The sequence below is a fragment of the Oncorhynchus nerka genome, linkage group LG24 (genome assembly GCF_034236695.1).
Source record: "Oncorhynchus nerka isolate Pitt River linkage group LG24, Oner_Uvic_2.0, whole genome shotgun sequence".
Classification (NCBI taxonomy): domain Eukaryota; kingdom Metazoa; phylum Chordata; class Actinopteri; order Salmoniformes; family Salmonidae; genus Oncorhynchus; species Oncorhynchus nerka.
Genome location: NC_088419.1, coordinates 43,818,598 through 43,962,776, shown reverse-complemented (window position 1 = coordinate 43,962,776; position 144,179 = coordinate 43,818,598). Strand labels below are relative to the sequence as shown.

Sequence of the window (144,179 nt, the reverse complement as noted above, 5' to 3'; positions counted from 1 at the left end):
TATCTCTGAGGCAGATCTCTACAGGCAGATCTCTACGGCAGATCTCTGAGGCAGATCTCTACAATCAGACCTCTACAGCAGATCTCTACAGGCAGATCTCTACGGCAGATCTCTGAGGCAGATCTCTACAACCAGATCTCTATAGCCAGATCTCTACAACCAGACCTCTACAGCAGGTCTCTACCACCAGATCTCTACGGTAGATCTCTACAAGCAGATCTCTAAGGCAGATTTATACAACCAGATCTCTACAGCAGTTCTCTACAAGTAGATCTCTACAGCCAGAACTCTACAGCAGATCTCTACAGCCAGATCTCTATAGCAGATCTTTACAACCAGATCTCTACAGCAGATCTCTACAGCCTGACAACTACAGCCAGATCTCTACAACCAGATCTCTACAGCAGATCTCTACAACCAGACCTCTACAGCCAGATCTCTACAACAGATTTCTACAACCACGTCTCTACCGCAGATTTCTACAGCCAGATCTCTACAGAAGATGTCTACAACCAGATCTCTACAGCCAGATCTCTAAGCAGATCTATACAGCAGATCTCTACAACCAGATCTTTACAACCAGATCTCTACAACCAGATCTCTACAGCAGATCTCTACAGCCTGACATCTACAGCAGATTTCTACAGAGATCTCTACAGCAGATCCCTACAACCAGATCTCTACAGCAGATCTCTACAGCCAGATCTCTACAGCCAGATCTCTACAACCAAATCCCTACAGCAGGGAAGGGGTAAGCCAGATAGAGATTCTAGTCGCATTGTAATACCAATACTGTGGACCAATAATGCATTAAACAACAAAGAGGCAACATGGATGGAAATGGAGTGTATAACTCTGCAATGTGTGTGCCTGTGCGTGTATGTGTACGCGTGTACCTATGTGTATGTGTGCCAGAGCATTCATCTGTGTGTGTGTGTGTGTGTGTGTGTGTGTGTGTGTGTGTGTGTGTGTGTGTGTGTGTGTGTGTGTGTGTGTGTGTGTGTGTGTGTGTGTGTGTGTGTGTGTGTGTGTGTGTGTGTGTGTGATTTCTCCAACACCCTCTGCCCCGGTGATGAGACAATCTGTCGGTGTGCGGCGCGACAATTTGACCCATTGATCTGTGTCTGTCCGGCTGGGTTATAGGACTGCTATTTCCCCTGCTCGCCCACCCTGGTGTGAAGGAGTCATCATGCCAGGCACTGCTGCATAGAAACACCCACAGGCCACCAAAACACACACACAGATTGCGGACCTGGTTCAATACTGTAGAAACACCTCCCTCCATCTTTCCTCCCATTCTGGAAGCCATGGATATATGAAAGCTTGGAAACCACTGCAAACATTTCACTGATATGGGCATGTTAGATGAGTGGCTACTTGAAGAAGGGAAGTACCCCATCTGTAATATGGTCATTCTGCAGTCTGTATTAGTAACACAGTCCTTTCTCTCTATCCTCTCACACTTCAATGAGCAGATCATTTAATATAGCTAAACTGCTGGTGCAGCCAGACATCTTTCAATTGCTCCCTACATATTTTGAGACAAAGAAAATATTGCTGCAGAGCCTAATGATGCAGATTGATCCCAAACAATTGAGACAGGGCGTGTGTGTGTGTGTGTGTGTGTGTGTGTGTGTGTGTGTGTGTGTGTGTGTGTGTGTGCATGTGTGCGTGTGCATGTGTGTATGTGTGCAGTAAAGATCATTACAACACACAGATCAATATGACTTTCATGCTTGTTGAAAAGCACAGGAGCTGCATGGGTCTAACCTTAGCTGAGAAGTTAAGTGGCGCATGACATCAAGAGAATTATTTTCTCTCCTTCTCCCCTCTTCGCTTCTCCTCTATCGCTCTGTGTTTTTTCTGTGCCTCTCTCACTCTCTCTTTGTGTCTCTCTCTGTGTTTCTGTGTGTGTGTGATGTGTTTCTGTGTGTGTGATGTGTTTCTGTGTGTGTGTGATGTGTTTCTGTGTGTAGGTACATGCGTCTCTCGCTCTCTCTCTGACATTACCAAAGGGACAGTAAACACATCGTCCTAACCCTGGCCAACATCACAAACGGGACAGTTTTTAGGATCACAGGCCATTCACTAGGCTGGCAGATCTGGGGACCCTCTACTGTCTTCTCCTCTTCCCCTGCCGTAGTTCTCCAGCCCGCTCAGCTCCGCCCGCTGCCAGGCTCAGGCCCTTGATCTGCCACATCCTGTTATCCTCCATGGGAGGAAAGGAGAGGAGAGCACCGCCAACAGCCTCACCACAGTCACACTGATAACAGCTAGCCTTACAGGCTACAGGACCGAGATAGAGCTACAGGAAAGACATAGAGCTACAGGACATACTGTTGAGCTGCAGGACAGAGATAGTGCTACAGGACAGACATAGAGCTGCAGGACAGACATAGAGCCACAGGATAGAGATAGAGCTACAGAACATGCATATAGCCACAGGACAGCAGTAGCGCTGCATGACAGACATAGAGCTACAGGACAGACATAGAGCTACGAGCCAGATATAGAGCTACAGGACAGAGATAGTGTTACAGAACAGACATAGAGCTACGGGACAGGCATAGAGCTACAGAACAGATATAGAGCTACATGGCAGGCATAAAGCTACAGGACAGAGATAGAGCTACAGGACAGACATAGCTACAGGACAGACATAGCTACAGGACAGATAAAGCTACAGAATAGAGATAGAGCTACTGGACAGACATAGAACTACAGGACAGAGATAGAGCTACAGGACAGACATAGCTACAGGACAGACATAGAGCTACAGGACAGACATAGAGCTACAGGACAGACATAGAGCTATGGGACAGAGATAGAGCTACAGGACCAACATAGAGCTACAGGACAGACATAAAGCTAAGGAGAGATAGAGCTACAGGACAGACATATGGCTACAGGACAGAGATACAGCTACTGGACACAGAGATAGAGGACAGACATAGAGCTACAGAACAGACATAAAGCTAGAGGATAGAGGTACTGGACAGAGATATAGCTACATGACAGACATAGAGCTACAGGACAGACATATAGCTACAGGACAGAGATAGAGCTACATGACAGACATATAGCTACAGGACAGACATAGCTACAGGACAAACATAGAGCTATGGGACAGATATAGAGCTACAGAACAGGCATAGAGCTACGGGACAGATATAGAGCTGCAGGACAAACATAGAGCTACAGGACAGTAATAAAGCCACATGATAGAGATAGAGCTACTGGACATACATATAGCTACAGGACAGAAACAGAGCTGCAGGACAGACATAGAACTGCAGGACAGAGAAAGAGCTACAGGACAGACAGAGCTACATGACAGGCATAGAGCTACAGGACAGATGTAGAGCTACAGGACAGAGATAGAGCTACAGGACATACATAGTGCTGCAATACAGACATAGAGCTATGAGCCAGACATAGAGCTCCAGGACAGAGATAGTGCTAGAGAACAGACATAGAGCTACAGGACATAGAGCTACAGAACAGATATAGAGCTACATGACAGGCATAAAGCTACAGGACAGAGATATAGATACAGGACAGACATAGAGCTACATGACAGGCATAAAGCAACAGGACAGAGATAGAGCTACAGAACAGGCATAGAGCTACATGACAGACATAGAGATGCAGGACAGAGATAGAACTACAGGACAGACATAGAGCTACAGGACAGACATATAGCTACAGGACAAACATAGAGCTATGGGACAGATATAGAGCTACAGAACAGGCATAGAGCTACGGGACAGACATAGAGCTGCATGACAAACATAGAGCTACAGGACAGACATAGAGCTACAGGACAGACATAAAGCCACATGATAGAGATAGAGCTACTGGACAGACATATAGCTACAGGGCAGAAACAGAGCTACAGGACAGACATAGAACTACAGGACAGAGAAAGAGCTACAGGACAGAGAAAGAGCTACAGGACAGACAGAGCTACATGACAGGCATAGAGCTACAGGACAGATATAGAGCTACAGGACAGAGATAGAGCTACAGGACAGACATAGAGCTACAGGGCAGAGATATAGCTACAGGACAGACAGAGCTACAGGACAGACAGAGCTACAGGGCAGAGATAGAGCTACAGGACAGGCATAGAGCTACAGGACAGAGATAGAGCTACAGGACAGACATAGAGCTACAGGGCAGATATATAGCTACAGGACAGACAGAGCTACAGGGCAGAAACAGATCTACAGGAAAGAGATAGAGCTACAGGACAGAGATAAAGCTACAGGACAGACATAGAGCTACGGGGCAGAGAAAGAGCTACAGGGCAGAAACAGATCTACAGGACAGAGATAGAGCTACAGGGCAGAAACAGATCTACAGGACAGAGATAGAGCTACAGGACAGAGATAGAGCTACAGGACAGAGATAAAGCTACATGACAGACATAGAGCTACGGGGCAGAGATAGAGCTACAGGGCAGAAACAGATCTACAGGACAGACAGAACATCAAAGACCTAAGGCTATAGTATACAGCCACACAACAGACAAAGAGCTAGAGCTGCAAGGATTGCAACAGAACATAGTTACAAGTATAGCGAGCAAGTAGTCCTATAAGGCTAATACAATCAGACTCAGAGACAAAGCACCAGAGACAAATCTAGTGCTACAGCACGAGGCTATAGGCATACTTTAAGCAAAGGGCTACACAACTACAGCTATAACACATGTCTACTACTAGACCCTCAGCCAAATCATCTTCATCAAAGGACAAATAAAAAAGTAACAATAAGAGCATGTCTTTCCTACCAGGCATCATCGTTATCAGATTAGGCAAGAGCGAGCCGAGTCATCGTCGAGAGCACTGATCGAAAAAGGGAAAAGCGCAGGCAGTTGCATGACTCTCCATTCACCTTCCTCTCCCAGAGATAAGAACCTATCTCTGTCTGTTCCACATCACTCAAAGAGCTGACTGAAGTCATGACGTTTTTCTAGTCTCTCAAATTCAAAGCTACCAACATCAGTGAGGAGGAAGAATTGTCAAACCCTGAACCATTCACTGACAGTTCAACATCAACTGAAGTAGTCAAAGAAAGCACGTATTGCATCAGTGTAAACTGAACAGCATATCAACAACTCTATGGTTACATCTTGATTGACACCAATCTAATATCAATGCAAATAGATCAACACCGATATCCTGCACCTATTAGAACTGAGATTTGTTTTTGCCTCATCTCATTCAGATATAAGTAGAAATGAAGCCCACTTGTACAAGACCGCAAGCAGGAACAAAGGCAGACATCAGACAGAAAGACAGACAGCATGGGGGGACAAAAAGACAGACACAGACAGGCAGAGAGACAGAGGCATGTCGCCGCCCACCTGTCCACCCTTTAATCACACCTGAATGAGTTGTTTTTCAGCGAGAACACACGCTGGAACAGTAAAGGGGCCTGGCGCAGGCAGGCAGAGAAGCAGGCAGGCAGGAGGCAGGCAGGTAGAGAGGCAGGCAGGCAGGAGGCAGGCAGAGAGGCAGGCAGGCAGAGAGGCAGGCAGGCAGGAGGCAGGCAGGCAGGAGGCAGGTAGGCAGGAGGCAGGCAGGCAGGAGGCGAGCTAGTGGGAGGGTGCTCTCTGTAGCTATGGCTCCCTGTGGTGCCATTCCACTGCTTTGTGTTGTGAAGCACAGCAAGCTGTTGGCCCTGTAAACAGGCTGCTAGCTCTATATCAGGATTTTTTATTTTTACAATGTAACACGCAATTATACTGTAAGATGTGTTATTACATATGGGTAGACTGATTATACATACGAAAACATGAGCTCAGCCTGTTATTCCAAGGACATTCTGATTGTCTTTCTATTCAATCCATCCATTCATCCATCTATCCAAACATTCGTCTATCCACCCATCTATCCATACATCCCACCTACCTGCTGCTGGTCTGGGCTGAGAGTAGCCTCATGCAGGTCCTTCCCCAGGAACCCAGGGTACAAAAACACAAACAAATCAATGGAGTTAAACACAGCTCCACACAGAAAGGATACAGTCTGAGGGCGCCACTCTGGGTCCCAATGGCCAGGATCTTCTGGACTGGGTCATGGGCCATGGACGACGGCTGATAGGGGAAGCCATGACGGACAGTCTGGGCATCCAATGAGAGGGCAGCAAATCAGGGCGATGCGGAAACAACAGGTAAATCATGGTTAGAGGGAATTTTCATGAGCGTTCTCACAACAGAGTAACGTTAGTTTTGTGTCCAAATAATACAATCGATATACGTACTCAAACCGCAATTTGAAGTCTGTGAATGAACACTTGAAATGAACAGGCAAATGAACAAAAATATACAGCAACACAATGAGCACAACAGCAATGACCCTAGAAAAAACATGCATTTTATGTGGGATTTTTTTTTTATCGTAACAGTTAAGTTCCATCATATTGTGTGTGCATAGGCCCATTTTCAGATAATACTAACAACACCATCTCTTTTGATGGTGTCTCCCACATAGCAACTAGTCGTGATTACATTACTACTGTAGAAATAAAACACAGCAATAAAACCAATCACTTTGGGGCGTGACAGGTCTACCACAATATGCTGGTGCTGCTGGAGCCTATTGCATCAGTTGGCAAGTCAGTCGGCGAGTTGTTGTAGCCTACTTGTTTGCTTAAAGCCAGAGCAGAGCAGAGTGCTAAAGCATATTACGTAAGAGCCCCTCCACTGTAGCAGACACCTGCCCTAGCGCAGGCAGCAGCGGAAACACGGGCTGGGCTTTGGATCATTTCCCTCGACCATATGCGCCTGGAGTGCCAACCCAATTATGACACTCCAGGACCCGGCTGGATCAAAACCGCAAGACCTATTTTAGTTTTATTTGTATTTTCACGAAAATAATTGGTGACATGTAGCTTAGGCTGTTCTAGCCAACCATTCCAGATATTAGGCCTACACGGGTCTAGCCAAGCGCAAATGCTGAAACCCTTGCGCACTCTTGCGATGGAGAGAAACACGTCACAAATAGCCCTGCGTTTTCAAGTCGATGATATAGGCAACCACAAATCATTTACATTATGTAGGCCTAATGATATTAATCTTTCCCAAGAGCATTAACTAATATTCATGTTAAAGCGCACAAAACTGTGCCGTGTAGAAATGAGCAGCATCACTCAAAGCTGGGCTGCCATCGCCCCAAGGGATAAAAAAAATGGTATGTATGCCTAATGTCATGTCAAGGGGTAGCCAAGCACCTCAACTGCTCCACGGAGTTGAGTGCAGACTAGAGCTTTTAAATGAACCTCCGACTTCTTAGAGTCGCTATTTGGTCTAAATTATTCAACCCTTACAGTGTACCTATGTATGTCCTCTGTTGTTGTGTACCCTTGTTTACTGAAATCCATACTTTTTAATGAAACGTAAATGTATCCAATAGAACACAGAGTGTTCTTCAATTAAGGTTTTTTTAACATCAGGTATGTACAGTGCGGTGTCCATCAGGGCAGTTGCCTTGGGCTGTTACTCTTCTCTATTTCTACAAATTATTTGCCACTGGTCTTACACAAAGCTAGAATGACTATGTATGGATGATTCTACACACTACATGTCAGCACCCAAAACCAGTGAGCTCACTGAATTATAAATAAAAAGTTACAGTCAGTATCAGAATGGATGATTAATAATAAAGTGGTCTTAAAAGGTGCAATATGCAGAAATCGCTCCACCATTTCTTGGTTGCTAAAATTCTAATAGTTCACCTAATTTGTGTTGACAAAACAAGTAATGTACAGTGTAGAGAATCATTGTACCATCTAAAATGCTGTGAAATATAAGCAAAAATATAGTATTTTCAGCTGTTTGAAGCTGGTGTACAAAATCAAAAGTAAAAGATGCAAAAGGCATAGAAATAGAGCACATAGAACAAATCTACCTATTCTTAGACTTGCATTCAATGACAAATCTATAATTCACATTTCACTCCTCCAGGTCCGTCTCCTGTCAGCAGCCCCGCAGCAGATTAAAAGCTATGGATGACAGGGATTTCAGTTGCATGATTCCGCAGCTGTGGAATGCACTTTCAGACACTATTAGGGCTGAGGAGTCTATGTCCTCCTTTGAAGGCACAGCCCAAGACCTTGCTGTTCAGAAAAGCTTTCAAGGACCTCTGCTAACCCTGTTCTCATGTCTTCCGGATCTGACGACAACTGTATAAAGCTTTGATTGTTATCTGTGTTCTGTGTTTTGGATTGTTCTTATTATTCTTGTGTATATTATTTTAGCACCTTGGGTATGAGAAAAACACTTTACAAATGAAATGAATTGTTGCTATTATTATTATTACATCTAAAAGTAAAGGCATTGTATTTGTTTCAAAACATTCTCTAAGACTTAAACCTCAATTGGAGTTGTGTATAAAGGGTGTGGCCATTGAGCAAGTTGTGGAAGCTAAACTCCTAAGTATAACATTGGATGGTCAATTATCATGGTCAAGTCATATTGACAAAGTTGTTGTGAAGATGGGGAGGGGTATGTCTGTTATAACAAGATGTTCTGCGTTTTTTTACACAAAAATCAACTGTACTAGTTGTTTAGGCTCTGGTCTAGTCCCATCTTGATCACTGTCTGGCAATATGGTCAAGTGCAGCAAAGAAAAACCTAGCAAAGCTGCAGCTGGCTCAGAACAAAGCAGCAAGCCCTGCACAAGACATACCACCATGGGTCTCATCACTGTCCTCAAGTCCAAATGAAGTCGCGGCAACGCACAGTATTATACAGAGCCATGATCACATGGAACATCCTTCCATCTCCAATAACTCAAGCAAACATCAAAATGACCTTTAAAAAAAGTATTGGTATTTGACATTTTATTAGGATCCCCATTAACTGTTGGGAAAGCAGCAGCTACTCTTCCTGAGGTCCACACAAAACATGAAACAGGACATCATACAGAACATTAACAGACAAGAACAATGAATTGAACAACCTCTCATGGAAAGGTGGGACTGTGGTGGGACACACACAAACATGTTTTTTTCTTGTTGTATTGTTTGTATCCTTTTTTGTGTGTGTGTGTTTTAAATGTGTGTGACTGTCCTTGTCTATCAGTGTATCAGTGGTTTGTTACTTGTCATGTTTCGTGTTTTGTGTGGACCCCGGGAAGAGTAGCTGCTGCTTTCCCAACAGCTAATGGGAATCCTAATAAACAAATACATACAATCATCAAATAAACAAATAAATACAATCACCAGTGGGCTACATCCACAGTCGGTGGTTGCAAATCCATTAAGTTTTCCATGTTGATTAAACTTCATCACCTATATTTGGAGGGTTGAAAGGACGTGGAAACAACGTTGATTCACCCAGTTTTTGCCCAGTGGAATTTGATAAACGATTTTATTCAAAAGTATGGATTTCATTGAAAAAAAAAGTCTGTGCTCCACTCTGCAGAGGGGTTGAGGTATTGGATAGTCAAGGGACTACAACACATTGCCGTGAACTTGATGCTGTGGCTGCATGATCATGATCATGTGTAATAAAATAGCCCTTATGCAGGTGTTCAATTCAATCTCGTGTTCGGGTCATCTTGGCCTGGCCCAAACATGACAATTGAATTAAGGTGAGAAACAGTCAAAAATTCAAGGGGTTGTCCATTTGAATAGAAAGCAACGTATCCTATGTATCAACGATAATATAGATTTGCAGGGCGTCCTAAGGATGGGCTACGTTCGTTCCAGCTGATTTGCCGGCAGTGCGTGCATGTCAATCGAATGTGAGCTCTTATTAACCCCATCCATTCTTCTGTCAAGACCTATTCAATGAATAATGGGAGCCAGTGCATGATAACACGGGTCTAAATGTCAGACGCAGCCTTATTCTATGGATCAATGAGGGAATCGGGTGTGTGAACTGGAAGGTGAGTGTTGGTGGGAGACTGATAGCCACTGTATCTACCGGTCAGGGACCCAGCGATTGACATGTTAATCCATTACAATTATGCAAGAAACGGGTTGTTTAATCCCAACCCCTCTGTGTGACAGTTCATGCGAAGTGCAGATGGCATGAGCGATGAAACCAGTCTATTTGAACGGAAGGGGGATATATGTAGGCCTATGCAGTTACTAGATCGTTATAAAGGTAGGACTAAATAGGCTAATGCTGGGATGTAGAGAAACAAACGCTAAATTATGATGGAAAGCCTATTCTATCTTGGTAGATCTCTAAACGCATTCGCCATATGCGCATTTTACAAGCTGGGTTAACAAACACTGGGAATTGACAGATGGCGTTGCCTATGAAGCAAACTATATTATCATTATTATAACACCTTTACATAACAGATGTTGATGAAAAAGACCAGGCAAACGCAGGTGGTCAGCTATAGTAGTTTAACCGTTCATCAGATGATAACAGATGTAGGCTATCAATAATAATAGGTGGCGGCGCGTTAAGTAGTCTATCAATATCGAGAGACGCGGCAGCCAATATGCAGTAAGAAAATAGAGACGTTTGATACAGAAATGTTTGATACAGCTGCATAATAAATGCATCTGACTCGCCCACCTTGCAGAGTTGAAAATTCTCGGACTGAAGGGTCTCCTGCATCAAATTGTTCTCCTGGGTGCCCGACTGGCCAGACGAAGCCGAGGAAGACGCTTGCTCCTTTAGGCCGTCCAGTACCTTCCTGATGTTAAACTTCTTCATTTTACCCCAGAAACACTGCGACGACGACGGAGCACAGAATTGAATTCACCAGCGCAAGATAAGGGGGTAAAGCCACTCTCTCGCTCTCTTCTGATTGCCTTCGTAAATCTCACATTTTAGATTGTGTTTTTACCGCAGTCTCCATGGTGAAAAGGGTTTCGGCCGCACACCGCTCGGGTCGGGCTCGTTGACGCGCAATTTCGAGTCGATTCTCTATTTATTTGTTGTGTGGCTATGTGCGTCGGTGTAGTCTTCTCTGACTCTGTGTCCCACTGCGTCTACGCTGCTCGCTCGCTCTCTCCGTTTTTTCTCCCCTCCTCTCTCTGCTCAGTCAACGCGGAACGCAGCTGCAGCGGTGCTTCTGCGCATTTCAGCAACCGGATATTTGATAGAAGCGCCTCTGCTCCCGTATACATCTCCTTCTCTGCCCTTGCTACAGAGGCAGGATTTCTCTCTCTTTCGCTATCTCGCTCTCTTCCTTTTCTACCTTATTCTCTCTCCCACCTCTTTCTCTGTCTCTCTCTCATTCTATTTCGCACACACACGCATACACACACTGAGGGCAGGGTGAACAGCACCTGGTGATATTTGGATGCATCAGGGCAGACAGACATGGCAGGGTGAGACAGACAGACAGACAGACAGACAGACAGACAGACAGACAGACAGACAGACAGACAGACAGACAGGCAACCTTAATCACCTTGACAAGGCTTGGCTGTACATACGCCCCACATCAATATTAAAACACCACACTTATATTTCATTCATTATCCATGGTGATCACTGTGAGGATTTTATTTGAACCTTGCTTTATTTGTGAGTCGCTCTCATGCCTGACTGATATTGCGTGGGCACCTGTGGACTGTCTGTTGGCACACACACACCAGGCGCCTATGGCACACACACTGAAGTAGACACTGAAGCACAGTGGTGGAAGTAATGGTTGTGTTTACACTCCCGAGTTCCACACCTGATACCTCCTGCTCTGCTCTGTTCTGCTCGCCCTGCTCTGCTCTATGGTGGGAAGCTATCTCTCTTTCTCTCTCTCTCTACCTCTGTCTTTGCTACCACCCTTCTTGTCTTCTCCCCCTTTCCTCTCCCTCTATCCTTCTCTATTCTCCCTCTCCCATCCTTATTGTTTGGCTTAACCACCACAGCCTTCCCAAGCACCAGATAGATCATTATTACATACAGTGGTAGTGCACCTGACTGGCCTTACTACACACCAAAATCAATGGAGTACATTTAACTCTGAAAGTGTAAACTGTACACTATTTTCAGGGAACATACGAGTCCGACTGTACTGGTATTAAATGAACACTTTTGAAAGTGTTAAAGACTTAACTATGTTGCATTGTTCACCATTTTACTATTAAAGTGTTCAAAGGAACTCAATTGTGGTGTTTGCATAGCTCTACTATAGAGTAATATGCAAACACCTACATTTTAAAACATAGCACTTGATTTATACTGAACACAAATATAAACACAACATAAAAAGTGGTGGTCCCATGTTTCATGAGTAAAAATTAAAGATCCCAGAATTTTGCCATATGCACAAAAGTCGTATTTCTCTCAAATTTTGTGATCAAATTTGTTTAGTGGACATTTTTTCCTTTGCCAAGTTAATCCACACATCTGACAGGTGTGGCAAATCAAGAAGCTGATTCAATAGCATGGTCATTACACAGGTGCACCTTGTGCTGAGGACAATAAAAGGCCACTCTAATATGTGCACCTGTTTCGGTCGAAAAATATTTTGATGTGGGGCGCCGTCCTCAAACAATCGCATGTCACGTTTTTGCTGTAATAGCTACCGTAAATCGGACAGTGCAGTTAGATGAACAAGAATTTAAGATTCCAGCCGATATAAGACACTTATAGGTACATACATGTTTAAAATCCATATTATTTCTGATTATTTATTTGAATTGCGTGCCCTCCAGTTTCCCTGGAAGTTGTTCTGCTAGCGGGACCCCGAGCCTTGAGAAGTAGTCCTGGGGCTTTCACCAAGTGAGTTCCTTGGCGAATGTTATATTAAAATTAAACTCCCATGACATTACATATATCATAAGGCCTTTCTTATTGGCCTAGTTGATGGCCTAGTGGTGTTCGGAAACTCCTGGATTACGGGATAGGATATCCAACAGTTTGAATATTTATGCACTCGCAACCTGCATTCAGAATTACTTTCAGGGTTAGGATAGTTAATACAAAACACTACCTAAACCATTTAAACTGGAACAACCATTTCAGTAAAGGGTGAAATAAATCGAACTAATTGATTAGATTAGTTTAGAAAAATGTGTTATTCATCCTTCTGTAGCATAAGACTAATAAATTAATCAATGTACAGTACATGCAAAAACACAGATATTTAAAAAAAATCTACCTGGAGTAGAGCATGCTGGGAAGTATAATAATGATCAGTGTGGTTTTGATTAGACTGGTTTACTCTCCACAGTGTAAAACAATAACTATAGTTATTAACACCAGCACTGGGGGTTCTTTTACACCACTGAGTGTTAATTTCACACTTACACCGTACCTAAACTAGCCGTGCGCATGTGCCATCATGCGCAAATAGATTTTGTCCCCCCACACCAAACGTGATCACGACACGCAGGTTGAAATATCAAAACAAACTCTGAACCAAAGATATTAATCAAAAAGCATTAAACATTTATGGCAATTTAGCTAGCTAGCTTGCAGTTGACAGCTAATTTGTCCTATTTAGCTATCTTGCTGTTGCTAGATAATTTGTCCTGGGATATAAACACTGAGTTATTTGATCTGAAATGCACAAGGTCCTCTGCTCTTACAATTAGTCCAAACATAAAACGGTCAATCAAATCATTTCTAGTCATCTCTCCTCCTTCCAGGCCTTTTCTTCTTTGGACTTTATATGCCGATTGGCATCTAACCTTCATAGTTACCATGACGACCGACCAAATTCAGTTCATCTTTCAATCATCCATGTGGGTATAACCAATGAGGAGATGGCACATGGATATCTGCTTCTATAATCCAATGAGGATATAGGAGAGGCAGGACTTGCACTGCGTTCAGCATCACAAATAGAATTGACTTCTATTTTAACGCTTGGCAACGCAGACGCTCGTTGGTTCGCGAGCAGTGTGGGTGCAATAATTGAATAACATGTACAGTTGAAGTCGAAAGTTTACATACACCTTAGCCAAATACATTTAAACTCTGTTTTTCACAATTCCTGACATTTAATCCTAGTAAAAATCCCCTGTCTTAGGTCAGTTAGGATCACCACTTTATTTTAAGAATGTGTAATGTCAGAATAATAGTGGAGAGAATTATTTATTTCAGCTTTAATTTCTTTCATCACATTCCCAGTGGGCCAGAAATGTACATACACACTATTAGTATTTGGTAGCATTGCCTTTAAATTGTTTAACTTGGGTCAAAGGCTTTGGGTATCCTTCCACAAGCTTCCCGCAATAAGTTGGGTGAATTTTGGCCCATTCCTCCTGACAGAGCTGGTGTAACTGAGTCAGGTTTGTAGGCCTCCTTGTTCGCACACGCTTTTTCAGTTCTTCCCACAAATTTTCTATAGGATTGAGGTCAGGGCTTTGTGATGGCCTCTCTTATACCTTGACGTTGTTGTCCTTAAGCCATTTTGCCACAACTTTGGAAGTATGCTTGGGGTCATTGTCCATTTGGAAGACCCATTTGCGACCAAGCTTTTAACTTTCTGACTGATGTCTTGAGATGGTGCTTCAATATATCCACATCATTTTACTCCCTCGTGATGCCATCTATTTTGTGAAGTGCACCAGTTCCTCCTGCAGCAAGCACCTCCACAACATGATGGTGCCACCCCTGTGCTTCACGGTTGGGATGGTTTTCTTCGGCTTGCAAGCATCCCCCTTTTTCCTCCAAACATAACGATGGTCATTATGGCCAAACAGTTCTATTTTTTTGTTTCATCAGACCAGAGGACATTTCTCCAAAAAGTACGATCTTTGTCCCCATGTGCAGATGCAAACCGTAGTCTGTCTTTTTATGGCGGTTTTGGAGCAATGGCTTCTTCCTTACTGAGCGGCAATTGAGGTTATGGCGATATAGGACTCGTTTTACTGTGGATATAGATACTTTTGTACCTATTTCATCCAGCATCTTCACAAGGTCTTTTGCTGTTGTTCTGGGATTGATTTGCACTTTTCTCACCAAAGTACGTTCATCTCTAGGAGACAGAACGGGTCTCCTTCCTGAGCGTTATGACATATGCGTGGTCCCATGGTGTTTATACTTGCATACTATTGGTTGTACAGATGAATGTGGCACCTTCAGGCGTTTGGAAATTGCTTCCAAGGATGAACCAGATTTGTGGAGGTCTACAATTTTCTTCATTTTTTTTTCTTTTGATTTTCCCATGATTTCAAGCAAAGAGGCACTGAGTTTGAAGGTTGGCCTTGAAATACATCCACAGGTACAACTCCAATTGACTCAAATGATGTCAATTACCCTATCAGAAGCTTCTAAAGCCATGACATCACTTTCTGGAATTTCCAAGCTGTTTAATAGCACAGTCAATTTAGTGTATGTAAACTTCTGACCTGCTGGAATTGTGATGCAGTGAGTTATAAGTGAAATAATATGTCTGTAAACAATTGCTGACTTGCCAAAACTATAGTATGTTAACAAGACATTTGTGTGGTGGTTGAAAAAGAGAGTTTTAATGCCTCCAACCTATGTGTATGGTAAACTTCCCACTTCAACTGTACATTTACATTTATTTTGCGACGCGAGCGGTGTGGTCAGCATGTTACAGAGTGAATTTAACTTCAGAATCAACACTAGAAATGTTACACTGAAAAAATCCCAACACTGGCCAAATTGCTGTGTTGTGCTATTCATAGATCCAGCTGTCTGATGTGGCTGTCTGCGTGTTTTGGGATGAGATATAGTGGTTAGTACCCTATAGTGCACACCAGGTGAATGCTACATTGGTGGTGGGTGAGGTGAGTTGACAATAAATGTGCGGAAGTAACATTGTCGGTTCAGGAGTTATATAAACTGTTACACTGTTATATTGTAAAAATGCCACCCAGTTATTACATTAGTATTGCATTGGTAGAAGACAGTATTGAATAAGAAACAAAGACAAATTGTGTGCAAATTATATATTTATTAAGTATATCAATATAGTCCTGTTGTGATTTATATTTGCATAATGAACTCATATTGACCCCCTCCCAACCCAGCCTAATAATATCCTTCCGTTATAGAATAGATTTAAAGAGCAAAGAAAACAGGCGCTTATTAGCTATTCTGTTCCCTGTGTGTGTGTGTGTGTGTGTGTGTGTGTGTGTGTGTGTGTGTGTGTGTGTGTGTGTGTGTGTGTGTGTGTGTGTGTGTGTGTGTGTGTGTGTGTGTGTGTGTGTGTGTGTGTGTGTGAGAAACAAGATACCTTCCGCCCACACACATGCAAGGCCACAGCGTGGGATGGAGGGCCCTTGGTGACTGTTTCATCAGTGATTTAATTTACCACCATTGTGTCATGGCCATTCATCTTGCTGGTGTGTGTGTGTGTGTGTGTGCGTGCGTGTGTGCGTTTGCCCGTTGCATTCAGAATCAGACTGCTGTGTGCTTTGATAAAGCCTTCCATTGACCCAGCGCTGCATTGTTCTCTTTGAGACTGGCAAAGTGCAAGGAAGGGGGAAGAGAAAGAAAGGGTGAGAAATAAATTAAGAGGGGTGGGACATGGACAGAGGTGTAACATTCTGTTTTCAGTCTAGGTGTGTTATTTTTAGAACCTCAATCAATATTTGATTATAGTTCAAGGTCATCTGATGTCACTAATTTGCCTTTCTGCATATTGACACATGACAGTCCCTCTCATAAACAGAGCAACTCATCACATCTTGGATCTGATTGGCCGACTGTGATTAAACCCGAGGACCGGCTTTTAATCGCAGGACATGTACGGACCAATCCCATCACAATAAATCATCCTGGCCCTGGAGCACCCCATCTGTCATCAGTTAGCAGAGTAACCGTGGGGAATATACACATACACAGGGATCTGTGTTTCTGTACAACATATTGTATGTCTAATCTAGTGGTAATCCAACGCCAGGGGTTAGGATGAACCATAGACATGTATACATCATTGGGGTGAAAAGGGCAGGCTCTTTGGCACTGCAGCACTATACATTAAGACCAACAACACCATCATAACACCATCATGTTGGTCATTTGTGTAACAGATGACTTGGTACTTATCTGTGGTGGCATCATGTACAGGCTTTTTACTCTGATAAATCTCTCTAACATCGACATCTTAATGGAAACTCAATAACAGGCAGTATAACACCCAATAGGACGTATGTATAAGGACAGGTAAGCGCTATCCTGGGCAAAAACACATTGGCTTTCATATATCATTTCAACATATTAAAAAAATAGCCTAGTGCGTAGTTATAGGTAATTTACTGGCAGTCAGTTACCTGTAAGATACTGTAAAAAAGAAAGGAAAAAAAGTATAGTATTGTAATGACCTGACTAGATCATAAAGGAACAATTGTCCAGACAGAAGATTGAGTTTACGAATTGACGGTTTATTAAACCAACTTTACACAGGCTACTGTTTGGCCGTAGCCCACGCCAAATAAATGAAATATAATGTTTTCTGCTTGTATTTTGCCTTTGAATAGCTCCATTCCATTTATTTTTTTATCTTGAGAAACTCCCCAGTCCTTAACGATTACAGGCATAGTCATAACATGATGCAGCCACCAATATGCTTGAAAGATTTAGATGCACTATTGTAAAGTGGCTGCTCCACTGGATGTCATAAGGTGAATGCACCAATTTGTAAGTCGCTCTGGATAAGAGCGTCTGCTAAATGACTTAAATGTAAATGTAAATATAACCCACAAGCCAATCGTGACCTTCTCTTGTGAAGCCCAGACGTAAGAGAGAGAACAAAGGCTAAACCTTAACTTCCAATGCTCCACCCCCCTGCCCAACCCCCCTCCACGCCACTCCGCCAACCGCCAGGATGCCCGGCATCAGAACATTACAGGCATTCCCGTGATTGGGAGATAGCAGGTTGATTGGCATGTCGGACTGGGTACTGGTAAGTACAACACAACCCCTACTAGCCTAACACATAACACACAGCTGTCTGTGCGGGTCGCTACAGTATGTTACAATACATTTCCAAAACATTTGGTTTAACAGCACATTACTGTAAAGGGACAATGACAGGCCACAGGTTAAATGGTGTATGTGAACATCTGGGACAATGCCAGGTCAAAGGGACGATGGGAAGCCTCTATTTGTCATGCACTGAGACAACATATTACGCTAGAGAGGAGGTTTGAACGACCTTTCTACCTTAAATGACAGGTGCAGTTAATCTAGCTGATCACAACACACCTGAGTACAGAGCCTTATGACCTCACCATCCCACCGGCACACTGCCATCAACGGACCCTAACGAGGGATAGGACACCTCGCTCAGATACGCAATCTGTAGTCATATTATCACACACATTCTGAGCCTCAGAGGATTTAAAGGGTATCCCTTTAAAGTGGTTCCCGTATGCAGGTTTAAATAGCAGATTTGGGCACTGATAAGCTACATTAGAACGCAGTGGCTGTACAGTAACATGGCATCAGAGCTCAGGCTCTGTGCTTCACATCACAGTATGGATTTTGACTGTCAGCCTCTCTGAACTTGAGCAACGCAGTCGTGAGTGAGAGAAGTGCTGTAATTTAAGAGGACGTGATGTATTTAGAAAGATGAGATGTTGAGGATTATAATAAATACCTATGTCATGGAAGCAAGGCAAACACCCGAGTCCAAATGTGCACATTTCCATATCATACAATTCATTTCACCGTGTCAACGTTTATGACACGGCATCATACCCTGGGTTGTTCTGAACAGAATAAGCCTATTTATGTTTGTCAATTGTGAAGAAAATTCACTGCGGAACACTCACGGGACACTTTTCTATGCGCACAGAATTACGATCGGTTTCTCTGAATTGCCGAACACTGTAAAATCCTATTTCATAACTTAGCTGGCAACAGAACAAGCTTTCAAATGATGCTCACCTGACCCAGATTTATAAAATGGGACGTTTTTTGTATTGTTTAAAACAGAAATCGTGTGATGGCGAGGACGCAGGGTTGTGTTCCAAACAAAACGACAAGTGTGCGCTTGCGAGGAGAGCTAAAAAAAAACATATTTGAGTCATAAAAGTGCATTGGAATGACTTCGGAACTGTGCACACTTCGGAGAGGTGTGCGGCCACTTGGAGACACCAGTTAGTCCTCTCACTCAAACCCTTGCAATTTTTTAAGTTTTATGTTGCGCCAACCCTACATTTTTTTGTGGGAATATTCTTATAATCCCACACGGCACAGATGTCAATTCAACATTTATTCCACTTCGATTCAACCAGTGTGTGGTTACTGAATGCATCCAGAGTATTTTCAGATATCGTTATCAACAAATGCGGCGAAAAGTACCTAGTGTACAAAACATTAGGAACACCTGCTCTTTGCATGACATAGACTAACCAGGTGAAAACTATAATCCCTTATTGATGTCAATCAGTGTAGATGAAGAGGAGGAGACTGGTCAAATAAGTATTTTTGAGCCTTGAGACAACTGAGACATGGATTGTGTGTGGTGTGTCATTCAGTGGGTGAATGGACAATATAGTGCCTTTGAACAGGGTTTGGGAGTTGGTGCCAGGCACAAGAAAAGCAAGAACTGCAATGCTGCTGCGTTTTTCACACTCAGAAGTTTCCTGGGTGTAATCAAGAATAGTCCACCACCCAAAGGACACCCAGCCAACTTGACAACTTTGGGAAGCGTTGGAGTCAACGTGGGCCAGCATCCCTGTGGAACGCTTCCGACTCCCCGATGAATTGAGGCTGTTGTAAGGGCAGAAGGGGATGTGACTCAATATTAGGAAAGTGTTCCTAATGTTTGGACATTCAGTGTAAAATGCACATAAAATCAGCAGTGTAATTTTTGGATTCTGTCTTGTGTCAGGTGAACTGTTCTCTCAACTTTGGCCTAATACCTTTCCCATAATCTCCAAACTGTTCCCTTTCAATTCTTATGCTTTTCATATTATACATCGTCTTCTGTACGAAACATTTCAATTTAGCCCTATCCGTATATCCAAATTCCCACAAGTGTAAAGGATTAATGAGTCGCTGTCCTTGAGGGAGCGCTTAATTGTCTGTGTGTGGTTAAATAGGGGGATGTTTCAATGTCATTCGCGCTCTGATTACGTGTGTGTGTGTAAATGTGTGTGTCACACAGTATGGGAGATATCTGGGTAAATGACACCCCCTATGGTCACACAGAACCAGTGGTGCAGTGATGCCTGGAGAAGAGGTCCACCCAGCGAAGGCGACCTGTGTGAAAAATTATATTAGAAACAGTGACATACACTCAGAATGATCTCAAATTATAAATCCCATATTGGTCTTTCATAGTCAGGTCAAGCTGTGCAAGTAGGCCTACTATTGAAACAGATAAATGAGTCTCAACTGAGTCAGAAATTCACACGTTTCAGATGTATATTCTTTTTATTCAGGTTTCTGTTCTGAAAGTCAAACAATTTTAATAGAAACACAACCAAATTGGATGTTATAAGTCCATGACAATGCTTAAACCACATCAGGAGACCACTTTTGAGGTCTGGGAAAAAAATAGAACACATGTTTGAGTGTAGCTACCATTTAATTCAGTGTAGTTAACGTTTAATTCAAGTGCACAGGCACCTAGCACTATTTGGTTAGCAGTGTTTTTATAGCACATGAGATGAGAGTTTGCAAAACAAATGGCCACTGGATTGATGCAAATAATCATGACACCTTCCCACACTGCCCCTACTCGGATGGTATCGCGCCGTCCCAACCTTCGCTCTCTCTCCCCCGCTACTCTCTCCTCTTCCATCCTATCATCTCTTCCCTCTGCTCAAACCTTCTCCAACCTATCTCCTGATTCTGCCTCCTCAACCCTCCTCTCCTCCCTTTCTGCATCCTTTGACTCTCTATGTCCCCTATCCTCCAGGCCGGCTCGGTCCTCCCCTCCCGCTCCGTGGCTCGACGACTCATTGCGAGCTCACAGAACAGGGCTCCGGGCAGCCGAGCGGAAATGGAGGAAAACTCGCCTCCCTGCGGACCTGGCATCCTTTCACTCCCTCCTCTCTACATTTTCCTCCTCTGTCTCTGCTGCTAAAGCCACTTTCTACCACTCTAAATTCCAAGCATCTGCCTCTAACCCTAGGAAGCTCTTTGCCACCTTCTCCTCATTCCTGAATCCTCCTCCCCCCCCCCCTCCTCCCTCTCTGCAGATGACTTCGTCAACCATTTTGAAAAGAAGGTCGACGACATCCGATCCTCGTTTGCTAAGTCAAACGACACCGCTGGTTCTGCTCACACTGCCCTACCCTGTGCTCTGACCTCTTTCTCCTCTCTCTCCAGATGACATCTCGCGTCTTGTGACGGCCGGCCGCCCAACAACCTGCCCGCTTGACCCTATCCCCTCCTCTCTTCTCCAGACCATTTCCGGTGACTTTCTCCCTTACCTCACCTCGCTCATTAACTCATCCCTGACCGCTGGCTACGTCCCTCCCGTCTTCAAGAGAGCGAGAGTTGCACCCCTTCTGAAAAAACCTACACTCGATCCCTCCGATGTCAACAACTACAGACCAGTATCCCTTCTTTCTTTTCTCTCCAAAACTCTTGAACGTGCCGTCCTTGGCCAGCTCTCCCGCTATCTCTCTCAGAATGACCTTCTTGATCCAAATCAGTCAGGTTTCAAGACTAGTCATTCAACTGAGACTGCTCTTCTCTGTATCACGGAGGCACTCCGCACTGCTAAAGCTAACTCTCTCTCCTCTGCTCTCATCCTTCTAGACCTATCGGCTGCCTTCGATACTGTGAACCATCAGATCCTCCTCTCCACCCTCTCCGAGTTGGGCATCTCCGGCGCGCCCATGCTTGATTGCGTCCTACCTGACAGGTCGCTCCTACCAGGTGGCGTGGCGAGAATCTGTCTCCTCACCACGCGCTCTCACCACTGGTGTCCCCCAGGGCTCTGTTCTAGGCCCTCTCCTATTCTCGCTATACACCAAGTCACTTGGCTCTGTCATAACCTCACATGGTCTCTCCTATCATTGCTATGCAGACGACACACAATTAATCTTCTCCTTTCCCCCTCTGATGACCAGGTGGCGAATCGCATCTCTGCATGTCTGGCAGACATATCAGTGTGGATGACGGATCACCACCTCAAGCTGAACCTCGGCAAGACGGAGCTGCTCTTCCTCCCGGGAAGGACTGCCCGTTCCATGATCTCGCCATCACGGTTGACAACTCCATCGTGTCCTCCTCCCAGAGCGCTAAGAACCTTGGCGTGATCCTGGACAACACCCTGTCGTTCTCAACTAACATCAAGGCGGTGGCCCGTTCCTGTAGGTTCATGCTCTACAACATCCGCAGAGTACGACCCTGCCTCACACAGGAAGTGGCGCAGGTCCTAATCCAGGCACTTGTCATCTCCCGTCTGGATTACTGCAACTCGCTGTTGGCTGGGCTCCCTGCCTGTGCCATTAAACCCCTACAACTCATCCAGAACGCCGCAGCCCGTCTGGTGTTCCACCTTCCCAAGTTCTCTCACGTCACCCCGCTCCTCCGCTCTCTCCACTGGCTTCCAGTTGAAGCTCGCATCCGCTACAAGACCATGGTGCTTGCCTACAGAGCTGTGAGGGGAACGGCACCTCAGTACCTCCAGGCTCTGATCAGGCCCTACACCCAAACAAGGGCACTGCGTTCATCCACCTCTGGCCTGCTCGCCTCCCTACCACTGAGGAAGTACAGTTCCCACTCAGCCCAGTCAAAACTGTTCGCTGCTCTGGCCCCCCAATGGTGGAACAAACTCCCTCACGACACCAGGACAGCGGAGTCAATCACCACCTTCCGGAGACACCTGAAACCCCACCTCTTTAAGGAATACCTAGGATAGGATAAAGTAATCCTTCTCACCCCCTTAAAACACTTAGATGCACTATTGTAAAGTGGCTGTTCCACTGGATGTCATAAGGTGAAAGCACCAATTTGTAAGTCGCTCTGGATAAGAGCGTCTGCTAAATGACTTAAATGTAAATGTAATTCTGCCAGATAGACATAGCTAGCTACAAAGTAGCCTAACATTTAATTGAGACGGTTATTAAGGAAAGCCTTTCCATCTACCAGAGTACAGTTATGCCTGTCATCAGCTTCACTATATTTGTCCTGTTCCTTAATTGCTCAAAACCTGGACGTTTTACTTCATATTATGAGGCATGTCTTACCTTGCCTCAATGAGGCCTTTATCCACGATCCCACCATAGAAACGTGGAGGCAATTCTTTTCTAAAGACTTCCTCATATACTTTCTCCTGTTCTATTGCTTTTCCATATTTCATTGTCTAGCAGCCAAAGGCATTATCCTGGTCATATTAGCAGCCCATGATAGTTTCTGCATGCTTCAACATTCCTAATGGTTTTTACCATTGTTAGTGTTTAAATACTGGAGAGTCGAGACCAAATCACGGGCGCTGGACAGAGTGGATTTCAGTTGTAACAAAAGGCAGTTTTAATGAGTCAAAAGATATCTTGTCCCGCAGTTTTACGTGCACGGATCTAGTTCATATAACTCGGTAAGGAGTCAGGTGAAAAAGAGAGCTTATACAAAGGTTACATTCATTTTTATACATAGAATAAAGTAGGTAGAGTCTTGTCGTGTTGGTCTTCTGACTGGTCCCAAAAGGTTGGAGGCGGACCTGCTCTAGCCAGAGCAGGAGCCCCCATTGGTGCACAGCAGTCTTCTGTTCTGGGCACCCGACCAGTAGAAGGGGTGAAAGTGTGTTTATACTAGGAGATGTTTGTGTCAGGGGTTCGTGAGGTAGAGGGGCAGTTTATTATGGCTGGGTGTATGTGTTCATGCGATGGAATGTCTTTGTTTCCTGGGGTCGTAAGACAACAAAGCTGAGGGGATAGTGTTAGGGGGTAGTTTTATTGCTGGCTGTGTGAGCTAGTTCCTGTTTTAGCAGGGGTACGTTAGATGACTTGAGTCAGGCGGTTTGGCTTGGCGCTGTATAATATATGAGCTATGTATATGAATGTTTACATATATATATATATATATATAACACCATGCATGTCCATTTCCAAGTATGTCCATGAAACCGTTCGGGTGTGCATTTTAGAAAGGCATTATCCCACAAATTGCATTTTGGAACATTCACGCATAGGCCTACCGCTTGATAGGCGTATACCTCCGCTACACTACTTTGATACGCATCATCGGGATTAAGAAGTCAGAATGCGCAATGCTCACTGAAAAATAAGTGTGTATACGGCCTATATACATGCGTGCACCCCTCTACTGCACAGAACCTCATAACTCTTCATAAGTGATAAAGGAGATTAACGGATGGAGGCATAGATATTTAAAAACATAATAAAGCCTTCATTAAAACCATGACACTTTTCATGACACCCAGCTTAAATAACCAGCCCAATAATGACTTGTGCCTGTTTGAAGTTTCACTGACAGACAGAGGACAATATTTACCTCCAACAGAGAGGAGAGATATATGGAGTCACAGGATTCTTTGATGCTGACCTTGTAAAAAGGCGAGTGCTTGTTTAACAAGGATAGGTCCAATCAGATTAAAATGGACGATTGCAAAAGGTGAGTGAAATATGCAGCTATGAACAGTAACAACCCAGAGATGATGGAGAGACGGAGATGGGTAAAGAGAGTGTGCATACGTGGGAGAGTGTGTATATGAGAGAGAGAGAGAGAGAGAGAGGTGTTTGGTTTTGTGTGTGTAGATAGGGGCTTGGATTGGATTGTGTGTGCATCTCTGCGTGTGTGTGTGAGCGTCTCTTTGTGTTTGTGTGTGTGTGTGGGTGCGTGCGCCGAAGTGTGCATTGGAGCAGCAAGGCTCGGGGAATGGACGTGATGTGACACTGGCTGGCTAGTCTGCTCTACACTCAGGGCGGCACAGCTGGTATCAGTGCCTACAATCAGCAAAGGCGATAGGACTCCTATCAACAGACAACTCCCTGGGAGGAGACAGACGCTATGATTAAACTAAAGGGCACCGGTAATGTCATTAACGCGGTGACACAGGGCTTTCAGGGGAGCACATTCACACTGAGAAACTGCAGTCAAAGGAGCCAAAATGGAGGAGGGTTCTGAGGTAAAAAAAAAAAACACATCAGAAAGCGCAATGATCCCGACTGCACTGTTGAGGGATGACCGTCGCATAGGAGTGATGCCATCTGTTGGAAGACAATACATGAAGAGCTGTTTTAAAGAACCAAGTTGGAGACAGGTAAACTGATGTCCTCTTTTTGTCATTCATTGACTTTGAATCGTTTCTTTGCTACAGACGAAGGGGTATACAAAAATGGGTTCCTTTCAATTGTCATCGAAGGCAATAGAAGGCATTAACTGGAAATTGATTGAACACTGCCCATGATTTTTATTGAGTTGACAGGAATTAGTATGACATTGACCACCAACTGTGTTGATAACTCAGCAGGATTTATTTTCTGTCCCAGCGGCACACACAACTGGCAGATAAAGGAGTTAGAGGAGTGGGTGGAGAAATATGATGCTCACCGCATGCCTCTCTGGTCCTTCGCACCCTGTTTATCGCTGTCCCCGGCCGTCGATAATGATTATCAATATATGACAGTTTGGCATTTGACCGCCACTCCTCTGGGAAACTGGCCCGTCCTCCACAGGGTTCAAACGCACTGATCAACAAGTAAGTTCAGCAATCTCTGACCATGACCGAACCGTGTGTGTGTGTGCCCCGAGACATAAACAATATTCCTGGCTGTGGCAATTGGAACAGGTGCCTACAGAGTGAATTGACCTCCATGGATAGCTTGGATGGTTTTACCCAATGTCCTTCATAGACACTTAGAGTGATTGGGATTTCTAGTATGTAAAGTGGCTGAGGAAGAAAGAGGGTTGGAGATTGCAAAGAAAGAGCGGGGCCAAAGGATTACATTCAAGTAAGTCATTTAGAAGACACTCTGATAAGGAGTCTAATAAAGAAGACTGAAACAACCTCATGATTCCAGCATGTAATGTAAACATACATGTACTGTAATTACATCTTCAGAAAACAGGTTAGGGGGGAGAGAGTATTCCACGCTCCGTTCGATTTACATCCATAAACCAAATTTCATACCTCACACTGAAGCCTACGTGTCAATAATACAACTCTAATCTTCCAGATGTGGAGAGATATGAAGTAATCTTCCAAAGACATACAGTAGAGAGATGTATGAATTAGGAAACAATACCTGAAGATATTATGCAGAGAGTGTTCTTACCAAGGCCCTGTCTCTATCTATAGTGACTCCCAGGGCCTCTAGTGGTAAATCAGGGGCTTAATTGTAATCGGTTTTCATTATGGTTCCTACGTCCCACGGCGGGGAAACTCAGCTTTATTGGCAACTTGACACCTCTCAGCTCAAGTGTAAAATAAGGCATGTCTGTTGCCGGTCAAACGCAATCACCGTTAATGAGAAGCAATTATGTTACAATATAATGGCCTGCCTGTCTGAAATTATTTAATGAAAAATGTGTCATCTGTCTGTTCATCCATTCATCTGTCAAGGCCTGAAGTGAACGCACACACGCAATAACACATAAGGAATCATGTAGTAACCAAAATAGTGTTTAACCAAACAAAATATATTTTATATTTGAGATTCTTCAAAGTTTCCACACTTTGGCAGCTTTGCACACTCTTGGCATCCTCTCAACTAGTATGTAAACATTATTAAAGTGACCAGTGTTCTATGTCTAGGTACATAGGGAGCAGCCTCTAAGAACAGTCTGATGGCCTTGAGATTGAAGCTGTTTTTCAGTCTCTCGGTTCCAGCTTTGATGCACCTGTACTGTGCCATCTTACATTCATAATCCTATATTCCCGAACCCCTATCCTAACCTTAAGCCTAAATCCTAACCCTAAAATAGCTTTTTTCCTTGTGGGGACCGGAAAAAATTATTTTCCTAGTTTTACTATCCATGTCAGGACTTCTGCTCCCTCAGTCCCTAAAGTCATGTTTGATCTCCTGAGTGACAGACAGCTGCCAATCCCACCCCTGATGTGACTGACAGTCTTCCTCTCTCTCCTGTCTCTTCCTGTTCTACCCCAGGAAGCAGCTGGACGATCGATGGACAGAGCACAGGGATTTACCACAACATGTCTCCACTCCACTGTCCATCCATTGACCCCCTGGGTTGTTTGACCTTCTGTCCAGTTCTCTACAAGAACTAGTCACTTAAAGTAGATACAGAGGTCCAACCTGGCATCCAGTGTAGACGTAACATAGCAAACATAAATCCAGGACATCCTGCAATTAGTATATGTTATGATTTGTATGGTATGTATTAATTTGTGGGATACTGAATACATTCAACCGAAATGTGTCTTCCGCATTTAACCCAACCCCTCAATCAGAGATGCGGGGGGTAGCCTTAATCGACGTCTTGCACAAGGGCAGAACGGCAGATTTTCCCAACTTGCCTGCTCAGGGATTCGAACCAGCAACCTTTTGGTTACTGGCCCAACGTTCTTAACCGCTAGGCTAGCAGTTGTGGTCCAGCATTAATTTTGTATGATATGTTATGAATTACAATTTTTATGATCTATTACGAATTGCAATTTGTACAATATGTTCCAAATTTGCAAAACGTATGATAAATTCCTAATGTTAGGAAGGTGGCTAACATTAGCTAGGGTAGGGGTTAAGGTTAGGGGAAGCTAACATGCTAAGTAGTTGCAAATAAATAGTAAGTAGTTGCAAAGTTGCCAATTAGCTAAAATGCTACAGTTGTCCATGATGATTTGAACACACAACCTTGGGGTTGCTAGACGTTCACATTACACGCTCACCCATCGTGGCTGACAAACCTTACTTTCATTTTTGCTTTAAATAACCTTCTGTCTAACCATCCCAAACGTACCATAACATACTCATTTGAGTGTCTCGGATGTACATTTACTATGTCTAGTCTATGAGACCAGGCTGGGAGGTCCAATGGGAATCATATCTGCAAAAAGAGACCAAAGGATTGTCACAGCATTAACAGTTAGATTGTTAAAACATTCTGACGAGGATGTGTTTGCTTGTCTGTTTGGTGCACCATTTTGTGTTTTCCTCAGCTGTGACCTTATTGTTGTGTTCACTCCTCCTCTATTTCTGACAGTCAGCTATTTGTTCTTTTCTCTCTGTTTTCCACCCTAATTTATTTGACATCTTGCTGTGTTGTCGCTCCTGTGCGTCTTGCACTCTGCTCCTTGACTGGGCGTCAGGGAGACAGATGAGGGAGTAAGGCTCAGGGGGAGTAACAGGGAAGGTAGAGCAGAGAAGGATTACTGAGGTGAAACTGCATCCAGGTCAGCATTTCTTTGCTACTAGTCTGGGGTGCTGTCCAGCTTTCATCATTTTGACGACAGAAAAAAAAAAAAGATGTGTGTGTGCGTGACAGCGTGTGCTTGTGTGTGTTAGGATGTGTCGGATTACTGCAGTAAAACCTTGAGCTCAATCCTGGAAGCCTACCTTCTCCTGTCTACGGTGCAATCGTTCCATAAAACAGCAAGGCTCTGGCACCCTGCCTAACCCTCCTCATCAAACAGGGCTGAGAAGCAGTTCTCTCTCGCTCTCTTGTGGCAAAAGACTGTACCCCCTGGAGGATTTCAATTCCCAGAGGGCAGTGCTGCAGCACAATGTGGAACCAGCGATCCAAATGACCCTCTCCCACCTCACTGAGCTCACAGAGGAGTCTATGTGTGCGCATGAGTCAACCAACCAAATACATGAAATACAATGTAAAGTGCTTTGAGATCTTGTTGAAAGAGCTATACAAAATTGCAGGAAGATTCAGTACTTCACGTGTGACTCAGTAAATGTGTGAATGGGTCAGGAAGTAGGGAGTCCGAATGTATGGATATATTGACAGGTTGAATGAGTCATCCTCTTGTTATTCTTTCCCTGTCTGTGTCAAAGACTCGCAAGTATGAGCGAATACCTTCTGACCGTCCGATCCATGTCCTTCTGTATGTAGATGGATGACTCAACGATTCCTATTTGTCATGGTGCTCAGCAGGGAGGGAAAGGGGTTCCAAAGCCCACACACGTCACTCAAGGACTGCTCTGTCTGTGTGTGTTGCTCCTGTTTCACCTGATTTCATCATCCCTTTCTCTACGCCTCCAATTAAGCCCCACACAGATTCTCTCGTTACACACTGACACATTTAGTCAGACACACACACACAACTAGGCTCGACCTCCCTTCTGCTCAAGGTTGTTCCATAGTTACCCTTCCCTCACAACATATTTATATCATATCATAAACACAACAGCTGCCGACTTACAGAACAGACGGCTTTACAATTAATACACACGTCGATGGCAATTACACTGTTACGGAATTTCATAATAAAGGACAGGTTTGCCATCGGGCTTTTCATTGAAAGAAGGTGAACAAGCTGCCAGGCATAGAAGGTTTTCCTGCACCTCAGTGGAAAGGGAAACAAACAAGAGAAAAACTGAAAATAACAATGATGAAATGAAAAGCGAGGGAGAGCAGAGGAGAAGGAAGCAGGGAACGCTCTGTGCCTGGAACAGGGTTTAGTGGATTAGCTCCGTCATGCGGCTACGGGGGGGAAATAAGGGTTGTGTTGGCTGGATGAGGCCTGACTGCCAGGCTGAACAGACACACACACAGTCTGGACAGCACAGGCCTATGTGAGTACACTCTCTTATTACGGTCTACAGCTAGGTAGAACACACACTGACTGACATGATACGTACATATGATCACACAATGTAGAGGTCCATGGTGACCTTGCCTACAATAACGACACTGTCATGTAGTGTTGTTGTAGGCCATAGGAACATGCCAGAATTCTCCATAAGGATGTGTGAGGTGAGCCATCTACAACCAAACAATGGAATAGCTCTGTACACCCTTGCACTGCTGACTCAACCTGCAACACAGACACATACATACATTTGCACGCATGAACATGTGCACTCACACAATAGTTTCTTCTGGCACAAAATGTAACTGTTCATTATTGTCAACCTTGAGAATACCATAGCATTTCGAAGGCTTTTAGATTAGAGCACTGATGAGGGTTTATTAAGCATTAACACCACTAGATGGCACCATTGCCCCTTTCTTTTTCATTTGATTTCCCGTTCATCAGCACCTGACTAGGACAACACTGACTGGGCTCTCCTCTCCTCAGGACTGTTTGAATACTTTATAAATGCAGCCTTCCTTCCTACCTACACTACCCTGAAGTCATCATGAATCTGTCCTACCTGTGAGAAGCTGTACCAAAGATGTCAAGATTGTTGATACAAGCTTTGACTGTACCACTGTCTCTAACTCAGGGCATCAGACCAGTATATGTTGATGATCAACAGATAATACTTGTATTTCAAACATATTCTGTTTCCTTCTACTTTGACCAAAGCTGGTTTGCCTGCCATCAACACTACCACACTACCATTGATCAGCAGCAAGGTGAGCTTATTGAGAATGAACCAAACCAGACCGCAATACGAATGGTGCAAGGCAGTCTTAACCAACCAATCAGTCAGTCAGCCAGCCCATAGATGTTTGGTTGAGCCCAACACTTGTGTCTTCCATTGATCTGGTGATCCAGTCAATACTGTGACCTTCAAAACAGCAGATGAATATAAAGGTAAAATCAATAATGTGTAGGTATTAAAGATGTCCCTGGCGTTCTTTAGAGGGAAATGATCAATAATTGAGGAAATGACTGACAACTGGATTCTGTGCATTTTCTATTTCTGTCATTTTGATGTCTGCAATATGTTTTCTTGCAATGGGCAAGATGTTTCACTGTATAGAAGTTACAAGTAAGCAACCTAAGGTTTGAGTCCTCCAGACAGCTGACAGTGTTTTAATGACAGACAGAAAGAACAGACACCATTGCAGCACTATCAGAATGAGACTGGAATAACAAATACATGTGAATAGTACTATTTGCAATAAAATAATATTTTCTAAACACTGAAGTAAAAAAACTTTAGGTGAATATTGCTCTCTATAAATATTGCTCTATATCGTAACGACGGACTCAGATTGGCTGACAATCAAGGAGGAGTTGGGGACAGTCAAGGCGTACCCAATGGGATCACTTCTTCTTGCTGGCACTCTTGGCCTGCTTGCTGGGTTGCTGGGCGGCGTTCTTCTCAAGCTCCACCTGCCTAGCGGCCTCCAGAGCCACCTCTTCCTCCTCCTGACGACGAAGCTCCGCCTCCAGTAGCCGGTTTCGGAACACCTCCCGGGCCTCCAGCACCTTCTGACGCTGCACTCCCAGCGCCACCTGGACAGAGAGAGGGGGAAGAGGACAAAGAAGGCGGTACAAGAGAAGGACAGAGAGAAAGACAAAGAGAGACGGTCAACTGATATCCTAGCCTCACGAGTTCCCACAAATGGCGAACCATTCATGTAAGCTCGCACGATCAAGCGGCTCGGAAGGCTACTGATATCCTGTCCCGTCCCTTTTCCTCTCAAAGTCATAACAGTATGAATCATAGTTTTATACCGTTTGTGCAGAGTTGTTCTGTTCTCTGTGTTGTGTGTACGTGTGTGTGTATGTGTGTGTGCACGTACCTGTGCGTTATATGTACAACCCTGTTAACCCTGTGCTGACCTGTAGGCCGTCGTACATCTCCAGCTGGCGTCTCTTGAGCTCCTTCCTGTTAGCCTGCTCCTGCCTGCGGTGTTCCAGCACAGTGTCTCTGACCAACCTGAAGCCCTGGATCTGCTCTAAGCGCTCCCTCCGCTGGGCCTCCTCCATCACCTGGTCCTTCAGAACAGGAACCTCCTGCTGCCTCCTACACAGTAGAGCACAGCATACAGGGCAACATGCTTAGTTAGGTAGAATATCTGGGGCCAAATGTGTCAAGCGTCTCAGAGTAGGAGTGCTGATTGAGCCTCAGTTTTGCCTTTTAGATCATCACGAAAAAGATGACATGGACAGAGGGGACCTGGGGCTGGATTCACAAAACATTACTTATGAAAAAACGTTAAGAAGTCTCTTAAGGAAAAAAATAGGAAGTTCATAACATAGTTCGTAAATGCAATTCCTCAAAATGTTCTTAGGAATTCGTAGTTTCCTTAGGAACTTCATAAATGTCTTATGTGGCATTGACATTAGTAACGTGCTTGAAACCAATAAATGTGACAGGGATGATCGGATTGAGTTATTTCGTTATTTTTCACACATCATATCAGACTAGCTATATCAAAATCAAAAAATGGTCAACCAAGAAAAGAGATTGAAGTGAAGGTGGAGGAAATAGCAGCCAGGAGAAAGGTTGCTGTTGGGGAGACTTGGTAACTTGATAACCAAAAAGAGATGACAGGCGAGAGTGTCCGAGTCTGTCTCTGCCGTCAGGGGTATGGCAAGGGACAGTGACGCCGTAAAAAATGAGGTGGTCCGACATTTTTTTTATTTTATTTCACCTTTATTTAACCAGGTAGGCTAGTTGAGAACAAGTTCTCATTTGCAACTGCGACCTGGCCAAGATAAAGCATAGCAGTGTGAACAGACAACACAGAGTTACACATGGGGTAAACAATTAACAAGTCAATAACACAGTAGAAAAAAAAGAGAGTCTATATACATTGTGTGCAAAACGCATGAGGAGGTAGGCGAATAATTACAATTTTGCAGATTAACACTGGAGTGATAAATGATCAGATGGTCATGTACAGGTAGAGATATTGGTGTGCAGAGTAGAAAAGTAAATAAATAAAAACAGTATGGGGGTGAGGTAGGTCAAATTGGGTGGGCTATTTACCGATAGACTATGTACAGCTGCAGCGATCGGTTAGCTGCTCAGATAGCAGATGTTTGAAATTGGTGAGGGAGTTAAAAGTCTCCAACTTCAGCGATTTTTGCAATTCGTTCCAGTCACAGGCAGCAGAGAACTGGAACGAAAGGCGGCCAAATGAGGTGTTGGCTTTAGGGATGATCAGTGAGATACACCTGCTGGAGCGCGTGCTACGGGTGGGTGTTGCCATCGTGACTAGTGAACTGAGATAAGGTGGAGCTTTACCTAGCATGGACTTGTAGATGACCTGGAGCCAGTGGGTCTGGCGAGGAATATGTAGCGAGGGCCAGCCGACTAGAGCATACAGATCACAGTGGTGGGTGGTATAAGGTGCTTTAGTAACAAAACGGATGGCACTGTGATAAACTGCATCCAGTTTGCTGATTAGAGTGTTGGAAGCTATTTTGTAGATGACATCGCCGAAGTCGAGGATCGGTAGGATAGTCAGTTTTACTAGGGTAAGTTTGGCGGCGTGAGTGAAGGTTTTACTAGCGTTTAAGAGCAGTTGGAGGCCACGGAAGGAGTGTTGTATGGCATTGAAGCTCCTTTGGAGGTTAGATAGCACAGTGTCCAAGGACGGGCCGGAAGTATACAGGATGGTGTCGTCTGCGTAAAGGTGGATCAGGGAATCGCCCGCAGCAAGAGCAACATCATTGATATATACAGAGAAAAGAGTCGGCCCGAGAATTGAACCCTGTGGCACCGCCATAGAGCCTGCCAGAGGACCGGACAGCATGCCCTCCAATTTGACACATTGAACTCTGTCTGCAAAGTAGTTGGTGAACCAGGCAAGGCAGTCATCAGAAAAACCGAGGCTACTGAGTCTGCCGATAAGAATATGGTGATTGACAGATGGTCAGTGACCTGTTTGTTGACTTGGCTTTCGAAGACCTTAGATAGGCAGGGCAGGATGGATATAGGTCTGTAACAGTTTTGGTCCAGGGTGTCTCCCCCTTTGAAGAGGGGGATGACTGCGGCAGCTTTCCAATCCTTGGGGATCTCAGACGATATGAAAGAGAGTTTGAACAGGCTGGTAATAGGGGTTGCGACAATGGCGGCGGATAGTTTCAGAAATAGAGGGTCCAGATTGTCAAACCCAGCTGATTTGTACGGGTCCAGGTTTTGCAGCTCTTTCAGAACATCTGCTATCTGGATTTGGGTAAAGGAGAACCAGGAGAGGCTTGGGCGAGTAGCTGCGGGGGGCGGAGCTGTTGGCCGAGGTTGGAGTAGCCAGGAGGAAGGCATGGCCAGCCGTTGAGAAATGCTTGTTGAAGTTTTCGATAATCATGGATTTATCGGTGGTGACCGTGTTACCTAGCCTCAGTGCAGTGGGCAGCTGGGAGGAGGTGCTCTTGTTCTCCATGGACTTCACAGTGTCCCAGAACTTTTTAGAGTTAGAGCTACAGGATGCAAATTTCTTCCTGAAGAAGCTGGCCTTTGCTTTCCTGACTGACTGCGTGTATTGGTTCCTGACTTCCCTGAACAGTTGCATATCGCGGGGACTATTCGATGCTATTGCAGTCCACCACAGGATGTTTTTGTGCTGGTCGAGGGCAGTCAGGTCTGGAGTGAACCAAGGGCTATATCTGTTCTTAGTTCTGCATTTTTTGAACGGAGCATGCTTATCTAAAATGGTGAGGAAGTTACTTTTAAAGAATGACCAGGCATCCTCAACTGACGGGATGAGGTCAATATCCTTCCAGGATACCCGGGCCAGGTCGATTAGAAAGGCCTGCTCACAGAAGTGTTTTAGGGAGCGTTTGACAGTGATGAGGGGTGGTCGTTTGACTGCGGATCCGTAGTGGATACAGGCAATGAGGCAGTGATCGCTGAGATCCTGGTTGAAGACAGCGGAGGTGTATTTGGAGGGCCAGTTGGTCAGGATGACGTCTATGAGGGTGCCCTTGTTTACAGATTTAGGGTTGTACCTGGTGGGTTCCTTGATGATTTGTGTGAGATTGAGGGCATCTAGCTTAAATTGTAGGACTGCTGGGATGTTAAGCATATCCCAGTTTAGGTCACCTAACAGAACAAACTCTGAAGCTAGATGGGGGGGCGATCAATTCACAAATGGTGTCCAGGGCACAGCTGGGAGCTGAGGGGAGTCGGTAGCAGGCGGCAACAGTGAGAGACTTATTTCTGGAGAGAGTAATTTTTAAAATTAGTAGTTCGAACTGTTTGCGTATGGACCTGGAAAGTATGACATCAAGTAGGCTGCTAAGAAGAAGGGAGATGAGAGACCATTCATGTGGACAAGCTGGAGGAGAAGGTGTCGCCCATCATAGAGATGGTGGTAGAGGGACTACGCGACCGGTAAGTTAGTTAGCGATGTTAGCTAGCTAACGTGTTGGCTATAAAGACATTATAGCCAACATAGCTAACGACATTAACATTAGCTAAGCTAGCCATGTTCTTCTTTGCAAATTGACAAGATAGCGCTAGCAATTTAACACTTCTAGAATATTGTAATACATTGTTAATTACTAGCTAGCTAGGTAATGCGTGGTTAATTTGTATTCTTGCTATATTTAAATATCCGGTAGCCAACTGTGTCTGTAGCGCAAGAAAACGTTCATGATTACGAAAGTGTTTAGCTGTCCTAAAGTTAAGCACATTTCCAAGAAGAAATCTTAAAGCATTATTTTCAAGAATCCCATTTCTTATTAATTTTTTTCTTAGGAAGAAACTTAGGAAAAACCTTAAGAACATTTCCAATAACTTTATTGAGGAATAGCAACTTTGCTTAACTTTCTTCTTAAGTCTATAGTTAAGGAAAACATGTCAGTTAAGAAGAAATATCTTCTTAAGAAGGTTTTGTGAATCCGGTCCCTGATCCTAGATCAGCACTCCTATTCTGAGACTGGTACATAGGGCCCCACAGCGGTCTATATGAAACAGACATATATGAAAGACATTGAAACAGAACAATTCCTTATCATAAGCATTTATCTGAAGTAAGACTATGATAGAATTTGAATTTGAATACTATAAAAATAGTCAAAAGTAGAGGGAGCAAGAGGGCCAAAGAGACAGTGGGGAGGACAAGTAGAAATGGGAATGCAAGGATTAGGCGAGGGAGTACATGAATGATCAAAATGATCATCCGAGGACACATTCCCCTCCCCTTCATCTCATAAACTGCATATCATTGACCTTTCCTTGTCTCCTATCCCGGATCCTACACCCCCTCCCAACACACACACACACACACATACACATCCTCTGTCCCTCCCTCCCTCGGAGATGCCCATTTATCCTCATACTGTATGGAAGGAAAGATGATGCACTAGGCTGGTGTATGATGAGATGTCAGAAATAGACTGTAGGATAGGGCTGCAGAGTCGAGGCGTCTGGTCAGGGCCAGGTATGACTGAGTGTAGTGTGTCTCCTGGGGACCGGGGAGGAGAGGTGAGGTGGGTGAGGTATTTAAAGGTAGATTAGAAAAGGCTAAATATGGCTGTCTATTTCCCAAGGGGGGTGATGGGAGCTAACGGACTTAGGATGGTTAATGAACATCACCCTCTCCGCCCCCCGAGTGTGCCTGTGTGTCTGGAAGAGTGTGTGTGTGTGTGTGTGTAGAAGTGAGTGTGTGTGTCTGCAATTGTGTGTTTGCAGGTGTGTATGAATCAGGGTGGGTGTCTACAGCCATTAACCAGAGGAGCAGACGGCAGCACACACACACACTGGGACAAAAGGGGTGGGCTGGGGAGGGGTGAAGAGAGGGGCACGTCTCACAGGAGAGGCGGGCTTATTGGAACCCCAAAATAGCGCCTCAATTAATAAACCCAAATATCATCCCATTTATCATGTAGAACCAGCAGAGTAGAGATGAGAATGGGAGAGAGAGGAGAGGATAGAGGAGAGGAGAGCGGAGATCTGTATAAACCTTGCGGTCTGTCTCTCCTACATTTGCAACATTGTTTCAATATTCAAATTCGATCTCCAGCTGTCTCATAGTGATGAATGTGTCGGGATGAGACCGACAGGCAGGCAGAGTGAGCACATTTTCTATGCCAGGCAAATTTGCGCCTCATTAGTTAATTTTTATGGATGAATCACAAAAAATGTCACTAGAAAACACTAAACAAATACAAATGCAGCTACATTGCTGTTAGTCTGGCTAGACTTTTTGACGTGACTAAGTTAGCCGTAGTTGACTAGCTAGCAAGCAAGGGATAAGAACGTTGTCAGTCAGTATGGCAATGGAACATTTACATTTAAGTCATTTAGCAGACGCTCTTATCCAGAGCGACTTACAAATTGGTGCGTTCACCTTAAGACATCCAGTGGAACAGCCACTTTACAATGTGCATCTAAATCTTTTTTTCCAAGGGGGTGAAAGGATTACTTTATCCTATCCTAGGTATTCCTGAAAGAGGTGGGGTTTCAGGTGTCTCAAGGTGGTGATTGACTCCGCTGTCCTGGCGTCGTGAGGGAGTTTGTTCCACCATTGGGGGGCCAGAGCAGCGAACAGTTTTGACTGGGCTGCGCGGGAACTGTACTTCCTCAGTGGTAGGGAGGCGAGCAGGCCAGAGGTGGATGAACGCAGGAACATTTGGATCACGTCCATAGATACAGAACAAAAAGACTGAACAACTGGGTTGCGTCTCTGACAACCGAACCGATAGAACGGATGACCAGTCGGCTTGGTTAGCAACCCTAGATTTGTATTGGGACTACATCTCGTGGAAGGATGAAATTAATCAAATAATCAAAATAAAGTTTTTAATAAAAATTTGTCAAGCATTATTTAAATATGTTGGTAACCAAATATGTTGGTAACCATCCCCTCAAAGCCTGTGCATTCGGAAAGTATTCAGACCCCTTGAGTTTTTCCACATTTTGTTACGTTACAGCTATGTTTAAAAATGTATCAAATTGTTTTTTGCTCATAAATCTACACACAATACCTCACAATGACAAATTCAAAAACAGGTTTTTAGATATTTTTGCAAATGTATTACAAATAAAAAACAGAAATATCACATTTACATAAGTATTCAGACTCTTTACTCTGTTGAAGCACCTTAGGCAGTGATTACAGCCTCGAGTCTTCTTGGCTATGAAGCTACGAGCTTGACACACCTGTATTTGGGGATTTCAGGCCAAAGAGTTCAATATTGGCTTCATCAGACCAGAGAATTTTGTTTCTCATGGTCTGAAAGTCCTTTAGTAGCCTTTTGGCAAACTCCAAGTGGTCTGTCATTTGCCTTGTATTGAGGAGTGGCTTCCGTCTGACCACTCTACCATAAAAGCCCGATTGGTTGAGTGCTGCAGAGATGGTTGTCCTTCTGGAAGGTTCTCCCATTTCCACAGAGGAACTCTTTCAGAGTGACCATCGAGTTTTTGGTCACCTCCCTGACCAAAGCCCTTCTCCCCCAATTGCTCAGTTTGGCCGGGCAGCCAGCTCTAGGAAGAGTCTTGGTGGTTTCAAAGTTCTTCCATTTAAGAATGATGGAGGCCACTGTATTCTTGGGGACCTTCAATTCTGCCAAAATGTTTGGGAATCCTTCCCCAAATTTGTGCCTCGACACAATCTTGTCTCTGAGCTCTACGGACAATTCCCTCGACCTCATGGCTTGGTTTTAGCTCTGAAATGCACTGTCAACTGTGGGACCTTATATAGAGAGGTGTGTGCCTCTCCAAATCATGTCCAATCAATTTAATTTACCACAGCTGGACTCCAATCAAGTTGTAGAAACATCTCAATGAAAACAGGATGCACCTGAGCTCAATTTCAAGTCTCACAGCAAACGGTCTGACTACTTATGTAAATAAGGTATTATTATAGGTTTTTTATTTTGAATACATTTGCAAAAATTTCAAAAAACTGTCCTCGCTTTGTCATTATGTGGTATTGTGTGTGGAATGATGAGGGAAAACATTTACTTGATCCATTGTAGAATAAAGCTGCAACAAAACAAAATGTGGAAAAAGTCAAGGGGTCTAAAAGCTTCCCGAATGCACTGTGTTCAGCAGTACCAATATATCCTCCAAACAACGGCTTTGAGGGCATTATCACTTCAATAGAGGCGTGTGATCTTGTCATGCTGCTGTTTAAAGCTCCAATGGAAGCTGGGGTTGCAACCCCAGAGAGGACCAGAAAGAAAAGCTAGCGAGGCTAAACTTGCTGATGTATGGAGACTGGGAGGGCTGCTGAGTAGGCAGGCACACACACACACACACACACACTCTCTGAAGGAAGGAGAACTAGTAGACAGAAGGCAGTCTATCCACTATTGCCTTATGCAGAGGAAAATTAAACAGTGTCTTCAACAAACACACTGAGTAATAGTGTCCAGGGCTTAGCTACAGATTGGCATTTTCCCCCTCTCACCTTCTACCCCTGTGACTCTGGGTCAATAAAATGTCCACAGAACAGCTGCATTAAACTCCATTGATTATAACCCACTATCTATGACGAAGGAAGGATAAAACGTGAGGGTGCATTAGACACTGATCGCGCGCACGACAGAGAGCCATGGTGCAGATGAAAACAGCTTGTCCAGTGACAGCAGGAAATGAGCCAGGCCTGTGTATCACCTCCAGACCCTGCAAAGAGGGACCGATACACTGGGCTAGTCTGGGGTGGTGAGGGGACACATCACATTACCGTGGGTTACCGAGAGAGGAAACTAGGGTCACAGAGGGGACTGGAGATGAAGGGGAGAAGAGGGCAAGACAGCTGGTTAAATGGCTTCAGTGGATTGTACTCTATGAGTCAGGGAGACCCCTTTCCCTCTCACCAAACTGGAAAAACATATCACCAAAAGCAGTAATGCACAGAAGTGAAGTGAAGTGAAGGGAGTGAGTGAGTGAGTGAGTGAGTGAGTGAGTGAGTGAGAGAGAGAGGAGGGAGGAATGGAGGAGAGTGAATTATACTGAGAGAGAGTGAGAGACCTGATGAAGGGGGTGTAGTCCATAGGTAAGTGGTGCTGGGAGCGATCTGGTTGGCTAAGGAGAGCCAGCTCCTGATTGGACGAACTCATATGAGCATCAGGAGACTGGGAGTGGATAGCTGCAGGAGAACCAGAAAAATACACATCACTAAACCTACTGTTCATAACTGGTGATCATTCCTTTCATCAACTGTTCTACAAAATACAATATGAAATTAAATACTCAGAGGTGTGCAGGTGAGTTTGCAGAGTGTGGTACCTGGCTCTCCACTCTCTGTTCCATCAGTGGGTGTGTCTGCATTGGCCCCACTTAGGAGTTTGTTAATGAACTGTAGTCTGGACTGGAGGGCCTGAAACACATTACAACATCCTCAATACTGTTACATATCTATTGATATTGATTATTACTCAATCACCATGTCATGAGAGAGAGAAACAAAAAGGAGAGATACACTATAGAGTCTGTTCTACCTTGATACACCTGCCAGGCTCAGCGGTCTCCCAGGCCTGTTTCATAGCTCTGATTTCATCCAGTCTCTCTGTGTCCTTCCTCACCTCAATTACCTCCGCATCACACTGGTCACTCACCACACGCAGCGTCCAGTAAGGCTTCGACTGATCCAGGCTCTATAAACACAAATAGCCTTCATAAGGGAGGTTACAGATATCTCCCAATATCTCTTTCTTATGGCACTATAGCCAGCCAGTCTTGCATAAAGAGAGAAGAGACACAGCTCCAAGTCATGATGTACTCACCTGTCTATCTCATCCATGCACATGACGGAGGATAATTTCTCAGCTCATCTATTCACAAATCATATCCACTCTCCCTCGTTCAGCTAGTGCTGCATCAACGGTGCAGCAAAAACAACGGCTACGTCAAAATTGAAATTTAGTCAAGGAGAGCGCTCTTAGAGAAATCTGCCTTTCAAATGGCATTGTCTTTAGTGGTTGTGACAAATATGCAGTGGAGAAAAGCAATTACAAAGGGAGCAGAGCATGGTCAGAGCTACAGCTTTAGTTAGGTCTATTAAAACAATACAGGGTTGCCTCCCGAGTGGCACAGCGGTCGAAGGCACTGCACCGCAGTGCAAGGGGCCTCACTCCAGACCTGGGTTCCCAGGCTGTGTTGTAGCCGGCTGCAACTGGGAGACCCATGAGGCGGTGCGCAATTGGCCCTACGTCGTCCGGGTTAGGGAACGGTTTGGCCGGCAAGTCATTATCCAATCGCGCTTTAGTGACTCCATGTGGCGGGCCAGGTGCATGCACGCTGACTTCGGTCGCCAGTTGTATGGTGTTTCCTCCAACACATTGGTGTGGCTGGCTTACGGGTTAAGCAAGCATTGTGTCAAGAAGCATTGCGGCTTGGCGGGGTCGTGTGTCGGAGAACGCAAGGCTCTCGACCTTCGGCTCTCCCGAGTCCGTACAGGAGTTGCAGCAATGGGACAAGACTAACTACCAATTGGATTTCACGAAACTTGAGAAGAGAAACGGCTAAAAAGTATATATATATATATATATATATAAAATATTTAGAGTACCAGTCAAAAGTTTGGACACACCTACTCATTCAAGGGTTTTTCTTTATTTTTACGATGTTCTACATTGTACAATTAATCTTCTCCTTTCCCCCTTCTGATGACCAGGTGGCAAATCGCATCTCTGCATGTCTGGCAGACATATCAGTGTGGATGACGGATCACCACCTCAAGCTGAACCTCGGCAAGACAGAGCTGCTCTTCCTCCCGGGGAAGGACTGCCCGTTCCATGATCTCGCCATCACGGTTGACAACTCCATTGTGTCCTCCTCCCAGAGCGCTAAGAACCTTGGCGTCATCCTGGACAACACCCTGTCGTTCTCAACTAACATCAAGGCGGTGGCCCGTTCTTGTAGGTTCATGCTCTACAACATCCGCAGAGTACGACCCTGCCTCACACAGGAAGCAGCGCAGGTCCTAATCCAGGCACTTGTCATCTCCCGTCTGGATTACTGCAACTCGCTGTTGGCTGGGCTCCCTGCCTGTGCCATTAAACCCCTACAACTCATCCAGAACGCCGCAGCCCGTCTGGTGTTCAACCTTCCCAAGTTCTCTCCTTCTCACCCCCTCCCCCCTTAAAAGATTTAGATGCACTATTGTAAAGTGGCTGTTCCACTGGATGTCTTAAGGTGAACGCACCAATTTGTAAGTCACTCTGGATAAGAGCGTCTGCTAAATGACTTAAATGTAAATGTAATTCATGAAGGCCTGATTCACCAAGTCTCTTCTAAACAGTTGATGTTGAGATGTGTCTGTTACTTGAACTCTGTGAGGCCTTTATTTGGGCTGCAATTTCTGAGGATGGTAAATCTAATGAACTTATCCTCTGCAGTAGAGGTAACTCTGGGTCCTCCTTTCCTGTGGCGGTACTCAGGAGAGCCAGTTTCATCATTTCTTTTTGATCTTTTCACTCCGGTATCTCTACTTGCACATTCATCTTCTGCAAATCTATCACTCCAGTGTTTAATTGCTACATTGTAATTATTTCGCCACTGTGGCCTATTTATTGCCTTACCTCCCTTATCTTACCTCATTTGCACACACTGTATGTATACTTTTTCGAATGTGTTATTGACTGTATGTGTGTTCATTCCATGTGTAACTCTGTGTTGTTGTTTGAGTCGCACTGCTTTGCTTTATCTTGCCCAGGTTGCAGTTATAAATGAGAACTTGTTCTCAACTAGCCTACCTGGTTAAATAAGGTGAAATAAAAATAATAAAAAAATAGTGCTTGATGGATTTTGCGACTGCACTTGAAGAAACTTTCAGAGTTCTAGAAAAGTTCAGCATTGACTGACATTCATGTCTTAAAGTGATGATGGACTGTCGTTTCTCTGCTTATTTGAGCTGTTCTTGCCATAATATGGACTTGGTCTTTTACCACATAAGGCTATGTTCTGTATACCAACCCTACCTTGTCACAACACAACTGATTGGCTCAAATGCATTACGGAAAGAAATTCCACAAATTAACTTTTAAGAAGGCACACCTGTTAATTGAAATGCATTCCAGGTGACTACCTCATGATGCTGGTTGAGAGAATGGATTAAGATAATAGAATACACTTATTAGGTTAGTCAAAGGCTTTTATCCAAAGCTACAGGTAACACAACCATTTAGTAGATGCACAACTAATACTTTGAATCCTAAATAAACAAAGGAACAACTAGGTTATTATCAAGTAATGCCCATATTTCGCTTTCTAATGTCTATGTAAACAGCGTAGGGTATAATAATCAGCGGTGGTCAGCTGTCAGTTTGTAGTGTTACCTACCGTTTCCATCCTGGAGCCAGGCTTGGCTGGGGGTTTGTCCTTGTCCTTGTCACCTTTGCCCTTGCGACTGCCCTTGGGGGTGGATGACTTCTGGCCTTCGCTGCTCTGGGATTCACCACTGACCGGAGTTGCCGGGTCCTCATGCTTCTCCCCGTGCACTATGACCAAGGACCAATGAGAAAAGAGGTCAACGATCAGATGGTCAGTAGCAGGACAGATACACGCACTGAACCTATCAATCAAAGGAAATCAATCAAATGTATTTATATAGCTCTTATTAAAAATAAATAGAGTGTCTTGCGAAAGTATTCACCCTCCCTTGGCATTTTTCCCATTTTATTGCCTTACAACCTGGAATTAAAATAGATTTTTTGGGGGTTTGTATAATTTGATTTACAAAACATGCCTACAACTTTGAAGATGCAAAAAATGTTGAAACATACAAGAAATAAGACAAAAAAACAGAAACTTGAGCGTGCATAACTATTCACCCCCCAAAGTCAATCCTTTGTAGATCCACCTTTCGCAGCTCTGTGGAGTATACGGCCTAAAGTGGTCCTTTGGACAGATACTCCAATCTCCGCTGTGGAGCTTTGCAGCTCCTTCAGGGTAATCTTTGGTCTCTTTGTTGCCTATATGATTTAATGCCCTCCTTGCCTGGTCCGTGAGTTTTGGTGGGCGGCCCCATCTTGGCAGGTTTGTTGTGGTGCCATATTCTTTCCATTTTTGAATAATGGTGCTCTGTGGGATGTTCAAAGTTTCTTACATTTTTTATAACCCAACCCTGATCTGTACTTCTCCACAACTTTGTCCCTGACCTGTTTGGAGAGCTCATTGGTCTTCATGGTGCCGCTTGCTTGGTGGTGCCCCTTGCTTAGTGGTGTTGCAGACTCTGGGCCCTTTCAGAACAGGCGTATATATACTGAGATCATGTGACACTTAGATGGCACACATGTGGACTTTATTCAACTAATAATGTGACTTCTGAAGGCAATTGGTTGCACCAGATCTTATTTAGGGGCGTCATAGCAAAGGGGCTAAATATATATGCCCGCACCACTTTCAGGTTTTTATTTATTTTTATTTTTTGAAACAAGTTATATTTGTCATTTCACTTCAACAATTTGGACTATTTTGTTTATGTCCATTACATGAAATCCAAATAAAATCAATTTAAATTACAGGTTGTAATGCAACAAAATAGGAAAAATGCCAAGGGGATGAATACTTATGCAAGGCACTGTACAGTATGTCAAAAAAAGCACTTAGCAATGCAAGCCTGATAGATACATTGATATTTGAATAACTTCTTAGTCTTGATTAGAGATTATGTGAGAGTATTCTGTGAATTATTCTGTGAGAGTAATCTGTGCATTGTGTATCTGACTTGTTTAGGTCTATATTCCTGTCAAGGTCTGATGCCTTCCTGCTGTGTAAACACACAGTGGAATGGCAACGATCAAGCCATTCCAAACAACATTCCACAAGGGAACGCCATTTGTGCGATACCATAATTGCTTTGAAAAACAACCAACGTGCATTTCCAATTCTGCTTGACAGGGCATTAAATGAAAAGCAATTATCCAGCCATTAAAATTAGGCAAAATTGTGTTTTTAATCCAAAAGTATTATGACCAATTTAGTCATTCGCATTAGTCCGTTCACACTCTATTGAGTAAAGATTAAGTGTACAACCACAACGTCAGTGTGTGTTGGAGACAGTGTGCGTGCTAGATGGCACTGTTGCACAGTGTTGGCTAGTACTACTGCAAATCAATGCAACGCTACTGCTGCTATTCTCCAAGTCCCCCTTTTCCAATAGAAATGATTGATAATCCCTCATTTTAATTGACAACCTGTCACATGTACTGAAGGGGTTGATAACTACAGAGCATGATGCTCACCACACCCAGTCAGTGTGATCCCTACTCAACACTACCAATAACATCCCTATTCAGTAAACCCCCCGTTTTCACATTTAATAGAAGTCCCTCTGTTTTGTCCATATCACAGACAATAATATCAAGGAAGTGAAACCATGGCAATGGCTAGCAGTGCTGCGCCACAGGCCTAGCTTGGAAATCGCCCTGTACTACAGTGCATTCGGAGAGTCTTCAGAACCCTTGACTTGTTCAACATTTTGTTACTCTACAGCCTTATTTTAAAATTGATTAAATTGTCGTCGTCCCCCCGCCCCCTTATCAACCTACCCATAATACCCCATAATGACAAAGGAAAAAAAAAAGTTTTATAAATGTATAACACGTGTAAAACATTAATATTCAGTACCTTGTTGAAGCACCTTTGGCAGCGATTACAGCCGTGAGTTTTCTTGGGTATGACGCTACCGTCATTGTAAAAAATAATTTGTTCTTAACTGACTTTCCTAGTTAAATTAAGGTTAAATAAAAAATTAAATAAAAATACAAGTTGGCACAACTGTATTTGAGGAGTTTCTCCCATTCTTCTCTGCAGATCCTCTCAAGCTCTGTCAGGTTGGATGGGGTGCGTCCCTGCAAAGCCATTTTCAGGTCTTTCCAGAGATGTTCGATTGGGTTCAAGTCTGGGCTCTGGCTGGGCCACTCAAGGACATTCAGAGACTTGTCCTGAAGCCACTCCTGCGTTGTCTTGGCTGTGTGCTTAGGGTCGTTGTCCTGTTGGAAGGTGAACATTTCACCCCAGTCTGAGGTCCTGAGCGCTCTTGGAGCAGGGTTTCATCAAGAACCTCACTGTACTTGTGCTCTGTTCATCTTTCCCTCGATCCTCACTAGTCTCCCAGTCCGTGCCGCTGAAAAACATGACCACAGCATGATGCTGCCACCACCGTGCTTCACCATAGGGATTCCATCCAGACATGACACTTGGCATTCAGGCTAAAGAGAATCTTGGTTTCATCAGACCATGTTTCTCATGGTCTGAGAGTCCTTTAGGTGCCTTTGGCAAACTCCAAGCGGGCTGTCATGTGCCTTTTACTGAGGAGTGGCTTCCGTCTGGCAACTCTACCATAAACGCTTGATAGGTGGAGTGCTGCAGAGATGGTTGTCCGTCTGGAAGGTTCTCCCATCTCCACAGAGAAACTCTGGAGTTCTGTCAGAGTTACCATCGGGTCCTTGGTCACCTCCCTGACTAAGGCCCTTCTCCCCCGATTGCTCAGTTTGGCCGGGCAGCCAGCTCTAGGAAGAGTCTTGGTGGTTTCAAACTTCTTCCATTTAAGAATGATGGAGGCCACTGTATTCTTGGGGACCTTCAACTCTGCATTACTTTTTTGGTACCCTTCCCCAGATCTGTGCCTCGACACAATCCTGTCTCGGAGCTCTTCCTTCAGTTGCTTGATTTTAGCTCTGACATGCACTGTCAACTGTAGGACCTTATATAGACCAATATGTGCCTTCCCAAATCATGTCCAATCAATTGAAATTACCACAGGTGGACTCTAAACAAGTTGTAGAAACATCTCAAGGATGATCAATGAAAACAGGATGCACTCAAGCTCAATTACGAGTCTCAGTGCAAAGGGTCTGAATACTTGTGTAAATAATGCAAAACATTCTAAAAACCTAATTTTTGCGTGGTCATTATGGGTTATTGTGTGTAGATTAATGAGGAAAACATTATAAGGCTGTAACGTAACTAAATGTGGAAAAGGGGGTCTGAACACTTTCTGAATGCACTGTATATACCATGTGGAAGATTTATTTGTCATCGGTATGTACACTTATATCCAACCTGTATCCTAAAGAGAAAATAAACTTTGCCCTCCTTTAAGTAAACAAGCAGTCATGTTTCAATCACATGCATTAAGCAGACCATTTCCTAGTCATTTAACCAGGACCAAGTCAATGAAGAAACTGCTATCATTCTAAGTGTATTGAGGTGTTGGCTGAGGGGCTTCAACAGCCAGTAGCAGCTACAAAGAGAGCATGATGTAACCATGAGCTGTTCCCACACCGCTGAGACACAGAGTTAAACTGGGCAAAATTAATTCACTTTCCTGCTGCCAAGATATTTCCCAGGGTACCAGGGGGCAAGAAGCCAACTTCATTTGACTTCATGACCCAGTTTCACTGGCTTATTGGAAAACTAAGGGGACACACACACACACACACACCCCTGCACACACGCTCACACGGAAAACTCAGTAACCCAGTCATGTTTTTTACACTAACGACCAGCACTTTAAAACATTATGTCAGATCTATTAAACAAATAGGACTCTCTTTTCCTTTAGAATCAATAGACACATACCGGTAGGCATGAGAATTCAAGACTGCCTCAATGGACACTGACACACACGCACATGCATACATAGAGAACCTGATTTTCTGCTGTGCAAACTGAATGGGTACAGGAGTTACTTTCCAGATTGCAAGATTGAGAAGACAAAATGAATTCTAATATTATTAGGCAAACAATTATCTTCAGGCAATCATGCAAATCTGACTGCACTCACCTCGTCTCACCGCCCCTAGGAAAAACTCCCTAGAAAGGCCAGAACCTAGGAAGAAACCTAGAGAGGAACCAGGCTATGAGGGTGGCCAGTCCTCTTCTGACTGTGCCATGTGGTGATTTTTACAGAACATGGCCAAGATGTTCAAATGTTCATAGATGACCAGCAGGATTAAATAATAATAATCACAGCTATATTCATCTGCCTTTCATTAGGGATTTGATTAAAGCCCCATGGCTAGTCACAGGGAGAACAGACAGACCTGCCTGCCTGCTGCATATCTGGCACATTTCAGATCCAACATGCAAAATAATATGCTCGGAAAACAAACACAGGGATGCGACATCCGATCAGAATTCAGAGGAAAACATTGGGGGCTTCTGAAATGCAATATGTAATATGGAAATGTAATTACTATCCTCGTGCATATTGGGGGAATTATCTGAATTGCAATGTGAATGAATAATATGATTCCAACCCAAATAGTCAGTATATTTTAAAGTAAAGTTGAAACCTGACCAAAAATAACCCCAATATCTCATTGGGATATTAGCCTATTGCTTCAGACAGCAGAGTAGTGTACCTGACCACAGATGGGGTGAAGTGAGGTGACCAGAGTGGACAAACTGTCCGAGCCAGAAGAGAAGATTCAAACTCTTTTCTTTGGTCTGGGACAAAATTCAAGAACTCAGTACAGGTCATATCCCCCTTCATGTCATTCACTCCCGCAGATTACAAACAAACTTGTCGGTGGGATTTGGATGGCCTTGCTTAATGTCTGTGCAGAAGAGAATATTATAATTCCGAGCCTCTCATTGGCTGCTGGGCTCTCTCTGTGTCAGGATTGTGGGTATTGTTGCATTTGTGATTTTCTGGTGTGTTCTCTATGGGGCCTGCTGAAGGGGATTGTGCATCTATGAGTGGCTGGTGTGAGTACCTTTCATCTCGTTCCTCTCCAGGTCCCTGAGCGTATGGACGAAGGCCATCTGAGAGTTGTCGAGAGCCCAGCTCTTATGCAACACCTCCGCCACCACTATGTACTTATGGCCCTGAGAGAACGAGAGACAACAGTCATCCACAACAACAACACAGACAAACAAGTACACCTCTACCTGCCCTGCACTATGCACACGACCTTCAAATTCAGGGAACACAGTCAACAATTCTAGCTATAGCAGTTATAGCATTTCGGTCTGAGACGAGAGAGAAAGAGAAAAACATCATAACACAACCGCCACAGATAAACATCAGCAGCACCTAAAGCCACTGTCAGTGATACAGTATGTACTGAGTCACAGAGATAGAGACACAGTAAATATCACATTTAGTTCATTTTTCCCTTTGTGATGATTTAGATACATGTATAACATAGTTCTAACAGTATGCTGTTTAGAGTGGTGTAAAAGCAGTTTGCAAGTGAGCATCAATATGTTAGTGTAGGGGGCACCGGCATCTTGATAATTGACTTTGGCTCCAAGCCACTATAATCCTGATCAATACCTCTTCATTCTGATCTATCGTACCTGAACATCACTCCATCTGATCAGAGGTTGGGCTCTCAAGTGGCGCACCGGTCTGAGGCACTGCATCTCAGTGCTAGGGGCGTCATTACAGACCCTGGTTCGATTCCAGGCTGTATCACAACCGGACGTAATTGGCAGTCCCATAGGGCGGCGCACAATTGGCCTAGCGTTGTCCGGGTTTGGCCGGAGTAGGCCGTCATTGTAAATAAGAATTTGTTCTTAACTGACTTGCCTAGTTAAATAAAGGTTAAATAATAATTTTTGAAAAAGAGGTTCGCTAGTAGCTCATTAATATTGATGCTACAGGGTTGTTTTTGCTGTTTGATGTAACAGAGCTGAGAGAATGCTCAATAATTTGCCTCTGAAGAGAGGTTTCACCCAAAGACAGCGAAGTTAATTGAAGGGTACAAAGTGACTCAGATAAACAGTAGCCGAGAGTGTGTGTGAACCAAACTTTCCGATACCGTCTGTGTGAGGTCTGGCGGCAAACTCAGTAGCGACTCATAAATCATGTCAAAATCAGAGCCTGCCTGATAGGTAGAGAGATAAGAGAGCATACGATAACAAAACAACTCCCCAATTATTTTGTATCTTCACTCCACATCCAACCCTTTGCTTCCTACTTCCCCTAGTCCAGAGTGTGGGTCTGTGTGTGTTACAGCAGAATCTTTCATATGGGCGATGGTTGAAAGGTGAGCTGTCAGCGGTGATACCATAGTCTCCATGGGTGGCTGGGTCTGGGCGTGAGGCTGGTTCTGGGTCTGGTCGGTCAGGTGGGGAGTCTCCATGGCCATGCCTTCCTGGCCCCCTCCTCCCTGGGTAGAGCCTATCACTCTGGCCTCTTCCTGACTCTGCTTTCCATCCGCCTGGGGGGGTCCGCAGGAGGCGGCTGTGACACGCAAAACACAATATTGATTTTCATTGACACATCTACCATTGAGGGGAGTCGACCTGGTTATTTCACAGTATTATACACTAACGGAAAACTGTCATTTATATGGTAATTTAGGGTATTATTAGGAGTAAAAATTGTACGTAGAAATGGTTTACTGCAGTATACTGTAAATTATGGTGCATTGTGGGAAAATGTCATGAGCAGGGAAAGAATTGCTGCATTTCAAATGGTACTGTAATACCACCCTAATGAAAACAGTACTGTGCCGTATCTTTGGAGCGCCAAAAACCTTTTGACCATTCGTAGGTGCATGGTATTGTTGTTTCTGGCTCATTAACATATGTGGAGGCGTGCCTTATAATAGGCTATATTAGTTATACACATGAGTGAGGTTGCTGTAAGAATTTCTATTACAATTTAACATGTAAAGGGGACAGATTGGAGTGGCTGCCAGTCTTAAACGTTAAATGGTTGAGCGTTTTGCCCCGTAGTCACCGCCAGTTTGGATGCCTTTGTTAAGGCCTCTAGAAGTGCAAGTCATATAAAACACCAAATGTTCATGCTGTAATGTGCAAACACTATACCTAGCATCAAAACTGCTTGTACCAATCCCTTGTCATTACATTAAAATACAAAACACCTCCATTCATTCATTCCGATTATTTTACGCTATTGTACTGTTTGTCATAACACAGTACTTGCTTTGATACCATATTTATAATACAGTAGACGTACATAATTGTACTTTCCACTGAACATGGCTGTTACTGCCAAATTCACAGCAACCCCTTTACAGTGTACATACTAAAATGTTAATATGCAGGTTAGATTGAATATTCAGTCCTCAGTTTCACTTTTCTATCATTTGTCCCCTGACCAACTAAATTACAAATTACACAACTCTGAGAGACTCTTATCCCCTTGCCCAACCCTACAGGGAACATTCACCCTCAATTGTTGTTTACTCTGCCATCAGTAAAGTTTAAGTATCAGAAAACAGCATTGTTGATTAATGTTGTGCCTTCCGGACTGGATCTGATTGTGATTGACAGGTTGGCTGCAGGCCTGGCTGATAGACAATTCATTGATTCAAATCAAATGATATTTGTCACATACACATGTTTAACAGATATTATTGCGGGTGTAGCGAAATGCTTGTGTTTCTAGCTCCAACAGTGCAGTAATATCTAACAATTCATAACAATACACACAACCTAAAAGTTAAAGAATGGAATTAAGGAATATATAAATATTAGGATGAGCAATGTCGGAGTGGCATTGACTAAAATACAGTAGAATAGAATACAGTATATACATGAGATGATTAAAGCAAAAATATGTAAACATTATTAAAGTGACTAGCGTTCAATTATTAAAAGTGGCCAGTGATTTCAAATCTATGTATATGGAACATCAGCCTCTAAGATGCAAGGTTACGTAACCACTTGGAAGCCACTTAGTGATGGCTATTTAACAGTCTGATGGCCTTGAGATAGAAGCTGTTTTTCAGTCTCTCGGTCCCAACTTTGATGCACCTATACTGACCTTGCCTTCAAGATGATAGTGGGGTGAACAGTGGCTCGGGTGGTTATTGTCCTTGATGATCTTTTTGGCCTTCATATGACATCGGGTGCTGTAGGTGTCCTGGAGGGCAGGTAGTTTGCCCCCGATGATGCGTTGGGGAGACCGCACCACCCTCTGGAGAGCGCTGTGGTTGCGGCCGGTGCAGTTGCCATACCAGGCAGTGATACAGCCCGACAGGATGCTCTCAATTGTGCATCTGAAAAAGTTTGTGAGGGTTTTAGGTGCCAAGCCAAATTTCTTCAGCTTCCTGAGGTTGAAGAAGCACTGTTGCACCTTCTTCACCACACTGTTTGTGTGGGTGGACCATTTCAGAACGTTAGTGATGTGTACCCCCAAAGAACTTGAAGCTTTCCACCTGCTCCACTGCGGTCCCGTTGATGTGGATAAGGGAGTGCTCCCTCTGCTGTTTCCTGAAGTCCACGATCAGCTCATTTGTTTCGTCGACATTGAGTGAAAGGTTATTTTCCTGGCACCACACTCCAAGGGCCCTCACCTCCTCTCTGTAGGCTGTCTCGTCATTGTTGGAAATCAGTTCTACTATTGTCGTGTCGTCTGCAAACTTGATGATTGAAATGGAAGTGTGCATGGCCACGCAGTCATGGGTGAACAAGGAATACAGGAGGGGTCTGAGCACACACCCTTGTGGGGCCCCGGTGTTAAGGATCAGCAAAGTGTAGATGTTTTTTTCTACATTCACCACCTGGGGGCGGCCTGGCAGGAAGTCCAAGACCCAGTTGCACAGGGCAGTGTTCAGACCCAGGGCACCGAGCTTAATGATGAGCTATGGTGTTGAATGCTGAGCTATAGTCAATGGACAGCATTCTTAAATAGGTATTTAATCTCCTGTCCAGATGGGATAGGGCAGTGTGCAATGCGATGGCGATTGCATCTTCTGTGAACCTGTTAGGGCTTTTTTGTAACCTGAAGTGGGTCTAGGGTGGCCGGTAAGGTAGAGGTGATATGATCCTTAACTAGCCTCTCAAATCACTTTATGATGACAGAAGTGAGTGCTACGGGTCGATAGTCATTTTAGTTCAGTTACCTTTGCCTTCTTGGGGACAAGAACAATGGTGGACATCTTGAAGCAAATGGGGACAGTAGACTGGGATAGGGAGAGATTGAATACGTCCGTAAACACTCCAGCCAGCTGGTCTGCGCATGCTCTGAGGACGCAGCTAGGGATTCCGTCTGGGCCGGCAGCATTGCGAGGGTTAACACGCTTAAATGTCTTACTCACGTCGGCCACGGAGAAGGAGAGCCCACAGTCCTTGGTAGCAGGCCACGTCGGTGGTACTGTGTTGGGCGAAGAAGGTGTTTAGCTGTCGGTTTACGTAGTGGCTAGTTTTCCATTTGTAGTTTGTGATTGTCTGTAAACCCTGCCACATACAGTACCAGTCAAAAGTTTGGACACACCTACTCATTCCAGGGTTTTTCTTTATATGTGCTATTTTCTACATTGTAGAACAATAGTGAAGACAATAAAACTATGAAATAACACAGAAAAATGTAGTAACCGAAAAAGTGTTGAACAAATCAAAATACACAGTGGCAAGAAAAAGTATGTGAGCCCTTTGGAAATACATGGACATCTGAATAAATCGATCATAAAATGTTATCTGATATTCATCTAGGTCACAACAATAGACAAACACAGTCTGCTTAAACTAATAACAGACAAACAATTACACGTTTTCATGTCTTTATTGAACACACTGTAAACATTCACAGTGCAATGTGGGAAAAGTATGGGAACCCTTGGATTTAATAACTGACCTTCCTTTGGCAGCAATAACCTCAACCAAGCGTTTTCTGTAGTTGCGATTCAGACCTGCACAACGGTTAGGAGGAATTTTGGACCATTCCTTTTTACAAAACTGTTCAAGTTCAGCAATATTTACATTTACATTTAAGTCATTTAGCAGACGCTCTTATCCAGAGCGACTTACAAATTGGTGCGTTCACCTTAAGACATCCAGTGGAACAGCCACTTTACAAGAGTGCATCTAAATCTTTTAAGGGGGGGGGTGAGAAGGATTACTTTATCCTATCCTAGGTATTCCTGAAAGAGGTGGGGTTTCAGGTGTCTCCGGAAGGTGGTGATTGACTCCGCTGTCCTGGCGTCGTGAGGGAGTTTGTTCCACCATTGGGGGCCAGAGCAGCGAACAGTTTTGACTGGGCTGCGCGGGAACTGTACTTCCTCAGTGGTAGGGAGGCGAGCAGGCCAGAGGTGGATGAACGCAGTGCCCTTGTTTGGGTGTAGGGCCTGATCAGAGCCTGGAGGTACTGAGGTGCCGTTCCCCTCACAGCTCCGTAGGCAAGCACCATGGTCTTGTAGCGGATGCGAGCTTCAACTGGAAGCCAGTGGAGAGAGCGGAGGAGCGGGGTGACGTGAGAGAACTTGGGAAGGTTGAACACCAGACGGGCTGCGGCGTTCTGGATGAGTTGTAGGGGTTTAATGGCACAGGCAGGGAGCCCAGCCAACAGCGAGTTGCAGTAATCCAGACGGGAGATGACAAGTGCCTGGATTAGGACCTGCGCTGCTTCCTGTGTGAGGCAGGGTCGTACTCTGCGGATGTTGTAGAGCATGAACCTACAAGAACGGGCCACCGCCTTGATGTTAGTTGAGAACGACAGGGTGTTGTCCAGGATCACGCCAAGGTTCTTAGCGCTCTGGGAGGAGGACACAATGGAGTTGTCAACCGTGATGGCGAGATCATGGAACGGGCAGTCCTTCCCCGGGAGGAAGAGCAGCTCCGTCTTGCCGAGGTTCAGCTTGAGGTGGTGATCCGTCATCCACACTGATATGTCTGCCAGACATGCAGAGATGCGATTCGCCACCTGGTCATCAGAAGGGGGAAAGGAGAAGATTAATTGTGTGTCGTCTGCATAGCAATGATAGGAGAGACCATGTGAGGTTATGACAGAGCCAAGTGACTTGGTGTATAGCGAGAATAGGAGAGGGCCTAGAACAGAGCCCTGGGGGACGCCAGTGGTGAGAGCGCGTGGTGAGGAGACAGATTCTCGCCACGCCACCTGGTAGGAGCGACCTGTCAGGTAGGACGCAATCAAGCGTGGGCCGCGCCGGAGATGCCCAACTCGGAGAGGGTGGAGAGGAGGATCTGATGGTTCACAGTATCGAAGGCAGCCGATAGGTCTAGAAGGATGAGAGCAGAGGAGAGAGAGTTAGCTTTAGCAGTGCGGAGGGCCTCCGTGATACAGAGAAGAGCAGTCTCAGTTGAATGACTAGTCTTGAAACCTGACTGATATGGATCAAGAAGGTCATTCTGAGAGAGATAGCGGGAGAGCTGGCCAAGGACGGCACGTTCAAGAGTTTTGGAGAGAAAAGAAAGAAGGGATACTGGTCTGTAGTTGTTGACATCGGAGGGATCGAGTGTAGGTTTTTTCAGAAGGGGTGCAACTCTCGCTCTCTTGAAGACAGAAGGGACGTAGCCAGCGGTCAGGGATGAGTTGATGAGCGAGGTGAGGTAAGGAGAAGGTCTCCGGAAATGGTCTGGAGAAGAGAGGAGGGAATAGGGTCAAGCGGGCAGGTTGTTGGGCGGCCGGCCGTCACAAGACGCGAGATTTCATCTGGAGAGAGAGGGGAGAAAGAGGTCAGAGCACAGGGTAGGGCAGTGTGAGCAGAACCAGCGGTGTCGTTTGACTTAGCAAACGAGGATCGGATGTCGTCGACCTTCTTTTCAAAATGGTTGACGAAGTCATCTGCAGAGAGGGAGGAGGGGGGGAGGGGGAGGAGGATTCAGGAGGGAGGAGAAGGTGGCAAAGAGCTTCCTAGAGTTAGAGGCAGATGCTTCTAATATTATATTATTATTATTATTATTATAATATTCTTCAGATGACTGGTGTGAACTGCTTGAGGTCATGCCACAGCATCTCAATCGACTTGAGGTCAGAACTCTGACTGGGCCACTCCAGAAGGTGTATTTTCTTCTGTTGAAGCCAGTCTGTTGTTGATTATTTCTGTGGTTTGGGTCATTGTCCTGTTGAGCTTCACTTGGAAGACAGAGAGCCTAACAATCTACAGCAAAATGGCTTGATAAACTTGGGAATTCATTTTTCCGTCGATGATAGCAAGTCTTCCAGGCCCTGAGGCAGCAAAGCAGCCCCAAACCATGATGCTCCCTCCACCATACTTTACAGTTGGGATGAGGTTTTGATGTTGGTGTGCTGTACCTTTTTATCCTCCACATGTAGTGTTGTGTGCGCCATCCAAACTACTCAACTGTAGTTTCATCTGTCCACAGAATATTTTTCCTGTAGCGCTGTGGAACATCCAGGTGCACTTTTGCAAACTTCAGCAATTTTTTTGGGACAGCAGTGGCTTCTTCCGTGGTGTCCTCCCATGAACACCATTCTTGTTTAGTGTTTTGCCTATCGTAGTCTCGTCAACAGAGATGTTAGCCTGTTCCAGAGATTTCTGTAAGTCTTTAGCTGACACTCTAGGATTCGTCTTAACCTCATTGAGCATTCTGCGATGTGGTCTTGCAGTCATCTTTGCATTACGGCCACTCATATTGAGAGTAGCAACAATGCTGAACTTTCTCAATTTATAGACAATTTGTTTTACCATGGACTTTTAAACACCAAGGCTTTTAGAAATACTTTTGTAACCCTTTCCAGCTTTACGCAAGTCAACACTTCTTCATTTTAGGTCTTCTGAGATCTCTTTTGTTCCGGGTTTCAGGCAATGCTTCTTGTGAATAGCAAACTCAATTTTTGTGAGTGTTTTTTTTATAGGGCAAGGCAGCTCCAACCAACATCTCCAATCTCATCTCACTGATTGGACTCCTAACTAATAGGACTCCTGACTCCAATGAGCTTTTGGAGAGGTCATTAGCCTTGGGGTGCACATACTTTTTCCAACCTACACTGTGAATGTTTAAATGACGTATTCAATATAGACTACAAAAATACAATAATTTGTGTGTTATTAGTTTAAGCACACTATGTGTGTCTATTGTTGTGACTTAGATGAAGATCAGATCAAATTTGATGACCAATTTATGCAGAAATCCAGGTAATTCCAAAGGGTTCACATACTTTTTCTTGCCACTGTATTTTATAATTGAGATTATTCAAAGTAGCCACCCTCTGCCTTGATGACAGCTTTGAACACTCTTGGCATTCTCTCAACCAGCTTCATGAGGTAGTCACCTGGTATGCCCTTCAATTAACAGGTGTACCTTGTTAATTTGTGGAATTTATTTCCTTAATGAGTTTGAGCCAATCAGTTGTGTTGTGACAAGGTAGGGGTGGGTATACAGAAGATGTCCCTATTTGGTAAAAGACCAAGTCCATATTATGTCAAGAACAGCTCAAATAAGCAAAGAGAAATTACAGTCCATGAAAGTTTATTCAAGTTCAGTCGCAAAAACCATCAAGCTCTATGATGAAAGGAAGTCCCAGAGTAAACTCTGCTGTAGAGGACAAGTTTCTGCCTCAGAAATTGCAGCCCAAATGAATGCTTTGAACAGAGTTCAAGTAATAGACACATCTCAACATCAACTGTTTAGAGGAGACTGCGTGAATCGGGCCTTCATGGTTAAATTGCTGCAAAGAAACCACAACTAAAGGAGACCAAAAAACACGGACAATGGACATTAGACGGTGGAAATCTGTCCTTTGGTCTGATGAGTCCAAATTTGAGATTTTTGGTTACAACCGCTGTGTTTTTGTGAGACACAGAGTTGGTGAATGGATGATCTCTCAGTGGTTCCCACTATAAAGAATGTAGGAAGAGGTGTGATGGTGTGTGGGTACTTTCCTGGTGACACTGTCAGTGATTTACTTAGAATTCAAGGCATACTTAACCAGCATGGCTACCACAGAATTCTGCAGCGATACGCCATCCCATCTGGTTTGCGCTTAGTGGGACTATCATTTGTTTTTCAACAGGACAATGACCAAACACACCTCCAGGCTGTGTAAGGGATATTTGACCAAGATGGAGAGTGATGGAGTGCTGCATCAGATGACCTGGCCTCCACAATCACTCAAACTCAACCCAAATGAGATGAGGGATGAGTTGGACCGCAGAATGAAGGAAAAGCAACCAACAAGTGCTCAGCATATATGGGAACTCCTTCAAGACCGTTGGAAAAGCATTCCAGGTGAAGCTGGTTGAGAGAATACCAAGAGTGTGAAAAGCTCTCGGAGGCAAAGGGTGGCTACTTTGAAGAATCTAAAATAAGAATCTAAAACACACTTTTTCGGTTACTACATGATGCGTTATTTTATAGTTTTGATGTATTCACCATTATTCTACAATGTAGAAAATAGTAAAAAAAAAAAAAACACTTGAATGAGTAGATGTGTCGAAACTTTTGACTGGTACTGTACGTCTCATGTCTGAGTCTTTGAATTACGACTTCACGTTGTCTATATACTGACGTTTTGCCTGTTGTGATTGCCTTACGGAGGGAATAACTACACTGTTTGTATTCAGCCATATTCCCAGTCACCTTGCCATGGTTTGCACGTTCAGTTTTGTGCGAATGCTGCCATTTATCCACGGTTTCTGGTTAGGGTAGGTTTTAATAGTCACAGTGGGTACACCATCTCCTATAAGCTTCCTGATAAACTCAGTCCCCGTATCCATGTATTTGTCGATGTTATTCTTAGAGGCTACCCAGAACATATCCCAGTCCGCGTGATCAAAACAATCTTGACGCGTGGAATACGGTAGAACAGACCAGTGTTGAATAGTCCTTAGCATGGGTAGTTTCTGTTTGAGTTTCTGTCTTTTGGAAGGGAGGAGCAAAAAGGAGTCGTGATCAGATTTACTGAAGGGAGGGCGGAGGAGGGCTTTGTAGACATTTTGAAAAGCTGAGTAACAGTGGTCCAATGTTTTCTCGGAGCGAGTGCTATATTCAATATGTTGGTAAAAACTTCGGAAGCATTTTCCTCAAATTGACTTTGTTAAAATCCCCAGCTACAATAAATGCATCCCCAGGATATGTGGTTTCCAGTTTGCTTGAAGTCCAGTGAAGTTCTTTGAGGGCTTGAGAGTGAAAATCCACGGCTCTGACTATAACCGAAGAGAATTCTCTTGGGAGGAAATACGGTCGTCACTTGATTGTGAGGTATTCTAGGTCAGGTGAACAAAATGACTTGAGTTTCTGTATGTTAACACAATCACACCATGAGTGGTTAATCATGAAACATACACCCCCACCTTTCTTCTTCCCGGAGGGGTTATTCTGCGCGATATACTGAGAACCCTGCTGGCTGTATGGACAAAGACCGTATATCCCGAGAGAGCCAGGGCATTTTGATGTCTGACAAACAGACAGACATCACCATGAAGTGATGCCGCTGCGATGTTCGCAGTGTGGCCGAGAGAGAGAAAGGCTGGCACTGCAGAATCTGAGCAGGAAATGCACAGTCACCATTACACTGACAACAAATGGGTAGTATCATACACTCACATAAACAGAATACCTTACCTTCCCCTACGTATGTATTTGGACAGTGATGCTAAAATGTTAAATGTGGCTCTATACTCCAGCATTTTGGATTCAAGATCAATTGTTTCATTTGCAGTGACAGTGCAGAATGTCACCTTTTATTTGAGGTTATTTCCATTAATATCTGATTTACTATTTGAAGATATCATAAGATGTCCAAAGTATTTGGAGAAATTTCACTTATAGTGTACCAAAGTAGTCAAAAGTGAAAGTAGTTGGTCCTATATTCCCAGCACGCATTTTTTTATTTAACCTTTATTTAACTAGGCAACTCAGTTAAGAACAAATTCTTATTTACAATGACAGCCTACTGGGGAACAGTGGGTTAATATCCTTGTTCAGGGGCAGAATGACAGGTTTTTACCAGCCTTTCGGTTACTGGCCCAACGCTCTAACCACTAGGCTACTTGCCACCCCCAATGACTACATCAAGCTTGTGACTCTACAAACTCGTTAGATGCATTTGATGCATCTTACCATTACCAATAATGGGGGAGATAAGCATTTTGATCTTTGTCCCTCTGTAACTTTCTCACCCATCATTATTCACGATTCATTCATGATTATCCATAATCATGGTAGTATCATGTAGAAATGTTCTAACATTTCTATTCCTAATTACAATAAAAGTGACTCCACAATACATTATTCACAATTCACTTCTTATTGGACAAAACATTATTTTTTTATTTTACCTTTATTTAACTAGGCAAGTCAGTTAAGAACAAATTCTTATTTTCAATGACGGCCTAGGAACAGTGGGTTAACTGCCTGTTCAGGGGCAGAACAACAGATTTGTACCTTGTCAGCTCGGGGATTTGAACTTGCAACCTTTCGGTTACTAGTCCAACATTCTAACCACTAGGCTACCCTGCCGAAACAATACCAACACAAGCAGTAAATGTCTCCAACAAGTTTGTAGAATCACAAGCTTGATGTAGTCATTTGTGTGCAAGGAATATGGGACCAAATACTAAACACATTTGAATACTTTAACCCTCATCCTATCAACATATTTTACATACATGGATCACCAACTGAGGTCATTTTGACCCCAAGAAGAAACTATTGGAAAAGCAACAATCATAGCCCAATATCACCTTAATTCTTATCAAAACATCATAAGACATAGAAATAATGTTTTCTGAAATAAAAATGACCAAAACAGCCTGGTATTTTAGCAAAAGTACAGTTAATTTGCATATTCTGTAAAACTTCCAATATAAATGTGTCCCTTCAATAAAGCATTTTAGTACAATCCACATAAGTACTAAAAAAGCTGATTTACCATCATTTGATTGGAGTATCATTTGGTTTTTTAGAATTTTTAAGTAAATATCAATTCCATATTGAACGAGTCACTGGTACTTCCTGCTTTAGTTTTTTGCTTGTAAGCAGGAATCAGAAGGATATAATTATGGTCAGATTTGTCAAATAGAGGGCGAGGGAGAGCTTTGTATGCTTCCTCTGTGTGTGGAGTAAAGGTGGTCTAGATTTTTTTCCCTCTGGTTGCACATGTGACATGCTGGTAGAAATGAGGTCCAACGGATTTAAGTTTGCCTGCATTAAAGTCCCCGACCACTAGGAGCTCCGTTTCTAGATAAGAATTTTCTTGTTTGCTTATGGCCTTACAAGCTAAAAAGCTAAAAACTAAGTTCCAAACAACGCGAAAAAACTAACAAAATAGCACAGCTGGTTAGGAACCCGTAAAACAGCAGCCATCCCCTCCGGCGCCAATATCATTCGCCTATGATGTTGTATAGGTGGAGTTATGGGCCAAATGGCATATATGAAAATGTATTTCTAACCATGTGGAACTGCATATTTTAGTTTCAAACCATATTTAAATGTTTATCTAATGTCACACAGTGGCCCGATTATTTATAGAAAAAAAAGCATATGTACAGTAAATGACTGTTACAGACACAGTAATTTAAATACAGTACTTTGTGAACAGAATGAATAGCTTGACATGTTCTACAACATATCTACCCTGTCAATCATGATTGCAAGTGACACAGGAAATATATGAAAATACAATGACTCCTCTAAGCACTTTTTGTCTTCCATCTGACCTTAAAACAATGTTACTCACGATTGCTAGGATGGAAGTGGTATACCGGGATGACCACGTGGCCTTTCCCAGTGTTACTAGCCACCACTTCCTCGTGGTCCAGAACGGAGAGGCGGATGTGAACATCCGGTTTGGACGTCTGGAACTGGACCGTACCGGCGTGGTCCGCGGTCACCTTCACAGAATACCTGTCGTAATATACAGAGTTTATTATTGGTAGGGCCAGAAGTTTTCCTGACAATGTGATCTGACCAGGAAAAACTATGCCCTCAATCAATATGTGATTAGCACAAAACATAGACAACAGGCAATTATGAATTCCCGGTGAATCATATAACTGATTACAATTAAATTAGGCACCTTCCAACCTAAGTACGTATGTTTTACTCTGTCATTATTCCGTTATGCTACCTGCAGATGACGTTCCTGTCATTGGGAATGTAGTAATCCCTGAATTCCTTCACAGAGAAGTTGTTGAGTGGAGCCTCTCGTGCCAGGTCAGGAAGATCACATGAGCCAATCAGACGCATCCTCCACTTGGCCCCCACGAGGGGTGTGTCAGGGGTGTGGGCCTCCGCCACAAAGGTGTATCCACGCTACAGGGAGGTGGGTATGAGGCACGAGGTTTAGTTTCTCACACACACAAAAGTACAGGGCACACCCACACACAAAAGTACATGGCACACCCACATACATACATACACTGCATATACAGCACTATCATAGTGCCACATTCCTACACTGTAAAGCACAAAAACACGTTTTTTTTTTTTTTATATACACATACATATGCGTTTCCACGTACAGTATAACATACAGTTTGTGTTTGTGAGAGGTTGAATGTACAGTAGTTTGTTTAATGTTGAGACCTGGTTGTGTTGGTAGACGTGGGGCTCTACTCTCTGGAAGACTCTGGGTAGCTCCTCTCCCGTGTTGTTGTCTATGACGTGGAGCAGACAGGAGGAGACTGGGGAGTAGACCTTAGCCACGAGCAGCATTTCTTTAGGCACCAAGAACACCTCTCTGGAACACACGCAACACACAGCACTCACAATGACGTTTTACTACCACATAAAAAAAACACTAACAACGGAGGATCATGGGGGTGTTAGCGAAACATTTTACATTCATATATAACATGAGTCGGTGCTTTATCCGTGTGTTGTGAGTAAGTGTATGTGTCTTCTACCTGAAGACCAGTAGCCAGGAGTTGGCCAGTTCAGGCAGAGGGACAGAGTAGTCGGTGAACATGATTCTGGTCCACTCATCCTCCTGACAGGGGTACAGTTCAGCTGTCCTCTCATCGTTACTGAAGATGTACCTGGACAATAAAGACACAACAACCATGACTATCAGGGAAAGAGGTGCTGCATATGGGGGCTAGGTCCACTCCAATACTGCATAAACAGAAACTGTTCTTAGCGTGGAACTGAGAAAAATTGCTTTTATTTACCTTGGTTTCACAGTAACTTTATGCAGTTACTTTCATGTATCAAAAATGACATTAACTAATTTTCAACCAAATGAGCAGTTACTGCCTTTTTGCTTGGTAGGGCAGATCAGGGGCCCGATGTATGAAGCGTCTCAGAGTAGGATTGCTGATCTAGGATCAGGTCCCCGATGTCCATGTTATCTTATTCAGTGTGATCTAAAAAGTGAAACTGATCCTAAAATCAGCAGTCCTACTCTGAGACACTTGATACATGCGGGGGGGGGATAACTTTTATATAGAGGGCTGAGAGTTACTATATGACAGTGTAACCTCACTTTGTCAACTTCACTCAAAAAGTCTAGAGTTGACAAAGACAGGGTTTGTCTGTGTTTGGTGAGACGAGCACCCAAGAGGTTATAGGTGAGTAAGAGTTACAAGGTGCGGAGATGGTGACCCAGTGCCTTCAGACTGTTCATTCCCTATCTGGAGTCTGTCCCTGGGCTCAACCGACTGGGGGGGGGGGGGGGGGGGGGGGATGATCACAGAGAGAGGGTCAAACAAACAGAGAATGAGGGGTTAAACAGAATATGAGGCAGATACATTTGGCCAGAATTCTCTCTGATATGACACTGAACGAACAGGCATGATCAATGTGTGAAACAGGTCATCTGCAAAATCTCTCTTTTTTAAAAATGTTTTATTATTTTTTTTTTACCCCTTTTTCGTGGTATCCAATTGTTGTAGTAGCTACTATCTTGTCTCATCGCTACAACTCCCGTACGGGCTCGGGAGAGACGAAGGTTGAAAGGCATGCGTCCTCCGAAACACAACCCAACCAGCCGTACTGCTTCTTAACACAGCGCGCATCCAACCCGGAAGCCAGCCGCACCAATGTGTCGGAGGGTACACCGTGCACCTGGCAAAAAATTATTTCTGCATTTCGAATGGTACTTTAATTACACGCAACAGAATACAGTACTGTGACCACTAGTGGGTGGGTGTATGGTATTGCTGTTTCTGGCTAATTAACATACTTTGAGGCGTGTCTTGTAAGAGGCTTTATTGTTGCACTCGTGAGTGAGAATGCTGCACCAATTTATCTATCTGGATATAGTGCCCCATGTCCATTTGGCAGACAGATCGTTCAAGATTGACGTCGAAGACGTCGAAAAATGCTTCCGAACCCGGCCACTAGGGGCAACATTGCCATCATGTAAGCATGAGTAAGGGATCAGAAGGTTGCGTGTTGACACTTTTTTGGGTGGGAGTTTTAACCTTATCCCAAACCTTAATGCTTACCGTAACCATTTGGAATGAGTGCCTAAACATAATGTTTTAAACCTATCCCAAACCTTAATGGGATACTTTGAGATTTTGACAATGAGGCCCTTTACCTACATCCCCAGAGTCAGATGAACTCGTGGATACCATTTTTACGTCTCTGCGTGTAGTTTGAAGGAAGTTGCTAACTAGCGCTAGAGCAATTGCTAACCAGCGTTAGTGCAATGACCATGTCTATGACTAACGCTAATGACTGCAAGTCTATGAGTAACGCTAATGACTGCAAGTCTATGAGTAATGCTAATGACTGCAAGTCTATGAGTAACGCTAATGACTGCAAGTCTATGAGTAATGCTAATGACTGCAAGTCTATGGGTAACGCTAAGGACTGCAAGTCTATGGGTAACGCTAATGACTGCAAGTCTATGGGTACTTGCAATCATTGCACTAACACTAGAAATTAGAAATTGGAGAAATGGAATGATATAGAGCAGTAGGAGCAACAAAAACACTTAGAAAAGTGATGTTTGGAGCAATTTGAAATTCTGCAGTGAGACTGTGTCTGTTTTGCCCTGTAGTTGCTGCCAGTTTGGATGCCTTTGTCAAGGCCTCTAGAAGTGCAAGTGATATAAAACAGAAACGATTCACTAATATACTGTAATGTGTAAACACTTTACCTATCAGCCAACCTGTTCGAACCAATCGCTTGTAATTATTTTGAAATACAAACCTCTCCCCTCAATTCATTTAATGGATTCACCCTTTAATTCATTCCAATTACGGCAGGATACTTTATTACAGTATAATACAGTACATTTTACGGTATTGTACTGTATGTCATTACGCAGTACCTGCTTCGATACCGTATTTATATCACAGAAGGTGTACTGAAATATGAAAAACATATTGCCACCGAGCTACCTGTAAGCTACTGTGAAATTCACAGTATCCCCTTTACAGTGTTGGGAAGAAAACACAAGTATGCAGTGTGTTGGCTAAATTAGATGTGTCATGTTTGCGTGTGCTGCGTGAGATTGGGTTTTAGTGTTGTGTGCTCAGCTTTGAATGTGTGCGATGTTGAGCTAGCTGATTAATAATTTACCTCAATAAAGACACTGCGTGTTTCTCTGCATCCGATTCCACACTAGCCCAAATCTCCTGAAGTGTCTTTGAGGCACTGAGATTCTCCTTTGTGCCTAGATAATACATATAACACACACACCACGCTCAGTTAAGAAGCAGCAGACATACATAAAAGATGAAAGACATTCACCTTGAAGCCAAAGACATGAACACATTGCTATAATACTTGACTTAATGGAAGGTAAAAAGATGAGGAAGAGTGCCAGATGCATTTTTTTTGTGACGAAAGAGAAAAAAACACATTCAAACATCAAATTCACTGTGACACTCATCTCCAACCCTGTTACACGAGCCATGTACTGGATCAATTCATAAAATATGTAATTCTTCATGCTGTATCTCCCTGGCTATGCTACTGAGGTGTGTGTGCGCCGCCGTGCAAGCTTGCAGGTGTGCGTGAGAAAGTCAACGACAGGCGTTTCTCATCTTCTCCAAATCAAGAGCCATTATGGGCTGGGCTCTGGTTTGGGAGATGAAAAAGTAGTCTTGTAGAGAGATGGCTGTTTGTGACAGACAGGGCATCCGAGGTAGTTAATGATAAAACACTGACAGAGTGGCCTGTACTGAACCTGAGACATCAGTTGTTGATGTCATTATTTGTCATGTGTTCCTAAAGTGCTTTGAGGCATGCAGTGGGTTTAAAATGTAAGGCTTGGAAATACAGAGATAGAAACAAATTAGTTTCTTGAACAACCAGTGATGGTTGTACCAGTGATGGAATCTGTGTGTGTCTTCCTAAATGACAAGTCTGTGAGTGTAGTGGAACAAGGAGGGGAGTTTGGCGAGTACTGGAATCTCATGTCTCATGTCTCTGCTCCAGGCCTTAGTGTTGTGTTCTGACAGGCTGGACAGGACAGAGTAACCCTCAAGCCCTGGCAATAAATAGAGTCTGTTCATGTCCCTCACCTAAAAAACACCCTCCCTACTTCTATCCCTTTCTCTTTCCCTCTCTCTAGCTCTCCATCCTCCTCTCTCCCCCCCTCGCTGCTCTCGATCAACTCGTAAACATGTCACAACAGAGCTGTTTTGATGTTCGAGGGGGTGCAGGTGGGTGGGTCGATGTGTGTGTGCATGAATGTGTGTGTTGTCCTGTCCCCCCCACCACCTTACCTGTCAGGGTGTATTAGTGAGAGTGGCAGACTCATCGATAAGTCTCTATTTCAGCCCAGAGTCCCAAAGATAGGGCACAGGGCTAACTCTTAGCAGAGAGAGAGAGAGAGAAGAGAGAGAGGAGAGAGAGAAGAGAGAGGAAAGAGAGAGAGAATAAGATGACACCGATGGAGAAAGTCCAACCCGACTTTGCTATTTTGTGACTTTTTCCGTGTTTATCCTTAATTTGTTTGTACAGAAAGCTCACACCATTGTCACAGCCAAGTACATTGGAATTATAAATCGACAGCTACTAACTTTAACCTCAATTTCAGTGCAAGCGAAGACAAGGGAGGAGTGCTGGAGTATTTGTTGGATTAAGACGCAGAGAAAATCAAATCGGCACTCCCCTCCATTTTACTGGCCAATGTCCAGTCACTTGAGAACAAGATGGATGAGCTCTGTTTGAGAGATTCCTACCAACGGGATGTGAAAAACTGTAATATTCTATGCTTTTCTGAAACTTGGCTGACGGGCGATATGATATGGACATAATACTCAAGGGTTTCTCCATGCTTTGTCACAACCGGAAAGGGGACTCAGGTCAAACCAAAAGGGGGAGGTGTGCCTCTTTGTAAACAACAACTGGTGCGCTGCTTCAAGTGTGAAGGAATTCTCAAGCTTTTGCTCCTGAACTAGAAAATCTTATGGGAAATTGCAGACGTTTTTATCTGTAATGATTACTGCTATCTACATCCTACCACAAAACGAGAATGGAACCAAGCTGGCACTCAACGAGCTGTACAAGGCCATAAACAAACAAGAAAACGCTCACCCAGAGGAAGTGTTTCTATTGCCTGTTTCTAGGACTTTAAAGTCCTGAAATTCTGTTTATCCCACTTTTACCAAGAGGCTCTGAACCACTTTTAATTAAGGCCTTCCCTCGCCCTCCCTTCAGCAAATCAGATCATGACTCCATCCTCCTGCTTCCTGTTTACAAGCAAAAACTCAAACAGGACGTACTCAGTACGGAAGTGGTGTGATGAAGCGGACGCTAAGCTACAAGGCTGTTTCGCTAGCATAGAGCAGAGTATGTTCAGGGATTCATCAGATAACATTGAGGAGTTTACCACATCAGTCATGGGTTTCATCAATGCACTTGATGAAGTCATCCCCACAGTGACCATACTGTACATATGTACCCTAACAAAAAGCAATAGATTACCGCTTTCAATGAACGGGACACGGACATGGATGATTATAAGAAAGCCTGCTTACGACCCCGACGAACCATCAAACATGGAAAATGTCAATATAGGACTAATATTGAATCTTACTACACTGGTTCCGATGCGGTAGGGTTTGCAGACTATTACAAATAACAAAGGAAGACCCAGCCGTGAGTTGTCCAGTGACGAAAATCTCCCAGACCGAGGCAAACACTGAGCCAGACATGAGAGCCCCTGCTGTCCCGGACAACTGTGTGATCTTGATCTCCAATGGCCGATGTGAGTAAGACTTTTAAACAGGTTAAAACCTCTCTGGCCAACAGCCAGTGAAATTGCAGGGCGCCAAATTCACACAACAGAAATCTCATAATTAAAATTCCTCAAACATACAAGTATTATACACCATTTTAAAGTTACACTTCTTGTTAATCCAGCCACAGTGTCTGATTTCGAAAAGGCTTTACGGCGAAAGCACACCATGCGATTATGTTAGGTCAGCGCCTAGCCACAGAAAACCATACAGCCATTTCCCAACCAAGGAGAGGTGTCACAAAAGTCAGAAATAGCATTAAAATCAATCACTTATCTTCATCTGATGGCACTCCCAGGTCTCCATGTTAGACAATAAATGTTCGTTTTGTTCGATAAAGTTCATCTTTATGTCCAACTACCTCATTTTTGTTTGCATGTTTAGTCCAGTAATCCAAATGCACAAAGCGCAGGCACAAAGTCCAGACGAAAAGTCAAAAAAGTTCCATTAAAGTTTGTAGAAACATGTCAAACAATGTATATAATCAATCTATAGGATGTTTTTATCATAAATCTTCAATAATATTCCAACAATTCCGTTAGAAAGGGAATGAGCGGCCACGCTAAGACTAAAGGATTTCAGCCTGACCACTTGTTGAAACAGCTCTTATTCTCTCCCCTTTCACAATAGAAGCCTGAAACAATTTCTAAAGACTGTTGACATCTACTGGAAGCATTGGGAAGTGCAATCTGACCCCACAGAGACAGGATATTGGATAGGCAATCACTTTTAAAAAATACAAACCTCTGATTTCCCACGTTTCCCACATTTTTGCCTGCCATATGAGTTCTGTTATACTCACAGACATTATTTTAACAGTTTTAGAAACTTCAGAGTGTTCTATCCAAATCTACTAATTTATGCATATCCTAGCTTCTGGGCCTGAGTAACAGGCAGTTTACTCTGGGCACCTTATTCATGCAAGCTACTCAATACTGCCTCCCGTTCCCAAAGAAGTTAACACTCGCAAGGCCACTGGGCCAGACGGAATTCTCAGAGTATGCTCAGGCCAGCTGTCAAGTATCTTCACATAATTTCCAACATCTCATTGTCCCAGTCTGTAATTCCAACATGTTTCAAGCAGACCACCAATGTGTCTGTTCCTAAGAACTAGAAGGTAACCAGCCTAAACTACTATCGTCCCGTAGCACTCACATCTGTAACATCAACACCATCATCCCAGACACCACTCAAATGTTGCTACTGTTATTTTTCACTGTCTTTTTACTGTTGTTTTAATTTATTTACTTACCTATTGTTCACCTAATACCTTTTGTGCACTATTGGTTAGAGCCTGTAAGTAAGCATTTGGCGCACGTGACAAATAAACTTTGATTTGAATTCTCATACCGCCCCAACAGATCCACAGATGACACAATTTCTATAGCACTCCACACTGCTCTCTCCCACCTGGAGAAATACCTATGTGAGAATGCTGTGCATTGACTACAGCTCAGCCTCAAAGCTCATCACCAAGCTCGGGACCCTGGGACTGAACACCTTCTGCAACTGGATCCTGGACTTTCTGACGGCCGCCTCCAGGTGGTAAGGGTAGGTAACAACATATCTGCCACGCTGACCCTCAACACTGCGGCCCCTCAGGGGTGTGTCTTTAGTCCCCTCCTGTACTCCCTGTTCACCCAAGACTGTATGGCTATGCATCACTTTAACACATTCATCTAGTTTGCTGACTACACAGTGGTGGTAGGCCTGATCACCGACGACGATGAGACAGCCTACAGGGATGAGGTCAGAGACCTGGCAGTGCAGTGCCAGGAAAACAACCTCTGCCTCAAAGTCAGCAAGACAAAGGAGCTGATCGTGGACTACAGGAAACAGAGGAGCGAGGATACCCCATCCACATTGACAAGGATATAGTGGAGCGGGTTAACAGCTTCAAGTTCCTTGACTTAATATGTTTATCTCACACCAGCACAGTTGTGAAGGAGGCTGACAAGATTTGGAATGTCACTGAAAAAGTTATACAGCTGCACCATTGAGAGCATCTTGACTGGCTGCATCACTGTTTGGTATGGCAACTGCACCGCCCTTGATCACAAGGCGCTACAGAGGGCGGTGGAGATGGCACAGTACATCACTGGGGCTGCCATCCAGGTCCTCTATACCAGGCAGTGTTAGAGGAAGGGCCTGTAAATTGTCAAAGACCCTAGCCACCGAAGCTATAGACTGTTCACTCTGCTATGGCACGGCAAGCAGTACCGGAGCGCCAACCTGGGGCCAAAAGGCACCTGAACAACTTCATACCCCCAAGCCATATGATTACTGAACAGTTAATCAAATGGCTACCCAGACTATTAACTTTACCCTTTTTTCCACTGACTCTCTTACACTGACTCTATGCACATTTATTTGACTCACACACACTCACACATACTTACACTGACACTCCAACACACACACACTACATATATGCTCACACACACAAAACACACACACATATTGACGTCATACACACACACTTTCACACTCTCCACAGAAGCTGCTGCTAGTCTGTTTATTATCTATACTGATTGCTATGTCAGTTTTACCCCTACCTACATGTACATATTACCTCAGCTACCTCGTACTCCCCAGCACACTGACTCTGCACCGGTACTCCTTGTATATAGACTCGTTATTGGTATTTAGTGTTACTATTTTTATTGGCAAATTTTCTTAATTTCTAACTCTACATTGTTGAGAAAGGGCTCGTAAGAAAGCACTTCACAGTAAAGTCTACTCCTGTTATATTCGGTGCATGTGACAAATAATGTTTTTGTTTTTTTGACAGATACGGAGAAACAGAGAAAAATAAAATAAGGGAAGAAGGGAGAGAGGGAGAAAGGCAATGCCAGCCTGAGCCCTGTGGCAGTGATGGAGTGATGGAGTGGGCAGGGCTGCCAGGAGAGGAGGGAGGGGTGATCGGCCAGAAGCAGAGGGAGTGAGCTGCAACAGCCAGAGAGACCTTTACAACTCAGATACGGCGAAGGCGAAACAGAAAAAGAGAGAGGGGGAAAGAGAGGGAGAGAGTAATGAGGGTAGAGATGTTTATCTGTCAAAGATACACAAACTGCCAGATCAACATCGCTCTTACCAACAATCACATGCCTTTAATTAATCTTTCAGTCATTAGACAAGCAACAGTCAAACTGTTACAAACCAATTAAAAGGTCTGGATAACATCCCTCTCTTTCTAAATGAGAATCCATTCTTCCTCTCTTCAACTCAATGAGCAGATCTATCTATAGCAAAGAATGTATCTAATTGTGCTCTGATTGTACCTTGTAAAATTGTCCCTGAGGTCATTGGAAAATTTAATTGAATAACATTGAGAAGTTTGATTGTGAGTGTAAGGCCGTATTAACCCATTATTACCTGGTTTAGCAACATTGAGGGTGAGGACAGTATTAACCCATTATTACCTGGTTTAGCAACATTGAGGGTGAGGACAGTATTAACCCATTATTACCTGGTGCAGTAGCGCTGAGGATGAGGTTAGTATTAACCCATTATTACCTGGTTTACTAGCATTGAGGATGAGGCTATGAAAAGCCAACTGACATTTACACCTGAGGTGCTGACTTGCTGCACCCTAGACAACTACTGTGATTATTATTATTTGACCATGCTGGTCATTTATGAACATTTGAACTTCTTGGCCATGTTCTGTTATAATCTCCACCCGGCACAGCCAGAAGAGGACTGGCCACCCCTCATAGCCTGGTTCCTCTCTAGGTTTCTTCCTAGGTTTTGGCCTTTTCTAGGGAGTTTTTCCAAGCCACCGTGCTTCTACACCTGCATTGCTTGCTGTTTGGGGTTTTAGGCTGGGTTTCTGTACAGCACTTTGTGACATCAGCTGATGTAAGAAGGGCTATATAAATAGATTTGATTTTGATGAGGACAGATTTAACCCATTATTACCTGGTTTAGTAGCATTGAGGATGAGGACAGCATTAGCCCATTATTACCTGGTTTAGTAGCATTGAGGATGAGGACAGCATTAACCCATTATTACCTGGTTTAGTAGCATTGAGGATGAGGACAGCATTAACCCATTATTACCTGGTTTAGTAGCATTGAGGATGAGGACAGCATTAACCCATTATTACCTGGTTTAGTAGCATTGAGGATGAGGACAGCATTAACCCATTATTATCTGGTTTAGTAACGTTCAAGATGAGGACAGCATTAACCCATTATTACCTGGTTTAGTAGCATTGAGGATGAGGACAGCATTAACCCATTATTATCTGGTTTAGTAGCATTGAGGATGAGGACAGCATTAACCCATTATTACCTGGTTTAGTAGCATTGAGGATAAGGACAGCATTAACCCATTATTACCTGGTTTAGTAGCATTGAGGCTGAGGACAGCATTAACCCATTATTACTTGGTTTACTAGCATTGAAGATGAGGATAGCATTAACCCATTATTACCTGGTTCAGTAGCATTGAGGATGAGGACAGCATTAACCCATTATTACCTGGTTTAGTAGCATTGAGGATGAGGACAGAATTAACCCATTATTACCTGGTTTAGTAGCATTGAGGATAATGACAGCATTAACCCATTATTACCTGGTTTATTAGCATTGAGGATGAGGATAGCATTAACCCATTATTACCTGGTTTAGTAGCATTGATGATGAGGACAGCACTAACTCATTATTACTTGGTTTACTAGCATTGAGGATGAGGACAGCATTAACCCATTATTACCTGGTTTAGTAGCATTGAGGATGAGGACAGCATTAACCCATTATTACCTGGTTTAGTAGCATTGAGGATGAGGATAGCATTAACCCATTATTACCTGGTTTACTAGCATTGAGGATGAGGATAGCATTAAGCCATAATTACCTGGATTACTAGCATTGACGATAAGGACAGCATTAACCCATTATTACCTGGTTTAGTAGCATTGAGGATGAGGATAGCATTAACCCATTATGACCTGGTTTAGTAGCATTGACGATGAGGACAGCATTAACCCATAATTACCTGGATTACTAGCATTGAGGATGAGGATAGCATTAACCCATTAATACTAGGTTCAGTAGCATTGAGGATGAGGACAGCATTAACCCATTATTACCTGGTTTACGAGGATGAGGATAGCATTAACCCATTAATACTAGGTTCAGTAGCATTGAGGATGAGGACAGCATTAACCCATAATTACCTGGATTACTAGCATTGAGGATGAGGATAGCATTAACCCATTAATACTAGGTTCAGTAGCATTGAGGATGAGGACAGCATTAACCCATTATTACCTGGTTTAGTAGCATTGAGGATGAGGACAGCATTAACCCGTTATTACCTGGGTTAGTAGCATTGAGGATGAGGACAGCATTAACCCGTTATTACCTGGGTTAGTAGCATTGAGGATGAGGACAGCATTAACCCATTATTACCTGGTTTAGTAGCATTGAGGATGAGGACAGCATTAACCCGTTATTACCTGGGTTAGTAGCATTGAGGATGAGGACAGCATTAACCCATTATTACCTGGTTTAGTAGCATTGAGGATGAGGACAGCATTAACCCGTTATTACCTGGGTTAGTAGCATTGAGGATGAGGACAGCATTAACCCGTTATTACCTGGGTTAGTAGCATTGAGGATGAGGACAGCATTAACTCATTATTATCTGGTTTAGTAGCATTGAGGATGAGGACAGCATTAACCCATTATCACCTGGTTTACTAGCGTTGAGGATGAGGACAGCATTAACCCATTATTACCTGGTTTAGTAGAATTGAGGATCTCGCGGACTAGATGTCCCTTGAAGCCGGCCTGGAGGATCCTGACTGCCTGGATTTCCTGCTCGGTGGGCTTCCTGCTGCCCCAACCCTCTGGTGCCTCACAATCTGTACAACACACAATGATACACACAATAGTTACACATACACTTACATTCTTGCAGAGAAAAAAAAACACTCCACACACACACCTGAACCTGTGGGGGACGGTCCCCTTGTCTCGCTGGTGGAGAGCGAGGGGTCGTTGGTAAGGGCCTGGACAGCAAACAGCTCCTCTGCTGACAGCTTCCTGTCCAGAGCAACGCAGATCATGTGATACACTGCTTCATTAAACACCTGCACAGACAGGAGTGGGGAGGTCAGTGCGTGCACCAAGAGAGAGAGAGAGAGAGAGAGAGAGAGAGAGAGAGTGTGCATGTGTGTGTGCGTGGTTGTGTGTAGGGCCGGCTTAGGGCACACTCAGGGCACATTCCCCCAGGGCCCCCGACCCCAGAGAGCATATGAAGTTTCAAGTTCTCTTTCATATCGTCCGAGATTCCTAAATATTGGAAAACTGCCGCCGTCATCCCCATCTTCAAAGGGGGTGACACTCGAGACCCAAACTATTACAGACCTATATCCATCCTGACCTAACTTTGAAAGCCAAGGTAACAAACAGATCACTGACCATTTCGAATCCACACAAGTATTTCTATTTGCACATCATCATCTGCACATCTATCACTCCAGTGTTAATTTGCTAAATTGTAATTACTTCATTACTATGGCCTATTTATTGCCTTACCTCCTTACGCCATTTGCACACACTGTAATGATTACTTTTTCTCAACTGGCCTACCTGGTTAAATAGGTGGACTAACATTTTACAAAAATAAAAAGTTATATTGGTTGTATTTTCGGGATACAGATGGTATACACCTTCCAATGAAATACTTACTCGTAGGTTTCTTCTCAGATAATAATACGAACAAAGTCAATGGCTCAATATATTGTGTGTCTGTGTGGGTAAGGTGCGGAAAATCAGAGCAGGTGGTCAGTCCAGTTCAAGTGTTCAGCAGTCTGATGGCTTGTAGATAGAAACCATTTCTGAGCCTGTTGGTGTCAGACATCATGCTCCGATATCGTCTGCCCGACCGTAACAGAGTGAACAGCTCATGCCTGGGTTATGTGGGGTCCTTGATGATGCTCCAGGCACCGTTTCAAGTAGATGACCTGGATGGGTGGGAGCACAGTCCCAGTAATGTACTGGGCCATCTTCACCACCCGCTGGAGGGCTTTGCGGTTGTGGACGGAGAAATTCCCATAACAGGATGTGATGTATCTGGTTAGGACTCTCTCGATGGTGTAGCGGTAGTATTTGGAGATGACCTGGGATGGTATGCAGAATTGTTTCACCTGTCTTAGGAAGTATAGACACTCTTGTGCCCTCGTCAAGAGTGGTGGTGTTATTTTTGTTGGACGCGGAGGAACCTTTAAACTGCTGACTCGCTCTACTGCAGTCCCGTTGATGTGGATCGGGGCACGTTAACTCCTCTGCTTCCTGAAGTCAACAATCAACTACTTTGTTTTGCTGACGTTGAGGAAGAGGTTGTTGTCCTGGCACAATGCAAGTTCACTTACCTCCCCCCTATAGGCTGACTTGTTGTTTTTGGTTATCAGGCCTACAACCGTGGTGTTGCCAGGAAAGCAATGGCAAAATGTGTTGAATAGCTTTAACATTAACTTTAAAATAGAAAATGTCTCTCTCATGACAAAATGTGTAGAAAAGCATTATAAAACTGCACATTCTTCTCTGCCCCATGGCAAAATCTGTAAAAACTGCAGGAACTTAGCTATTTACCTAAAAACCTCCTTTGGAGGCAGGTGCCCGGGGCCCCAAATGTGGTAGTCCGGCCCTGAGTGTGTGTGTGTGTGTGTGCTTGTATACAGTGTGTGTGTGTGTGTGTGTCCAGCGTTAGTGTCAGTGTGTGTGTGTGTGTGTGGTCCAGTGTTCGTGCCAGTGTGTGTCCAGTGTTAGTGTCGAGTGTGTCTAGTGTTAGTGTCGAGTGTGTCAGTGTGTGTCCAGTGTCAGTGTCAGTGTGTGTGTGTGTGTGTGTGTGTGTGTGTGTGTGTGTGTGTGTGTGTCCTACCCTCTGGTGGTCTCGGAGCCCTCCGACAGTGCTGAGCTGAGCGGGACAGTGGGCGTCCCCGAGAGCCCTGGTGGCTGCTGGGAGCTCCAGCTCATCTGAGAAGGAGCTGACCACTCTGCCCAGTGGCCTCAGAATAGACAGGGCCTGCTCACAAAAACGCACACTCTCCTGGAGGTGGGGAGGAGAGGAGAAGAGAGGGTGGGGGTAAGGACACGTGAGGTGAAAGTGAACTGTCAGAGAAAATGCTCCTTGGTTCTGTCCATTCCGTCTGCTTATTCACCATGGAGAAAAGGGTTATCAAACACACTTCTTGTGCAAATACTGCCTGACTAGTCATTTTCCAGCTGCTTGAGTCTGCATATGGCATGAATAAGCCAACATGTTCACAGTCTTGGCTTTATATGAGAAAGTCCCTATAGCCTGAGCAGCCACAGTACACTGCCTGCCTCTCCTCCCCTCTTCTCCTCACCTCCTCCTCCAGCTGTTGGTGTATTGTGACCAGCATCAGCTTTCCGTGATAGAGACAGACACAGATAGACAGAGACAGACAGAGATCTCTGACCCACTGTGGCCTGAGTGCAGAGGGGATATTATCCTTAACATCAGACGCGCATCCGAGAGTGAGAGGAGAGGTAAGAAGAGGAGGATGAGGAGGTATCCCCATGCCTGAATGGGCATATAAACAGAAGGTGAGGAGAAACCAAGCGGCTATTACGGAATGGCTGTCTGCTGGCGTTTCCATGGTGATGGTGGTGTCCTCTAACTTACCTTGTCAAGGTGAGGCATGATGGTCTCCTCGTCTCCGAAAACGAAGGGTGCCATGCTGTACAGGTGGATGTGGTAGCCCAGAGGCGCCCTCGTGTGGATGCACAGGACATGACGCCTAGGGCAGGGGAGGAGAGGGGGTGAGGGCGAGAGTAGAGAATGGACGGATAGAGAGGGGGTAAGTGAGAGGAAAGAGAGAGGGATCAGATTAGCCCTAACATTATGTGAAACCAACCCCTCACCAAATAACAAACCATGAAACTGGATTGATAAAAACCCAATGATAGTGCCAGTCCGCTTAGAGCTACTGCACCAAGGCCTAGTCAGCTCTACAGACTCATTTCCATATACAGTAGGTTAATAATCCCTTCCCCTCAGACCCAATTACAAAAGCCATGTCTCTGTCCGGCAGTAATGTCTTCCTGGCTGCCTGGGTCAAGTGTGGTCCACTCATAGAGCAGTCGTGCTAATGCACCGTGAGCCCACAGCAGCTCATAGCCCTGCTAGAACACTGCCAGCCTGACGGACTCCTCCATCCCATAAGCTTGGCATAATACAGCCATCACAGCCAAACATGATCAATGACAATAGACCTGATTGGTGTTGGGTTTAAGAGAATAGAATAATGGATAGAGGGAGGAGAGGGAAGTGGTTGACAGAAAATGAAGCGAGAGAAATATAAAAGAGGGAGAGATACTGTAAAATGATTGCCTGTGTGAAACAGAGATCGAGGGACAGATTGAGAGATAGAAAAGGATTGAAAAGAGAGCGCAAAGCAGAGTGAGAGGTTGAGATTGAGTTCATTATCATTTGGCGGAAACAGCCCCCCCCCCCCCCCACTTCAATCACTCAGGGACGAGTGGTGCGCTAAGTGTTACGTTTACACCACGGCACAGTGGTAATTGTAGCTCCGCGTCCCTCCACCTGACCCCAGAAACTAGGCCCCCTGCTTCTAGGCCAACCAGAAGCCATTAATAGAGACTAGGGCAAGTATTTTTCTCAGAGTGTCAGATCTAACTGTAAAAGATATGTCGATGGTGTGAGGTTTCAGCTGTAGCTTTGGAAATCAGCAGTGAAGTTAATAGTGTAAAGGTTACGTTGGGTTATTTTCATCAATAAAACCATGTAAAATACTGGTCTCATAAGGGCAAAAGTTCAACATCCAAACATCAGGAGGGTGTGCTGAGGCTTTTATGCACCCTGATGATGGCCAACTGTGGAACATGGGCACCATGGTACTGCTTCAGAGTGTCATGAAATGTCTGGTGCCAACAACAGCTTGTATATGTATGGCTGGTGGTGAGGGTGGTCAGGTCAGGTTGAGCCAGGTCTTACCCAGGGGGGAGGACCAGCAGGGCAGCCTTGCAGGAAGTGGTCTGGATGTGGAGGACAGGGAGCTGACGCAGCAGACTCTTCCAGGAGTAGGGCTCTGCTATGAGAACTCCAGACCTGCCCACAGGACTCTCCTTCTCTACAATAAGACAGAAGATATAAACAGATGGCCGAATACAAAGGCACACAAGTGCTGTTGATGGGTTATAATGGTACACTACATGACCAAAATTATGTGGACATCTGCTCGTCGAACATCTCATTCCAAAATCATGGGCATTAAAATGTAGTTGACTCCCCCCTCCCTTTGCTGCTATAACAGCCTCCACTCTTTTGGGAAGGCTTTGGAACATTGGAACATTGCTGCGGGGACTTCCTTCCACAAGAGCATTAGGGAGGTCGGGCACCGATGTTGGGCCTGTCTCGCAGTCGGCGTTCCAATTCATCCCAAAGGTGTTTGATGGGGTTGAGGTCAGGGCTCTGTGAAGGCCAGTCAAGTTCTTTCTCTCTGATCTCGAAAAGCCATTTCTGTATGGACCTCGCTTTGTGCACAGGGGCATTCTCATGCTGAAACAGGAAAGGGCATTCCCCACACTGTAGCCACAAAGTTAGAAGCACAAAATCGTCTAGATATCCCTTCACTGGAACAACGGGGCCTAGGCCAAAACATGAAAAACAGCCCCAGACCATTATTCCTCCACCACCAAACGTTACAGTTGGCACTATACATTCGGGCAGGCATTGTAGTGTTCTCATTGCATCCGCCAAACCCAGATTAGTCCGTCGGACTGCTACAGGGTGAAGTGTGATTCATCACGCCAGAGAACCCGTTTCCACTGCTCGGCGAGCTTTACACCACTCCAGCCGACGCTTGGCATTGCGCATGGTGATCTTAGGCTCCCGAAGAACAGTTCTTGTGCTGATGTTTCTTCCAGAGACAGTTTGGAACTCGGTAGTGAGTGTTAGAACTGAGGACAGAAGATTATTAAGAGCTACGCACTACAGCTCTTGGCGGTCCCATTCTGTGAGCTTGTGTGGCCTACCACTTCGAGGTTGAGCCGTTGTTGCTCCTAGACATTTCCACTACACAATAACAGCACTTTCAGTTGCCTGGGACTGGGACAAACTGAAATTTGACAAACTGACCTTGGAAAGGTGGCATCGTATGACAGTGCCACGTTAAAAGTAATTGAGCTCTTCAGCAAGGCCATTTTTACTGCCAATGTTTGTCTAAGGAGATTGCATGGCTGTGTGCTCAATTTTATACACCTGTCAGCAATGGGTGTAGCTGAAAAAGCTGAATCCACTAATTTGAAAGGGTGTCCACATACTTTTGTGTGTGTATATATATATATATATATATACACTGCTCAAAAAAATAAAGTGAACACTTAAACAACACAATGTAACTCCAAGTCAATCACACTTCTGTGAAATCAAACTGTCCACTTAGGAAGCAACACTGATTGACAATACATTTCACATGCTGTTGTGCAAATGGAATAGACAACAGGTGGAAATTATAGGCAATTAGCAAGACACCTCCAATAAAGGAGTGGTTCTGAAGGTGGTGTCCACAGACCACTTCTCAGTTCCTATGCTTCCTGGCTGATGTTTTGGTCACTTTTGAATGCTGGCGGTGCTTTCACTCTAGTAGCATGAGACGGAGTCTACAACCCACACAAGTGGCTCAGGTAGTGCAGCTCATCCAGGATGGCACATCAATGAGAGCTGTGGCAAGAAGGTTTGCTGTGTCTGTCAGCGTAGTGTCCAGAGCATGGAAGCGCTACCAGGAGACAGGCCAGTACATCAGGAGACGTGGAGGAGGCCGTAGGAGGGCAACAACCCAGCAGCAGGACCGCTACCTGAGCCTTTGTGCAAGGAGGAGCAGGAGGAGCACTGCCAGAGCCCTGCAAAATGACCTCCAGCAGGCCACAAATGTGCATGTGTCTGCTCAAACGGTCAGAAACAGACTCCATGTGGGTGGTATGAGGGCCCGACGTCCACAGGTGGGGGTTGTGCTTACAGCCCAACACCGTGCAGGACGTTTGGCATTTGCCAGAGAACACCAAGATTGGCAAATTCGCCACTGGCGCCCTGTGCTCTTCACAGATGAAAGCAGGTTCACACTGAACACATGTGACAGACGTGACAGAGTCTGGAGACGCCGTGGAGAACGTTCAAGAGGAAGGCATTGATGCTATGGACTGGCCCGCCCAATCCCCAGACCTGAATCCAATGGAGCACATCTGGGACATCATGTCTTGCTCCATCCATCTGCCACCTCATCAGGAGCATGCCCAGGCGTTGTAGGGAGGTCATACAGGCACGTGGAGGCCACACACACTACTGAGCCTCATTTTGATGTTTCCACCCCCATGCTTCACAGTAGGTATGGTGTTCTTTGGATGCAACTCAGCATTCTTTGACCTCCAAACATGACGAGTTGAGTTTTTACCAAAAAGTTATATTTGGGTTTCATCTGACCATATGACATTCTCCCAATCTTCTTCTGGATCCTCCAAATGCTCTCTAGCAAACTTCAGATGGGCCTGGACATGTACTGGCTTGAGCAGGGGGACACGTCTGGCACTGCAGGATTTGAGTCCCTGGCGGCGTAGTGTGTTACTGATGGTAGGCTTTGTTACTTTGGTCCCAGCTCTCTGCAGGTCATTCACTAGGTCCCCCTGTGTGGTTCTGGGATTTCTGCTCACCGTTCTTGTGATCATTTGGACCCCACGGGGTGAGATCTTGCGTGGAGCCCCAGATCGAGGGAGATTAGCAGTGGTCTTGTAGGTCTTCCATTTCCTAATAATTGCTCCCACAGTTGATTTCTTCAAACCAAGCTGCTTACCTATTGCAGATTCAGTCTTCCCCGCCTGGTGCAGGTCTACAATTTTGTTTCTGGTGTCCTTTGACAGCTCTTTGGTCTTGGCCATAGTGGAGTTTGGAGTGTGACTGTTTGAGGTTGTGGACAGGTGTCTTTTATACTGATAACAAGTTCAAACAGGTGCCATTAATACAGGTAACGAGTGGAGGACAGAGAAGCCTCTTAAAGAAGAAGTTACAGGTCTGTGAGAGCCAGAAATCTTGCTTGTTTGTAGGTGACCAAATACTTATTTTCCACCATAATTTGCAAATACATTCATTAAAAATCCTACAATGTGATTTTCTGGATTTTTTCTCTCATTTTGTCTGTCATAGTTGAAGTGTACCTATGATGAAAATTACAGGCCTCTCTCATCTTTTTAAGTGGGAGAACTTGCACAATTGGTGGCTGACTAAATACTTTTTTGTCCCACTGTGTGTATGTGTGTGTGTGTATATATATATATATATATATATATATATATATATATATATATACAGTGCCTTGCGAAAGTATTCGGCCCCCTTGAACTTTGCGACCTTTTGCCACATTTCAGGCTTCAAACATAAAGATATATAAAACTGTATTTTTTTGTGAAGAATCAACAACAAGTGGGACACAATCATGAAGTGGAACAACATTTATTGGATATTTCAAACTTTTTTAACAAATCAAAAACTGAAAAATTGGGCGTGCAAAATTATTCAGCCCCTTTACTTTCAGTGCAGCAAACTCTCTCCAGAAGTTCAGTGAGGATCTCTGAATGATCCAATGTTGACCTAAATGACTGATGATGATAAATACAATCCACCTGTGTGTAATCAAGTCTCCGTATAAATGCACCTGCACTGTGATAGTCTCAGAGGTCCGTTAAAACCAAGCTTTCCCAAGCTTTTTCCCAAGCTTTAAACATCCCAAGGAGCACTGTGCAAGCGATAATATTGAAATGGAAGGAGTATCAGACCACTGCAAATCTACCAAGACCTGGCCGTCCCTCTAAACTTTCAGCTCATACAAGGAGAAGACTGATCAGAGATGCAGCCAAGAGGCCCATGATCACTCTGGATGAACTGCAGAGATCTACAGCTGAGGTGGGAGACTTTGTCCATAGGACAACAATCAGTCGTATATTGCACAAATCTGACCTTTATGGAAGAGTGGCAAGAAGAAAGCCATTTCTTAAAGATATCCATAAAAAGTGTTGTTTAAAGTTTGCCACAAGCCACCTGGGAGACACACCAAACATGTGGAAGAAGGTGCTCTGGTCAGATGAAACCAAAATTGAACTTTTTGGCAACAATGCAAAACGTTATGTTTGGCGTAAAAGCAACACAGCTCATCACTCTGAACACACCATCCCCACTGTCAAACATGGTGGTGGCAGCATCATGGTTTGGGCCTGCTTTTCTTCAGTAGGGACAGGGAAGATGGTTAAAATTGATGGGAAGATGGATGGAGCCAAATACAGGACCATTCTGGAAGAAAACCTGATGGAGTCTGCAAAAGACCTGAGACTGGGACGGAGATTTGTCTTCCAACAAGACAATGATCCAAAACATAAAGCAAAATCTACAATGGAATGGTTCAAAAATAAACATATCCAGGTGTTAGAATGGCCAAGTCAAAGTCCAGGCCTGAATCCAATCGAGAATCTGTGGAAAGAACTGAAAACTGCTGTTCACAAATGCTCTCCAGCCAACCTCACTGAGCTCGAGCTGTTTTGCAAGGAGGAATGGGAAAAAATGTCAGTCTCTCGATGTGCAAAACTGATAGAGACATACCCCAAGCGACTTACAGCTGTAATCGCAGCAAAAGGTGGCGCTACAAAGTATTAACTTAAGGGGGCTGAATAATTTTGCACGCCCAATCTTTCAGTTTTTGATTTGTTAAAAAAGTTTGAAATATCCAATAAATGTCGTTCCACTTCATGATTGTGTCCCACTTGTTGATTCTTCACAAAAAAATACAGTTTTATATCTTTATCTTTGAAGCCTGAAATGTGGCAAAAGGTCGCAAAGTTCAAGGGGGCCGAATACTTTCGCAAGGCACTGTTTATATGTATATAGTGTACTCTTTCTGTTGTTTGGAAGTTTGTAATTGAGTGGATTGTAATTGAGTGGGCGAGTATGAGTGTGTGTAGATGGGTGCGGTGTTCATTGTATTATGAAACGTGCACACCATCTGCGTGTTTGTAAATGGTTTGTCTGCGCATGATGTTTGGGTGAGATATAAACATGTGTCTGTGGTATGCGCATGGTGTGTGCAAGTCCCAGTGTGTGTGTGTATGCTGCATACCTATGTGTGCGCGCAGGAGCATATGGTGAGTGTGTGTACGCCCATGCATGTGGGTGTTTTTGTATGTTATGCCCTTACTCTCATCGGCTGTCTCTCCCCAGTGTACCAAAGCAGAGAAGCTGATGAGGATGTGGGAAGGCTGCAAGCTGTCCACCAACAGGTAGTGAGAGCCCTTCTCATCTAGGGACTGGAAAAACACACAGACAGACAGCACCAAGCTACACTCATCAGTATGGAGGGGAGGAGAAGGAAAAGAGGGGGGAGAGAGAGAAGGGGATATATATATATATACACTGCTCAAAAAAATAAAGGGAACACTTAAACAACACAATTTGGCAGAGAACACCAAGATTAGCAAATCCGCCACTGGCGCTCTGTGCTCTTCACAGATGAAAGCAGGTTCACACTGAGCACGTGACAGACGTGACAGTCTGGAGACGCAGTGGAGAACGTTCGGCTGCCTTCAACATCCTCCAGCATGACCGGTTTGGCAGTGGGTCAGTCATGGTGTGGGGTGGCATTTCTTTGGGGGGCCGTACAGCCCTCCATGTGCTCGCCAGAGGTAGCCTGACTGCCATTAGGTACCGAGATGAGATCCTCAGACCCCTTGTGAGACCACATGCTGGTGTGGTTGGCCCTGGGTTCCTCCTAATGCAAGACAATGCAAGACAATGCTAGACCTCATGTGGCTGGAGTGTGTCAGCAGTTCCTGCAAGAGGAAGGCATTGATGCTATGGACTGGCCCGCCCGTTCCCCAGACCTGAATCCAATTGAGCACATCTGGGACATCATGTCTTGCTCCATCCACCAACGCCACGTTGCACCACAGACTGTCCAGGAGTTGGCGGATGCTTTAGTCCAGGTCTGGGAGGAGAGCCCTCGGGAGACCATCCGCCACCTCATCAGGAGCATTCCCAGGCGTTGTAGGGAGGTCATACAGGCACGTGGAGGCCACACACACTACTGTGAGCCTCATTTTGACTTGTTTTAAGGACATTACAAAGTTGGATCAGCCTGTAGTGTGGTTTTCCACTTTAATTTTGAGTGTGACTCATAAATCCAGACCTCCATGGGTTGATAAATTTGATTTCCATTGATCATTTTTGTGTGATTTTGTGTTCAGCACATTCAACTATGTAAAGAAAAAAGTATTTCATAAGAATATTTCATTCATTCAGATCTAGGATGTGTTATTTTAGTGTTCCCTTTATTTTTTTGAGCAGTGTATATATATATATATATATATATATATATATATATATATATATATAATAAGAGAGAGAGAGAGAGAAAGCATGCAAGGCGGCAACATATGGAATAAGAAAGGAGATGGGAGTATGAAAAGACAGAGCCACAGAGCTAGAGACAGAGAAAAAGACCGATAAAGAGCGAGCGACACAGACGTGCCTGGGATGAAAGGAGTGAAACGCTCCTTCTCAATCCCACATGCACGCACACACAGGCCACCAGAGAGGGTGGCTGCAGTCCTAACACTGTGGGCTGATAGAAATCTCAGGTGCAGTGCAGTGCGCTGGACAGTAGAGTCCATCAGTAGAGAAGGTGTACCTGTGGAAACACAACAGCAGAGGGCGCTGTGAGGTGTGGCTGGGTGACAGGGAAGGCAGATTGGGCAGTCGGGAGTGTGTCAAAGCATGCATGTATAGTGGAAGGAGAGATAGCTCCGTACAATTTAAAGAAGCTTTGAGCTTGACAAACACAGTACACATGCCAATGATAGAGGTAGATATTACTGGATATAGGATGCAGCATGGTATTTTTGCCACCTGTATTTAGTATTTAGCGCAGCAGACACAGTGAAGTTAAAGGGGCATGGATGGTTATTGTACCTGAATAGAATGGATGTTACAGTAAGGTGTAGCTGTACAGGATTGTATTGTACCTGAATATGTGCAGCAGCAGAGGAGCCTGGGTGGCGTACAGGTGTAGCTGTACAGGCTTGTATTGTACCTGAATATGTGCAGCAGCAGAGGAGCCTGGGTGGCATACAGGTGTAGCTGTACAGGCTTGTATTGTACCTGAATATGTGCAGCAGCAGAGGAGCCTGGGTGGCGTACAGGTGTAGCTGTACAAGTGTAGCTGTACAGGCTTGTATTGTACCTGAATATGTGCATCAGCAGAGGAGCCTGGGTGGCGTACAGGTGTAGCTGTAAAGGTGTAGCTGTACAGGTGTAGCTGTACAGGCTTGTATTGTACCTGAATATGTGCAGCAGCAGAGGAGCCTGGGTGGCGTACAGGTGTAGCTGTATAGGTGTAGCTGTACAGGCTTGTATTGTACCTGAATATGTGCAGCAGCAGAGGAGCCTGGGTGGCGTACAGGTGTGGCAGCAGAGTGGGTAGAGCCTACAGGGCAGTTCAGAGCCACGGATGACACTTTGGAGGAGATGGTGCTCTGATGACAAAATCAGGGAGGTCATTCCATTTCTCAACACTATCACACCGTTTTCACTCCATGTATTGTATGGATGCCCTTAAAACTCTCACCAATAAAAGTCTGTGTTTGAGCTAAATCATTTTGGGCATTTTTTGCATTGGGTGTGTCTCAATCAACTGAGCCCGCCGATGTCAGCCATTAGCCTGTGGGATGGCTGGGAGTAGTGGTAGAGCGGGTTTTGTGAGACGAGAGAGGATTTTCGGAATGCTTTCGCTCAGGAAAAAAAAGTCTGTAAACTTTGAACGGTTTGAGCTGCGAACTATTACGATCCCATTCTGAAAAACTTAGGCTGTCACGAACATGTACGCGCTGTCTTACGACGTTCAGAAGCCGCATGGGAAGCAAAGACGCCACCGTCCCAACACCCTACAAAATGACTGTGCAGTAAAAATGACTGGAAGTGAATGTTATTTTTTCTACATAGAATATAATACACATTTATAAGACACATTTATAGATTTTTTCCAATATATCCTCCAAACACCGGCTTCGAGGGCATTATCATTTTTATACAACGTGTTATGTTGTATAAAATAATTATTGACATTAAAAAGTTTATTTTGATTAATTTATTCATACTATTTCATCCTTCCACAAGATGTCCCGACACAAATCTAGTGTTTCTAGAGACGTGACCCAGTTGTTCAGTCTTTTTTGTTCTGTATCTATGGACGCGAGCAACCCAGTAGTCCGTCCTAAATGTGCCTTTACTATACTGGCCGTCAACGTTCTCATCCCTTGCTTGCTAGTTAACCAGCTACAGCTAATTTACAGTCACATCAAAAAGTGCAGCCAGAATAACAACAGTAACAGCATTTGCATTTGTTTAAGCTGTTTTCTAGTGACATTTATTTGGAAACATCCATAACAATGAGCTAATGAGGCGCGATTTCACCTGGCATAGAAAATGCACTCACTCATCAGAACACTGTTGTTCAGAGGAACTAGCCAACAACACAGCTACAGTAACACAATCACTTCAAACTGGAAGGCTGGAAAGAGTGTGTTTTTTTTTTAAAGAAAAAAAAAGACAAAAAAAATATATCCATAAAAATTATGTCAGCTGATTCGTGATTTCATGATTCATGACTGGTTGAGAAACACTGCCTGCCTGCCTCGTCCCGACACGTTCATTACTATGGGATAGCAGGATATCGAATTTCAATATTGAAACAATGTTGCAAATGTCGGAGAGACAGACAGCAAGGTTTATACAAATCTCCGCTGTTGAAAACTAAATGTTAGTCTAAAAGAAATGTGAGATAATGTCTAGATGCTTTTTATAGTGGAGGTAAAGTTTATAAATTGCCTGGCTGGGCAGATGAGACAGTGGATTGCGCAGTCAGATGGAACAGAGTAAATAGGCATTTTAACGCCATAGATTTAGCCGGTGGCAACTTGTGCAATAGACACTGGCTGGAATGCGGTTTTAACCAATCAGCATTCAGGAATAGACCCACCTGTTGTATAAATATTTTGTAAACCTACAGGGCTACTAAAATACAAAATCTGTTTTATTAATATCCTAAAACAATTCCATATATTAGGTTAGTAGATATCATTGAAAAAAAGCTTAGACCTTACTTAGGAATATATTTACCTTGAAATGGGATTTCTGGAAATGGTTTGGATACGTGTTTGGCTTGTGGAAAACCACAAGTGTCCTGAAAAAAACAAACCAGTGTTTTGCATCAACCCACTGGACTGTAAGACAAAGGGTAGTGGTCTTCAGAGCCATAGAAATACAGTACCACATAGCTATAAACCAATGGGTCTTACTGGAAGCACTTGGAGAAGTCATCCAGGTCTACCCAGGACTCCTGTAACATCGGCTTCTCAGAAACAAACAAATCCTGAGACTTCAGCAGCGCCGGGCTGGGCTCCTTAGCCTGTTTGGACCGCTCTGTGGCTGGGGCAGTCTCACACAGCTCCTGATCTGCAAAGAGGACAGGTCACAAAGTGACTATCGCTGAAATGTTAGAGAGCATCTCAAACTGACACAGATCATGATGAGAAAGTTTTGTGTAAAAGCTATAGAATTGATTGGTTAGCTGCTTTTGATATATTAAAAGCTCACTATATTATTGTGAGCTACAAAGTATATGAGAGTTATTCATGAACTATACAGTAGAGCAAACATGATCAAAGTATATGAGAGTTATTCATGAACTGTACAGTAGATCAAACATACAGTTGAATTCAGAAGTTTACATACACTTAGGTTCGAGTCATTAAAACTTGTTTTTCAACCACACCACAAATGTCTTGTTAACAAACTATAGTTTTGGCAAGTCGGTTAGGACATCTACTTTGTGCATGACACAAATAGGCTAATTGACATCATTTGAGTCAATTGGAGGTATACCTATGGATGTATTTCAAGGCCTACCTTCAAACTCAGTGCCTCTTTGCTTGACATCATGGGAAAATCAAAAGAAATCAGCCAAGACCACAGAAAAAAATTGGAGACCTCCACAAGAATGGTTCATCCTTGGGAGCAATTTCCAAATGCCTGAAGGTACCACGTTCATCTGTACAAACAACAGTACGCAAGTATAAACACCATGGGACCACGCAGCCGTCATACGACTCAGAAAGGAGACGTGCTCTGTCTCCTAGAGATGAACGTACTTTTGTGTAAAAAGTGCAAATCAATCCCAGAACAACAGCAAAGGACCTTGTGAAGATGCTGGAGGAAACAGGTACACAAGTATCTATATCCACAGTAAAATGAGTCCTATATCGACATAACCTGAAAGGCCAATCAGCAAGGAAGAAGTCACTGCTCCAAAACCGGCACAAAAAATCCAGACTATGGTTTGCAACTGCACATGGGGACAAAGATCGTAGTTTTGAGAAATGTCCTCTGGTCTGATGAAACAAAAATAGAACTGTTTGGCCATAATAACCATCGTTATGTTTGGAGGAAAAAGGGGGAGGCTTGCAAGCCGAAGAACACCATCCCAAACATGAAGCACGGGGGTGGCAGCATCATGTTGTGGCGGTGCTTTGCTGCAGGAAGGACTAGTGCACTTCACAAAATAGATGACATCTTGAGGAAGAAAATTATGTGGATATATTGAAGCAACATATCAAGACATCAATCAGGAAGTTAAAGCTTGGTCACAAATGGGTCTTCCAAATGGACAATGACCCCGAGCATACTTCCAAAGTTGTGGCAAAATGGCTTAAGGACAACAAAGTCAAGGTATTGGAGTGGCCATCACAAAGCCCTGACCTCAATCCTAGAGACAATTTGTGGACAGACATGAAAAAGCGTGTGCGAGCAAGGAGGCCTACAAACCTGACTCAGTTACACCGGCTCTGTCAGGAGGAATGGGCCAAAATTCACCCAACATATTGTGGGAAGCTTGTGGAAGGATACCCGAAGCCTTTGACCCAAGTTAAACAATTTAAAGGCAATGCTACCAAATACTAATTGAGTGTATGTAAACTTCTGACCTACTGGGAATGTGATGAAAGAAATAAAAGAAAAACTAAATCATTCTCTTCTATTATTCTGACATTTCACATTCTTAAAATAAAGTGGTGATCCCAACTAACCTAAGAAAGTGAATTTTTACTATGATTAAATGTCAGGAATGAAGAAAAACTGAGTTTAAATGTCTTTGGCTAAGGTGTATGTAAATTTCCGACTTCAACTGTAATCAAAGCAAATGCGAGCTATTCATGAACTGTACAGTATATCAAACATTATCAAAGTACATGCAAGTTATTAATGAACTGTACAGTAGATCCAACATAATCAAAGTGCATGAGAGCTATTCATGAACTGAACAGTAGATCAAACAATCAAAGTGCATGAGAGCTAATCATGAACTGAACAGTAGATTAAACAATCAAAGTACATGATTACTAATCATGAACTGTACAGTACATCAAACATAATCAGTGCCTATAAGAGTTATTCATGAACTATACAGTAGATCAAACATAATCAATGCCTATAGCAACATTTGAAGCCTTTACAAATGAAACCCCAAAACTAAGGAAATTAATAAGTATCAGCTGAATTTTTTTATGACACATTTTATGGCTTTGAGATAAAGTGTTGCTATTAAATATAAATAGCAGTGTTTTTCTAGTGACTCATAGGGAAATCGGTCTGTGCTGATCTACAGTAGGCCATGTGGCATCTGAGGCCCATACATTAACATATATTCAGGAGACTCAGATCAACACTGCTCACTCCCACATAATGCTTCCAAGTAAACATACATATCAGTGATCATATATCAGTGAAGTTCCACTCAAAGAGAAGATGATCCCTGTGGCGCTACATATGGATATAGGCAAAGCGCCGTACTGAGCAATGGTCATCCTGTTACTCCAATGGCAGGTGTTACCAAGCAACAAAAGAGGGGAAGAGGGAGGCTGGATAATTGGACGGTTGTGATAAAGCCTAACTCCAGACGCATCTTCAAAGTCTCAGCCAAGGAGGGAGGGTAAAGGGGGGAAGAGGATGGGAGGGAAGGAGGAGAGGAAGTGGGGGGGGGGGACACACGGCTCCTAAACACATCTGTACATTACACTAATAGTGACATACCGCAGCTTTACAAACCACCATCAAATAAATGGATGCACTTCTTACAGTACCATTAATGAAATATAGGTTGGTTTTCACAATATGTTATTGTCACCTTCAGTGATAGCAATGAATCCGATTGGTCAGTGTATAGCACTGTAGTATTATGTGATGTATGTACTGTGTGGTTGGGTAGAATTGAGATAGCCTTTACCAGTGGTTGTATTGTCATCCTTCTTCTTGTCATCTGCTATAACCTAAAAGGGAGAGAGATGGGGGGAGAAAGAACCAGTTAAACATTGGGGGAGAGTAAGAGGCAAGGGGGGAGGGAGGGAGAGAGAAACAGAGAGAGAAACAGAAAGGCATGTCACAGTTGAGCAGCAGAGGGTCTATATAGTAGATGCCTGTAGTAATCCTCCTATCCCAACTGAACTGCAGACAGAGAGAGAGAGAGAGAGAGAGAGAGAGAGAGTGTGAGAGACAGAGAGCTATCTGGCACGGGAACACCAGGCAGACATACCTTAATGTGACAAGGCAAGGGGACTCCTTCCTCCCCAGCTAGATGAACACTGCATGTGGACTGTAATCATGTTACTTAGCTTGTTAACAGATGTAGAGGGCAGGCATTGTGTTGTGTATAGCAGAGCATGTTTCTCAGTTCCAGGGATTATGAAACTGTTCCAGGGATTATGAAAACACTTACATGTCGTGTTCCTCTCAACAAGCTAATTAAGACATACTGTAGAGGGGCTGAATCGGAAATGGCACCCTATTCACTACATAGAGCACTACTTATGACCAGGGCCGATAGGGCACTGGATGATTCTACAGAAGTGGTGCAAATTGAAAGTCCCACCCCAAAAAAGCTATTTAAAAAAAACATTTAAGTCTCCAAACTAAGGATATTTATTTACATCATGATACGTTCTAATTCAATCTAAGCCAATAACAAATCATTTGTTGAATTAAATATTGTACTAAGTCATTGTTTATACACCTATTTCTATTGAGAGGTGCCTGTCCCAAACACTGACTCCTAAACATGTTTGAAAATAAAGCAATGAATGATTTTTTAAATTTTATTTTTACAATTATTTTCATAAAACATTATGAGTTGTTCTTACCTTGGAAGATATTGATATCACTACTGAAACAGATACATTAAAATACTGAATGTGATATAAGCCACACCCCTGCACATATCACCAGGTGATGGGATTGCACACTTCTCCAGCATGGCCACATGGTGAGTTACCTGTCTGCTTACATTTTGGAGAAAATTTGTGAGAAAGTCGGTAAATCTTCATGTATTTTTTAAAATATTTTTTATATATATTTTTTAGAAGTGTCTCTACCAAACATCTAATATTTCAATAAATATGTGAAGTACGATTTTGGGACTAAAATATGTGTTTGCTGTCCAAATGAATGATAACCAGCCATATGTTAGCTATGGGAATCCTTTAAGTCCAAAATAAGACAAGATTGTCCAAACCGAAACGGTCATAACCGAAACAGTTGACACCATAGAGACTGTACTGTACTCAAGTTTACTCTACTTGAAGAAAGGGCCCATGGACTCTTGATCTTGAGACTTCTCAAGACCACATGAATTTAGTCTTTAGCTTGTCACGTTCTCAACTCACTGGGTCTCTGTCTGGATCTTGGGACCAATGTCCTAGTATGAAGCTTGGTCTGGGCTCCTGGATACTACCTTAGTCTTTGGTTAACAAACCATAGGCAACCCAATTTGAAGAAGACAATGCTCTCTAATCATTGGTCTGATCCCTCCCAACCTATAGGAATCCCCACCAAGGTCCACTACTTTTATTAAATGGTGGAAGCTTTCAATGACAATGTCTATCCTAAAACAAGTTATATGCATCAAGGCTGGCACTTGACACCAAAACGCCTGTTATTTTGCCATGATACAGAAGGGTAAAGTGCTTATTTAAACATCTAACAACACAATGAGTAAGATGCATAAGTAATTCAATCAATTAACACATTTTAGATTCATACAATCGACATTGAGCATTTTATTTTGTTAATTTGGTATGCAAATACAAGGTTAATCAAATGGATCAGTACTGTGCATGAACCTCCCTTTACTGTGACTTGTTCACGATGTTTCAGTCGGGACACATTTAGTAGGGTGGGCAAGGAATTCAGGTAAATAGTTCAAGTATGCAAAACAAAGTTTAATAACGGTTGCCAACATATTTAGTCTTCGCCTCGGGCCTAAGAACAGCCCTTAGTCGGGAGTTATCAGACGACAATCCCTGGGTTTTCATGCCTTATTGCTTAATCCAAAGTTAAATCTAGAATTGGCTTCCTATTTCGCAACAAAGCATCCTTCACTCATGCTGCCAAACATACCCTTGTAAAATTGACCATCCTACCAATCCTCGACTTTGGCGATGTCATTTACAAAATAGCCTCCAATACCCTACTCAACAAATTGGATGCAGTCTATCACAGTGCAATCCGTTTTGTCACCAAAGCCCCATATACTACCCACCATTGCGACCTGTACGCTCTCGTTGGCTGGCCCTCGCTTCATACTCGTCGCCAAACCCACTGGCTCCATGTCATCTACAAGACCCTGCTAGGTAAAGTCTCCCCTTATCTCAGCTCGCTGGTCACCATAGCATCTCCCACCTGTAGCACACGCTCCAGCAGGTATATCTCTCTAGTCACCCCCAAAACCAATTCTTTCTTTGGCCGCCTCTCCTTCCAGTTCTCTGCTGCCAATGACTGGAACGAACTACAAAAATCTCTTAAATTGGAAACACTTATCTCCCTCACTAGCTTTAAGCACCAACTGTCAGAGCATCTTACAGATTACTGCACCTGTACATAGCCCACCTATAATTTAGCCCAAACAACTACCTCTTTCCCAACTGTATTTCATTTATTTATTTATTTTGCTCCTTTGCACCCCATTATTTTTATTTCTACTTTGCACATTCTTCCATTGCAAAACTACCATTCCAGTGTTTTACTTGCTATATTGTATTTACTTTGCCACCATGGCCTTTTTTGCCTTTACCTCCCTTCTCACCTAATTTGCTCACATTGTATATAGACTTGTTTTTTTACTGTATTATTGACTGTATGTTTGTTTTACTCCATGTGTAACTCTGTGTCGTTGTATGTGTCGAACTGCTTTGCTTTATCTTGGCCAGGTCGCAATTGTAAATGAGAACTTGTTCTCAACTTGCTTACCTGGTTAAATAAAGGTGAAATAAATAAAAATAAATAAAAAAATGTCTGACTGACATACAGTATATGCGTAAATGATGTAAATGACAATTCTGGGTTCTTTTGATGCGACTTCAGACCATGGCCTGCTATGAGTCACAGAGGTGTGTGTGTGTGTGTGTGTGTGTGTGTGTGTGTGTGTGTGTGTGTGTGTGTACGTGCGCATGCGAGGGAACAAGATGAAGAACTTGGTTTTGTGATGGGGGAGACACACTTGACCACCTCCTTTCCTCCTCCGACCGATAGCAGCCATGTAACAAGTCACACTTAGCATATCCTCTTCAACAGAGTAGAAAACTCCATCCACTCACTGACCACAGGGTCCATACCAGTGATTATATGCTAGTAGTGGTCAGCGAGGTTATTACAGTAAACTGAAACTAAAACTATTAATGAAAAAACGATTTAGTAAACTGAAATAGTTTGTTTCTCAAAACTGTTTTATTTCAGTTTACAAAATTGTTTTTCCATTAATAGTTTTAGTTTCTCAAAATAATTGTATCTTTAACTCCAAAACAACGTCTACATAGGTATTAAATGTATCATCTAACCACATCACATGATATAGCAGTCTGGTGCCGACTGCACAGTCAGTGACGTGACATACCATTGCTTGAAACATGCAACGTCTAAGCAGGGGGATGCAACCATGACGTGGTTATTGATATGTAAAATACCTATCAAGTGCCAGTAAGATCTAGCAGGCGTCAGCAATGTCTAAGCAGAGGAACGTGCCCATGGAGATGAGCGTGATGCAAGTCAATCACACAGAGAATGTGCCCAGGTGCACTTCACGCTGCTACAACGTGGCAGCTATGGGACCAAAACAGCGGAGAAGTTTAATCTCGCGCTTCGAAGCTCCTGGTCACTGACCCACTGCTACTGTTTATTTGGTGCATCTACAGTGCATTCTGAAAGATTTCAGACCCCTTGACTTTTTCCACATGTTCTTAGGTTACAGCCTTATTCTAAAATTGATGAAGTATTTTTTTTCCCTCAATCTACACACAATACCCCATAATAACAAAGCAAAAACAGGTTTTTACATAAGCATTCAGACCCTTTACTGAGTACTTTGTTGAAGCACCTTTGGCAGCGATTACAGCCTTGAGGGCTTGCAAACTATTACAGACTACAAATGGAAGCCCAACCGCGAGCTGCCCAGTGACACGAGCCTACCAGACGAGCTAAATCACTTCTATGCTCGCTTCGATACAACCAACACCGAGGCATGCATGAGAGCATCAGCTGTTCCGGACGACTGTGTGATCACGCTCTCCACAGCCGACGTGAGTAAGACCTTTAAATAGGTCAACATACGCGGGGCAAGACGGATTACCAGGATGTGTGATCCTCAACACTGGAGCTCCCCAGAGGTCCGTGCTCAGTTCCCTCCTGTACTCACTGTTCACCCATTACTGCATGGCCAGGTACGACTCCAACACCATCATTAAGTTTGTAGACGACACAACAGTGGAAGGCCTGATCACCGACAACGACGAGACAGCCTATAGGGAGGAGGTCAGAGACCTGGCCGGGTGGTGCAAGAATAACAACCTATCCCTCAACGTAACCAAGACTAAGGAGATGATTGTGGACTACAGAAAAAGGAGGACACCCCTATTCTCATCGACGGAGATGTAGTGGAGCAGGTTGAGCTTCAAGTTCCTTGGTGTCCACATCAACAACAAACTAGAATGGTCCAAACACACCAAGACAGTCGTGAAGAGGGCACAACAAAGCCTATTCCCCCTCAGGAAACTAAAAAGATTTGGCATGGGTCCTCAAATCCTCAAAAGGTTCTACAGCTGCAACATGGAGAGAATCCTGACATTCTGCATCACTGCCTGGTACGGCCCAGTAGATCACTGAGGCTAAGCTGCCTGCCATCCAGGACCTCTACACCAGCCAGTGTCAGAGGAAGGCCCTAAAAATTGTCAAAGACCCCAGCCACTCCAGTCATAGACTGTTCTCTCTACTACCGCATGGCAAGTGGTACCGGAGTGCTAAGTCTAGGACAAAAAGGCTTCTCAACAGTTTAAAAGCCATAAGACTCCTGAACAGGTAATCAAATGGATAACCGGAAAATTTGCATTGTGTAACCGCCAAAGTCCCCCCCCCCAACCCTTCTTTTTACGCTGCTGCTACTCTCTGTTTACCATACATGCATAGTCACTTTAACCATATCTACATGTACATACTACCTCGATTGGGCCGACCAACCAGTGCTCCCGCACATTGGCAAACCGGCTATCGCCTACAAAAATATTATTTTTGGAAAAAAGGAACATTTGCTATCTAACTGGGAGTCTCCTGAGTGAAAGCATCTGAAGTTCTTCAAAGGTAAATTATTTAATTTGGTTGCTTTTCTTATTTTTGTGAAAATGTTGCCTGCTGCCAGCATAGCCTAGCATAGCATTATGCCATGCTAAACTTACACAAATGCTTGTTGGCTGTAACGCATATTTTGAAAATCTGAGATGACAGTGTTGTTAACAAAAGGCTAAGCTTGTGTTTCAATATATTTATTTCATTTCATTTGCGATTTTCATGAATAGGAAACGTTGCGTTATGGTAATGCACTTCAGGCTATGATTACGCTCCCGGATACGGGATTGCTCGTCGCTAGAGGTTAACTTGGCTTTCAAAGACTTTAGAAAGGCAGGGTAGGATAGATATAGGTCTCTAACAGTTTGGGTCTAGAGTGTCACACCTTTTGAAGAGGGGGATGACTGCGGCAGCTTTCCAATCTTTAGGGATCTCAAACGATGCGAAACAAGGTTGAACAGGCTAGCAATAGGGGTTGTAACAATTGCGGCGGATACTTTTAGAAAGAGGGTCCAGATTGTCTAGCCCAGCTATATGTAGGGGTCCAGATTTTGCAGCTCTTTCAGAACATCAGCTATCTGGATTTGGGTGAAGGAGAAATGGGGGAGCTTGGGCAAGATGCTGTGGGGGATGCAGAGCTGTTGACCGGGGAAGGGGTAGCCAGGTGGAAAGCATGGCTAGCCGTAGAAAAATGCTTCTTGAAATGATTGATTATTGTAGATGCATCGGTGGTGACAGTGTTTCCTAGCCGCAGTGCAGTGGGCAGCTGCTCTTATTCTCCATGGACATTACAGTGTCCCAGAACTGTTTGGAGTTTGTGTTACATGATGCAAATTTCTGTTTGAGAAAGCTAGTCTTTGCTTTCCCAACTGCCTGTGTTGATTGGTTCCTAACTTCCCTGAAAAGTTGCATATCGCAGGGGCTATTCCATGCTAATGCAGTACGCCACAGGATGTTTTGTGCTGGTCAATAGCAGTCAGATCTGGAGTGAACCAAGGGCTATGTCTGTCCTTAGTTCAATTTTTTTTGAATGGGGCATGCTTATTTAAGATGGTGTGGAAAGCACTTTTAAAGAATAACCAGGCACTACTGACGGAATGAGGTCAATACTCTTCCAGGATACCCAGGCCAGGTCGATTAGAAAGGCCTACCTGCTGAAGTGTTTTAGGGAGCGTTTGACAGTGATGAGGGGTGGTCGTTTGACGGCGGACCCATTACGGACGCAGACAATGAGGCAGTGATCGCTGAGATCCTGGTTGAAAAAGCAGAGATGTATTTATAGGGCAGGTTGGTCAGGATGATATCTATGAGTGTGCCTGTGTCTATGGATTTAGGGTTGTACCTGGTACATTCCATGATCATTTGTGTGAGATTGAGGGCATCTAGTTTAGATTTCAGGACGGCCGGTTTAGGTCACCTAACAGTACAAACTCTGAAGATAAATGGGGGGCAATTAATTCACATATGGTGTCCAGGGCACAGCTGGGGGCTGAGGGGGGTTTATAACAAGCACAAACAGTGAGAGACATCAGGAAAGGTGAATTTTTAAAAGTAGAAGCTCAAACTATTTGGGCACAGACCTGGATAGCATGACAGAACTCTGCAGGCTAACTCCACCCCCTTTGGCAGTTCGATCTTGGCGGAAAATGTTGTAGTTGGAGATGGACATTTCTGAATTTTGGGGGGCCTTCCTAATCCAGGATTCAGACAAATCATGTCTAATCAATATAATTTACCACATGTGGACTCCAATGAAGTTGTAGAAACATCTCAAGGATGATCAATGGAAACAGGATGTACCCAAATTCAATTTTGAGTCTCATAGAAAAGTGTCTGAATACTTATTTTTATACATTTTTGCAAATGTATAAAAAACATGTGTTTCGCTTTGTCATAATGGGGTACTGTGTGTAGATTGCTGAGGATTTGTTTTATTTAATCCATTTTAGAACAACAGCTGTAAAGTAACAAAATGTGTTAAAATTGAATGATTCTGAATACTTTCTGTAGGCACTGTTATCTCACTGAGTCTACCTTTAAACCTAGCCTAACCTATGACCGGACCGTCACCTTATGCATTGCTGCTCCACAGTGGAAAAAACTGACATCCCGAAAAAACACAAACTATGAAACACATAAATGGCTCCCAGCCTCCCATGCATATGCTACTTCCTGCCCCTAACACTAAAATTCTAATTGAAACTAAATATAATACGAAATAACGTTTATTCTTTAGTAAATAAAAACCAAGAAATCAGATCTGAAAAATAACAAACTAAACTTTAAAAAATAAAAATAGAAACTAATATACAATAATCACAAAATGACATTAACCTTGGTACCGTGAACAGACGCAACTACAGTATGTTATTTCCCTCCAGCTGCAGGCCTACAGTTGGCATGGTACAGTTCTCCCCAAAGAATGTAAGAGTGGCACTGCGCCACGTTGTGCACTGGCTGCGCCACTATGTAATAAATACAACAATTTTATAATTTAAGGCCAGGGTATTTTTTTGCTCTAGATTTCAGAGAACCCTGCACGGGTACGGTCTTTCTATCACATCCTTCATGGGGCCGAATGCAATCCAACCGTGAAGTGAATTTAATTGTCAGCAGCAAGTGTCAGCCAGAGTTGGCCTGTTGTCTAAAGACACACTTTTCAACCTTTATTAAGCTACTTCCTACCCTAAGTGTCGGCAATGAAAGACATTGAAAACTCAAGACAACTCTAGCTGAACTGTGTGAAATGTAGAAGTTCATCGTAGTAGTTTATTCATGAATTGCTCGTAGCTCAATGGGGTCAGTGACATGGACAAAACTGCAGCATTATGGGGCCTGTTGCATTCTGGGATATGTGGACATGTAGTATAGCTGAAGCTGTGTCACTGTAGTGGGCTTAGGTGGTGAACCACATTCTTAGCATTCCTGGGGTAAAAACAGCTCTTTGATAGGAAAGTCTACTTCAGCTCTCCTTTAAAATAGCTGAGAGTGCCCAGTAGTCCAGAGCATTATGGAGATCATCTTATTAGGGAGATCATGTTATTGTCACCTTTGGGGGATACAAAGGTTCACTTCAGCCTGTTGGACTAAGGATGGGCTGGGTGGTTTATTATAGAAATACACCCTCACAATACATATGGCCCTGAGCACACAGGAACACACAGACGCACACACACACACCAAATGACCCTGCCGAAACAGTGCTAACCCCTCTATAACTGGCTATCGTTATGCAAGAGGGCGATTTATTATTAATGCATTTTTTGTGGTGGCAGCAGGCAGCAGCTAGGAGTGAAGTGTAATGAACCCCCTAGGAGACATAGACACTGATGGCTTACCATCTAATTGAGCTGCATTTTTATCGCCAGAACATACGACCTCTCCCTTTATATGACTTTCTCTCTATCTGTTTTTTCCGTCTTTAGTACAGATCTCCCCCTGGTTACCGGTCGCCTGGGAGACAGCAGAAGTGACATTGGGACAGGGGCGCGTGAGTATCGCGTTGTCGCTGAAACTGAAGTTGCCCTGATGAACCCTAAACCGACTAGCAGAATGAGAGAGAGGGAGGGGAGGGAGGGAGGGAGGGAGGGAGGGAGGGAGAAAGGACAGAGGGAGAGACTAGAGCAGAGAGAGATCTATGACCCACTAAAGGCTTAATTTTGGTCAGTGTATGAGTTTGTGTTTACTAACAGCAAGAGATCTAGCAGGAAGTCTAGTACTGTGCACATCTCTGATGGTGTTTGGGGAAAAATATATGTTCTAGACCCCCTCTCATTGATCAGTTCAGGTGTGGCTCAGTGGCTGTGGTGTCCATTCTACCTCAGCTGTGTCCACTTCGTACAGTGAGTTGATGCTGTGTTGTGCAGTACTGGGCTCCGGGGGCCCTCGGCTCTCGCTCTCCTCTGTCTCGGCGAAGGACGCCAGCGTGGAGCTGCATGCACGCTTCCTGTGACTGCTCTGATGGGCCTCCCTTGGAACACATGTCATACACATCATATCATGTACAAGCATCATATACACACACATCATTCCCATCAAATCACATATGGGAACATCACGCATATATCATATCACCTACATGACTCACACACACAGACAGACACAGGTCATATCAAATACACGCATCGTAGATCTATACACATCACGCACCATGGGCAGTATAACACAGTTATTTACACTGTCAAAACATACAATGACAGACTACATTATATGGTACTGTAACCACAGTGATAGGTCAATGAACCTGTTACGAACCAACACGACATTTAGCATACATATTATTTTAAAACTAAAAGGCTTCTAAAGTTTGTAATTTTCACTTCATTATAATCCAAATAATAAATCCAATTTCCTGGTTGCTGCAAAATTATTTTCCTGATGAGGTTAGACAGTCATTCAAAAATCATGTTAAACAATATTATTGGACACAGATTCTATGCCACTTATTATATGACTTATTAAGCACATTTTTACTCCTGAACTTATTTAGGCTTGCCATAACAAAGAGGTTGAATACTTATTGATTCGAGACATTTCAGCTCTTCATTTTTAATACATTTGTAAAAATGTCTAAAAACACAATTCCACTTTGACATTATGGGGTATTGTGTGTAGGCCAGTGACACACAATCTCAAGCTGTAACACAACAACATGTGGAAAAAGTCAAGGGGTGTGAATACTTTTTAAAAGGCACTGTATCTGAGACATACAGATAACTATGTCCGGCAACTGTCTGTGCCTGAGGCATCCCACATTGCTAAAGAGCCGAGCCAAGATGCTCTCACTCTATGGGTTATGCTGCACACACACATGCACACGGGTCTGGTTAGACTCCACTGACTGCTTCAATTTGTCCATTCAGAATAAATCCAATGTGTATGGTACAGTACATACATCTCAGCAGGCATGGTCAACAGCCTGTAGTTGAGGAAGGGGCTGGATATCTCGATGAACTGCTCTGATTTCACCACCGCAGGCTCTGTGCAGAGAAACGACACGTGTTGTGATGTACAACTTTTTATTTTTCTACTGTTTATAGTTTTCTAAGATTTAAATTATTTTCATCACAGTGTACTGACAACCTCAACTAAATCTCCTTCTTCCTCCTCTCCCAACATGTCCACCCTCAGCCCCATCTCACCCCCTCACCCCACCGTTGCGCAGCACTTCCTCCCCCCCTCCCCTGCGTCACCCTTTATCCTCCATCCTAACCAACTTTCACCCCTCCCTCTCTCTCTCTCACCCCGGGGCTCGTCTGTAATTGTGGTCTCCTTGCGGGGTCGGATGAGTTTCCAGCGGGGCACGGCGGGTGGTTTAGGGGGCACCACCAGAGGGCAGGCGCGGGTACGGGTCACCAGGACTGGATGGCTGTAGAGGCGAGACAGACCGTAGTGCCTCAGCCGCTCCGACGAATCCGCCTGGAACACCACAGGAGATAGAAAGACTGTAGCTGCTAAGCACTGATACAGGGTCAGATCTTCTTCATGGTCCTAATGGCTAACGTTAGGATTGAGAATGGGTCTGTGGTTTAGGGGGGGGGGGTTCTACAGTATATAGAGTTAAGAAACCTGGGATGAATCTTGGAATTATAATGGTGTACAAATTATGGAAGATGAGTGGTAAGTCTAACGATCCATATTGGGAAGAACATGGCCTCAGAACTGAAGACTACATTGGCACGTTTCATCTCCTCCGTCCCCCCGCTGGTTCTGAGGCCTGGGCACATTCGTATAGGTTTTTACAGGTTGTAAGTTACATGGAAAGAGATCAGTTTCAGTGCACATTTTGTAAATAAGCGTTAAGCTTGTTTCAGATGTAGTCAGTGCCTCGATTTGCTTTAAAGTGTAGAATATTTAAACTGACCTAGGCTAATTTACAACGAGAAATGTACTTATCACCACAGCTGGATAGTTGGTAGTGCTTATGGTATTTCTATGAAGAATGTTGGACCGTACCATCTGTCCCAGTACAGAGGTCTTCTTCTCCAGGAGGTGTAGTGGCTGGTAGCTGGCACACACCACCATCTCTGGAGCAGGAGGGGGTGAAATACCTGACCAGGGCAGGACACACACACACACACACACACACACACACACACAGAGTGCTCAGGGGCCATGCTTTTCATTAACACGTCCAATAGAGGGGCATGACACCAACAATGGGAGGGTGGAAAGTGGGAGTGAGAGACAGAGAGTGTGAGAGGGAGCTTGTGAGAGAGAGAGATATATACTGTGTAGAGAGAGAGAGAGAGAAATTGTGAAATGGCATGTACAATTAGCTTCATGACATTTCACATTTCATGGGTCAGCTGAGGACATGGCTCCTATAATGAGGCGTCACAGAGAAGAAAATAAAAAGGTTTTAAAAAAAAGTTTAAATAAGTAAAAAGATCCTGAGAATCTTGACAGAGATTCTTGAATTCAAAGTCACTTTCACAGCGATTATGGGGCATTAACCACCATCGGAGGTCTTGACCCTATCCCCTCCTCTCTTCTCCAGACCATTTCCGGAGACCTTCTCCCTTACCTCACCTCGCTCATCAACTCATCCCTGACCACTGGCTACATCCCTTCCGTCTTCAAGAGAGCGAGAGTTGCACCCCTTCTGAAAAAAACCTACACTCGATCCCTCCGATGTCAACAACTACAGACCAGTATCCCTTCTTTCTTTTCTCTCCAAAACTCTTGAACGTGCCGTCCTTGGCCAGCTCTCCCGCTATCTCTCTCAGAATGACCTTCTTGATCCATATCAGTCAGGTTTCAAGACTAGTCATTCAACTGAGACTGCTCTTCTCTGTATCACGGAGGCGCTCCGCACTGCTAAAGCTAACTCTCTCTCCTCTGCTCTCATCCTTCTAGACCTATCGGCTGCCTTCGATACTGTGAACCATCAGATCCTCCTCTCCACCCTCTCCGAGTTGGGCATCTCCGGCGCGGCCCACGCTTGGATTGCGTCCTACCTGACAGGTCGCTCCTACCAGGTGGCGTGGCGAGAATCCGTCTCCACACCACGCGCTCTCACCACTGGTGTCCCCAGGGCTCTGTTCTAGGCCCTCTCCTATTCTCGCTATACACCAAGTCACTTGGCTCTGTCATAACCTCACATGGTCTCTCCTATCATTGCTATGCAGACGACACACAATTAATCTTCTCCTTTCCCCTTCTGATGACCAGGTGGCGAATCGCATCTCTGCATGTCTGGCAGACATATCAGTGTGGATGACGGATCACCACCTCAAGCTGAACCTCGGCAAGACGGAGCTGCTCTTCCTCCCGGGGAAGGACTGCCCGTTCCATGATCTCGCCATCACGGTTGACAACTCCATTGTGTCCTCCTCCCAGAGCGCTAAGAACCTTGGCGTGATCCTGGACAACACCCTGTCGTTCTCAACTAACATCAAGGCGGTGGCCCGTTCCTGTAGGTTCATGCTCTACAACATCCGCAGAGTACGACCCTGCCTCACACAGGAAGCGGCGCAGGTCCTAATCCAGGCACTTGTCATCTCCCGTCTGGATTACTGCAACTCGCTGTTGGCTGGGCTCCCTGTCTGTGCCATTAAACCCCTACAACTCATCCAGAACGCCGCAGCCCGTCTGGTGTTCAACCTTCCCAAGTTCTCTCACGTCACCCTGCTCCTCCGCTCTCTCCACTGGCTTCCAGTTGAAGCTCGCATCCGCTACAAGACCATGGTGCTTGCCTACGGAGCTGTGAGGGGAACGGCACCTCAGTACCTCCAGGCTCTGATCAAGCCCTACACCCAAACAAGGGCACTGCGTTCATCCACCTCTGGCCTGCTCGCCTCCCTACCACTGAGGAAGTACAGTTCCCGCTCAGCCCAGTCAAAACTGTTCGCTGCTCTGGCCCCCCAATGGTGGAACAAACTCCCTCACGACGCCAGGACAGCGGAGTCAATCACCACCTTCCGGAGACACCTGAAACCCCACCTCTTTAAGGAATACCTAGGATAGGATAAAGTAATCCCTCTCACCCCCCTTAAAAGATTTAGATGCACTACTGTTCCACTGGATGTCATAAGGTGAATGCACCAATTTGTAAGTCGCTCTGGATAAGAGCGTCTGCTAAATGACTTAAATGTAAAATGTAATGTAAATGTCTTGGAGACAGAAGTCATTGTGTGGTGCAGAGAAAGGAGATGCCTTGCTATCTGAGGCACCATTTGACCCTTCCACTGACAATCTCACTATGCATCACATGATGAGCGTGTAGGCCAGGAGACATGGAAAATCTATTTGAGTAATTACTGGATCTGTGAGGGAATGATATAGAAACTCTCCATTCATGGAGAAGGAATTAGTCGTGCTGAATCTATGCAAGGTTAATAATACAACCGAATCTAAATGAAAATGCAAGGCAAACTTATCTATGATATAAATACAATGTTTAGTGTGTGTGGTGTGTGTACCTCAGGCACAGAAGATTTAGGGATTGGTGCCAAATCACTGCATGTTAATCTCCCACATGTTAATTATCATTGAGAGAGAGAGGGAATGGGCGAGATACATTTTTTAAAGAGGGAGTTTGAAAAAGTGTGTGTATGCGTGCGTACACGAGAATTAGAGGTCGACCGATTAATCGGAATGGCTTATTAATTAGGGTCGATTTCAAGTTTTCATAACAATCGGAAATCGGTATTTTTGAGCGCCAATTTGCCGATTTTTATTTTATTTAATTATTTTTATACCTTTATTTAACTAGGCAAGTCAGTTAAGGACACATTCTTATGTTCAATGACGGCCTAGGAACGGTGGGTTACCTGCCTCGTTCAGGGGCAGAACGACAGATTTTCACCTTGTCAGCTCGGGGGATCCATTCTTGCAAACTTACAGTTAACTAGTCCAACGCATAGTTTTTATTTATTTTATTTATTTCACCTTTATTTAACCAGGTAGGCTAGTTGAGAACAAGTTCTCATTTGCAACTGCGACCTGGCCAAGATAAAGCATAGCAGTGTGAACAGACAACACAGAGTTACACATGGAGTAAACAATTAACAAGTCAATAACACAGTAGAAAAAAAGGGGGAGTCTATATACAATGTGTGCAAAAGGCATGAGGAGGTAGGCGAATAATTACAATTTTGCAGATTAACACTGGAGTGATAAATGATCAGATGGTCATGTACAGGTAGAGATATTGGTGTGCAAAAGAGCAGAAAAGTAAATAAATAAAAACAGTATAAAAACAGTATGGGAATGAGGTAGGTGAAAATGGGTGGGCTATTTACCAATAGACTATGTACAGCTGCAGCGATCGGTTAGCTGCTCAGATAGCTGATGTTTGAAGTTGGTGAGGGAGATAAAATTCTCCAACTTCAGCGATTTTTGCAGTTCGTTCCAGTCACAGGCAGCAGAGTACTGGAACGAAAGGCGGCCAAATGAGGTGTTGGCTTTAGGGATGATCAGTGAGATACACCTGCTGGAGCGCGTGCTACGGATGGGTGTTGCCATCGTGACCAGTGAACTGAGATAAGGCGGAGCTTTACCTAGCATGGACCTGTAGATGACCTGGAGCCAGTGGGTCTGGCGACGAATATGTAGCGAGGGCCAGCCGACTAGAGCATACAAGTCGCAGTGGTGGGTGGTATAAGGTGCTTTAGTGACAACACGGATGGCACTGTGATAGACTGCATCCAGTTTGCTGAGTAGAGTGTTGGAAGCCGTTTTGTAGATGACATCGCCGAAGTCGAGGATCGGTAGGATAGTCAGTTTTACTAGGGTAAGCTTGGCGGCGTGAGTGAAGGAGGCTTTGTTGCGGAATAGAAAGCCGACTCTTGATTTGATTTTCGATTGGAGATGTTTGATATGAGTCTGGAAGGAGAGTTTGCAGTCTAGCCAGACACCTAGGTACTTATAGATGTCCACATATTCAAGGTCGGAACCATCCAGGGTGGTGATGCTAGTCGGGCATGCGGGTGCAGGCAGCGATCGGTTGAAAAGCATGCATTTGGTTTTACTAGCGTTTAAGAGCAGTTGGAGGCCACGGAAGGAGTGCTGTATGGCATTTGAAGCTCGTTTGGAGGTTAGATAGCACAGTGTCCAATGACGGGCCGAAAGTATATAGAATGGTGTCGTCTGCGTAGAGGTGGATCAGGGAATCGCCCGCAGCAAGAGCAACATCATTGATATATACAGAGAAAAGAGTCGGCCCGAGAATTGAACCCTGTGGCACCCCCATAGAGACTGCCAGAGGACCGGACAGCATGCCCTCCGATTTGACACACTGAACTCTGTCTGCAAAGTAATTGGTGAACCAGGCAAGGCAGTCATCCGAAAAACCGAGGCTACTGAGTCTGCCGATAAGAATATGGTGATTGACAGAGTCGAAAGCCTTGGCAAGGTCGATGAAGACGGCTGCACAGTACTGTCTTTTATCCATGGCGGTTATGATATCGTTTAGTACCTTGAGTGTGGCTGAGGTGCACCCGTGACCGGCTCGGAAACCAGATTGCACAGCGGAGAAGGTACGGTGGGATTCGAGATGGTCAGTGACCTGTTTGTTGACTTGGCTTTCGAAGACCTTAGATATGCAGGGCAGGATGGATATAGGTCTATAACAGTTTGGGTCCAGGGTGTCTCCCCCTTTGAAGAGGGGGATGACTGCGGCAGCTTTCCAATCCTTGGGGATCTCAGACGATATGAAAGAGAGGTTGAACAGGCTGGTAATAGGGGTTGCGACAATGGCGGCGGATAGTTTCAGAAATAGAGGGTCCAGATTGTCAAGCCCAGCTGATTTGTACGGGTCCAGGTTTTGCAGCTCTTTCAGAACATCTGCTATCTGGATTTGGGTAAAGGAGAACCTGGAGAGGCTTGGGCGAGGAGCTGCGGGGGCGGAGCTGTTGGCCGAGGTTGGAGTAGCCAGGCGGAAGGCATGGCCAGCCGTTGAGAAATGCTTATTGAAGTTTTCGATAATCATGGATTTATCGATGGAGACCGTGTTACCTAGTTAACTACACATGGTTGATGATATTACTAGATATTATCTAGCATGTCCTGCGTTGCATATAATCAGACTGAGCATACAAGCATACAAGTATCTAAGTATCTGACTGAGTGGTGGTAGGCAGAAGCAGGCGCGTAAACATTAATTCAAACAGCACTTTTGTGCGTTTTGCCAGCAGCTCTTCGTTGTGCGTCAAGCATTGCGCTGTTTACGACTTCAAGCCTATCAACTCCCGAGATGAGGTTGGTGTAACCGAAGCGAAATGGCTAGCTAGTTAGCGCGCGCTAATAGCGTTTCAAACGTCACTCGCTCTGAGCCTTGCAGTGATTGTTTCCCTTGCTCTGCATGAGTAACGCTGCTTCGAGGGTGGCTGTTGTCGTTGTGTTCTGGGTTCGAGTCCAGGGAAGAGCGAGGAGAGGGACGGAAGCTATACTGTTACACTGGCAATACTAAAGTGACTATAAGAACATCCAATAGTCAAAGGTTCATGATATACAAATGGTACAGAGGGAAAAAGTCCTATAATAACTACAACCTAAAACTTCTTACCTGGGAATATCGAAGACTCATGTTAAAAGGAACCACCAGCTTTCATATGTTCTCATGTTCTGAGCAAGGAACTTAAACATTAGCTTTCTTACATAGCACATATTGCACTTTTACTTTCTTCTCCAACACTTTGTTTTTGCATTATTTAAACCAAATTGAACATGTTTCATTATTTACTTGAGGCTAAATTGAATGTATTAATGTATTATATTAAGTTAAAATAAGTGTTCATTCAGTATTGTTGTAATTGTCATTATTACAAATAAATAAATAAATACATCGGCCGATTAAATCGGTATCGGCTTTTTTGGTCCTCCAATAATCGGTATCGGCGTTGAAAAATCATAATCAGTCGACCTCTAGCGAGAATGGATGGGAAAATAAGGGTGCATTTATATATTCATTTTGGCTATCTACAGAGCACTTGTTTGAGTGTCAACAACTGTGAGGGTACACAAACAAGCACACTTACACACATGTTTTGTTGTTGTATTGTTTGTATATCATTTTATTTTAAATGTGTGTTACTGTCCTTGTCTATCGTCTTGCTGGAAGATCCAGTTGCGGCCACGTTGGCAAACCAGGTTTTTGGCTAAAATGTCTGGGTAAAGTTCATAATGCCGATGACCTTAACAAGGGCCCCAGGAACAGTGGAAACAAGATAGACCCAAAACATCAAATATTCACCACCATATTTTAAAGTAGGTATGGAGTTCTTTACTGTTTCATATCCTTCCTTCGACGCCAAACTCACCACTGTTTCTATTTTCATGTCATCTGACCACAGCAGCAGTTCAAATCCAAGTGCAAATGCCGTTAAGCATACTCTAGGTGTTTACATTTGTTGGATGACATGAAAATAGAGCTCTTTGGCCATGCACACCAGTGGTGGGTTTGGCATCGAAAGAAGGATGTGATAAGCAGAAAAAATATATATAAAAAAAAAAATTCTGTGTGTAACGTACTGTCTGTAGTGGGCTGATTGGTAGTGTTGGGCTGGACAGCAGTGGGCTGAGATGACTTTCTGTCTTTATCCACATCTTTCCCTTTCTTCTTGGCTGAATCTGACAGCAACATAACAAGTCAGTAGGAAAACATAAATACAGGAGTGAGTAAGAAGACAGAAAAGGCAGTGGTATACTTTCTTCCACAGACAGTTCAGTCAATCCGTTGATTAACTCAAACACTCCATTAGATAAAACAGCCCACACACACACGTGATCCTAATCTAATCAATGATTTAATTGACTCTCTTAATTAAAGCAGTTTAATCAGTGCGTGTGTAAATTGCTACCCGTGTCAGGTTTAGTGGGACAGACAGACAGACAGAGGGAGAGAGAGACAGACAGAGCAGCACCTTTGCTTTTCTCCGGGGTTCTGGTTGCTGTGGGAGACTCGCCCTTGCACTCGTTGAGTCTGGACTCCCTCACTCCGGAGGTTTCCCTGGTCAGGGGCTTCTCCTCCGAGCTCTCCTCCACATACTGGAATTTGGGAACGGTGTCCTTCAGGAAGTCCCAAACCTTGCCCAGGTACTGGGACCTGAGAGATTGGACACATCACGCTGTAAAACTATCTACCCAGTTGTTTATCAATGATCCCACATGACTGGATATGTAATGGTTACATAACTTACAAACAACTAACCAAGTGTTAGATTAATAGAATGAGATGTGTTAGTGCTGGGCAAAAAAATGAAAATAGAAGGTTGGTGCTCTAAATAAAGCACTTAACTATTTAAAATGTTATTTGTGTCTGGTATATGATTTCAGTCCTGTCGATTAGTCACCATGATTCTTAATATATGTCAAAACAGATGAGTGTTGTTATGAGTGGCGTTCATTTAGCTCCAGGCATGTTCCATATCCATTCATTTCAGGCTTTATTGAAAGATTTCCTGCCAGTGATTCCAAAACAAGCCTTTTTAAATTAGGATAACTGAACGATCAAATCAAATCAAATTTTATTTGACACACACACACACACGTTTAGCAGATGTTATTGCGGGTGTAGCGAAATGTTTGCAGAGGGTTGTCATTATGCTTATTCTTACGATGACTCATTGACAGCTGCCTGCTCTGGAGTGCCTGTGAAGTTGTGGCTGGAGTTTAAATAGTCATGTTAGCTGCTGGCAATGTGTGTGTGTTTATGTGTGTGTGTGTCAGTGGAGGTTCCTTAGAGGAGGAGGGGGTGGACCATCCGACTCAGTTAATTTCAGAAAAATACAAATAGCTAATTTTTTATTAAACCAAATAACTGATTATCTTACGGCAAAAAATACCTTCTGGATATCAGGACAGCGATCACTCACCTCGGATCAGACAAAGATTTTGTCTTCAACAGGACATACTCCAAACACCCGACAAGGCCAACATCCCAGTTATTGCAAGAGGAACAGAGGACACAGAGCGGGGTGCCTCGCAAGGATTCGCAGGATCAATATTACTCGCCAACGTGCAATCATTGGACAATAAATTAGACGAGGTACGATCACGAACATCCTACCAATGGGACATCAAAAACTGTAATATCTTGTGTTTCATCGAATCGTGGCTGAATGATGACATGGATATTCAGCTAGCGGGATATGCGCTGCACCGACAAGATGGGGGGGGGGTCTGTGCAATAAGATCACAATCAGTCAGCTGTATAAGGAAATCAGCAAACAGGAAACCACTCACCCATAGGCAGAGCTCCTAGTGGCCGGAGACTTTAATGCAGGGAAACTTAAATCAGTTCTACCTCATTTCTATCAAGATGTTAAATGTGCAACCAGAGGGAAAATAATTCTGGATCACCTTTACGTGTACAAAGCTCTCCCTCACCCTCCATTTGGTAAATCCGACCACAATTCTATCCTCCTGATTCCTGCTTACAAGCAAAATGACAACCAGTGACTTGGTCTATAAAAAACTGGTCAGGTGAAGCAGATGCTAAACTACAGGACTGTTTTGCTATCACAGACTGTGACATGTTCCGGGATTCTTCCGATGGCATTGAGGAGTACACCACATCAGTCTCTGGCTTTATCAATAAGTGCACCGAGGACGTCGTCCACACAGTGACCGCACGTACATACCCCAACCAGAAGCCATGGATTACAGGCAACAATCGCACTGAGCTAAAGGGTAGAGCTGCAGATTTCAAGGTGTGGGAATCTAACCCGGAAACTTATAAGAAATCCTGCTATGCCCTCCAACGAACCATCAAACAGACAAAGCGTCAATACAGGGCTAAGATTGAATCGTACTAGACCAGCTCCGACGCTCGTCTTATGTGGCAGGGCTTGCAAACTATTACAGACTACAAAAGTGAAGCACAGCCGCGAGCTGCCCAGTGACACGAGCCTACCACACAAGTTAAATCCCTTCCATGCTCGCTTCGAGGCAAGACACACTGAGACATGCATGAGAGCATCAGCTGTTCCGGACGACTGTGTGATCACGCTGTCCACAGCCAACTTGAGTAAGACCTTTAAATAGGTCAACATACACAAGGCTGCGGAGCCAGACGGATTACCAGGACGTGTGCTCCGGGTATGTGCTGACCAACTGGCAGGTGTCTTCACTGACATTTTCAACATGTCCCTGATTGAGTCTGTAATACCAACACGTTTCAAGCAGCTCACCATAGTCCCTGTGCCCAAGAAGACAAAGGCAAGAACAGGGCTCCGGGCAGCCGAGCGGAAATGGAGGAAAACTCGCCTCCCTGCGGACCTGACATCCTTTCACTCCCTCCTCTCTACATTTTCCTCTTCTCTCTCTGCTGCTAAAGCCACTTTCTACCACTCTAAATTCCAAGCATCTGCCTCTAACCCTAGGAAGCTCTTTGCAACCTTCTCCTCCCTCCTGAATCCTCCTCCCCCTCCCCCCCCCTCCTCCCTCTCTGCAGATGACTTCGTCAACCATTTTGAAAAGAAGGTCGACGACATCCGATCCTCGTTTGCTAAGTCAAACGACACCGCTGGTTCTGCTCACACTGCCCTACCCTGTGCTCTGACCTCTTTCTCCCCTCTCTCTCAGATGAAATCTCGCGTCTTGTGACGGCCGGCCGCCCTACAACCTGCCCGCTTGACCCTATCCCCTCCTCTCTTCTCCAGACCATTTCCGGAGACCTCCTCCCTTACCTCACCTCGCTCATCAACTCATCCCTGACCGCTGGCTACGTCCCTTCCGTCTTCAAGAGAGCGAGAGTTGCACCCCTTCTGAAAAAACCTACACTCGATCCCTCCGATGTCAACAACTACAGACCAGTATCCCTTCTTTCTTTTCTCTCCAAAACTCTTGAACGTGCCGTCCTTGGCCAGCTCTCCCGCTATCTCTCTCAGAATGACCTTCTTGATCCAAATCAGTCAGGTTTCAAGACTAGTCATTCAACTGAGACTGCTCTTCTCTGTATCACGGAGGCGCTCCGCACTGCTAAAGCTAACTCTCTCCTCTGCTCTCATCCTTCTAGACCTATCGGCTGCCTTCGATACTGTGAACCATCAGATCCTCCTCTCCACCCTCTCCGAGTTGGGCATCTCCGGCGCGGCCCACGCTTGGATTGCGTCCTACCTGACAGGTCGCTCCTACCAGGTGGCGTGGCGAGAATCCGTCTCCACACCACGTGCTCTCACCACTGGTGTCCCCCAGGGCTCTGTTCTAGGCCCTCTCCTATTCTCGCTATACACCAAGTCACTTGGCTCTGTCATAACCTCACATGGTCTCTCCTATCATTGCTATGCAGACGACACACAATTAATCTTCTCCTTTCCCCTTCTGATGACCAGGTGGCGAATCGCATCTCTGCATGTCTGGCAGACATATCCGTGTGGATGACGGATCACCACCTCAAGCTGAACCTCGGCAAGACGGAACTGCTCTTCCTCCCGGGGAAGGACTGCCCGTTCCATGATCTCGCCATCACGGTTGACAACTCCATTGTGTCCTCCTCCAGAGCGCTAAGAACCTTGGCGTGATCCTGGACAACACCCTGTCGTTCTCAACTAACATCAAGGCGGTGGCCCGTTCCTGTAGGTTCATGCTCTACAACATCCGCAGAGTACGACCCTGCCTCACACAGGAAGCGGCGCAGGTCCTAATCCAGGCACTTGTCATCTCCCGTCTGGATTACTGCAACTCGCTGTTGGCTGGGCTCCCTGCCTGTGCCATTAAACCCCCTACAACTCATCCAGAACGCCGCAGCCCGTCTGGTGTTCAACCTTCCCAAGTTCTCTCACGTCACCCCGCTCCTCCGCTCCCTCCACTGGCTTCCAGTTGAAGCTCGCATCCGCTCAAGACCATGGTGCTTGCCTACGGAGCTGTGACACCTCAGTACCTCCAGGCTCTGATCAGGCCCTACACCCAAACAAGGGCACTGCGTTCATCCACCTCTGGCCTGCTCGCCTCCCTACCACTGAGGAAGTACAGTTCCCGCTCAGCCCAGTCAAAACTGTTCGCTGCTCTGGCCCCCCAATGGTGGAACAAACTCCCTCACGACGCCAGGACAGCGGAGTCAATCACCACCTTCCGGAGACACCTGAAACCCCACCTCTTTAAGGAATACCTAGGATAGGATAAAGTAATCCCTCTCAAAAAGATTTAGATGCACTACTGTTCCACTGGAGGTCATAAGGTGAATGCACCAATTTGTAAGTCGCTCTGGATAAGAGCGTCTGCTAAATGACTTAAATGTAAATGTTAAATGTAAGACTAAGGAGTTGATTGCGGACTACAGAAAAAGGAGGACCGAGCAGGCCCCCATTCTCATCGACAGGGCTGTAGTGGAGCAGGTTGAGAGCTTCAAGTACCTTGTTGTCCACATCAACAACAAACTAGAATGGTCCAAACACACAAAGACAGTCGTGAAGAGGGCACGACAAAGCCTATTCCCCCTCAGGAAACTAAAAAGATTTCGCATGGGTCCTGAGATCCTCAAAAGGTTTTACAGCTGCAACATCAAGATAATTCTGACTGGTTGCATCACTGCCTGATACGGCAATTGCTCGGCCTCCCACCGCAATGCACTACAGAGGGTAGTGAGTACGGACTAAGCTGCCTGCCATCCAGGACCTCTACACCAGGCGGTGTCAGAGGAAGGCTCTAAAAATTGTCAAGGACCCCAGCCACCCCAGTCATAGACTGTTCTCTCTACTACCGCATGGCAAGTGGAACCGGAGTGCCAAGTCTAGGACAAAAAGGCTTCTCAACAGTTTTTACCCCCAAACCATAAGACTCCTGAACAGGTAATCAAATGACTACCCGGACTATATGCATTGTGTGTGCCCCCCCCCCTCAACCCCCATTTTACACTGCTGCTACTCTTTGTTTATCATAAATGCAGTCACTTTAACTATACATTCAGGTACATACTACCTCAATTGTCCCGACCAACCAGTGCCCCCGCACATTGGCTAACCGGGCTATCTGCATTGTGTCCCGCCACCAACGTCTTTTACGCTACTGCTACTCTCTGTTCATCATATATGCACTTTAACCATATCTACATACTAACTCAATACGCCCGACTAACCGGTGCCTATATATAGCCTTGCTACTGTTATAGCCTCACTACTGTATATAGCCTCACTACTGTTTTTTTTCCACTGTTGTTTTAAAAAAAAAAATGTTTTTTTTTTTTTACTTACCTATTGTTCACCTAATACCTTTTTTTGCACTGTTGGTTAGAGCCTGTAATTAAGCATTTCACTGTAAGGTTGTACCTGTTGTATTCGGAGCACGTGACAAATAAACTTTGATTTGATTAAAACAGACTTTTCAATGAACGTCTCAAAAACACCCTCTAGGGTAGCACCATGGTGTAGCCGGAGGACAGCTATTTTCCACCCTCCTCTGGGTACATTGACTTCAATGCTGTTTCGCCATTGAGTAATTGTCTCTGGCCCATTCCCAGTTAGGGTGAGTGATGACCTCTACAGCAGAGTCTCAACTCAATCGCTGGTTGAAACAGTTTTCTGCCCTTCCCAAAATATATATTTTGTAGATAATTGGCCCCCTTTCTGGGAATCACCCACAGGACCAAACCTGGCCTGTTGAGGAGTGACGGACACCATCAAGCTGGCGGGGTGCTCTCATCTTATCTCTCAACATAGACAGGGCTCTAACTCCTCTAGCTCCAGAATGAGATAGGGTGCAGGCCAGGCAGCAGGCTGTTAGCCAGCCTGCCAGCTTAGTGGAGTCTGCCACTAGCATAGTAGTCAGCTCAGTTATCCCCATTGAGACCGTGTCTGTGCCTTGATCTAGGTTGGGCAAAACTAAACATGGCAGTGTTCGCTTTAGCAATCTCACTGGAATAAAAACATCCTCCATTCCTGTCATTATTGAAAAAGATTGTGATATCTCACATCTCAAAAAAGGGCTACTTAATGTTAGATCCCTCACTTCCAAGGCAGTCATAGTCAAGAAACAAATCAATGATCAGAAACAACTACTGAAAAAGCGACTTCCTGTGCTTGGCCCACCAATGTTGAGAATAACAAATGGCTCCCTATCCTCTGGATATGTATACAACTCACTAAAAGTGGCAATAATAAAGCCGATAGAAAAAGCCAAACCTTGACCCTGAAAATGTTTTTAATAAACAATCGGCCTACAGTACCAGTCAAAAGTTTGGACACACCTACTCATTCAAGGGTTTTTCATTAATTGCACTCCTTTCTACATTGCAGAATAATAGTGAAGACATCAAAACTATGAAAAAAATAAATATTGAATCATGTAGTAACCAAAAGGGTATTAAACAAATCAAAATATATTGTATTTTATATTCTTCAAAGTAGCCACCCTTCGCCTTGATGACAACTTTGCACTCTTGGCATTCTCTCAACCTGGAATGCTTTTCCAACAGTCTTGGAGTTCCCACATATGCTGAGCACTTGTTGGCTGCGTTTCCTTCACTCTGCGGTCCAACTCATCCCAAACCATCTCAATTGGGTTGAGGTCGGGTGATTGTGGAGGCCTGGTCATCTGATTCAGCACTCAATCACTCTTCTACTTGGTCAAACAGCCCTTACACAGCCTGGAGGTGTGTTCGGTCATTGTATTGTTGAAAAACCAGATGGGATGTCATATCGCTGCAGAATGCTGTGGTAGCCATGCTGGTTAAATGTGCCTTGAATTTGAAATAAATCACATAAAGTGTCACCAGCAAAGCACCCCAGCACCATCACTCCTCCATGCTTCACAGTGGGCACCACACGTGGAGATCATCCTTTCACCTACTCTGCATCTTACAAAATTTGGAATTATCAGACCAAAGGACAGATTTACACCGGTCTAATGTCCATTGCTCGTGTTTCTTGACTCAAGCGAGTCTTCTCTTCTTATTGGTGTCCTTTAGAGGTGGTTTCTTTGCAGCAACTCGCCCATGAAGGCCTAATTCACACATTCTTCTCTGAACAGTTGATGTTGAGATGTGTGTGTTACTTGAACTCTGTGAAGCATTTATTTGGGCTTCAATTTCTGAGGCTGGTAACTCTAATGATCTTGTCCTCTGCAGCAGAGGTAACTCTTCCTTTCCTGTGACGGTCCTCATGAGACCGTCAGCCAGTTTCATCATAGCGCTTGATGGTTTTTGCAAAGGCACTTGAAGAAACTTCAAAGTTCATGAAATTTTCCACATTGACTGACCTTCATGTCTTAAAGTAATGATGGGCTGTCATTTCTCTTTGCGGATTTGAGCTGCTCTTGCCATAATATGGACTTGGTCTTTTATCAAATAGGGCTATCTTCTGTATTCCACCGCTTTGTTGCTAAATAGGAAGCCAATTCTAGATTATACTTTGGATTGGAGATGTTTGATATGGGTCTGGAAGGAGAGTTTACAGTCTAACCAGACACCTAAGTATTTGTAGTTGTCCACGTATTCTAAGTCAGAGCCGTCCAGAGTAGTGATGTTGGACAGGCGGGCAGGTGCAGGTAGCGATCGGTTGAAGAGCATGCATTTAGTTTTACTTGTATTTAAGAGCAATTGGAGGCCACGGAAGGAGAGTTGTATGGCATTGAAGCTTGCCTGGAGGGTTGTTAACACAGTGTCCAAAGAAGAGCCAGAAGTATACAGAATGGTGTCGTCTGCGTAGAGGTGGATCAGAGACTCACCAGCAGCAAGAGCGACCTCATTGATGTATACAGAGAAGAGAGTTGGTCCAAGAATTGAACCCTGTGGCACCCCCATAGAGACTGCCAGAGGTCCGGACAGCAGACCCTCCAATTTGACACACTGAACTCTATCAGAGAAGTAGTTGGTGAACCAGGCGAGGCAATCATTTGAGAAACCAAGGCTGTCGAGTCTGCTGATGAGGATGTGGTGATTGACAGAGTCGAAAGCCTTGGCCAGGTCAATGAATATGGCTGCACAGTATTGTTTCTTATCGATGGCGGTTAAGATATCGTTTAGGACCTTGAGCGTGGCTGAGGTGCACCCATGACCAGCTCTGAAACCAGATTGCATAGCAGAGAAGGTATGGTGAGATTCGAAATGGTCGGTAATCTGTTTGTTGACTTGGCTTTCGAAGACCTTAGAAAGGCATGGTAGGATAGATATAGGTCTGTAGCAGTTTGGGTCAAGAGTGTGTCCCCCTTTGAAGAGGGGGATGACCGCAGCTGCTTTCCAATCTTTGGGAATCTCAGACGACACTAAAGAGAGGTTGAACAGGCTAGTAATAGGGGTGACAACAATTTCGGCAGATCATTTTAGAAAGAAAGGGTCCAGATTGTCTAGCCCGGCTGATTTGTAGGGGTCCAGATTTTGCAGCTCTTTCAGAACATCAGCTGAACGGATTTGGGAGAAGGAGAAATGGGGAAGGCTTGGGCGAGTTGCTGTGGGGGGTGCAGTGCTGTTGACCAGGGTAGGAGTAGCCAGGTGGAAAGCATGGCCAGCCGTAGAAAAATGCTTATTGAAATTCTCAATTATGGTGGATTTATCAGTGGTGACAGTTTTTCCTATCTTCAGTGCAGTGGGCAGCTGGGAGGTGTTCTTATTCTCCATGGACTTTACAGTGTCCCAGAACTTTTTTGAGTTAGTGTTGCAGGAAGCAAATTTCTGCTTGAAAAACCTAGCCTTGGCTTTTCTAACTGCTTGTGTATAATGGTGTCTAGCTTCCCTGAACAGCTGCATATCACGGGGGCTGTTCGATGCTAATGCAGAACGCCATAGGATGTTTTTGTGTTGGTTAAGGGCAGTCAGGTCTGGGGAGAACCAAGGGCTATATCTGTTCCTGGTTCTACATTTCTTGAATGGGGCATGTTTATTTAAGATGGTTAGGAAGGCTTTTTTTTTTAAATATCCAGGCATCCTCTACTGATGGGATGAGATCAATATCCTTCCAGGATACCCCGGCCAGGTCGATTAGAAAGGCCTGCTCGCTGAAGTGTTTCAGGGAGCGTTTAACAGTGATGAGTGGAGGTCGTTTGACCGCTGAACCATTACAGATGCAGGCAATGAGGCAGTGATCGCTGAGATCTTGGTTGAAGACAGCAAAGGTGTATTTAGAGGGCAAGTTGGTTAGGATGATATCTATGAGGGTGCCCGTGTTTAAGGCTTTGGGGAGGTACCTGGTAGGTTCATTGATAATTTGTGTGAGATTGAGGGCATCAAGCTTAGATTGTAGGATGGCTGGGGTGTTAAGCATGTTCCAGTTTAGGTCGCCTAGCAGCACGAGCTCTGAAGATAGATGGGGGGCAATCAGTTCACATATGGTGTCCAGAGCACAGCTGGGGGCAGAGGGTAGTCTATAGCAGGCGGCAACGGTGAGAGACTTGTTTTTAGAGAGGTGGATTTTTAAAAATAGAAGTTCAAATTGTTTGGGTACAGACCTGGATAGTAGGACAGAACTCTGCAGGCTATCTTTGCAGTAGATTGCAACACCGCCCCCTTTGGCAGTTCTATCTTGTCTGAAAATGTTGTAGTTTGGAATTAAAATTTCTGAATTTTTGGTGGTCTTCCTAAGCCAGGATTCAGACACAGCTAGAACATCCGGGTTGGCAGAGTGTGCTAAAGCAGTGAATAGAACAAAGGAGGAGGCTTCTAATGTTAACATGCATGAAACCAAGGCTATTACGGTTACAGAAGTCATCAAAAGAGAGCGCCTGGGGAATAGGAGTGGAGCTAGGCACTGCAGGGCCTGAATTCACCTCTACATCGCCAGAGGAACAGAGGAGGAGTAGGATAAGGGTACGGCTAAAAGCAATAAGAATTGGTCGTCTAGAACAGAGAGTAAAAGGAGGTTTCTGGGGGCGATAAAATAGCTTCAAGGTATAATGTACAGACAAAGGTATGGTAGGATGTGAATACAGTGGAGGTAAACCTAGGTATTGAGTGATGAAGAGAGAGATATTGTCTCTAGAAACATCATTGAAACCAGGAGATGTCATTGCATGTGTGGGTGGTGGAACTAATAGGTTGGATAAGGTATAGTGAGCAGGACTAGAGGCTCTACAGTGAAATAAGCCAATAAACACTAACCAGAATAGCAATGGACAAGGCATATTGACATTAAGGAGAGGCATGCTTAGTCGAGTGATCAAAAGGGTCCAGTGAGTAGAGAGGTTGGTTGGTGTCACGGCGATTTAGACAGCTAGCCAGGCCATCGGTAGCAAGCTAGCATAGGATGGAGGTCTGTTATTAGCCACCTCGTGCGTTCCGTCGGTAGATTAGTGGGGTTCCGTGTGGAGGGGATTAATCCAAATCACACAACAACAAAAAAACAATAGATATAGTTATAGAGGCCCAAGAAAAAATAAATAATAATAAAAATAAATAAATAAATTGTCCGTTAGGTCTATTCAGATAGCAGCCGATAAGACAGCTAACGGTTAGCGGACCGCAGATGGGCGTTCAGGTAACGTAGCGACGGAGGAGCCAGCCGGGTAACTCCTTCGGGTAGATAACGTCGGTAGTCCAGTTGTGAAGGCCCGGTGGGGCACCGCGTTGGCAGTAAAACGGGTCCGGATAGGTGATTGTAGCCCAGGAGTGATTGATGGAACTCTTCAGCTGGCTAGCTCCGGAATAATTGATGTTTGCTCCGGAGTCGACGAAAGCCGATAGTCACACGGATAGCAGCTAGCTAGTTGCGAGATCCAGGTATGAATGTCCAGAGTTAGCGGTTGAAATCCAGGGACATGGAGAGAAAAATAGGACCGGTATGTTCCGTTCCGAGCCGCGCCGTACAAAACTGGCGATAGATTTTCGAGCTAAAGGATAGCTGATGACCACAAACCGTGGTTAGCTGAATACTAACGATTAGCCAGTAAAGAAGCTAACTAGCTTCTGATTAGCTTCTGATTAGCTTCTGGCTAGCTTCTGGATTAGCTTCTGGGCTAGCTTCTATGGAGGATTACAGATTTGAGGTAAATAATACTTTTTTTTTATAAATATAAATTGGTGAGACGGGTTGCAGGAGAGTGTTTTGAAGATGAGTTTATGGAAAATAAAAAAATACATAAAAAAGGTATGTGAAAAAAGTTGTAAATATATATATATATACACACGGGACACGACAAGACGAGGACAAAAGACGTCTGAACTGCTATGCCATCTTGGGAAAGAATATATACAGGGGGCACCGGTACCGAGTCAGTGTGAGGGGGTAAAGGCTAGTTGAGGTAATCTGTACATGTACGTGGGGGGGGGGGGGGGGGGCATGCCTCAGGACTACCTGGCCTGATGATTCCTGGCTTTCCCCAGTCCACCTGGTCGTTTGATGCTCCAGTTTCAACTGTTCTGCCTATAGCTATGGAACCCTGACCTGTTCACCGGACGTGTTACCTTGTCCCAGACCTGCTGTTTTCGACTCCTTTCTACCACACATGCTGTCTCGACCTCTGAATGCTTGGTTATGAAAAGCCAACTGACTTTTACTCCTTACTCTTAGGTACTAATCTGTTGCACCCCATACAACCACTGTGATTATTATTAAACCCTGCTGGTTATCTATGAACGTCTTAAAGAACAATCTGGCCTTAATGGCCATGCACTCTTATAATCTCCATCTGGCACAGTCAGAAGAGGACTGGCCACCCCTCAAAGCCTGGATTCTTCCTAGGTTCCTGCCTTTCTAAGGAGTTTTTCCTAGCTACCGTGCTTCTTCATCTACATTTCTTGCTGTTTGGGGTTTTAGGCTGGGTTTCTGTATAGCACTTTGTGACATCTGCTGATGTAAAAAGGGGTTCATAAATAAAAATAGTTTTAATTCAATACAAAACCTAGGAGGCTGATGGTTCTCACCTCCTTCCACTGACATAAACAATAATTATGTCAACCTCCAGAGGACATCCTCCAACTTATCAGAGCTCTTGCAGTATGAACTAACATTTTGTCCATCAAATCAAAGTATCAGAGAATGAATCAAGCACTGAAAACATAAGCTATAACTAGCTACCACTGCAGTGAATAAAGTGTGCTGAGAAGTTGACTCAAAGAGAGAGACACAATAGTTGAAAAGTTTTGAACAAATTAATTTCTTCAAAAATTATGGAGAAGCAGCAGAGAGAAAGAAAGAGAGAGTGCTAGCTATATTTCATTTAATTTTTTTTCTTCTCAGTTTACCTTTCAATTACTTAGCTAATGCAGGTAATTTAGCCTACTCAGCAACCTGACTCAAACAGACAGGAATGCTATTTATGATAACTAGCAGGCTGAGGCTATCCAACACTGCATCTCTTCCATGTCAAGATAAGCTTTCGGATTCATTAATGTGTTGTCACCGGGCCCGCTGGTGTAACTGCTAGCTGTTCAGTCGTGGCCAAAAGTTATGAGAATGACACACATATTCATTTTCACAAAGTTTGCTGTTTCAGTGTCTTTAGATATTTTTGTCAGATGTTACTATGGATTACTGAAGTATGATTACAAGCATTTCACAAGTGTCAAAGGCTTTTATTGACAATTACGAGAAGTTGATGTAAAGAGTCAATATTTTCAGTGTTGACCCTTCTTTTTCAAGACCTCTGCAATCCGCCCTGGCATGCTGTCAATTAACTTCTGGGCCACATCCTGACTGATGGCAGCCCATTCTTGCATAATCAATGCTTGGAGTTTGTCATAATATGTGGGATTTTGTTTGTCCACCCACCTCTTGAGGATTGACCACACATTCTCAATGGGATTAAGGTCTGGGGAGATTCCTGGCCATGGACCCAAAATATCGATGTTTTGTTCCCCGAGCCACTTAGTTATCACTTTTGCCTTATGGCAAGGTGCTCCATCATGCTGGAAAAGGTATTGTTCATCACCAAACTGTTCCTGGATGGTTGGGAGAAGTTGCTCTCAGAGGATGTGTTGGTACCATTTTTTATTCATCGCTGTGTTCTTAGGAAAAATTGTGAGTGAGCCCACTCCCTTGGCTGAGAAGCAAACCCACACATGAATGGTCTCAGGATGCTTTACTGTCGGCATGACACAGGACTGATGGTAGCGCTCACCTGGTCTTCTCCGGACAAGCTTTTTCTGGATGCCCCAAACAATCGGAAAGGGGATTCATCAGAGAAAATGACTTTACCCCAGTCCTCAGCAGTCCAATCCCTGTACCTTTTGTAGAATATCAGTCTGTCCCTGATGTTTTTCCTGGAGAGAAGTGGCTTCTTTGCTGACCTTCTTGACACCAGGCCATCCTCCAAAAGTCTTCGCCTCACTGTGCGTGCAGATGCACTCACACCTGCCTGCTGCCATTCCTGAGCAAGCTCTGTACTGGTGGTGCCCCGATCTCGCATCTGAATCAACTTTAGGAGACGGTCCTGGCGCTTGCTGGACTTTCTTGGGTGCCCTGAAGCCTTATTCACAACAATTGAACCGCTCTTCTTGAAATTCTTGATCATCCGATAAATGGTTGATTTAGGTGCAATCTTACTGGCAGCAATATCCTTGCCTGTGAAGCCCTTTTTGTGCAAAGCAATGATGACGGCACGTGTTTCCTTCCAGGTAACCATGGTTGACAGAGGAAGAACAATGATTCCAAGCACCACCCTATTATTTGAACTCAACCAGCATGACAGAGTGATCTCCAGCCTTGTCCTCGTCAACACTCACACCTTTGTTAACGAGAGAATCACTGACATGATGGCAGCTGGTCATTTTGTGGTAGGGCTGAAATGCGGTGGAAATGTTTTTGGGGGATACAGTTCATTTGCATGGCAAAGAAAGACTTTGCAATTAATTGCAATTCATCTGATCACTCATCATAACACTCTGGAGTATATGCAAATTGCCATCATACAAACTGAGGCAGCAGAATTAATACTTCTGTCATTCTCATAACTTTTGGCCACGACTGTACACTATACTGTGTGATTGTACACATGGATTGGATAGTGGGTTTACTAACACTTTAGCTAATATGATGACAAAAATGTGTTCATTTTATTTAGCTTTAGCTTGAAGAGGTTTTTAAACCTGGTCACAAACAGCTGTTGTGTTGTGTACTGAAGTCCACAAGCGAAGGAAAAATGTGAGAGGAGAGCGCTTCGATACAAAATGGAAATATACAACGAGCAAAGTGATGATTCTGTACATGGCTGCTATGTAAGTGAACTGTGTGTGCAGGTGATCAGGGGTGTATTCATTCCGCCGATTCTGTTGCAAAACTTTTTTAAACTGAAGCAAACGGAAAGAAACAGGGATGGACCTACCTGAATTTGTCCAAGAGAAACTCGTTAAAGTCACAAAACACAACGTTTTGATACTGTTTGGACTAATGATTACAACCAAGATCAGCTAGATGCAGGCAAGAGTGTGCAAGGCGGTATTGAATGTGTCACAGTCTGTCACCTTGATTACTCCAATTTGTCTCTTGACCTGTGTACCTACATTATAAACGGTAATTTGTAGGCTAGGTTGTAACAACCTCCTTATGGGTATAGGGGAAATTAGAGTATCATGTAGTAGCCTAAACCTATCGATGTTACATTGAGCTTGGGGAATTGAATATGAATAACAGTCATCCAATATGCTGTAATAGAAAAAACAAAATGTGTCCTCCTTCATCTTAAATGGCACCGGCCACCACTGGTGTGAGTGTGTGTGTGTGTTCCCAGCCCCATCCAGGTTTAATATGGAGAAAATTACAATGGGACCTCCCACAGCCCCTCGACCCCTGTAGAACAGTCACACTAACACTAGCCTAGTGGGTGTCTGTATGTCTGTGTGCCTCTCAGCACCCTGACTGTGTTGGCTGATAGGTTTCCCAGGGGGTCCACTAACAACAGCTAACCTGCTGAGGTGGAGAGAACAACACCCTCCTGCTTCCCCGTACACAGTTTAATCAAGAGGCTGCAGGTACCAGGCCTTATAGGTCAAAATGGACTGCTTGGTTTTTAACAACATCAACAGAGAATATTCTATTGTATAAATCAATGGTCTAATAAAGTGTCGATGTGAAAAACTAAAGCTACAAAATGAGGATAACCCTACTTCAATGAACAGAAAGAATAGATGAGAAGAGCTAAGTGGATGATGACCCTACTGTAGAGGGATGAGTTCAGGGATCCATCCGGTCAGAGCATGGATGACAGTGAACTCTCCCAGCTCCTTCCTCTGTCCTGACACCACACTGCAACACAAACACACATACACACACATATGACACACACATTACACCACAATGTACAAAACACACATTAGGAAACCACTGCTAAATTGACTACTATAGTTCCGGCTAACACACACACACACACACACACACACACAGATATTCACAGTATCACAGCAGGGAGATTTGACCTAGCAGCAATTGGATGGGATAGTCAGAGACAGACAGTGGCTTCTCAGGCTTATAGAGGAAAAGTAATTTCATGCTTGATTGTTTATGAAATACACAAACACAGAAGTTGATTTCAGAGAAACCCTGGGAATTCCATTATATGATCTGTGTGTGTCTGATTGTTGGGGTGTGTATGTGTGGGTGTACAGGTGTCCTGCTAGTGTTTTTGAACTGAAACAGATGTTTGTGTGTCTAATTGCACCTCATGGGACACTGTGCCCAACCTGTTCAGTAGACAGTAATGAATAGCAAAATGAAAGTTGATCAATGTTTACTGTGTGGCCTTACTCACTATCTGACACTGAAAAACTATAAACCATCCTAAAATTGTTACTGAGCTCTATACTGTGCTCCACTGTGATTTCTATCAAAAGCACACCAACAAAAATGGATATGGAAGATTCAAGATTAAGACTATGCTTTTATGACAGACACATGGTAAAACGTTTTTTTCAGAGCTTTATCTTCTTTGAACTTTCACTGGGGGCTATAAAAGATTCACAAGCAGAGAGAAACCTGATTTCCTGGATGAGATGAAACATTTATATCCCAACCTTTGACAACCATAAAACTACAACATACAGTAAATCCGACAATTACATGCACGCACAAGCCACCAAATTGTAGAGTGACAGACCGGGGAATTGACCCACTGTGTCTGTTTCTACAATGCCAACAAAATAGCCCAGCAGTGTGTGTGTGTGTGTGTGTGTGTGTGTGTGTGTGTGCTGCTGTAGTGCTTTGTTTACTTACCTTCCTTCCCCATCATGTACAGTAATAAAGTCCTCTGTAAACATATGGGGAGGTGTACTGGGGCTGAAATGAATGGCCTAAGTGATCTAGCGGTCTAAGCCACCTCCCCTGGTGCCAGTGTTTCCCCAAGCATTTTTCTTCAGAAGCGGTGGCAAAGGTAGTATTTGTTGGGGTTAGAACGACTGTATGAAGGTCACTTCCGGTGACTTTTTAATAGGACAATCTACTCCAAAATGCATGAAAATGTAATTATGTTGACACCATCAGAAAAATACTGCAACAGATGAGACCACCTGTCTTGTAGGGAGGTGAGGGGCAAGTGTTGGTTGTGTGCTCGTGGCTCTCATTTTCCGCCACTGCTCATTCGGTTTTTCCACAAATAAACAGTACCAGTCAAAAGTTTGAACACACCTACTCATTCAAGGGTTTTTATTTATTTGTATTATGTAGAATAATAGTGAAGACATCAAAACTATGAAATAACACATATGGTATCATGTAGTAACCAAAAAAGTGTTAAACAAATCAAAATATATTTTATATTTGAGATTCTTCAAATGGCCACCCTTTGCCTTGATGACAGCTTTGCACACTCTTGGCATTCTCTCAATCAGCTTCCTGAGGAATGTAAAGCACCCTAACACCATCACACCTTCTCCTCAAAGCTTCACACATGCAGAGATCATCCTAGGCAGTTGGACTCATCAGACCAAAGGACAGATTTCCACTGTCTAATGTCTAATGTCTATTGCTCGTGTTTCTTTGCTCAAGCAAGTCTCTTCTTATTATTGTTATCCTTTAGTAGTGGTTTCTTTGCAGCAATTCGACCATGAAGGCCTGATTCACGCAGTCTCTGAACAGTTGACGTTGAGATGTGTCTGTTACTTGAACTCTGGTAACTCTAATAAACTTATCCTCTGCAGCAGAGGTAACTTTGGGTCTTCCTTTCCTGTGGCGGTCCTCAGTTTCGTCATAGCGCTTGATGGTTTTTGCGACTGCACTTGAAGAAACGTTCAAACTTCTTGAAATGTTCCACATTGACTGACCTTCATGTCTTAAAGTAATGATGGACTGTCATTTCTCTTTGCTTATTTAAGCTGTTCTTGCCATAATATGGACTTGGTATTTTACCAATTAGGGCAATCTTCTAACACATAGAGGAAAGAAATTATGCAAATGAACTTTTAACAAGGCACACCTGAAATGAATTTGTAGTGACTACCTCCTGAAGCTGGTTGAGAGACTGCCAAGAGTGAGCAAAGCTCAAATAACTTCACAAATCTTCATTGTAAAGGGTTTAAACACCATTTCCTATGCTTCTTCAATGAATCATAAACAAATAATGAACATGCACCTGTGGAACGGTCGTTAAGACACTAACAGCTTACAGACGGTAGGCAACTAAGGTCACAGTTATGAAAACGTAGGACACTAAAGAGGCCTTTCTACTGACTGAAAAACACCAAAAGAAAGATGCCCAGGGTCCCTGCTCATATCTCATTGCCAGGGTAATTGCAATGTCCATACTGTGAGATGCCTAAGACAGCGCTACAGGACGGACAGTTGGTTGTCCTCGCAGTGGCAGACCACATGTAACACCTGCACAGGATCGGTACATCCGAACATCACAGCTGGTTGACAGGTACAGGATGGCAACAACAACTGCCGAGTTACACCAGGAATGCACAATCCCTCCATCAGTGCTCAGACTGTCCGCAGTAGGCTGAGAAAGGCTGGACTGAGGGCTTGTAGACCTCTTGTAAGGCAGGTCCTCACCAGACATCACCGGCAACAATGTCGCCTATGGGCACAAACCCACCGTCGCTGGACCAGACAGGACTGGCAAAAAGTGCTCTTCACTGACGAGTCGCGGTTTTGTCTCACCAGGGGTGATTCACGTTTATTATCGAAGGAATCAGCGTTCCACCGAGGCCTGTACTCTGGTGGAACGCTTTGGAGGTGGAGGGTCCGTCATGGTCTGGGGCGGTCTGTCACAGGGGCGGCAGGGTAGCCTAGTGGTTAGAGCGTTGGACTAGTAACCGGAAGGCTGCGAGTTCAAACCCCCGAGCTGACAAGGTACAAATCTGTCGTTCTGCCCCTGAACAGGCAGTTAACCCACTGTTCCTAGGCCGTCATTGAAAATAAGAATTTGATCTTAACTGACTTGCCTGGTTAAATAAAGGTAAAATAAAAAATAAAACAGCATCATCGGACTGAGCTTGTCGTCATTGCAGGCAATCTCAACGCTGTGCGTTACAGGGAAGACATCCTCCTTCCTCATAAGGTACCCGTCCTGCAGGCCCATCCTGACATGACCCTCCAGCATGACAATGCCAACAGCCATACTGCTCGTTCTGTACGTGATTTCCTGCAAGAAAGGAATGTCAGTGTTCTGCCATGGCCAGCGAAGTGTCCGGATCTCAATCCCATTGAGCACGTCTGGGACCTGTTGGATCGGAGGGTGAGGGGTAGGGCCATTCCCACCAGAAATGTCCAGGAACTTGCAGGTGCCTTGGTGGACGAGTGGGGTAACATCTCACAGCAAGAACTGTCAAATCTGGTGCAGTCCATGAGGAAGAGATGCACTGCAGCATTTAATGCAGCTGGTGGCCACTCCAGATACTGACTGTTACTTTTGATTTTAACCCCCGCTTTGTTCAGGGACACATTATTCCAGTTCTGTTAGTCACATGTTCTGTGGAACTTGTTCAGTTTATGTCTCAGTTGTTCATACAAATATTTACACGTCAAGTTCACTGAAAGTAAACACAGTTGACAGTGAGAGGACATTTCTTTTTTTGCTGAGTTTACATGATTCCATGTGTTATTTCATAGTTTTGATGTCTTCACTATTATTCTACAATGTATAAAATAGTAAAAGTAGGGAGTAGGTGTGTCCAAACTTTTCACTGGTACTGCATGTTAAAACTTGTCATTGATCTTAAATGATTTAGTGCAAGATTTTGATAATTAAGCTATTTTTCTACTTACCCAGTCAGATTAACTAATGGGTACCATTATTTATGTCTCTGTGTGCAGTTTGAAGGAAGTTGAAGGTAGTTTTGCGAGACACTGCTAACTAGCATTAGCACAATGACTGGAAGTCAATGGGAATGTGTAGACTTTAATCATTGTGCTAATGCTAGTTCGTAATTGCGCCAACGCTAGTTAGAAACTTTCTTTAAACTGCACATAGAGACATAAAAATGGTACCCATGAGTTCATTTGACTCTGTAACTAGAAAAAGTGCTTAATTGCCAATCGCATAAATATATATAGAAATAAATAAAAATAATTCAATTTTCTTTTTAAATTTTACCCCTTTTTCTCCCCAATTTCGTGGTATCCAAAAGTTTTTAGTAGCTACTATCTTGTCTCATCGCTACAACTCCCGTACAGACTCGGGAGACGAAGGTTGAAAGTCATGCGTCCTCCGATACACAACCCAACCAAGCCGCACTGCTTGCATCCAACCCACAGCACGAATCCAACCCGGAAACCAGCCGCACCAATGTGTCAGAGGAAACACCGTGCACCTGGCAATCTTGGTTAGCGAGCACTGCGCCCAGCCCGCCTTGCAAGTCGCTGGTGCGCGATGAGACAAGTATATCCCTACCGGCCAAACCCTCCCTAACCCGGACGACGCTAGGCCAACTGTGCGTCGCCCCACGGACCTCCCGGTCGCGGCCAGTTACGATAGAGCCTGGGCGCAAACCCAGAGTCTCTGGTGGCACAGCTGGCACTGCAGTACAGCGCCCTTACCCACTGCGCCACCCGGGAGGCCCCCAAATGTTATTTATTATGACTATTTTGTCTGCAACGATTTAGCAGCAGCTGCAGCATGGGTTCGATTCCGGACTACTGGAAATTCAGCACACTCTCCATCTTCCCACTCTACTTCTGTCCTATCCAATAATTAAAAGAGAAGAAAAAAATGAATGTGAGTTGTGCTTTCTAAGCACCGTGGTAGTACTATGGACTGATAATAGGGTGTGTGCCAGGGGAGAACGGCTACCACCTCTCATTGAAGCTACGGAAGTTCAATGCCAACTTTGGTACTGCAGACATTGTTTCAATATGGAAAAATTGTAATCTTTGTGGTCAATCTTTGTGTACATATTTTTTTTTTGGGGGGGGGGGGGCAATCATGGTGCCAATAATTGCTTCTAATACACCAGATGTATGTCCTTGAACTGATTGATAAAAAATATTTAAAAATTGCACACAGAAGAAGTTAAGGATAATTTAGTTGCTGATGGCAGCCTGCGGTACCCAGTTTGGCCTTCAACTTGAGATACTCAATGAGAGAGGGCAACACAGAGCCTGCAACGTCACTTCCTGGAGTAGCTCAAACTGCGCATGTTATGTCTCCATGAGACGCCGTCTTAACCGACTTCAATGCGGTATTGAGTCTTCACATAGGAATGAAAGAAATACTACAGTTTACTATAGAATACTACAGTACTTACTATAGCATTTTGTAGTATACTGTAGAATAGTAATAGTACAGTATAATCAACGAAAAAACACTGTAGTAAACACTACAGCAATTTCCACAAAAAAACAACACTTTTTAACTATGGTAAATACAACAGTATTTCATTTGCCCATTTCTCCAGTAGGTGGTTTCCACAACAAGAAAGCTTCTACTTCTATGTCAAAGATAATACAATAAATACACTATAGTAAATACTACAGTGATATCAGAAATATCTGAAAAAAACACAACAGTAAATACTGCAGTATATTACATTCCACAAAAACACTACAATAAATACTCCAATCCGCAAAAACACTACATTAGTTACAATAATATGGACTACAGTTTTACAACAGTATTCATATTATAGCTAGTGGCAATATGTGACTTTTTGTGAGACCCAATTCACATAGAAGTATAGATATATCGTTATACTTGAAAGCAAGTCTAAGAAGCAGTAGATCTTTTCTATGTCCACTATTTATATGCTTCCCATTCTTAAGTTTTGTTTTTGTGTCTTTTACTTTCGGTTTTGTACACCAGCTTCAAGCCTCTGCAACAATATTTTTGGTTATGGAAAATATATTTCACAGCGGTTTAGATGGTACAATGATTCTTATCACATAAACTGAAATGGTGGAGCAATTTCTGCATAGTGCAACTTTAACTGTAAATACTACAATATTCTACAGTTTACTAAAGTAAATGCTACAGTATTCACTGTAGTGTTTCTGCAGAATTTGGTCCGCCAAAACTACAGCCAATACAACAGTAAAGTCCACAAAAACACAAGTGAATACTATAGTATTTATACCAGAGTATACTATAGTATTTTCTCATATGGGTGGTGTCACTTGATCGATGGCTTTGTCAATTCATATATACAGTCATTGGTTTGTACCCCCCCCCCAGTATTGAAGTTGATTGTTGGTTTGTGTCCGCTCTAGGGTGGTTGAGAGGTTTCAGTAGGATTTAACTATGGTTGAACTCACTCTGTGTTGGCCAGTTTAATGATGGCCTTGGCCAGCAGCATGGGCCACAGCTCTGATTGGTTGGTGGTGGCAGGAAGCAGCAGGTTGTTGTCCTCATCAAACGGCAACGCATCGTCCACCATGATCTTCCTCCAGCAACCCTGACAGAAGGGGGAAAAAAAAGCGAACAGATGAGGGAACAAGAGCGAGAGGAGGAGGGGAGAAAGAAGGCAAGGAAGAGAGAGCGACAGAAATTGGAAATTGACAGAGCACAGTGAGTTTCATTTACCAGCCCATTACATTAACAATATTTTCCGTGTATCGTTCTTTATTCTTTAGATTTGATTAATAGGCTGGATATAATGTCATTTCCACTGACCAGGCAGTCAATGTTGAGACAACGGCAGAATATGGGAGTGTTGACTTCAATCGATTTGCTATTTAAAAACAAGAATGACTGGTCTGTACTAGCACTGTGTAGGCATTTATTGTCCATTTGTCATGTAGGTACTGTATTTGATAGTAGAACCCTTGAGTATGATTCACACACACCAGAGAGCATTACCACAGTTATTAAATACAGATGGGAAGAAATGAAAAAGCAGTGAGCTGGGACTCACTCAGCACAAATGCCAAGTGAAAATCTTCCTAGGAACCCCATGTAATTTCTCATTCATATAGCTAACCTATTTAGCGATTGAAGATGGACATTCCTACTCCCACCATTCCATTTACCCTGCCTCTTGCCTTCTAGGAATCCATATGCTCTCTTCAACCCAGTGGTAGACAGGCAGCCCCTCAGTGTTCTCTATGTCCACTGGCTGTCTGTGGGAGTCACAGTGTTATACAGTGACAGGCAGCTTCAGTCTTTAGACGCACAATGTAATCTGACTGACTGATCACAGCTGTGCTGCTCTCTCTCTCTCTCTGTCCCCCCCTCATCCTAATCATCGCCCTGAGGAGCTGCTCAACCTTTCTGCAGATGAGACTGGACAGGGTGTGAAGGAGCTAACTTCATTAAGAGAGAGGGAGAGAGGGCAGAGGAGTATGTGAAAGAAAGGGCGGGAGAAAGGGGGGAAAAGAGAGATAAACAAGGAGAGAGGGGTGAAAAGAGCGAAAGAGTGAGAGGGGACGAGAGAAAGAGAGAGCGAGAAAGAGACGGGAATAGAGAACGAAAGAGAGGGTATGGCGTATTAAGTCTCCTTATCCATCTGTTAGCATGCTAGTTTTAGCAACGGGAGCTGCTGCCTCCAATCTTGTCAGCCTGCCCAGTGAGTTTAACTGTTACATTCTCTCGTCCTCCTATGCTTCTATACCTCACAATCTCTTTGTTATTGTTGTGATTGATACGCTTATGTTCCAAAACATCGAAAATCCAACGATTTGATATTAAAAAATGGAATATGCCTATCTTCACCAGCCGAGAACTGTAGACAAACAGAATACAAGTTGAGGAAATACTCTTGAAGACTATTTGCAAATACAGTCTCATAACTGTGAGCATCATCACAGAGCTAACACAGAGAAAACAAAGTGTGGTAGACTTACAGTGCCTTCAGAAAGTATTCATATCCCTGGACTTATTCCACATTTTGTTGTGAATTCAAAATGGATACATTCTACACACAATGCCCCATAACGAGACAGTGAAAACATATTTTTAGAACATTTTGCAAATGTATTGAAAATGAAGTACAGAAAATGAAGTACAGAAATATCTCATTTACATAAGTTCACACACCCCTGAGTTATTACTTTGTAGAGGCACATTTCTGAGTAAGTGTCAAGAGCTTTGCACACCTGGATTGTACAACATATGCCCATTATTATTTTCTAAATTCTTCAAGCTCTGTCAAATTGGTTATTGATCATTGCTAGACACCCATTTTCAGGTATTGCAATAGTTTTTCAAGAAGTTTTAAGTCAAAACTGTAACTTGACCACTCTGGAACATTCACTGTCTTCTTGGTAAGCAACTCCAGTTTAGATTTGGCCTTGTGTTTTAGGTTATTGCCCTGCTAAAAGGTGAATGAATTTCCCAGGTGTCTGGTGGAAAGCACACTGAACCCAATTTTTCTCTAGGGTTTTGCCTGTGCTTACAGTAGCTCAGATCTGTTTCTTTTTTATACTGAAAAACTCCCCAGCCCTCAATGACTACAAGCATAACCATAACATGATGCAACCACCACTGCACTGTGCTTGAAAAATATGGAAAGTGGTACTCAGTAATGTGTTTGATTTGCCCCAAAACATAACACTTTGTAGTCAGGACAAAAGTGAATTGCCTTGCCACATTTTTTGTAATATTACTTTAGTGCAGGGGTGGGCAATTCCAGTCCTCGAGGGCCTGATTGGTGAAATAGTTTTCCCCCAGCCCCAGCTAACACACCTGACTCCAATAATCACCTAATCATGATCTTCAGTTTAGAATGCAATTTTATTAATCAGCTGTGTTTGCTAGGGATGGAGAAATGGAGAAAAAGTGTGACGCCAATCAGGCCCTCGGGGACTAAAGTTGTCCACCCCAGCACTAAAGCCTTTTATTCTGTACAGGCTTCCTTCTTTTCACTGTCATTTAGGTTAGTATTGTGGACTAGGTACAAAATGTTGCTGATCCATCCTCAGTTCTCTCCTATAACAGCCATTAAACTCAAACTGTTTTAATGTCACCATTGGCCTCAATGTGAAATCCTTAACCGGTTTCGTTCCTCTCCGGTAACTGAGTTAGGGAGGACGCCTGCATCTTTGTAGTGACTGGGTGTAATTGATATACCATCCAAAGTGTAATTAATAACTTCCCCACGCTCAAAGGGATATTCGATGTCTGCTTTTTTTTTTTACCCATCTACCAATAGGTGCCCAAATTTGCAAGGCATTGGAAAACCTCCCTGGTCTTCGTGGTTGAATCTGTGTTTGAAATTCACTGCTCGTCTGAGGGACCTTACAGATCATTGCACTGTATATGTGGGGTACAGATGAGATGAGAGATGAGGTAGTCATTATTGCACACAGAGTGAGTCCATGCAACTTATTATGGGACCTGTTGTGCACATTGTTAGTCCTGAACTTATTTATGCTTGCCATAAAAAAAATGATTTATTATTGACTCAAGACATTTCAGCTTTTCATTTTTAATTAATTTGTTAAAAAAAATTACAAAAAAATAAAAATTATACTTTGACATTATGGGGTATTGTGTGTAGGCGAATGACCAAACAATTTGCGATTTAATCCCTTTAAAATTTGAGCTGTAACACAACAAAATGTGGAAAAAAATCAAGGAGTTTGAATACTTTCTGCGGGCACTTTATCAGTGGAGGCTAGTGGGAGGAGCTATAAGAGGATGGTCTAATTGTAATGGCTGGAATGGAATCAATTCAACGGTATCAAACACATCAAACATATGGAAACCACATCTTTGACTCTGTTCCGTTATTCCATTCCAGCCACTACAATGAGCCTATCCTCTAGCTCCTCCCACCAGCCTCCACTGCAATCTATGTATCATCATACCTCATACCGACGACTGACATTGCTTTGGAATTACCCCACCATACAGGAAGACCCATAGCATGACTGAGTGCCACCGCCTTGCTGTCATAAAGGTGTCCCACAATGATATCCTGAGGCAGATGACTCCTGTTAAACCTTATTAATTCATCGGACGATTTGCAAAGCCTCCTCATATTAACACAGCAGCGAGACTGATTGATTTGTGCCTGAGTGGATGTGGCTGGACTGCTTCTGTATCCTCCATTCTCTGTGCAGCCCTCTAAAATGAATTATGGATTGTCTTTATCTCCTAGGTGCACCGGTGGAAATGAGCTGACAATATGTTTGTGTCTTAGCAACCTCAGGGTATGAGAGACGTTCAGACATGATTTAACATGGTAAGAACATGAAGGTGAATGAAAACATTTGGAAGCTACAAATAGAGTCGAATTTACTGTATCTCGCAAAGTGGAAAACATTCCATGCTAATAACACGATACCCTATAGGACAGTGCAGGTTCACAGGAGCAGTTTCACAGTCCCAGATTAACGGACCCAGATTAAGCCTATATTCCTGGACTAAAAAGTGCCCTCAATGAAGACTGAGTCCAGAGGTACTGCAGGGGTAAACTGGGTTGGAGAAACTATGCCTATAAACTGTTTTGAATACCCCTATCACTCACCATCCAGTAGAGTTTGACCACGTACTTCCCATAGACGTTATAGAGAGGCATGTGGCCCTTGACCACCTTACACAGGGAGTAGATGTGTTCCCAAGGCTTCCAGACGTCAGACCCCTGCTCTACTGACGTCCCATTATAGATCTTCCACACTATGTAGATTTCACTCACTATCCACCTGAAGAGCTGGGAAGAGGGACATGATGGAAAAAACAAAACAATCAATTGATCAATGACTAAGTGACTTTAAATTAACCAAATCAATCACATAATCTAGGGTCCCTCCATTACTGTCCATCAGAAATCACTGTTAGATGACAAGAGTATGATAAGCATTTATGAAAAGGTAAGTAAAGTAAAGTGTGTGGAGCGCGCTTACCTCACTGCAGAGCAGATGTTCATTGGCTGCGGTCAGGTCAAATGATGATTCGTTCTCCACTATTACCGGAGGCTAGTATAAAATGCATGAGATGTTTTTAACATGGGAACAAAACAATGGAAACAGTGCATTTCTATGATGCATCAAACATCCCCTTTTCCCACTTCTAAAGTGATGGACGCCTGGGCTCTGTGCAGTCAACAATGTTCTGAAAGTTACTGAACTGCAAAATTAAACATTACACAGACACATTTTGTAAAGCGGCGTTGGGAAGTTTACTAGATTACCCTCTGAAAAACAGGTTACCCAAGTAAAATTGAAATATTCATGAAACTCAATCATTTTACTTTTCAAATATGCTTTGCAAAAAGACTCCACCATAGTTTATCCAGGATTCCTCAAGAGGACATGTTTGCAATGAATATTGGATTAGGGAGTTAAGATAAGAGACTCCAACAGACCACTAATCAAATACGAATTAAAAGACCACCGATCGTGAAGAGAGCCTTCAAGGGAGATTATATTTTTTTCTTCTCTCTCACTCTCTCCCTCCATCCATGGAGAGCCCTTCCATTGTCATGGAAACATACATAACCCACGTACATAACCCACACCTCAACTTTTTCCGTCAATTAGGGGGTTCTAGAATAGGATGGTGGAGAGTGGAAGGAAGAAACAGAACTGTTGTGCTTAATTGGGTATTCCTGTGCGTTTCCTTTTATACAGAATGAATTAAACGTTCTTCACATTGTTGAGCGGAAGACACAGCAAGCTTAATTACTCAGTGTTGCACAGACAAACAGAGTTACTTTTTGTTAACAGCCATACATTTCTGCACACTACCTGATAAGATGGCCCTGAGTGGTCTGGCTATATATGGCACTCGGCTGAAATTTGTCATACACTGTACATGTAGCTTAGTATAGTGGAACATTCTGTTCTTGTGCAGTCTCTTTGCAGTGTCGACTTTAAGGCGGAAGTCTGTATGATGAAAAGGATATACTGAAGGCCCTGAGCAGTGGTGGAAAAAAGTACCCAACTGTCATACTTAAGTAAAAGTAAAGATACCTTAATAGAAAATGACTCAAGTAAAAGACACCCAATAAAATGCTACTTGAGTAAAAGTCTAAATATTTGGTTTTAAATATACTTAAGTATCAATAGTAAATGTAATTGCTAAAATATACTTAAGTATCAAAAGTATAAATAACTTCTTATAGCTTATATCAAGCCAACCTACATTTTTTTTTAAATGTATGTATTGCCAAGGACACACTGCAATCATTTGACAATCATTTACAAACAAAGAATTTGTGTTCAGTGAGTCGGCCAGATCAGAGGCAGTACGGATGACCAGGGATTTCTCTTGATAACTGTGTGAAGCTCTCAAAATGTAACGAGTACTTTTGCGTGTCACGGAAAATGTATGAAGTAAAATGTACATTATTTTATTTAGGAATGTAGTGGAATAAATATAACAGTTGTCAAAAATATAAATAGTAAAGTACACATACCCCAAAAAACTACTTAAGAGGTACTTTAAAGTATTTTTACTTAAGTACTTTACACCACTGGCCCTGAGTATATCTAGTACTGTGCATCCTCTGTATCCTCTATGTTGGATGCAGACTGTGTGACGCACCATCCAAGACCATGTCCTGAAGAAGTACCTTTACCTTGGTGAGTATGTGCTCTGAAGGGCGCTTCCATGAGTGCACTTTCAGCAACAGAGGCAGCTCGAACTTTCCCTCTGGATCCTCAAAGAATGGCTGTGGACAAAGAGTGATAAATAAAAAAGTATACCAGTTTCATTGAAGGACCAAAAAACTGACAACTGTGCCTATAGACTACGAAATAGTTGGGAAGAGATTTACGATGTACCGATACCATGGCACATTGTTTATTAACTGATACGCTAAACGTCGGATTCAAAACATTACTATACAAAATTCTTGCAACCAATAGAATGTTGTGTAGAGTTGAAGTCGAAAGTTTAAAAGACCTTAGCCAAATACAATTAAACTCCTGACATTTAATCCAAGTAAAAAATCCCTGTTTTAGGTCAGTTAGGATAACCACTTTATTTGAAGAATGTGAAATGTCAGAATAATAGTAGAGCGAATGATTTATTTCAGATTTGATTTATTTCATCACATTTCCAGTGGGTCAGAAGTTTACATACACTCAATTAGTATTTGGTAGCATTGTTTTTAAATAGTTTAACTTGGGTCAACGTTACGGGTAGCCTTCCACAAGCTTCCCACAATAAGTTTGGTGAATTTTGGCACATTCCTCCTGACAGAGTTGGTGTAACTGAGTCAGGTTTGTAGGCCTCCTTGCTCACACACGCTTTTTCAGTTCTGCCCACAAAAATTCTATTGGATTGAGGTCAGGGATTTGTGATGGCCACTTCAATACCTTTACTTTGTTGTCCTTAAGCCATTTTGCCATAACTTTGGAAGTATGCCTGCGGTCATTGTCCATTTGGAAGACCCATTTGCGATTTATGGTGGTTTTGGAGCAGTTGCTTCTTCCTTGCTGAGCGGCCTGTCAGGTTATGTCGCTATAGGACTCGTTTTACTGTGGATATAGATATTTTTGTACTTGTTTCCTCCAGCATCGTCACAAGTTCCGTTGCTGTTGTTCTGGGGTTGGTTTGCACTTTTCGCACCAAAGTACATTCATCTCTAAGGAGACAGAACGTGTTTCCTTCCTGAGCGGTATGATGGCTGTGTGGTCCCATGATGTTCATACTTGTGTACTATTGTTTGCACAGATGAACATGGTACCTTCAGACGTTTGGAAATTGCTCCCAAGGATGAACCAGACTTGTGGAGGTCTACAATTTTTTTCCTGAGGTTCTTTTGATTTTCCCATGATGTCAAGCAAAGAGGCACTGAGTTTGAAGGTAGGCCTTGAAATACATCCACAAGTACACCTCCAACTAACTCAAATTATGTCAATTAGCATCAGATGTTTCTAAAGCCATGATATCATTTTCTGGAATTTTCCAAGCTATGTAAAGGCACAGTCAACTTAGTGTATGTAAACTGGAACCCACTGGAATTGTGATACAGTGAATTATAAGTGAAATAATCTGTCTGTAAACAATTGTAGGAAAAATTACTTCTTTCATGCACAAAGTAGATGTCCTAACCGACTTGCCAAAACTATAGTTTGTTAACAAGAAATTTGTTGAGTGGTTGAAAAAGGAGTTTTATTAATGACTCCAACCTAAGTGTATGTAAACTTCCAACTTCAACTGTACACTACCAGTCAAAAGTTTAAGAACACCTACTCATTCAAGGGTTTTTCTTAATTTTTACTATTGTCTACATTTTTAGAATAACAGTGAAGACATCAAAAATATGAAATAACACATATGGAATCATGTAGTAACCGAAAAAAAAGTGTTAAACAAATCAAAATATATTCTGTATTTGAGATTCTTCAAACAGCCACCCTTTTCCCTGATGATAGCTTTGCACAGCCAATGATTCCATATGTGTTACTTCATAGTCTTCATGTAGAATAATATTGAAGACAATGTAGAAAAAAGTAAAAATAAAGAAAAACCCTTGAATGAGTAGGTGTGTCTAAACTTTTGACTGGTACTGTAGATACAGTGCCTTCGGAAAGTATTCAGACCCCTTGAATTTTTCCACATTTTGTTACGTTAACGCCTTATTCTAAAATTGAAGAAAACTACAACTTGATTGGAGTCCACCTGTGGTAAATTCTACTGATTGGACATGACTTGGAAAGGCACATAACTGTCTATATAAGGTCCCACAGTTAACAGTGCATGTCAGAGCAAAAACCAAGCCCTGATGTCGAAGGAATTGCCCGTAAAGCGCCGAGACAGGATTGTGTCGAGGCACAGATCTGGAGAAGGATATGGGAAAACCTTCCAGAAGTACAATCATCTCTGTATCACTCCACCAATCTGGCCTTTATGGTAGTGGCCAGACGGAAGCCACTCCTCAGTAAAAGGCACATGACAGCCCGCTTGGAGTTTGCCAAAAAGTACCTAAAGACTATTAGACCATGGGAGACAACATTCTCTGGTGTGATGAAACCAAGATTGAACTATTTGGCCTCAATGTCAAGTGTCACTTCTGGAGGAAACCTGCCACCACCCCTACGGTGAAGCATGGTGGTAGCAGCATCATGCTGTGGGGATGTTTTTCAGCAGCAGGGACTGGGATACTAGTCATTATCGAGGCAAAGATGAATGGAGCAAAGTACAGAGATCCTTGATGAAAACCTTCTCCAGAGCACTCACTACCTCAGACTGGGGCGAAGGTTCACCTACCAACAGGACAATGACACTAAGCACACAGCCAAGACAACGCAGGAGTGGCTTCGGGACAAGTCTCTGAATTTCCTTGAGTTGCACATCCAGGGCCCAGACAGGAACCCGATCGAACATCTCTGGAGAAACCTGAAAATAGCTGTGCAGCAACGCTCTCCATCCAACCTGACAGACCTTGAGAGGATCTGCAGAGAATAATGTGAGAAACTCCCCAAATGTGCCAAGCTTGTAGCGTTATATCCAAGAAGACTCTAGGCTGTAATCACTGCCAAAGGTGCTTCAACAAAGTACTGATTAAAGGGTCTAAATACTTGCAATGTGATATTTCTGTTTACTTTTAATACATTTGCAAACATTTCTAAAAACCTGTTTTTGCTATGTCATTATGGGGTATTGTATGTAGATTGATGAGGGGGAAAAAACTATGTAATACATTTTAGAATACGGCTGAAATGTAACAATGTGGAAAAAGTCAAGGGGTCTGAAAACTTTCTGAATGTACTGTGTATGTGTATTATATTTACAAAAATATATATGGGCTATTGGAAATTCAGAAATGTACATTGATGAAAGCTACAATGTATATGCAGTTACCCCCCAAAAGAAAAAGAGCCAAAGAAAATCAGGTTGATGTTTATTATCATGAGTCTTGTCCTGGAGCGATTTTTCTTAGATAGGCCAGCTGCAAAGTCAACATTGGCTATATTGTAAAAACTCAAACAAAAATGAGCTTGTTGGTCTTAATTTAAGGTTAGGGTTCGGCATTAGGGTAAGCAGCGTGGTTAAGGTTTTAAATCGGATTTTATGACTTTGAGGCTGTACCAGCTTGTACCCATTCTGCAGAGCTGCCTCCAGAACAAGATTCATGACAAAAAAAAAATGCTAACCTGCCAAAGAAACATGAGGCACTGCAGGCTACAGTATCTATGAAATCAATCCATAGATGGATAGCCTTGATCCTGTAGGAATTTCACTAGGCCCAATCCATCAATACTCACCAAAAATGGACTCTTCCCCATCTTTCCATCCTTAGCGCCCTTGGCCCCATCCCATTTCTCTGTGTTGACCTCTGCCTCACTCCACTCCGGCCAGATGGGGTAGCGGCATCTCCTCAGCTCTCCTGGGCCCTCTGAGGCACTAGCCACCAGGGACGATGCTCTGGGGTGTAACCACAAACAAGCATGATTCAGGTTTGACACCAATAAACAGGTGCTGTGGTATCCATAAACCCAAGATGATATAAAATTGATGTCGAAATGTATCAATCCTGTTCAAGTAACTCCTCTCGTCGCTAAAGTGATTTGTAGCAGCAGGGCATAGACCTCTAGTCACAGCACTGTTTAGGCTATACATTATTATTACTACCGATACATTTTCGTTGGGTGATGCTATCGACACAATCATGTACTGACTCCCTTCCTCATACTGTCAGTAACTTGGATTGGGAGAGCCGCGGGCCAAGGATTTCAAAGCTGGAACCCTGGCAAGTTGCCCCGTGTACAGCTTGTTCGTGAAACACAGTGGTTGTGCGCTTTTGTAAAGCGAGAGCAGAACAAGTGCCCTGAAGCTATAGATAAATGAATGCCCGCGTGTAGGCTAGCTACAGAAACGCCCACAATAACAAGAAGCAGGGTTTATATAACTAGCTAGCGAGTAGGATGGTGAAAATGGGCGTTTAAATCCTGAAGTGTTTAAAATTAGGATTAGGTGACTTTAGCTACTTTTTTTCTGGCTGAGGTTCAAATTTCGTGGGGCTCGAGCACAGTAGACAGACGTGAAAAATTACGTAACGCAGTCGGCTACCTAGCCCCTGTCAGACGACATAATACTTTGTTCAAAACCAAGTGGGAAGGTGGTAAATACCAGTTGATGAAATCGTATGCTTTGAACTTGGCTAAGGGCCAACGGGCGGAGTCAACCCTAAACTAAAGATAAAGCTATTAGGCTTGCAAATAAATTGTAGTGCTCAAAAAAACATATTAATAGATTGCATTTTAATAAATACTGTTTTTTTGTTGCATTTAACTGCCGAAAATGCTGTTGTCGAGGTCATTTCCTTAAGAGGTGACCTGAGGTCTGCCTGCGACCCCATTTTGATATCAATTTCTTTGAACGACCCCAACATATATATATATATTTAATTGGGGCTATGACAGTCTATTACAAATCAGTCTGACAGTATTTTTGACAGTATTTCAATCTGAAGAAAATATGGTTTGAAGTAGCCCATTAAAAGACGTTATATAGCATAGTGCCTAAGAACAGCCCGTAGCCGTGGTATATTGGCCATATACCACACCTCCCCGGGCCTTATTGCTAAATTATAAACTGGGTGGTCGAGCCCTGAATGCTGTTTGGCTGACAGCCATTATATATCAGACCGTATATAACCAGGGTATGACAAATCAAGTATTTTTACTGCTCTAATTACGTTGGTAACCAGTTAATAATAGCAGTAAGGCACATCGGGGGTTGGTGGTATATGGCCAATTTACCACGGCTAAGGGCTATTGCCAGGCGCTCCGTGTTGCGTAGTGCATAAGAACAGCCCTTAGCCGTGGTATAATGACCATATAACACACCCCCTCAGGCCTTACAGCTTAAATATACTATAGAAAGCCCCAGCAAAAATAATGGGGGGGTATTATGATTGATTGACACCTGTCATACCTTACCAACAAGTTCACACATTAGCTAGCTAACGTTGCTGTGTACTTTGCAATTAGCTTGAATAGCTACCTATGACAGTGATAACAACACATAACATGTAACAACATAGCAAATATAATTTGAAATCAGAGTATTTAAGTGTTGCTTGACATGATAAATAACGAACAGTAGGGCATAGATACTAGAGCAAGCTTGACCATCAAACCAGCTTGACCATCAAACCAATCTTACTCTTTATTTGGTGTCTGTCCTTGTGATGAAGTGACTCGGCTGGAGGACAACTCCTTTTTCTTTGGTGGAGCTTTTGACATTCCGGCTCTGTCGTGGACGTTGGCTCACCTTAACTATTAGCTGAAATAAGTGACAGTGTTAGCTAGCTACATGACTTGGGAGACCACGTTTGTTTTTGCTGGAAACTCAGCTGGAGAAAGTTTGATAATGTTGCTAAGCGACAAAGCCCCAGCCGCAGGACATCATGGGAGCCTCCCAGGCCCCTAAGCCAGTCGGGTTATCAAAGATACAACCTATTGCTCTCACTGCACCAATGACGTATATAGACCACTGTATATTTAAATCATTGCACTGCACCCGTCAAATGAACTGCATCTGCCCTCATTATAACGTCTTCATTATTATACCATTTAAAATATATATATTTCTTCTCTTCTCTTTACCATGGAACTTTACTTACCCGGAAGGCAGGTAGCCGAGTGGTTAGAGCGTTGGGGCCAGTTACCGAAAAGTTTTGAGATAGATCCTCGTCAAGCTGACGAGGTACATATCTGTCCTTCTGCCACTGATTAAGGCAGTCAACCCACTGTTCCTAGTTCGTTATTATAAATACGAATTTGTTCTTAACTAGTTGACTTGTCTAGTTAAATCAAATAAAAATGCATACACTGAGGAGAAAACCACAATAAACAATGTTCAGGATACATTGGAATAATCATATGAATTTGTTTTTCCTTCAATTCTAGATTTGGATCAGTTTTATGTATTCCACTTGTGTGTAGGCCTCATCTTATTCTCCATTTACGTTTGGCTTATGCTGACTAAATTAATTGCACTGTTCAAACGAGAAGGACTGTTTCCTAGCTAGGTCTATATCTGGGTATTGTGATTAATGAGATTAATTTGACTGTTGCTATTTCATAAATAAAACGTAAATTTGCTACTCAAATATATCCTACAACATCTATGCATTCAAAATATCCCAACAGCAGGGAATGTAGCCAAATGGACTTTCATTAAGTGAATAACAAGTCAATTTGTATACATTAGGCTGGGAAGTATGTCCCAGGAAATACCACAGTGAAAAAGCTTAAATGCACTACTTTCATTCATCTGCTTACTCTGCCCACATACAGTGCATTCTGAAACTATTCAGACCCCTTGACTTTTTCCACATTTTATTAGGTTACAACCTTATTCTAAAATGTATTAAATTGTTTTTTTTCCCCTCATCAACCTGCACACAATACCCCATAATGACAAACAAATACAGGTTTTTAGACATTTTTGCAAATGTATTAAAAATAAAATTAAAAACAAATATCACATTTACATAAGTATTCAGACCCTTTACTCAGTACTTTGTTGATGCACCTTTGGCTGCGATTATAGCCTCGAGTCTTCTTTGGTATGACGCTACACACTCGGGACTTCTGTATTTGGGGAGTTTCTCACATTTTTCTCTGCAGATCCTCTCAAGCTCTGTCAGGTTGGATGGGGAGCGTTGCTGCACAGCTATTTTCAGGTCTCTCCAGAGATGTACGAACGCCCAAAGCCACTCCTGCGTTCTGTTGGCTATGGGCTTAGGGTCATTGTCCTATTCGGAGAGGAACCTTCGCCCCCAGTCCGAGGTCCTGAGCGCTCTGGACCATGTTTTCATTAAGGATCTCTCTGTACTTTGCTCCGCTTATCATTCCCTTGATCCTGACTAGTCTCCCAGTCCCATTCACTGAAAAACATGCCCACATGCTGCCGCCACCATGCTTCACCGTAGGGATGGTGCCAGGTTTCCTCCAAACATGACGCTTGGCATTCAGGCCAAATAGTTCAATCTTGGTTTCATCAGACCAGAGAATCTTGTTTCACATGGTCTGAGAGTCCTTTAGATGCCTTTTGGCAAATTCCAAGCGGGCGGTCGAGTGTCCTCCATCTGGCCACCCTACCATAAAGTATTAATTGGTGGAGTGCTGCAGAGATGGTTGTCCTTCTGGAAGGTTCTCACATCTCCACAGAGGAACTCTAGAGCTTTGTCAGAGTAACCAATGGGTTCTTGTTCACCTCCATGACCAAGGCACCTTCTCCCCCGATTGCTCAGTTTGGCCCGATGGCCAGCTCTAGGAAGAGTCTTGGTGGTTCCAAACTTCTTCTATTTAAGAATGATGGAGGCCATCATCTGTGCCTCAACACAATCCTGTCTCAGAGCTCTACGAACAATTCCTTCGACCACATGTCTTGGTTTTTATTCTGACATGCACTGTCAACTGTGGGACCTTATATAGAAAGGTACAAGTTGAAGTTGGACATTTTCATACACTTAGGTTGGAGTCATTAAAACTAGTTTTTCAACCACTCCACAAATTTCTTGTTAACAAACTATAGTTTTAGCAAGTCGGTTAGGACATCTAGTTTGTGCATGACACAAGTAATTTTTCCAACAATTGTTTACAGACAGATTATTTCACTTATAACTCACTGCATCACAATTCCAGCAGGTCAGAAGTTCACATACACTAAGTTGACTGTGCTATTAAACAGCTTGGAAATTCCAGAAAATTATGTCATGGCTTTAGAAGATTCTGATAGGCTAATTGACATAATTTGAGTCAATTGGAGGTGTACCTGTGGATGTATTTCAAGGCCTACCTCTCAGGAAGGAGACGTGTTCTGTCTTAATCCTATAGAAAATTTGTGGGCAGAACTGAAAAAGCGTGTGCGAGCAAGGAGGCCTACAAACCTGACTCAGTTACACCAGCTCTGTCAGGAGGAATGGGCCAAAATTCACCCAACTTATTGTGGGAAGCTTGTGGAAGGCTGCCTGAAACGTTTGCCCGAAGTTAAACAAT

General features: G+C 43.8%; 2 protein-coding genes across 2 annotated transcripts in view; both read right to left on the bottom strand.

The window, feature by feature from the left end:
* The window catches only part of stxbp5a (syntaxin binding protein 5a (tomosyn)), a 164,807-nt gene extending 153,798 nt beyond the window's left edge, over positions 1–11,009 (bottom strand). The window contains exons 1-2 of the mRNA XM_065008922.1: positions 10,544–11,009; positions 6,030–6,127 (exon numbers count right to left, since the gene is read on the bottom strand). Coding sequence (XP_064864994.1) covers positions 6,030–6,127; positions 10,544–10,684 — 239 coding nt within the window. The 5' untranslated portion in view covers positions 10,685–11,009. The remainder of the gene's footprint in view (positions 1–6,029; positions 6,128–10,543) is intronic.
* A 19,691-nt stretch (positions 11,010–30,700) lies between these two features.
* adgb (androglobin) lies at positions 30,701–141,500 on the bottom strand. The gene is made up of 36 exons (XM_029631913.2): positions 141,337–141,500; positions 139,434–139,593; positions 135,797–135,889; positions 134,121–134,192; positions 133,745–133,927; positions 129,591–129,730; positions 123,069–123,155; positions 107,973–108,154; positions 107,581–107,679; positions 101,062–101,156; positions 100,350–100,524; positions 100,001–100,085; positions 98,926–99,076; positions 89,729–89,771; positions 86,748–86,904; positions 86,569–86,632; positions 84,813–84,926; positions 82,595–82,703; positions 77,356–77,491; positions 76,024–76,138; positions 75,256–75,423; positions 73,318–73,462; positions 73,109–73,234; positions 64,693–64,786; positions 62,067–62,198; positions 61,747–61,900; positions 61,289–61,473; positions 60,899–61,065; positions 49,554–49,729; positions 48,255–48,366; positions 42,871–43,028; positions 40,029–40,184; positions 39,817–39,907; positions 39,559–39,676; positions 31,473–31,656; positions 30,701–31,142 (listed from the first exon to the last, which is right to left on the bottom strand). The coding sequence occupies exons 1-36, from the start codon at positions 141,414–141,416 to the stop codon at positions 30,951–30,953; spliced, it is 4,698 nt and encodes a 1,565-aa protein (XP_029487773.1). The 5' UTR covers positions 141,417–141,500; the 3' UTR covers positions 30,701–30,950.
* Positions 141,501–144,179: the final 2,679 nt, after the last annotated feature.

Coding starts and splice junctions, on each gene's coding strand:
- adgb (XM_029631913.2), bottom strand. CDS start 141,416: ATGTCAAAAGCTCCACCAAAGAAAAAGGAGTTGTCCTCCAGCCGAGTC. Junction 129,731..133,744: donor TGGTCAAACTCTACTGGATG/GTGAGTGATAGG, acceptor CCCTTCTGTCAG/GGTTGCTGGAGGAAGATCAT. Junction 48,367..49,553: donor AGCCACCCATGGAGACTATG/GTATCACCGCTG, acceptor TCGTTCTCTCAG/GGCCATAAGTACATAGTGGT.